Source organism: Equus asinus, chromosome 6 (assembly GCF_041296235.1).
Source record: "Equus asinus isolate D_3611 breed Donkey chromosome 6, EquAss-T2T_v2, whole genome shotgun sequence".
In the NCBI taxonomy this organism is placed as follows: Eukaryota; Metazoa; Chordata; class Mammalia; order Perissodactyla; family Equidae; genus Equus; species Equus asinus.
The window spans coordinates 94,750,356-94,894,534 of NC_091795.1; the positions used below are offsets into that span (position 1 = coordinate 94,750,356).

At 42.9% G+C, this 144,179-nt stretch overlaps 1 protein-coding gene and 2 long non-coding RNA genes across 8 annotated transcripts; 1 reads left to right on the forward strand and 2 right to left on the reverse strand.

Annotated features, from left to right (window-relative positions):
• Positions 1–12,261: 12,261 nt before the first annotated feature.
• TAF1B (TATA-box binding protein associated factor, RNA polymerase I subunit B) lies at positions 12,262–119,197 on the reverse strand. Of its 3 annotated transcripts, XM_070512628.1 has the most exons (16): positions 80,953–81,112; positions 79,664–79,762; positions 75,842–75,929; positions 73,576–73,673; positions 71,528–71,623; positions 65,226–65,379; positions 58,919–59,075; positions 53,038–53,137; positions 52,563–52,667; positions 33,482–33,629; positions 27,155–27,332; positions 26,533–26,579; positions 23,893–23,983; positions 18,125–18,195; positions 17,360–17,582; positions 12,262–12,557 (listed from the first exon to the last, which is right to left on the reverse strand). In XM_070512628.1, exons 1-16 carry the CDS (start codon positions 80,968–80,970, stop codon positions 12,353–12,355), a joined length of 1,878 nt encoding a protein of 625 aa, XP_070368729.1. In that variant the 5' UTR covers positions 80,971–81,112; the 3' UTR covers positions 12,262–12,352. The 3 variants fall into 3 exon arrangements, with proteins under 3 accessions (XP_070368729.1, XP_070368730.1, XP_014722243.1); XM_070512629.1 differs by lacking the exons at positions 52,563–52,667; positions 80,953–81,112 and adding an exon at positions 118,800–119,197; XM_014866757.3 differs by lacking the exon at positions 52,563–52,667.
• LOC123286445 (uncharacterized) lies at positions 19,374–42,655 on the forward strand. The gene is made up of 5 exons (XR_006528791.2): positions 19,374–19,508; positions 23,459–23,594; positions 35,230–35,369; positions 40,650–40,723; positions 42,093–42,655. It is a non-coding gene; the product is annotated as an uncharacterized lncRNA (long non-coding RNA).
• A 5,096-nt stretch (positions 119,198–124,293) lies between the features above and the next one.
• Positions 124,294–131,681, reverse strand: LOC123286262 (uncharacterized). Of its 4 annotated transcripts, XR_011504219.1 has the most exons (4): positions 130,684–131,681; positions 128,787–128,914; positions 128,254–128,422; positions 124,322–126,337 (listed from the first exon to the last, which is right to left on the reverse strand). It is a non-coding gene; the product is annotated as an uncharacterized lncRNA (long non-coding RNA). The 4 variants fall into 4 exon arrangements; XR_006528519.2 differs by lacking the exons at positions 128,254–128,422; positions 128,787–128,914 and having other exon boundaries at positions 124,294–124,837; positions 126,210–126,337; XR_011504217.1 differs by lacking the exons at positions 128,254–128,422; positions 128,787–128,914 and having other exon boundaries at positions 124,322–125,518; positions 126,210–126,337.
• Between the last annotated feature and the right edge of the window lie 12,498 nt (positions 131,682–144,179).

Below are 144,179 nucleotides of genomic sequence, written 5' to 3' on the forward strand. Positions count from 1 at the left end.
ACAACTCTTTGAGGTAGACAGGGTTATGCCCATCTTACACATGGAGAGACGAGGTCCAGAGAGATTGACAGATGTATTCAAAGCCTCATAGCCAGTAAGTTTGGGACACGAACACAGACTCTTGTTTCCGAATCCCACATTTTCCCTTCTAGGTGGTGCTAATGCCAATATGTGAATATTTCTGCCAGATAGTCTGAGTTTAGCCTGTGGCCCCATTATAAAGCAGCCGAGACACTTTAAATGTGGCAGAGCCACAGCTGGGGCTTCCTAGTGACAACGTCTGCCTTGGGAAATGGCATTTGATTGTTCTCTAAATTGATTCTCAAACTTGACTCTCAGGACTCTCCATTTTTGGGTATCCATGTGCTCTATTTTCAAACGTCCTAGTGGCGTTGCCATGAATGTGCTTGCTCATGAGGGCTTTGCCCCCTCCCCACCGTGCCTGCCTGTTATGCCAGGGTGACTGTAGTCTCAGGTGAGTCTTGTCAGATACCTGGGACTTGATCCAGACTCTCTCCCTGTTTCTGAATGGAAGCAGAAGAAGTTATGTCGAGTTGGGTGTCACCTTCTTGCTGGCAGCTAGCACCCAGATGTCTCACGTTCTTTTCTTATGGCTTCACTGTAGATTGATCATTACAGTGGAGGCTCAACAGTTGCAACACAGCTGCCAGAAAGCCCTCGGCTCAGAAACACTGGTCTTAACCTCCAGTAAACCTCTCTTGCCTGTGACTAACACTGAGTGGGGTGGAGCCATCATGCTCACTGCCGTTTCAAGAAAACACCCCAGACAGGGGAGCTGGGAGGCCAGGGCTCTGCTGGCTGGGGCATATTTGCGTATTTTACTCTTTGAAGAAAAGGTTACTCATTGTAAAACATCTTCATTATAACATAATGTCCATTTAAAATTGTCATAGCATCTCACTACATTTTAATACGAGAGATATTACCCTCACCTTATACATAAGAAACCAGCAAAGAGGGATTGTCACCTGCCCAAAGTTGACATTTCATTAACTCAGTTTTTATAGTAATCTCTCCCCAGCTCAGTGTCCTTTACTTGAAATTAGAGTATTTTGATTCACTTTGGTATGTCTTTTCTAAGCCATGAGACTACTGATTCCAATATTTGGAATTTTGAATTACTCCTGTTGGTGATGATTGGAAAAAGGAAGAACTAGGGGTTGAAAAAAGGGGAAGGGAAAAATCAGGAGAATTTTGCAACAAGCATCAAGAGAGAGAAAAGAAGCGGAAGCCAGGCTCAGCGTTTCAGGATTGCTTTTCATGAGGGCAGAGGGACTGGTGCGTTTGGTCGGAAGTTATCATGGGCACAAATGGCCAGATTCCTTTGGAACTGGGAGGTAGTTGAGCATATTTACTTAGGTGTCCTTCAATCCTTTCAGTAAAAGCTCCTCAATGCATCACAAGACTGCAAGTAACTCTGCTGGGCCACTGTGGGGATCAGCAGATGGGGACACGAACTCGGAGACAGAGCGTCGGAGGGCTTTTCATACGTGGATGGAGGGCAAGGCCAAGACAAGAAGTGCTTCTTCGGATGTATGCGGTCCTTAGTAAGGCAAAGCAAACGTGCAGGCATCTCACTGAAAATGCAGAGAAGAGAGGTCCTCAGTTTCTGATGAGCTCTGGGAGGTAAGTGGAATTAATTGTATAAACCTCATTATTACATTTTAGATGTGTGAACTCTCCTAACACACTTCTTCTTTGGCACGTTGCCTATATTATCTTTGTCAACTCTGTTTTTCACACGAGGTCTCAAGTTTCTTAATCTCAAAATCTCCTTCCCAGCCCTCCGGTGTATATATACACAACTAACTCATGATCAGGCACTCAAGTTCCTCGATCTGCAGACCCGGGCACATTAGCACACATGTTGTAAATGCCTTCATGGAGGTGTGTGCTGTATGCTTTGGGAAAGATGCCTTCTGCCTGGGAGCTGAGTGGGGAGAGCGGAGGGGATGGCATTTGAGCAGGGTCATAAAGGAAGAATAAGGGTTCTCCTGAGATGAAGGAGGACCCTTCTGACAGAGAATACAGCAGGAGCAAAGGCCCTGAAGTGTGAGGTGTCATGGCTTGTTCAGGAGCCCTTTGCCTGAGATTGAGGGAGCAGGGGCAGGGCATGAGACGGGAAAAGTTGCGTGAGAGCCTTTGGCAGGCATGAGACCTCGGACAAGGTCAATGGTGCACTGTCTCCGCTATCCACTGAGAACATCCACACGATGGGCCGCCCAAGCCAAGCCATCGAGCTGTAGGCAGCAAAGAGCCATCGAAGGTTTTTGAGCCTCAGTGTTATTAGATCTATTTTTGGAAAATAGCCGGCAGAGGAATGATGCACGCGTGGAAAGCAGAGATGTTTTGCAACCCACTAGGAGGGAAATGATGAGGGCCTGAGCTGGGCAGTGCATCCTCGACGGAGGATTGGAGACTGGCCAGAGAGGCACTTGGTGGTAGAACTGCCAGGGCTGAGTGATGGATGAGAAGTTGGGGGTGACGATGGGAGGGGCTGGCGATTTACAGCTTGGGTGATTAGGCGAATGGTGCTGTAATTGAGAGACGAGGAGCATAGAGGATGAACAGGTTTAGGGTGGAGATTCCGAGTTGGGGAGTTGGTGAGGACATACTTCAGTCACAAATGCTTGTGTTTTCTTCTTTGGAGTAGCATTCTGGTTCCTTAGATTCCAAACTGACATCACCAGGGGCTGAGGTCTTTAAGAGGCAGTGCTGTAAGGTGGTGAAGCCCACAGATTCTGGAGCTAGGCTGTCTGGAGTCAGAACATCTCAGTGTCCTTATTTGTAAAATAATACAGTACCACATCATAGGATCATTAAGGGGGTTAAAAGAGGTGATATATGTCAAGTGCTTAGAACAGGGCCTGGCACATTCTAAGCACTATATAGATATTTGATAAATACCATGGGCAAAAGTTATGCCCATTTTTCCCTCTTCTGTCTTAAAAATATTTCAGTTTGATTCAAAATCAACATTTGGAAGGCAGACAACTGAGTTCATTCATTGAATAGAGATCATTGCACTGCAGTCACTGATGAGAAAGCAGGAAGCTTTTTGTAATTTTTCATCATCATTACTTTCATCAAAGAGATTTACCGAACATCTTTTGGATGTAGGGTTCTATATGGAACCATAAGAAATGGCCCCCATTCTCAAAGGCTTACTGCTGAGTTAGGAAAACAGGACACATGCATAAGTAGGTTAGATTAAATGCCAAAATAAGAAGTGCTGGAAGTGCTGAGGAATTGAAAGAATGGAGCTCCCCCTGACGCTGAGAAAGGACGGAGGGAGGATGAAGTAAGTTGAGTGACAGAGGGAGCCCAGGACCAGGACTGGAAAGTGGGTGGGGGAGTGTGGGCAGTCCTTACCCTCTGTGCCTCTGTGCATGGGGGGGTGGAGGGGGTGCTGGGTGATAAAATGCCAACTCTCGGGCCTCCCCACCCACTCTGGTCCTCAGGCTGTGGTGAGGAGGGGGCAGGCAGGGGAGCCCCAGGAACGGTTTAACGAGCCTTGCCTTCATCAGCTGCCTGATCAGATCCCCGGGCTGCGCTTTGAGAAAGAAACTGGAGAGATAGTGAGGAGTGGAGAGGGGTTGACATGTGGGAAGTGCCTTTGACGGGTTGGCCAGCGGGAGTGGGGGAAAAGGCCCTGCCCGAGGGCCTCAGCAGGGTGACTGCCTAGGGGGCAAGGGACCCCAAGCAGAGGAGACCTTCCCAGGGAGACTCTTAGTCTGGTTGAATTTCTAAGAGAAAGGTGCAGATAAGTAACACATTTTGTAATATTTTCTTATTCTCTAACGTGATAAAGAACACATTTTTCCTACTTTTGACCTTGGGAGTTTTTAAATTCAGAGACCACCTTTTCATTTTAGGTAATGTTTAACTCAATCACTTAATCTGAATTAATGTGGACAACAATGGTGACAAAAGGTAATTGCTTTTAAGTGGTATTCTAACTTAAAAATTCCTTTGGGAATATCTGTGAGTCAGCCAGTTCAATGCAAATACCCATAAAACATGTACTAATTGTTCCAGAAGGAAATAATTGTTGCAGAGGGCAAAAGGCCAAGTGAGCTGAAATACCAGGGTCTTAATTTATAAAGTCAATAAAAGAGCTCTTTTGTAAGCTCTTCTCAAGTCAAAGCGCATTACCAGGCAAGTCTGGCCCTACAATCGCTTTATGCTTAAATACTTCACAAGGGCACAGAACGAGGGAACATACTCTAAGAGCTGCTTGAAAACGTTCTGTGAGAGACTTAAGACTGTGTGAATTTACTCAGCTTTCAAGAACGCAGAGGCATTTTCAATTTTAAAACGTTGCTGGCAACATACTCAAGATAAAAATACACACTTTTAACTCTGCAATATATAACAATTCACAGAACTTTTTACAGCAGCCACACTTTGGAAATTCTGTTCAAGATGTTCCTTAAGACTCGGAAATAATGCTCCCTCTCTCCTTCGAAGCAATAGGGCTTTCTGTGTAATTATAACGTTGAATTAAACTGCTTTTTTTCTAGGTGGCTTTGTGCCAATAGAGGGGAAAAAAAAACCCTATAAAGAGAGAACACAGAACCATAGACTTTCTATAGGTAAACACGGCTGCCTGCCGCCCCGGCCCTGGGCTCTCCTCCTTCCTTTGGGCTGTGGGAGGCTTCCCTTCCGTGTGGCAAGGATAGGCCTGGGCGCCCTGGGAGAAATGCTGCCCTTCGGTGCGATAAGATACTTGGTGGCTCATCGCTCTGTTAACCATCATTACATCCCATAATAATGCTGATGGACCTGATGCAAGAGGAGGCAAAGCTGGCAGGTAGGAGACACTCCTTTTCCTTTTAAGTCTAACGTGGAATTTCAAGCTGCCTACAGAAACCTCCATTCTTTTGAAGGATTAAAAAAGAAAAAAACACCCCAAACCCAACAAAACTATGTTCTTAATGTATGAGATATCTTTGTAGATTAATGAAATATTTGGGCCAATGTTCTATATTCTTGTGGGAAAAGACTCTCATGGTACGTTCACTGATTTAATTTTAAAAATTGAAGATTTTGTTTTAATCGACGGTGACCAAACCTTTAATTGCTAGTTGTAGATGAATAGATTTATCTAGATATATTAAAGGAGAAAACATGTAAAATGTTCACTGGGTAGAAAGGTGCTTAGTAAATGTGTCCCACAGCTGTGTTTTCTTTCCACGATGTTTTGCTGGTCCAAATTTGATGCTCAGTCACAATTCCAGCATGTCCGGGCTGTTTGCGTGGCTGTGAGCTTATTAGACTGACCACGGAGACACAGAAAACAACTTAAAGACTGTCTTTGCCAGAAGTGTCTGCAGCCATCCGTTCTCATCCCCAAGAAATCTGATTTCACTCTATGACAACAGTCACTGGCTCCGGGACTATGGGAAACCTCACCTGGTTTTCTCTCCCTTTAGGGTGGTCACCAAAATCGTAAAATTATGTTTCATTGCAGTGGTAAGGAATTTAATTTTTTTAAAACAACATAAAATAAGATTTGCTCATAAAAGAGATGCCACTCACATCAAGAAATATCACAAATCACTATAGTGGCAAAATAATTTATTACTTCCCCTGAAAGGAAAGTAGAAATTTGATTCCTGCTCCTGGCGGGGGCAGCCTGGGAAGCTGGTCCTCTACACCCTGAGCTTCCCGTGGTGCTGATCTCCTCTTCTCAGCTCCGTTGGGCTCTATTTGTACATCCAGTGTGGCACTTAGCCTGTTTCTGCCTTATTCCATAGTTGTGTATCTTTGCAGTTTAGAAACAGCTGAGGCAAGTATTCAGGCAGAGATAGGGCTGGAGGGTGCCTTGTGCCCCTGCGGGATGACTGCAGCTCAGAAGAAATGGCAGCCCAGCCTACTAAGGCACGTTGGAGGGTGGAAGGGATCTAGAAACGCCTCCACGCACCCAGTGAGGACACGGAAGGCAGCGGGTGGAGCTGAGCACCAGCGGCTTTGTGGACAGGCCTGAGGCCAGTGGGGGCTGAGAGGAGCAAGGCTCAGGGGGTTCCCCTGGTGTAGGCTCTGCTGTAGGGGTGCTACCGCACCAGCACCAGCGACCATCTACATCAGAGCCTGGCAAGGACCCAGAGGACACAGGTAGAGTTGGGGCTCTTCCTCCATCCCACCCTTGAACCCAGAGGCCATCTGGGGAAGGAGACAGAAGGAAGAAACAGCCCTAGTAGGGATTTGAACTTTAATTTTACTAAATATTTGTTCCAAAGTGACTATTTTAACCCTGAAGAGACTAAGATATCTTTAATTGGTAAGATTAAAGATCAAGGTGCTGTCTCTCCCTCTTTGCTGCCCTCCACCCCTACCCAGCAGGATGGAGGCTAGGGACAGCTTACAGACAGCAAGGGCCAGCAGCATTGTTTTCGTATGTCGAAAGCAGTGAAATCAATATGACTCTGCTAATATGGTAAGCTCCTTGAGAGAAAAGAGGGTTGAAGTCTCCGGAAAGACAGTGTAGCGCAGTAGTTTATTCCAGACTAAGTGTGTGACTCTGGGCAAGTTACTCAGCCCCTCTGTGTCTCAGGTTTCCCCTCTGTAAAATGGGGATAATAATAGTACCTACATCATGTGGTTGTTGTGAGGATAAATTAATAACTCATTTGCTAATGTCACTCGGTTGCTAATATATAATATACATGGCACTTAGTTATATATTATATATATCATTTAGAAAAGTGTCTGGTACATAATAGACATTATGCCAGCACTTATTATTATCAGTCATTCCCTAAGACTAGAGCCAATCTGGATGCTAATAGCCATGAAGTATCTGACAGTGCCATGGTGGGTAGGTGATCAACAGATGTTAGGAGTTGTTCACCATCGCATCACATTTTGCACATATTAGACGTTAGGACTTTGGACTCGAGAGCAAAGACGACATATACATTGTCCATTGCCTGTTAACAGTCCCCTGACCTTTCCGTGTTAGCAGTACCTTAACTTTGCTCGAATGTTAGACAAAGATCCATAATCTTAGGGAAGGTAGGAATGCATCATGATAATCTAAACTAGTCGTGGTAATCCTATCCCCCTTCGCTAAGTAAAGAAACTCTACTGGCGGGCTTCTAGACAAGCTTTCTCGCCAGAGAGGCTCTTGAGGAAGTCTTCTGTCCAGCCCCACCTTTCTACCTTGAATTTGGTCGTGTGGAATTGTAGTACCCATCTTGTGACCAAGAGGTAGCGAGCTGAAGAACAAAGAGCCAGCATGTGGAGGACGGCAGGACCAGACCAGTCTGGGTCCTTGATAGCATTGAGCCTTGAGCTGCCCAACGAATCGGGAATGACTTGATCCAGAATTTTCGTTATGTAAGAGAAATAGACGCCTCTGATTTAGTAGGTAGGGATTCAGCCTACAAGCATTCCTTAATTCACGCACCACATCATTTACTTTTAAACCTTTATTGATATCCGATAATCAGGGGTTCTCACACTTCAGCGAGTATCGGAATTCCTGGAGGGCTTTTTGAATCACAGCTTTCTGGGCTCCACACCGAGTTCTGAAATGGCAGGTCGGGAGCAGGGCCTGGGATTTTGTATTTCTAACAAGTGTCCTGGTGACGTCATTGCTGATCCAGGGATCACACTTGGAGAACCACCGATAGAAACAATCAAGAAATTTTTATTGAAATAAATTTACTAAAATATACACGAACCTTCTTCCATCCCCAGGATGCAAACAAAAGGGAAACATACGGACTGCTAAAGCAAGAGGAAGTCTACAACTGAGGATTTTTTTTTAATATAATTTGGAATCTGGAGTTCAGATCTCAGCTCAGCCTTGTGTTAGCTTGTGCCCGTGACAGGCTACTTCCCATTGCTAACCCTTAGTTTTTCATCTATTACACGGGGATGAGAGTGTGGCCCTCAGGGAACAGCTGAGAACACTGAATGAGACAGAGCACTTAGTATAGTACCTTACACAGAGTAGGTGCTCAACGCATGCTACCACTGTCATAATAATCCTCCTCCCCTTTTAGGCAGTATACAGATAAGCTTTTCCTCCGGTTGAATAGTTTTTAGGTGTGAAAGCATTGACTCCTAAAGAAGTAACGCCTATTAGGCTTAAATGTAAATCATAAGGTTGAAATGCATGCAAAACCTTATTTTTCGCTTCCCTTTCCTCTCTTATTAATCTTATTTCACATTTGTGGGTGGCCCAAAACTTTTCATAGCTTTGTACTCTCTGTCTCGATATTTTTAAGTATATGGAACTTGTTAGCAACTTCAACTCTTTATTCAACTGAAGTGCCATAGCACTTCAAATCATGATGTTGAGTCCACAAAATTTATATTCAAATAACATTTTTCAGTAAAAATCTTTAGAAAGTAACTTTTTAAGTTACAAAATGATATTTTTTATATACTCTGCCAAATCCCTCTCCTGAGCTGAGGTGTTGTTGCTGTTTCAACAGTTCCTTCCTCTTTATAGCTAACAGTATTCCACTGTATGGATATACCACATCCATTCACCTGTTGATGCCCATTTGGGTTGTTTCCCTTTTTTGGCTATTCCAAATAAAGCTGCTGTGAAAATTTGTGTATAAGTCTTTGTGTGGATATATGCTGTTATTTTTCTTGGGAAGACACCTAGGAGTGGAATGGCTGAATCATATGGTAGGCATATTTTTCACTTTAAAAAACAACCCAACTGTTTTCTAAAATGGTTGCACTGTTTTACATTCCCACTGGCAGTGGGAGCACTAGTTGCTCCAAATCCTTGTCAACACTTACTATAGTCAGTCTTCTAAAATTTTAGCCATTCTAGTGGGTGTGTGGTGGTATCTCTTTCTGGTTGTAATTTGTATTTTCCTAATAACTAAGGACGTCAAGCACTTTTCCCATGCTTATTTGTTCTCTGTATATTTTCTTTGCTGAAGTGTCTTTTCAATTCTTTTGCCTATTTTTGGTGGCTTTTTTTTTGCTCTCTTATTATTGAGTTTTAAGAATTATTTGTATAGCTACAAGTCTTTTGTCAGATGTATGTTTTGCAAATACTTTTTTCCCAGCTGCTGGTATGACTTCATTTTCATAACAGCGTCTCTTGAAAAGCAAAGCTTTTTCAAGAAGAGATAACCTGGATAGCCCTATATGTATTAAATTGCACCTGTAGTTGAAAACCCTCCCAATCCAGATACAGATGAGTTTTAATACTAAAACTTAAGGAATAACTCTATACAAATGCTTCGACAAAGTAAAAACAGAAGAGAAGGGAATACTTCACAACTCATCCTGAGATGCCAGCATTACTCAGATAACAAAACCAGATTAAAAAAAATCACAAGAAAAGAAAGCTACAGAACAACATTCCTTATGAACATGGATGTAAAAATTCTTAACAAAATTTCAGCAAATCAAATTCAACAATATATAAAAAGGATAATAGATTATGACTAAGTGGAATTTATCCTGGGAATGCAAGGTTGGTTTAACATTTGAAACTCAATGTAATTTACCATATTAACTGGCTAAAAAAGAAAAACCATACCGTCACCTCATAGGTGAAGGAAAAGCATTTGAAAAAAACCCTAACATCAATTCCTGATAAAAACTCTCAGCAAACCAGGACTAGAAGAGAACTTGCACAACCTCATAAACAGCATCTAGGAAGACCTATTTTCTACCTATGCTAACTCCCTAGGAGATCCCATCTAGTCTCACAGTTTTAACATTTCTGGTGATTTCTATATTTACATTATCTTAGAACTCTGAACTATCGATTTTTTTTACCCCAACTGTCTATTTTGACATCTCTTCCATGTCTAATAGGCATCTCAGACCCCACATGCCCAAAACAGAACTGATTTCCCAATTCCCACTCTTCTCAGGGTTCTCCCTCTGGTTTAAGGCCTATAATTAAGGCCCGGTATTATGTGCTGCCTTGACATCTGGTGAAACTGGGAGGACCTCAAATGGCCTAACTACAAGTTCTCCTCCCCACTCCACTCCCACCCCTAACCAAACACACCTTATCTAGAGGACCAGGAGCAGTTCCTGCTTCCTCTTGAGTAGTGGGTTTCAGTTCTCTGCCAGCCCATGGAATTGTTCTAGCAAGCTAATCATAGCTTCCTGCAGGAACCAGAGGTCACTCCATCCTCTTGATACTACAAAGCCCGCCTCCCTCAGACCCTGCGTAGTGGGCCCCCTCAGGTGGTAAGTCTTTGTGATTAATAAACTGCTGTTTTTCTCATCTGTTCAGCATTGGGTGCCATGTGGTCCCCACAATCCTAGGGTGGGAATAGCTTCCCTCACAAACAGGGTGAATGGGAGGCAATTAAAATAGCCCCATCTTGATAAATGGGACCTCAACTCAGTTGCTCAGGAAAAAAACATTATGGCATTTTGATTTCTTATACTCACAACCAACCCATCACCAAATCCTTATTTATTCCATACTTAAACTGTATCTGGGATCTCATTACTTCACTTCCACTACAATCTGTAGTCTAAACCACCATCTCCTGCCTGAACCAGTGCGATAGTCTCTAAAGTGGCCTCCCTACCTGTGCCCATTTCCCCTGCAGTCTGTTCACCACAGGGCGGTCCGTGACCCTTTTATGACATGTGTCAGGTCACATCATTCTTTTGCTCAAAATTTTCCTGTGGTGTCCTGAGACACCATTGGGATAAAAGCCTTACCCTGGCCTTGAAGGCCACCTCTTCCATCTCATCTGCTACCACTCTCCCCTTCAACCACAACACTGGAGCCGCTCTGGACAATTCGCTATTCCTCGAATCCATCAAGCACTCCTGCCACAGAGCCTCCACGTGTTTCCTCTGCCTCGAATGATCTTCCTCTGGATAGCTATATGGCTTGCTCCCTCAATTGTACTTCATACATGTTGGTCTCTGCTCAAATGTCACCTCCCCCGAGGTTCCTTCCTTGACCACTCTTTATAAAATGGCCCACCCTATCACTTATCCCTTATCTTGATTTTTCTTCATTGTACTTCATTACCCCAAATATATATATTTGTTTACTATCTGCCCCCACCCTTAGAACAGGAGATCTTTAAGGCAGGGACCTTGTTCAGTGCTTTCTCCAGGGCCTGCAACATGTAAGTTGCTCGGAAAGTATTCGTTGCATAAAGAAGCTGAGTAAGAATGCCTGATTTTCCAGTATCTTCATCAGGTATTATAAACCTTAATAATCTTTGCCAATCTAATATGTGGGAAATCATCTGTCTTTAGTTTGTATTTCTTTAATAAGAGTTAGGGAGAGTATCCTCTCCTGTCTTTTGCCTTGGCCTTTGTATTTCTTTTTTTCATAAAGCTATCTTTTCATATCCCTTGCTCAGCTTGTCTTTTTTCCAGTGTTTGCAAGAGCTATCGATACATTAAAGAAATGCTTCCTTTGTCCAGCACATGCTGCAAGTATATTTTCCCAGTTTGCCATTTCCCTTTGTAGTCACATTGTTAATCTTTTCCTTCTGGCTTCCAGTTTTGAGGCATGCTTAGAAAGCCTTTCCCATTCTAAGATCATCAAAGCAATCACACTTGTTTTCTCCTAATACTTTAATGTATGTGTATATATAAAAGATTATAATGTTTAGATCTTTGATTTATTTGGGATTTACTTTGGGCATAAAGAGTAAGGAAGTGATCGAGTTTAAAAAGCAAATTTAGCTTTAAAATACAATGAGAGTTTTTATCATAGATGGATGTTGGATCTTGGCAAATGTTTTCTGTGCATCTATTGAGAGGATCACGTGATTTTTATTCCTCACTTCGTTAACGTGGTCTATCACACTGATGGATCTGCAGATGTTGAACCCATCCTTGCATCCCTGGAATAAATCACACTCGATCATGGTGTAGGATCCTTCTAAAGTATTTCTGTATTCAATTTGCTAGTATTTTGTTGCGGATTTTTGCATCTATGTTCATCAGTGATATTGGCCTGTAATTTTCCTTTCTGTGTTGTCCTTGTCTCGTTTTTGTATCAGGGTAACGCTGGCCTTGAAGAATGAGTCAGAAAGTGTCCTGTCTTCTTAAATTCTTTGGAACAATGAATATAAATTTCTGGATACCGTTTATAAAGCTTATTGTTTTAATTATCTCAAAGAACATTCATAATTTAAAAAATAAATTTAAACAAAGTTTACTTGCTTTCCAATATACATTTTTATAAGCACATTTGAGGACATATATATGTGTATGTGTATATATGTGTGTTGCATGTATACATGTATATACAATAAAAACCTATTTTCCACAATTCTCTGGAATGTTATATTATAATTTGACATTGCTGTCACTATTAAAATATTTTCCCAAGAAAGTTTCTACTTCATTTTTCTCAGTATTTTCTTACTTTCCTGGATCTTGAAGATTTCTTTTTTGTTTTACTATATTTTGTTTTAAAAAGTCTCTTTTCAATTAAGCTCACTTCTTCATGGAGAAAGGAGGTCTTTATTCTCAGCAGAAAGGAGAAGAGATTTATTATAAACTGATAACTCAGAGAAAAATTTGATTCTTCATAAGTCGTCACATGTTTACAATAGCTAGAAGGGGAAGAAAAAGGAAGAAGTTAACTTTCAATGGCCATTTGGAAATGTCTGCATCTATCCCCAGAACATCCCCCAAATAACTTAGCAAATATACATGGCCAGGCTTAAAACAGTACTCGGAGTTGGAAGGAAACTTGAAACAATTTGGTCAAACTCCTTAGTTTTACAAAGCAAAAATTTTAGCACGGTCCATGGCTACCATGCAAGGGACACAGATGGTGCTAGAGCCAGGTCTCACAACTCGCTGCCCAGAGGCTCTTCCACTCCAGGTGGCCCCTTCTTACCATGGTCAAGGCAAACAAAAGCAGACATGGAGAGATTCTGGGCATATTTGTTTTTTTTTTTCTTGGTGAGGAAGCTTGACCCTGAGCCAACATCTGTGCCAGTCTTCCTCTGTTTCGTATGTGGGATGCTGCCACAACATGGCCTGATGAGCGGTGTGTAGGTCTGCACCCAGGATCTGAACCCACGAACCCCGGGCTGCCGAAGTGGAGCATGTAAACCTAACCACTACGCCACAGGGCCAGCCCCTTCTGGGCATAGCTTTAAAATAAACAAAGGAAAACAAATAATCCCTAACCCCACTCAAAATAAGACACCAGAGTTGATAATGTAGCTTGTAATCCTGTATGCAGTATAGAAAGAAGAGTTCACAAAGCAATTTCACTTATTTTAAAGCAGTAGACCCTGAATCTGATCAAATCACCACCACCAAATCGCTAACCCTAACCACCAAATTTCTAACTATACCAAGGCACAGGCAATCCAGGGGACAGAGGAACGTGTTAAATGGTATCATGGGTGGTAATCAACGAAATCCAGACTAAGGGAAATTGTACAGGACACATGACCTGGATTACTCAACAAGAATTTGCAAGGGGAAGAAAAGAGATAAAGGGGGAATTTACAAACTAAAACACTTAAGGGATATCTCAGCCACTTGCAATGTATGGGCCTTATATAGACTGAGTTATTTAAAAAAATTACATCACAATCAAAATCTAAATGTTGACTGCACATTATATTAAGGAATTACTATTAGATTTTTAACGTCTGATTAATAGTATTATAATTTTCTTTAAAAAATATTATGATGTTTAGGATTTCCTTCCAAATAATCTGGGGGTAGAGGGTGAAGGAGTGAGGTGGGGCGTGGGTGAGGCAAGTGTAGCCATGCTGACAGTTGTTAAAGCTGAGTGACAGGCACAGGGGCGTTCGTGACACTGTTCTCTCTATTTGTGAATATGAGAAGGTCAAATGCATGCAGAAGGAACAATCTGTGAAGTCTGCCCACACTCAAAAGAAACAAATAAAACCTGGTGACACAAGTTAATGTTTTGGTGGGTCTCAAGTATGCTCAAATTTGGCACATGACATATTTGAGTACTGTTTTTTACTATAGTCTAAAAGAATGAGTTAAAAATAAATTTTTAAAAATTCAAGCAAAACTTTTGGGAGACATCCAAAGCCCCTCCATTTCCTGCGGAAGACAAGGTGAAACAGCATGGCTGCGCCTGTTCCTGTGGAAGGACGATGAGCTACCCGCCCCTCAGGGAGGTCAGGGATGGACCGTCATCAGCCAGGGCCAGCAACAGGTCTTTGGACCAGCTGACTGTCAGTACCTGGCCCACTCGCAGGAATGTAAGGAATACCAAGGGCATTTAAATTCGTTATGACTGTTAGCTCTGCCTCGGAAGGATGAACAACCGCCCACAGCTGAAGCGCTCTCGTTGCCTTTCTCTGCTTAGTTCTGGAGGCCTGAGTGTTCTCGTGATTATTTTACGGTAAAACGCTTGTCCCTTTGACCCCTCAGAAATGAGTCCTTCTGCATGACAAACTCAGCTGTATAGCTGAAGGTCTGCTCTCAAGCATCAAAACATTTCATTTTAACCATGTTGGATAGAAATCTTTAAAAACTGAGTTATATATTATGTTATCCTAAACAGAGCACATTCAGCATAATTTTTTTTAGCTTTTACAATTATTACAAGTTGTCTATTTTTATTGTGGAAATATTAGAAAATACAGCTAAGAAAAACAAACCCAAAGAGAATGCACATAGCATTGTGGGACATGCTCTATGTTAAAGCTGAGACGCAGTCAGGCTTACTAAGTCATGTGGAGCTACTGACAGTGTGTCACGAATGAACTCGAGACGCTGCAATGTGAGTTTTCCGTCTGCCTCTGATTCTTATGCTGGCTCCTCTGTTGTCTTCAAAAGGATGTCATTTAGGTTTGCTGTCAAGATGCCTATCAGCAGAGTACCTCTCGGTCTCCCTCCTACTTAGTTTCTTTTGATGATTAGGAATTTGAAAATCAGACAACTCAGCCTGAAAGAAACACACCTGAAGGCAGAGGAAGCAGACTCTGAGTGAGGGGCTAAGGGGCTTTCTGAGAAAAGTGCATAAGCTTCAGTGGCAGACTTTGTGACATTTTTATTGGATGACTGAAGCCTTTTTTTGCTTACTCTTGCTTCTAGGCTATGGTCTAAATAGGCAAGGCTGACAGATCATTTTGGTGCATAAAGTCATGGTACCACTGACGTTTCATCTATATGTTATAGTTTTTGGCCTTATAGTTCATGCAGAGAAAAAAATCTCAGCTGTTTCATCTCTGACGCTACCACAGCCTGTTTATACCAAGTGCCTTATATTAAATCACAGAATTAAATCTGTGAACAACCACCAAAATCCACTAACTGTGCCTATGCAAAGCATAAATGTGTCAGCGCCCCCCTAACACCCTCAGGACCGATTCTGCTGCAGATGAGGCAGAAGAGCCTGGGCCCAGCACTTCCTAACTGGTCTCATGCATGTGGGCTCCTCACTGGCCAGGACTCAACCTTTTCTCTTCCTCTTGATGAAATCTTTTTATTTTTTTTTAAAGATTTTACTTTTCCTTTTTCTCCCCAAAGCCCCGCAGTACACAGTTGTGTATTTTTAGTTGTAGGTCCTTCTAGTTGTGGCACGTGGGATGCCACCTCAGTGTGGCCTGACTAGCAGTGCCATGTCCGCACCCAGGATCCGAACCGGCGAAACCCTGGGCCGCCGAAGCGGAGTTCGCAAACTTAACCACTCGGCCCCTGATGAAATCTTAAAACCTGAAAAAGCCAGTGCACCGATCACTGCAAAGGAATGTATCACCTCAGACCCCAGGGTTGGGATTCTGGCCTTTCACTGTTGCTGCTGTTACGATGTGGCACTCCTTAATCATTCTAGACTCTGCTAAACTTTTTTGAGCAGTAAATTATAATACAGATAACTTCATTTTATTATCTCTGACTGTATTCTCTACATTTTACTTGTCTTTGATTGATACTCAACTCAGGAAGTGAAACTCTTTAATAGAAAGTTTTGTTTAAAATAATAATGATCATAATTATTTATTGAGAATTTACTATGTGACAGAGACCAAATATCTCATTTAATTCTCATAAGAAGCCTATGGGGTAGCTTCTATTTTCCATACATTCATTCAACAAACACTTGGTGAGCACCAATGTGAGAGGCACTGTTCCGGCCTCTGGGATTTTTCATTAAATACGACAGAGTCCCTGCACTCAAGGACCTACATTCTAGTGTGGGGAGGCAAACAAATAAGCAAAACAAATATATAACATATAATATATTCAATAGTGACAAAAGCCATCAGGAAACAAACCAGGCAAGAGTCCTTCTGCATGACAAACTCAGCTGTATAGCTGAAGGTCTGCTCTCAAGCATCAAAACATTTCATTTTAACCATGTTGGATAGAAATCTTTAAAAACTGAGTTATATATTATGTTATCCTAAACAGAGCACATTCAGCATAATTTTTTTTAGCTTTTACAATTATTACAAGTTGTCTATTTTTATTGTGGAAATATTAGAAAATACAGCTAAGAAAAACAAGTGATGAGGGGTGTGTGGGGGAGGGTTGGTGCTGTTTTAGACAGGATGGTTAAGAAAGGTCTCTCCAAGGAAGTTAAATTTGAGCAAAAACCTGAAAGAAGTGAGCTCATCTGGATGCAGAAGGCACAACACACACAGAGGCCTGCCACGGGGAGTATGCTTAGCAAGGAATGGTTCAAGGAACAGCCAGAAAGCTGGTGTAAACAGCGGCAGTGAGCACAGAAGGGAGGTGTCAGGGGAGGGCAGACAACAGCAGGGGCTCATGGGCTCCACAGAGTCTTCTGACTTTACTCTCAATAAGATGGGAGCCACTGGAGGTTCTGAGAAGAGGAGAAAGAGTATTATACCCTCTTTTTATAATCGGGACAACAGAGATGTGTAAATGGTAAATAACTTGCCCACAATGAGCAAGCAGGAGAGCTGGGATATGAACAGCCAGATTCATTAACATGTCTTCTTAACTAGCATGGGAAATTGCCTTATAGACAATTTCTATGTCAATATGGAAATGGGATTAGTATAAAAATATAAAGTCACAATGAGAAAAGGCTTTATAATCTAACACTTTTTTCCCAGCTTTATTATTGACATATAATTTATGTAAGTTTGAGGTGTACAATGTGATGATTTGATACATGTATATATTGTAAAATGATTATCACAATAAGATTAGTTAACACCTCCATCCCTAAAACTCTTACACAAAACTCAATGTATAACTTCAATTTTCTTGATTATAAGCTCACCATCGTCTAATTCCAACAAATAACCTATCTAGCCATTATTGTAGCCAACTCCTCTAAATTATATGTGACTTTTTTTAATTAGAAAAGAATACTACTTCAGGCCAAACTAGAGATTTCATCATGTTTTGTTATTGTTTGATTTCTAAAAGCATCACATACCTTCTACAGAATTTCTGTGTACTGAGCCAATACAGTGAATTCTTGGTAGTCAGTGACTGGCCTTTCTTCGTCAGGACTCCCTGGAGGCTGTGTCCATGGAAACAAGTTCTATCAGGGTCTTCTTCAGTCCAGTTGAACTGAAAACTTGAAGGGCTTTTTTTTCCAATAGTTGGTGTTGAATCAACCAGTGTGCTAAACTGTTTTTGTAGATTCACCACCATTTCTGGAAATAGAAGAAAAAATGAAAGGAATAAACTAAAAACTAATGCTAAATAAAGTCTGCAGTTTACTTGATAGTAATGTACCAATGTTGGTTTCTCAGTTTTGACAAATGTACCATGGTAATACGAGGATACCATTAGAGGAAATTGAAATTGGACGAGGGGAGCCAGGGGACTACTTAAAAAAGGTTAAAATGGTAAATTTTATATTATATATATTTTACCACAATTAAAAAAAAAAAGAAGAACGAATAAGACAACCTGAGGGTAATTCTCCAAACAAAGAGTTCTGAAAGCCATAGAAATATAAGATTTTAGATTCTGGTGGGAAGGTAAGTTCTGTTTGGTATGATGGCATGTTCCTGCAATAAATAGATTCTTCTGGAGGTTTCTTGCCAAGGATGATGATTCTTGGGATGTGCATTGGAACGTTTGTTAAAGAACTAAAAAAATTACTTAGGCATTCACTTTTCAAGTCAAGATATTTAGCTTTTCCACAACTGTGTTGCCACCTGCGCCATTAACAAGAGCAGACGTAACTCACCTCTTCTTTTACATACCACTGATTTGTCGATAGACGAGTGGTAGAGTGGCTTTTCACTTTTCCACAGGTACCTATCCAAGGTAGAAAAACAGTTGGAGCAGGATGGATAAGAAACAGACCTAAACACATTTCAGAGCAGTTTCTCTGAAGCAACATCTGAAATTCCTGATATCAGTGTAAAAGCTCTGGCTTAGCATGACCTATTGACACCTGTCTATAAAGCTCATGTCCTAGAAGTAAGCAAGTAGTACCGAAGGAGAGAAGAAGCCAACAGAATGACGTGCTCCTTCCAAAGCCTCCCGGATGCCAGAAGATCCTGAAGAAGCTACTAATTATGCAGAAAATGTGGAAGTGGTTTCCCTCACCATAAAACTTCCATGCCGTCCATGCTTACACAGCGACGCCCCCAGGCACCTTGCTCCTCCTTGCCTTTGCCCAGCTGCCCTTTTGCTGAGGATTAAGTTAGCGGTACTTCTGCTTCTGATAACTCGTACAAAGTGAAGACTGTAGAAGACTGGCACTTAATGCCTGGAGGTCAATCCTATCCTGGTGGGAATGAGGAAAGGTCTGGAATCCCGCATGACACAGTGCTAATAGTCCCTGCGCTGACTTACCCTTTCCTCACCCAGGGAAGGCCAGCCAGGGAGGCTCCACTGTAAATGGAGACCCCACATTGACCCGGCCCTCTGGGTGCCTTCCAGGGCAGAGACCAAGAGTCATGTGGGGTTCCTCCAGATTGGGGGTGACCAGCCCTAGACTCAGGACCAAGCGAAGTGACATGTTCTATTTCTGGTTCTAGTGGCCATTGCTAACTTTGCCAAGCAGACACTGCTACCCTGGAACAAAGATAACACTTAATGTTCATTTTCAGTCTCATTCATTAACTCTAAGTTTCCTAATGTGGAGGATTTTCATAATTTATAGTAAAAATAAGTACTACCTTCTTTTTGATCTCAGGCCATGTTCTTATTGTGAGAAGCAGTGTGGCAAGGGGAAGAGGACTGAATCAGAGGACCCGGTTCTGCCACTTCCTAATGGTATGACCTTGCGTGAGTCATATGTGACACATTTTGGAGGTTCTCAAAGGCAGAGACCGTCTCACTCTTCACGTCCCTAGTGTTGGCAGTGAGTGGCACATGGTAAGGACTCATTTAAATATTTGTTGAAGAATGAATTGATGAATAAATGAACAAACAAATGAATTTAACATCTCTAAACCTGCCTTCTATTTTCACAGGGCTGTCAGAGGAATAATTAAGATAATGCATGTAAGGATTCTTTAAATCCTATACAATTGTTAGAAGTAATTATTATCCAGTGCTTGACAAAGTACCTGGCTAGTTGACACTCAAGAAATATCTGTGGACTTTCTACCAAAAAGCTGGTAAGAAACAGAAAGTCAGAAATTCAAATATTTTAATATTTTGGAATTTATAGTATTCTATAATGGGTAATTTTTCACCATTCGTTTTTAGTGCCGGGAAAGAAAATGCCTATAGAAAGTAAACATTTTAACCAATGTTCATTTTAACCAATTAAGAATTGAGATATTTCTCAAGGATTTCAAAAAGACGATCAAATCAGCAAAATCTTGACTTTATATAAAACAAAGATGTTAACTTTTTACTTTAAATTCTCATAGTGATTTAAAATGTTAAGAAGAGAAATGAAACTTCTCTAATCACTAGGGAGCAGCAGAGATGTAATCAATGTTAATGGTCTTCCTGAAGGTGATGGTCTTCCTGAAAATTATGTGCAAACTAAATTTTTGTGAGCCACGCCACGTTTAAAATATATCAGAGAGGAGCCGGCTCCGTGGCTGAGTGGTTAAGTTCGCGCACTCCGCTGCGGCGGCCCAGGGTTTGGATTCTGGGCGCGGACATGGCACTGCTCATCAGGCTATGTTAAGGTGGCGTCCCACATCCCATAACTAGAAGGACCTGCAACTAAGATATACAACTGTATGCAGGGGAGGTTTGGGGAGATAAAGCAGAAAAAAAAAAAAAAGATTGGCATCAGTTGTTAGCCCAGGTGCCAATCCTTAAAAAAAAAAAAAAAAAAAGACTAGCAACAGTTGTTAGCCCAGGTGCCAATCTTTAAAAAAGAAAAAAAAAAATATATCAGAGAGCTTGTCATTTACCCGTATGGTAAATGAGTTTGTGATTCTTTCAAATATCTTTTTTGTCATTTATTTTCTTAAATAATAAAAGTAACAACATACTCAACGTAAAAAAAAACCCTCAAATAATAAAGAAATTCCCTAAACAGTCTAGTCCCAATCTCTGGATAAACTCACTGTTAAAAATTCCTCATGAATACCTAATCTAGATAGATTCTGGATCTAGACCTCATCTTATGTATTTACAATAAATGCCTATATACGTGTCAATGATGCTACCAGCAAGGAGGTATTTTATTTCCTGGTCATACGCCCAGAAAATGGGGAAGGTAATCTAAAAGAACAACACTGTCTAGATACTCCTTCAAACGTTCACTTTACTTTGCCTACGTCTTTCCACAACCACAAAAGCTACAAAAACAAAGATTCCCCACAAGTCCTAACGTTTTCTACAGGACACCACAGAGTGCTGGATGCTTCCCTCCAGTATTCCCATATGATCTGTTTCTCCACTGCTAAAAATTAAGGTACAATTTACATACAGTAAAATTCCCCGTTCAGTGTACAGTGCTGCTAGCTTTGACAAACACGTAGTTCTGTAGTCACCACCAGGATTAATATGCAGAACAGCTCCCTCACTCCAAAAATCTCCCGTGCCTCTTGATAGTCAACCCCTCTCCAATCTCCAGTCCTTTGATTTCAGGCAACCACTGATCTGTTTTACTGTCCCTAGAGTTTAGCCTCTTCCAGAATGTCATATAAATGGAATCATACCTCACATAACCTTTTGAGTCTTTCATTTAGCATAATGCATTTAAGATTCATTCATATTGTTGGATCTATCAGAAGTTTGTTCCTTTTTATTGCCAAATAGTATTCCGTTGTACAGACATGCTAGTTTGTTTATCCATTCGCCAGCTGAAGGGCATCTGGGTTGTTGCCAGTTTTTGGTCATTGTGAATGAAGCCACTATAAACATTCATATATAGATTTTTGTGTGAACTTAAGTTTTCATTTCACTTGAGTAAATATCTAGGAGTCGGGGGCCGGCTTGGAGGCATAGTGGTTAAGTTCGTGTGCTCCACTTTGTGGCCTGGGCTCACCAGCTGGAATCTGGGGCAGGGACCTATGTACCAGTCATCAAGCCATGCTGTGGTGGTGTCCCGCATACAAAATACAGGAAGATGGGCACAGATGTCAGCTCAGCAACAATCTTCCTCAAGCAAAAAGAGGAAGATTGGCAACAGATGTTAGCTGAGGGCCAATCTTCCTCACCAAAAAATCCCACAAAAAACAAAACAAAAAACTAGGAGTGAAAACTATGGGGTAGTAAAATAAATGTATGTTAACTTTAGGAGAAATTGCCAAACTTTCCAAAACAGCTGTACCATTTTGCATCCCCACATTTGGCATGGTCAGTATTTTGTTTGTTTTTAGTCATTCTGATTGGTATGTAATGCCACCTCATTGTGGTTTTAATTTGCAATTCCCTAGTAACTAATGATATTGAGCATCATTTCATGTGCCATCTACACAACTTCTTTCGTGAAGTATCTGTTCAACTCTTTGGCCTTTTAAAACACTGGGTTGTCTGCTTGTTTTTTTTATTGTATGGGAACTCTTTATATATTTTAGATACAAATCTTTTATCAGACGTGATTTACACATACTTTCTCCTAGCCTATGGCTTCTCATTCTCTCCACAGTGTCTCTTGAACTACTTTACATATGTTATCTCTCTTAGCACAAAGCATATACTTTATGAAGTAGCATCTTGGTCGTGGAGCCCCAGGACAATCTCCTCCCTGGGACCTGGTGTCTCCTGGGAAAAGGCCATTTTGAAACTAGACATACTTTCTTTGATCAGTAAATTTTTTCTTAAAGTAGCTAAAAGTCAGTAAGTCTTAGATGTGCAATTGATTATAACACTGCAATAGGAATTTTGGCTCTAATAGCTATGCTTGAAGTGTAAATTGGTGCCTGGTGTGAGCTAATGAATGCCTAGTCACCACTGAGACACCTGAGTGGCATGGCCCCTGAAGACCTAGCCTCTCAGCATCAGTCAGGACAACCCTAGCTGGCACCATAAAGAGGAAGGCCCAACAGCTGATTCTCCAAGATAACCTAAGACAACAGAACAAACTTCTCTTCTTGCTGCCACTCTTGTACCCACTGAGACCAAATGACTACAGAGATATTCCTTCTGGGACAAGGAAGAGGAAGGACTCATTTCCTGGGTGTCCATGAGCTGTCAGAAGTTCCCCTCCCACTTCTCCTTCATCATGTGTATCGGCATGAAGAGTGACAAACAGTTACTCTTCTCTCCTTTTTGGCAAGGATCCTCTTCCCCACAGTGGCTTTATTCATCCCTGTAAGTCTGCTGTTTCTCTATTTAAAAGTTCCCTTATATTTAGAGAAAAAATAGTCTAGTTCTCTGTGAAAATTGAAATTTAGTTCTTTTTTTTTTTTTTTAAAGATTTTATTTTTTCCTTTTTCTCCCCAAAGCCCCCTGGTACATAGTTGTGTATTCTTCGTTGTGGGTTCCTCTAGTTGTGGCATGTGGGACGCTGCCTCAGCGTGGTCTGACAAGCAGTGCCATGTCCGCGCCCAGGATTCGAACCGACGAAACACTGGGCCGCCTGCAGCGGAGCGCGCGAACTTAACCACTCAGCCACGGGGCCAGCCCCTGAAATTTAGTTCTTAAGAGTATAAAGCAGGCATTATTATCCCTATTTTATTGATAAGGAAACTAGAATTGAATGAATTATCATTTTAACTAATTTGAGGAACCTTGCTTTTTTCAAAGGATACAAAATTACTTGCTCAAACGAGTGTTACTGTAAATTTATGCAAAATACAAAGATGTTACTTTTTTCTTCAAAGTCTCAGAGACTCAAAGTTCTAAGGATATAAAACTGTTCAAATCAGTGATTGATAGAAATCTACTCTATATTATATAAGATATAACGTCACTGAAAATTTATAAGCAAACTAAATTTCAGTGCATTGAGGCTAAGAGGTTAAGCAGCTTGCCTAGTCACATAGCTAGTCTGTACCGCATTCAGGATTCACACCCAGCGCTGTGTGTCTCTGAAGCTATGCTCTTTCCACTCTACCACAACAGACCTACATCGGAATGAGAGTTCAGAGTCAAATAGTGAGAGAGACTGAATTAAATCTACTCTTTCTGCTTTCCTTTGTTTTGACTTTTATAGGCATCTTTATTTGGAGGGAACATTCCAGTTACAAATGTGACAGGCTGACATTTGTAATCTTTGTAATACTGGCAAGCACAGATGGGAGATGACCAACGTTGAAAAAGGAGAAGAGGGAGAGGTATCAGAAATGCAGGTGAGACTCACGCAAATTACAACAAGCTAATTACTAAGAACGCTGTGGTACCTGGGGTGGGATCTTGGAACAGAAAGAGGATATTAATGGAAACACTAGTGAAATCCAAACAAAATCTGGAGTTTAGTTAATAGTAATGTAAAAAATAAAAAAGTTAACTAGAATATAGGGGCTAATATTTCTACGAAAAATGTCATAATGCCAATGAGTCTATACTGATGAAACTTCAGCTTTCAAATGTAGAGTAACAGACTTGAAAATAAAGTAGATGAATCTAAGACTAGAAGAGAGAACATACTTTGCCCTGGTTTCCTCCCATTTTTGTTTTTTCTCATCAAGAGATTTCTTCATAACTTGGTACCATTTTCTGAAATCAAACCATGGCTTATCTGAAAGAAACAAAATCCATGATTATTAACCAAATACGTCACATTACAATAGTATACATTGTTCACTTGAGTCTTCACCCACTGACATAATTAACATTTGTACAATAGCCCCTGGAATTATAGAGGGAGTCACTGTCTCCGTACTCCAATACGACTTCTCCTCTGAGTTCCTACCTATATCGTGGCCCTAACCAGATTATACTGAAGCTGGCTTTTTATATGTCTGCTTCTCCCAGATTTGACTATTACCTCCTTGAGAACAGAAGACATATTTTGTTTGTCACTATACAATCAGTCCTCTTCCTCCCAACTCAACACCCAGCACAGTGCCTGGCATATGGTGGTACTCCAGTAAGTCAGAATTCATGATTTAAGGTACAAATGATAGATAAATATGTGAAATGGCACTATAGCAGCTGAATCCAGACTTCCAGTTTCATCAGCTCCTTTTCTTGTTCCTCCTAATCCTAACCCAAATCCAAAGAATCTGGAGATAAGAAAGTGGACAGCAGTGGACAGCTGGTGTGAATGTATGTTCAAGATGTCGACGTTAGAGAGACAATAGAACTGAATGCAGTCAAGTACAAAACTTCACTCCTCACCCCTTTATTCAATCCATATGGGAGGACAGGAAGAGTAGGGAGGAAAAAAATGAAATGAAAGGTAAAGCAGAAAACAGGATTACAGAGAGAGGGAGTTAGAAGGAAGGCTGACAGGAGGAAGATGGCTGAGTGAAAGCCTGATTTTATATGTTCTTTAATGAACATATTCTCCTTCAAGATGTCTAGTTAAAAATCTTTTCAACTGGCTGACATAATTATCACTTAACCCAATATGGCCTTGTAGGCCATACAGCCAAAGAGCAGAGGCAAATACCAACAGAGCTGTAAGGACAGAGGAAAACTAAAGATTTATAGAACTCGAGGTTCCTTGACCTTAAGTAAGTCACAACTTCTCTAAACCACAAGCCCCTCATCAGTGATGTGGGGGGCAGGGACAGTGCACAGCAGGGGAGCAGAGAGAATGGGGACAAATCCCTGCCCCGCGGACAGCACAGATTTATTTTGAGGATCACAGGGAAGACATGTCAAAGCACCCTGTTTACCCTAAATGTCTACAAAGTCTATGGTGAGCCTTTAGCATGAGAAGGGGTACTAGAAGACATCTTGTTCAACCTTTCAGTCTGTGCGGAAGCCGACCTGAAACAATGTGCAGAAAGAAGGGTTTTTGCACATACTCTGGAAAGAACACACACTGGCTGTTACCATTAAACCCAAGCTCCTAAAACCAATAAACATATAAATGGAACCTTTAAAAAAGTCAAACTCATAAAAACAGAGTAGAAAAGTGGTTGCCAGGGGCTGGGGGAGGGGGAAATAGGGGAGGTTGGTATAAGGCGCAGACTTGCAGCTATAAGATGAACAGCGTCTGAGGGTCTAATGTGACACATGGGGACTAGAGCTGACAACACTGTATCGTATAAACGAAATTTGCTAAAGAGAGTTGAACTTAAATGTTCTCATCAAAAAAAAAAAACATAAACATGTAATGTGATGGATGTGTTAATTACCTAGATGGGGGGGTACCCTTTCACAATGTACACGCATATCAAAGCACCACAATGTATGCTTTAAATATCTTACAATTGTATGTCAATTATACCTCAATAAAGCTGAAATTACAACCCCCCCAACAGTGAACATAAATCCTGGTGAGAATATCAGGAAAACGGAATTGAATTTAAGAATTCATGTATTTACCAAACTTTACTGAGTTGCTCTCAGGCCAATCACTATGTTAGATACTAAAGATACATTAAAAAAAAAAAAAAGTAAGAAAGATATGGCCCCTCCCCCTAGAAGCTCACAATCTACCTGTCTGTCTGTCCATCATTAATGTAACACTTACTACACATCAAATATTCTTCTAAGCACTTTACAAATATTCACAACCTAACAAGGATGGACATACTCGGTCCACTAGTTATAATTCAATGTCCTAACCACCTTATAGAAGTTTGGACAGGAGTGGTTGTGGCAGGAGTGATTAGTTCTGATTTGGGAAGAGGTGAGGTGCGGAGTGGGTGTGAAGAGAAGGGAGAAGAGGGTATTCATGTTGCATCTTGAAGAATGAAGACAGATTTGCCACGGATTGACGGAGCTGGGGGGTAACAAGGAACGAGCATTTCAGGTAGAAGGACCAGTGTGAGGCAGGACTGAAGGCGCTAGAATAGAGGGTACGGTCACAAAGTGCCAGGAAGTTCATGTCTGGTCTGGCGAGTGAGTAGAAGCTGGGAATAAAAAAGCAGGCTGGTCTTTACACATAGTAGAAAGTCACTTAAGTTTTTTCATAGCCTAGAGATATAATTGGATAACTACATGAAAATATAACCCTAGTATAAGGTACAATTTGTATACATACGTATCTATAAGTGTATACATATGTGTAGCTGTATGCGTATATTTTTCAAAGTTTCTTTCCTACTTTATTGTATCTTTTAATCCTTATTTACAATCACTTTGAATTTGATTGACAAAAAAATTAAGTACCTTCTTTGTTCTTTTCATTATATTTCTCAGCAATATTAGACAAAGACCTGGGGATACCAATAAACAAGTCAATTTATTTAGAAATCACTTATTTGAAGACAAATTTTGAATTCTTCTGAAAGAAATGTATACAACAGTACTTGAAATTGATGCTAAATTTTAATGGAGAAGCAATCACTGAAACAGGGAAGAAGACACTATAAATACCGCCACTCTTTCTTGGCATTTGGGAGGGGTAACACTGTAAGATTCCTTTACTTTCCAAAATAATCTTTGAGAGACATATAGTGCCAGGAGCCTAAAGGCATACAGACAAAGTGCTAAATAATTCTTTAGGATTTGTGTCTGATGATTTAAAACTTAGGAATCAGTGGAGCAATGAGAAACACACGTATCTACCTAAAAAAGAGGAATAAAACATGACACAAACAACTTTCTAAGGTAGAATGAAATCTCTGACAACTAGCTGAGTCAAAATATTATGTAAGAACTAACTGTCACTACTAGTCAATGTCCTGTAACAACTGAGTGTCTCTCTTTTCTACTGAGATAACAAGATTCCTTTACTCTGAATAGGTTAAAACAAAACAATTTTTTCCTCATAAAACTGACATACACTTACCATTCTAAATTGTCATCCAATAAAAACAGCAGCTTCAATACTACTACAATGACAGCTACAGCTTGTACATCATATTTAGCAGTTTTTGCCATTTTAGCTATTGGATCAAAGGTCAGAAAATCCACTTCTCCTATTCCAGTCATTTTTACCACTTGGCAGGTTAAATTGTGCATTTCGTCTGTTGAAGAACAAAAGAGTAAAATGTGAATTAAATTCTTTGCTAATCAGACCATACTAAAGTATATATCCATAAGATAAGCTTCCTCTTAAACCACAGTACCAAGCTAGAACTCAGAGACACACATTTTGTGAATAAAATAAATCAAAGGATGATACTCATATAGAGAAACTAACGGTAGGATCTTGGCAAGGCATGTCTTTTCCTACTTTGAACTCCTAAAACCACAACTATGTATAGGACACATCTTGGCACCTAACACACAGCCATGGAACAGTTTCCTATTGGTTCATACCTGTCTCTCGTCTTGTTCCTGCGGTAATTTGTGCTTACCTGAAACTCACTCCCCATAAGACCAAGAGCTTCTCCAGGAATGTGCACTCACTCACTGGCTGGCACCCTGGCTAGCACGCTGGAAGCTTCAATGTGTGCTTAACTAGATGTACTGCTTTTCCAAAGAGATTATATGCTCAGCAGAGACTGTATCTACTAGTCGAGGCTGAATAAGGTAGGACCTGGAACCAGAAACCCTAGGGACTATATTCAGGCTTTCCAATCATTAGCTTTGTGATTCTGGATTACAGTCACTTAACCTCAGGTTCTTCGCTTGTCAAATGCGTTATGGTGAGGATAAACTGAGATTAAATAAGATAGTACAAGTGAACATACTTTGAAAACTTTAAATCACTAAACAAATGTCTTTACTCATTAATCTAAGTACCTACCATGTGCCACATTCTATTTTCATTAATTTCCTGTAGAATGGCTACTACCTGTAAGAGCATAATAAACTGTGCTGATTTGAACTGAGCCTCCTACATGCACTCAGTCCCCGTGCCTGCTGACTCTACACCCAAAGTCGCATACAATACAGTGGTTAAGAGCAGACTAGGGAACCAAACTGCCTGGCTGGCAATCCTGCTCCATCACTCACTAGCTCTGTGACCTTGGACAAGTTACATGACTTCTCTGTGCCTCAGTTTTTTCATCTGTATAAAACAGGAATAACAATAGTACCTACCTCATAGTTATTGTGAGGATTAAATGAACTAATATGCCTAAAGCACCGAGATCAGCGCCCGGCATACCGTGGGCACTTAATCAGTGTGAGCTATTATGCTGACTGCTCTCAAATCCATCCACTGTTCTCCCTCCCCACTGTTGCTCCTTAGTTCACCCTCATAACTGGTCTTCCTTCCTCTGGTCTGAAGCTGCTTAATCTAATCATCTCATTCCCCTGCTCTCACTAACCCATTAAAACTTTTAGCTCCCAGCCCAAATAGATCGCCACAGTTGCCCAAACAAGCCAGATTCTCACTGGCCTCTAGATGCTTTACTCAACTATTTTTGCCCCTTTGCCTAGAAAGCCCATTTCTTTTCCCCATTTCTCACCTCAGGCTTTGCTGGGCGGATTCTTACTCATCTTACAGAACTCAGTCCCACCAATCACTGCTTCTAAGAACACCTGTAAGACACCTCTGCCTCTATGGTCAGCCTATTCTGAACGCGTGAGCGGCTCTTCCAGCGTTGACCCGACTGCGTACTGTTAAGGGTGCACTTCTTTGTCTCTCTCAACTTGAGGGACGACTCAGTCTTGATCTATTTGTCTTCCTAACTGCAGCAACTTATACATAATTGGTGTTACCTATATGTTTTCGGTGAAGAATGAGTAAAATATAAAACCAATTTCTTTCTTGAAATGTTTAAGTAAAGAAACTCCACTGATTAAAAAATGCTTTGTTCACACAGATATAGAAACACATAACAATGATAATTCAAAGTATGGCATCAAAATATTTTTATTTGTCTACTAGGTTCTAATAATTTAGCTAGTTTTCACTTGGCTTTTACTCATTCTTTCAAAAAAATATTTATTGAGCAACTATGTCCTGGGTACTGAAGATAAATACATAGCCCTCTTCCTCAAGGAGCTTATTATTTAATAACTGTAAATAATCAGAATGCAATATGATCAGGACCGTGACAAAGATGAGGTGATGCTTTGAGGACAGGCAAACAGTTCAGTCTGGTGTTGAATGGAGAGAGGTAGGTGGTATCTGTGTGATACAGAATTTGGACTTACAATTGTTAAGATAATTTTAACTTACAGATTCCATCTGAATTTACTCATGGGCTTCATTCAGGTACAAAAAGATCATAAGATACAAAATTAAGTTTAATTCAACAAGCATTTACTGAATGCCTACTATGTGCAAGACATTCTGCTACAATGGAGGAAACCAGAAAAATGGGTAACAGGTAGGATTCTTGCCTTCACACACATACACTTAAAACACAGGAAAAAATTAATTTTAAAATACATTCGCTAAAATTTTGTATATTATATTTGGTTATAGAGGCTCTAGTTTCTTCTCAGATAATTTAAAAATCAAAACCATACTACTACTATAAAGGACAGTTCTTGAAAAATGTTTCCCCTATTTCTTTTAAAATTAGTATCTTAAACTGCTTCTCTTATACCAAAAGTACAAAGTAATAAAAAAGCAAATGGAAGAAATTATGAGAAAGGAAGAAAGGACAGTGGAGAAAAACTAAGGAGTGCAGGATCCTGAACCAGAGCATAACATGGAAAGAACACTAGCTGTGGAATGGAAAGACTGGGTTGTAAGTATGTAGTCTGCCATCTACCAGCCAGGTGTCACTGAGCCCCATCGAGTCTCAGCTGTAAATGAAAACACCCACTTCCCCTCCCTTTCCACCTTCACAAATGAGGGAATGTATATGGAGGCACTTTGGAAGTGCTAAAGTTATCCAAAAATTTTAAACATGACTGTGAAAGCTGCCAGAAATCTTCTCTAGCAGACTTGGCAGTCCCAGGATGAGGAACGATACCAGAAAAAGCGTCTGGAGCTCGTTCAAAGCCATCAAAGAGGCAGTGCTTACTCAGAAGGGTGTGTGTGACACGCTTGCTGAAACCCTTCTGCCTCGTTCCAGAGACTACACGGTCACACGGAAAGCCACAGAGGAGGGACATTTGTCGTCCCAGCATGCTTAAAACCACTTTTAGCTTTCTGAAAACCCTAAAACCTCTCTTTGTGAAAGTGCCAAATACACAGGTCTCCTCTTTTTGATTAACAGAACTGATGGCACTGTAGAAGGCAAAATTTGTAAGTTTAAAAAATGGTGACATCCTACAGGTCTTTTTTTATTTTATTTTATATATATATATATTTTTTATTTTTGAGGAAGATTAGCCCTGAGCTAACTGCTCTTTTTGCCGAGTAAGACTGGCCCTGAGCTAACATCTGTGCCCATCTTCTTCTACTTTACATGTGGGACGCCTACCACAGCATGGTGTGCCAAGTGGTGCCATGTCCACACCCAGGATCCAAACTGGCGAACCCTGGGCCACCGAAGCGGAATGTGTGCACTTAACTGCTGTGCCACCAGGCCGGCCCCAGGTCTTCTTATAATCTTATGGGTAGTTTGCAAATCAATGTCACATTTTACAAGCTAAGTCCTAAGGTGCAGAGACTTTCATATCTCAATTTGTAGCTCTATTTTGTTTATTGTTTTCCTCCCACTCTTAAGTAATATAAACTCAATATAGGACATTTATTATACATAAAGGTAGAAGAAAGGAAAAAATGCATTATCATAACTTATAAATAGCACTTTAATATTTTGGTATATTTACTTCCAATATTTTCACAAATATTTTCATTTTATGTAGCTATGGTTATGGTTATATCTAATTTTGCAATTTGGCTTATTTCACTTTTCACTATAACACAAATATCTTCCATATTTTTATGAACTCTTCACAAACATGATTTTAAAAGCTGCATATGGGGCTGGCCTGGTGGCATAGTGGTTAAGTTCGTGTGCTCTGCTTTGGCAGCCTGGGGTCCAACAGTTTGGATCCCAGGCATGGACCTACACACCACTCATCAAACCATGCTGTGGTGGTGTCCCACATACAAAACAGAGGAAGACTGGCATGGGTGTTAGCTCAAAGACAATCTCCCTCAAGCAAAAAGGGGAGGATTGGCAGCAGATGTTAGCTCAAGGCCAATCTTCCTCACCCCAAAAAAAAAAAAAAAAAGCTGCACAATGCATAATCTTCCACTGAATATACGTACCACTGTTTACTTAACTACTACCTTTCTGCTGGATATTTAAGTTGTTTTTGATTTTTCAGTATTATAAATAAGAAGGTTGATAACATTTATGTATACATTTTTTTCTATATTTCAAATTATTTCTATTGAACACTCTGTGTAAAGTGAAATTTCTGTATCCTGGTTCTAATGGGCCAGCCCTCTGGCCGAGTGGTTAAGTTCATGCATTCCACTTGGGCGGCCCAGGGTTCGCCAGTTCAGACCCTGGGTACAGACCTATGCACCACTCATCAAGCCACGCTGTGGTGGGGTCCCACACAGAAGAACTGGAATGACTTACTGCTAGGACGTACGACTATGTACTGGGCCTTGGGAGAAAAAGGGCACTTAATAAATAGCAGATGATGTCTCTCTGCATATTATAATGGACTTAATTCTACCTGTTATTCTCAGGAAGAGTTAGGTGAGAAATACGATCAAACTACACACACTGGCCAGAAAATACTACTACCCTCTCACTGCTGAATGGCAACCACATGAGCTAGACATTTGCCATAAACCAGCCCGTGTCAGCTATATTTTGGTAATTCCTGGTATTCCTGCCATAATCTAGTATTCCCTTTATAAGTTCAAGATTTTGGAGTACATGAGAGAACACAGCAACCTTCCCTGTTTTGAAAGAACCATCAAAGATGTAAACCAAATTTTTGTAACTATGTATGGTGACGGACATTAACTAGACTTATTGTGGTGATCATTTTGCAATGTATACAATTACGTTGTATACATGAACCTAATATAATGTTATATGTCAATTATACCTCAGTTAGGAAAAAAAGAAGTAAATCAAAAAAACAAAATCCGAAAGAGTAATTCTGATCTATGCAACATGTTAAAATGCAGAAATCAGACTTTCCAAATTCTGGAATCATTATTAATCAAATAGCTAGTGACTTTTGTGATCTCAACAGGAGACACACACATTTGAAGTGTTTTTTTCCTTTTTTAAAAAATATTTTTAAATTATAGACATATTTACATTTGTGTATATATGTTAGTATATATTTATTTTTACAGTTAAAATTATACTGCACAGTTTTGTATATTACTTTTTTCATAACATGTATTTTCCTTTCCTACTAAAAATGTATTCAATCACATTTCTGATATTGCTCGAGCAATAGTATCGTTACACCATATTTGTATTTTCTCTTAAGACTAAAAGTCCCAAATTCCTCACATTCTAGTTCAGCAGGAAATTCAGGCCTGGATTCCATGGGCAGACCCCATCGGGTTACTGTGTCTTGGTACATTGTGAGCAAGGTGTAGTGAGGCTCTCTCACATTCTGTTTCCTGGCCTTAAAGACTTCATTGTGATCCTACCAGCCTTTGATCTCCACTTGTTTTAGGAACCAGAAATAGCATTATGTTACTATTATTTATAATTAAAAAATTAAAATTCATTATGTAATAATCATGCTTCACGCAAATAAAGAAATGCTGTTTTCCAGACGGGGGAGGGGGCGCCTAGCTCATAAAAACATACTGAAACATTTGTTACTTTACTCGCAGTTGGCAAACTTACTGTAAAAACCAAATATATTCTCTCAGGCACATCCCTCACATCAAAATAGAACTCTTTATTTCTGAACAGTTTCTTTTTAACTATTTTAAATGGTTTGAAATATTTTAAAGATTTTATTTATTTATTTTTCCTTCTTCTCCCCAAAGCCCCCCAGTACATAGTTGTACATTCTAGTTGCAGGTCCTTCTGGTTGTGCTGTGTGGGACACCGCCTCAGCATGGCCTGATGAGCGGTACTAGGTCCGGGCCCAGGACCCAAACCAGCGAAATCCTGGGCTGCCGAAGCAGAGTGTATGAACTCAATCACTCGGCCACAGGGCCAGCCCCTGAAGTACTTTAAGAAAGGATTTTGAAATTAAGCTTTATGTTACTATGGACTCTGTCAGGTGGCTCTAATAGTCTGTCATTTGAGAGGCTTCTACATTTTGCTCATTATAATTCTAGCAGGTAAAAGTGTCCTCACCATATACACCACGCACTTACCAGGGAGATTGACTTCCATCAAGTATTTCAGACACAACATGTTTGGATGAAGATAGCAGTCTTCAGTTATGTCTGGAAAACGTGGCAAATCTAAAAATGTGGCAATTTCAATCATTTTTTTATAGATATCCTCATAGTTAGGCCAAGACTGAAATAAAAGAGAGACAGTCAAGCTAACAATTTTTGCAACATAAATTATTTTTAAAAATAATACATACTCATTGAATAAAATTTGGAATGTGGAGAAAAGCATGAAGGGGAAACCACCCATAAATCCCTAATATCCTAACTTAGCAGTTTTAAAAGTAATAACACTAAATTAAGAAGCTACTGAAATTCTATTTGGCTCACAAAACTCTTACTGGCCTTACCCATGATACAGTAAAATCAGTCCTTCTTGCCAGTCATGGAGGAATCTGGGGGAAGGGACAAAGCTGTGACCCAACTGGAGTTACAACGTTGTCATAACTGTTCTAAACACAACTTCCCTCTCACCCTTCATTACCAGCACCCTCTCATTAATCTTCAAATTCAAAGCTAACAAATTTAGTTCACTGTTGCATACTATTCACATGCTTCTATGTGGGAGATAACACCAGGGTTTAAGTCTAATAGCTAAAAATCCACAATTCAATTTCATACTAAACTCTCCCACATAGTAGCATATAAGATTCTTTAATAGATTTCAGAAAAATCTATGAGCTAATATCAATACATTAATTCTGTTCGGCACTTTAAGATCATCCCCGTAGTTTATTGGGTATGCTATTTATATTTTTGCAATTTATAAACATTCCTGACATTAATACTACATATAATTTTTCCTCAATTACTTATCCATTCAAATAAAACTATCAAATTTAGTCTATTCCATGCAAAGTACTTTGGGAAATATAAAGATGAATAAAACAATCCCTTCAAGGAGTTTATCATCTAGAAAAGGAGATAAAATAACTATAGTACAAGATAGAAAATTATCAAGTACCCCAAGTAAGATTTAAAAAAAAAGGGCTTCTGGGATTTCAGAAAAACTAACATTTCTCATATTGGTAGGACCCTCTTAAAATTGGGCCTGAATACAAACATTTTGGAAACCTGTTTGGCAGTATCTATTAAAGTTGAGCGTGTGCACATTCTATGACAAAGCAATATCCGCTCCTAGCTACATATACCCAACAGAAATGTGCAAGCATGTCCACAAAAAGACATGTACTAGAATGTTCATAACAACATCATTTGTAAAAGCCCCAAGTTCGAAACTATCCAAATGCCATCAATGATAGAAAAGATAAGTAAATTTCGATATAATCTCAAAATGAAACACTATATAGCAAAGAAATGAATGCTCTACAAGCAACGATATGAATGAATCTTCAAAACATAATGTTGACATAAAGAAGGCAGATGCAAAAGAGAATGAGTCCATATACATAAAGTACAAAACTCGGCAACTCAGCACCAAGCTTCCATACCGTTAGAAGTCAGGAGAATGGTTACTCTTGGGGTAGGGGGAGGTAAGGACTAGATGTGAGCACAAGGGTGGAGCTTCTGGGGTGCTAGTAATGTTGTTTTTCAATTTCGGCATGGATTCAGGTTGTGAAAAGTCATCACATTTGTGCTATGTTTACTTTTCTGTATGTCTAGTTTACCTCAATAAAAAGTAAAAATAAAAAAGTGGCAAGAAAAGAAAAACACCAGTTAACCAAACTATTTTGTATAACAGAACTGCTTCACACATCATTTTGCAGGAGACACAGTCTAGTTGGCAAATTCAGAGTTGGAAAGACCTTTAGAAGTATATGGTCCAACTTCACCAGACCCCGAGCAGGCCCAGGTTTGGCTCTTCTTGTAACTCTCCAGTGATGGGAACTCAATATCCTCCCCGAAGGTAGGCTGTTTCATTTTTAACAGGTCTAATCATTAAAAAGTTCTTCCATACTCTCAGTGAAAACCTCTTTCCCAATTTGAGTTTAAAGTCAATTAAACCCCAAGCTGGTTTTGAGAACACTGCTCAGTCATCATGTCTTGCCCATCTTCTAAATGTATGAATGTGTTTGGGAGCCAACTGAAGGAATGAATATTTCTGTTGAATTTTACTTTGCTAAATTCAGCTCACACGCAATTATAAAGCACAAGGAAATGCTTTACAATGGTACAGTGGTATGCTTACAGAAAACAATCATACTGTCAATTTCTACAACTTATAATTATGCTTGACTTTATTTTTGATTGTAAAGCTATAATCTTCTTTGTATAGTAGTCCCCCCTTATACACGGTTTCACTTTCTGCGGTTTCAGTTACCTGTGGTCAACCGAGGTCGGAAAATACTAAATGAAAAAATTCCAGAAATAAACAATTCCTAAGTTTTAAATTGCATGCCATTCTGAGTAGCGTGATAAAATCTCATGCCATCCTGCTCCATCCCACCTGGGAGAATCATCTCTTTGCCTAGCGTATCCATGCTGTCCTGAATGTATATATAGGAAAAACATGGTTTCAGTCCTACCCATGGTTTCAGGCACTTAATAGGGGTTTTGGAACATATCCCCCTTGGATAAAGGGAGACTACTGTAGTATATTTTCATACCACTACTTAATATCTAAACTCTTGAGTTTTACTAGGAAAAAAAGGCCTTCAGTTTATGCTATATTATTAACATAAGATTAATCCATAGCTGAAGAATATAATTCTGTCAATCCAAAGTAACAATATAACCTTTTTAAGTCTTTTTTAAATGTTAAGATAGAGTAATTCTATTTGTACACTAAAACACTATTCATATAGTACTTTAATCTGTAAATTCTAACCTGTAAATTTAAAAGAGAAAAAAAGAAAACAAATTCTCCGTGACCTTTGGGAGGAAACTGTCTTTTTTCTTTATAAAATTAACTCATTTAGACATCTGCTTCACTTTGTACAGAATTTGAAGCATCTTTTCAAGTTAAGACAATTTTAACATGACCGACAAGATTTAAGGCAACCCTAATCCTTTAAAAAAATGCAGGTAGGAGATGTACTTAGGTACTTTTATCTGCAAACAAAACACTAGAGCAGTAAAGTTCCCCTTAGAAAAATAGTAATCTCAAAAAACCAATTTAATAGATACGAATTCCTAACAAGCAATTGTAAGGTCATTAATCAAAAGGAATCTGGTGAGCTAAAAAGATTTAATGTATTTTCAAAATGTCCACACTAAAAGTGGGTATGTCAAACTAAATATCTGGTGACAAAAAGGCCACCATTCTTTCACATACGAACTCAGGATAAAATAACTATTAATAACGCAAATCTACATAACTATATTAGAGTTGACAAAACATTATAGATTCTCCAAGTCTCGATTCAGTATGGTAGGTTTTACTTTTTAAAACTTCATTTATTTTTAAACAGACTGACTTTTTCTTTTGCATAATATTGAAGACGTTTTTTAAATGGTGGCTACAGGGTTTCAATATCATTTTACTTATTTTCTTACCAGTCTTCTATCATTGTTATACAATTAAGTTGTCTCCAATTTTATACTAGTATAAATAATGCCATGATGAATATATTTAAGCAATATTTAAATTTGATTATAAAAATAATACACGATCATTATAGAAAATTTATGAAATATACTATAGTAAAGACAATAAAAATTGCTCACAACTTAGAGAAAGCCACTGTTAGGATCTTGGTGGACAGGCAGATCCATTTTTATAACACTGGGATTTAAATCCAACAGCCTCTCTGACATCTCTGCTTGGATCTCTCTCCACTACGTCAAACTTACATATTCCAAACTGACTTCATCTTCCACACCTCCAAATTGTACCCTCCATCAGTGTTCCTTACCCAGTCACCACAGCCGAACATTCAGGAATCATCCCTGATACCTCCCTTTGCTCACACACCACATCCACACAGACTGTTGATTCCACCTCAAAACTGTGTATTGACTGCTGCTCTCTCTCACTACTTCCACTACTATTTCCCTGCTCTAAGCCTCCATCAGCCCAGATCTGGGCTACCAGCCTCCTAACTGATATCCGCATATCTGCTTTTGCCTCTTTGAAGCTGGCAGCAAGAGTGGTATTTTAAAAAGCAAATCTGATACGTCACTCTCCCACTAAAATCTCTAATAGTTTACATGGCTCTTAGACTAAGTTCCCGAAAACCTCTGTACAAGGTGAATTAGATATATATAGTTTCGTCTCCTGCCTTTTCACCTAATATTATATTTTGTGAATATTTTCTAATGTCAACAGATAGCCTATAACGATACCATTCTGAGTGACTGGAAAATATTCCCCTTTATGAATCCATCATTTCCTTATTACTGGACATCTATGTTAGCTGTATAGTACATGCATACATATTAAGCAGCTATTAAAAAGTGTTTTCATAGGCTGTTCCATAACTTAGGAAAATATTCATAGTACAACTTTGAGTTTAAAAATGCAGGAGAGGGGCTGGCCCCATGGCCAAGTGGTTAAGTTCATGCGCTCTGCTTCGGCAGCCCAGGGTTTCCTGGTTCAGATCCTGGGCGTGGACATGGCACCGCTCATCAGGCCGTCCTGAGGCGGCATGCCACATGCCACAACTAGAAGGACCCACAACTAAAATATACAACTATGTACCGGTGGGATTTGGGGAGAAAAAGCAGAAAAAAAAAAAAAAGAAGAAGAATTGGCAACAGTTGTTAGCTCAGGTGCCAATCTTTAAAAAAAAAAAAAAGGAGACAAATTTGTATATATTCTTCAATCCTAATTTTGCAAATATGTTATGTACATTAAATAAGACAATCAAAAATACCAGATGTTAATGGCATCCATTAGAAATTGGATTGTGGATGATATTTATTCCCTTCTTCATACATTTCATTATATTCTACATTCCCTTTAATCATTCTGAATATATTACTTTCATAAGAAAAAAAACATTCAAAAACATATTACAATGGTCTGAGAAATTAAACATAGACTTACCATATGATCCAGAAATTGCACTCCTGGGTATATGCCCAAAAGAACTTAAAGCAGCGACTCTAACAGATACTTGTACACCAATGTTCACAGCAGCATTATTCACAATAGCAAAAAGGTGCAAACGACCCAAATGTCCATGGAGGAATGGATAAACAAAATGTGGTCTATCCATACAATGGACTATTACTCAGGCTTAAAAAGGAATGAAATTCTGACCTATGCTACAACATGAATAAACCTTAAAGATATTATACTAGATGAAATATGCTGGACACAAAAGGACAAATGTTGTATGATTCCACTTGGATGAGGTACAAGAATAGCCATAGAAACAGAAAGCAGAACGGTGGCCCTCAGGGCAGGGAGGAGGGGTCATGGGATGTCAGTGTTTAATGAGCACAGAGTTTCAGTTTGGGATGATGAAAAAGGTCTGATGGATGGTGGTGATGGATGCACAATGTGAATGTACTTAATCCCACTGAACTGCACACTTAAAAATAGTTTCAATGGTAAATTTGATGTTACGCGTGTTTTGCCACAATTTTTAAAAAGTATAAAAAAGGAACCTAATTAACATCTGCCTAAAGAAAAAATTCCCAACATATTAGAGAGGTCATAATTAGAAGGTCATCTTAGAGGTCATAATACTAAAGCTGCAGATTAAAAAAATCCAACATATATAAAATCTACAACCATCTAGAATCTATACTACTTGCTAATATCTACCTTTATCTTATATAAAAGATCTTAGCAATAGACACATACATTTGGGGTGAGGATGGAATTATTAAACTGTAACTATTAAATATGGAACACCAAGATATGGGTCTGCCTTTCCCAAAAGACAAAATATACTCAGCAAAAAGAAAATATAATACCTGCCGAATCTCTTGCTCAGGGCCTCTCTGTCCAGAAATTAGGCTCATTACCATGTAATGGTTCTAGTGTAAGACTGAAAGGGATCTTCATAGCGCCTCAAATGAGGTAAGAGTTATAACTGGACATCACCACTGCATGCTCTCTGCTGCACACAACGTCATCAAAAGGATCAGAATGCTGCCTTCTGCCTCCCACATCACTTGAGGTGGTGGCCCAACTGTCCCTACAGGCTTTGGCTATGGACTAACTTCCCTACACATCTGCTCCCATTCCAACCAAATCAGGCCAGTCCGGGGGGCCCGCACTGCTGGCTCAGCAAAGTCTCTGACCTTCGGCAGAAGGCTGGGAGCATTATTACTTAGCATTGTTTTAGAGACTAAGACCATAGTGAAACATTTTTGTTTCTATCCCATTGTCCTTAGCCCAGAGAGGGGAATCAGGCTTTAATTTTGACAAGATGCTAAAACATGCTAACTATCACATAATAATTAAACATTTAATGACTGTTAGAATAGTCTTATTTTGACTTTTAGAAAGTGCATTCATGTATAGAACACACCCAAGAGAAGGGTCTCATAGAAGCCGCTAGATATTTTACGGTATTTTCATTTGGTGTGTGGAATCCCTGCTGTATTAAGTAGAATAAGAAGACGCTCAGAATCCTGATTAAAATTTTGCATGTTTAGTAAGGTATAACAACATTTGTTTTATACTGGCCCTTTGATTATCTGCTAATTTGTCTAACTGTACCTCAAATCTCTTGTGGAACAAGAGTTGTGTAGAACAAGATGGAATAACAACAGAAAGACAGAGGCAGAGAGATAAGACGAGTCTGCACTGCTCAAAGCATCATCTCTATCAGAATCACTTGCAAGATGCTTCTTAAAAATGCATATTCCTAAGGGGCCAGCCCCGTGGCAAAGTGGTTAAAGTTCCACATGCTCCCCTTCAGCGGCCCCAGGTTCCCAGGTTTGGACCCCGAGTGTGGACCTACTCTATTCATCAGCCATGCTGTTCTAGGCATCCCACATACAAAATAGAAGAAGATTGGTACAGATGTTAGCTCAGGGCTAATCTTCCCCAAGGGGAAAAAAAAAAACAGAAAAAAACAAAAAAAAGAGGAAGATTGCCAATAGATGTTAGCTCAGAGGGAATCTTCCTCTCACACACACAAAGAGGATATTCCTAGATCCCACACCAGACTTAATGAATCAATCTCTCACACTGGGTCTAAGAACCTGTAGTTTAAACAAGCTCTCCAGGATATTCCTATGCAAAAACATAAAATGCAGTGGCTTCCCATCTTCATTTTTCTTGCAGCCTAGAAGAGACCCTCAGATGGTTTTACTCCATAAGCTTGAAAAGCAAAGAGCAACCACAAATTCCAGCGATGGGTAAGATGTGGGAGGCCAAGAACAAAAGAAAACATCAGCTGGTTTCTATTCATGCCGTCTGGCAGTAGTAATTCTGGGAGGAGTGGGAGTGAGGAAAACTGAGAACACCTGTTATCATTACACTCGCCATAATTTCCCTCAGGTAGATTTTAAACCTGTCAGACTATTATTCTAACAATGATTGCACAAACAATCCCCAAAGCTACATGGGGCCTACAGAGTAAGATGGTGAACAAATCCAGAGTAAAGTTTGAAGACTTCGGGTGTATTAAAACTTGATCTAGTACGACCATTCTTTGGAGGTGCTTCATAAGTGACTGACAGCTCTGGAGGAGTCTTTTTCTTCCATCAACCAACAGGGACCTAGTTTCAAAGGTGTAGGATTGCTCCAAGGCAAAATGAATCATCGTGGCAAACTGCCACTCAGTGGGTTAGGCTGGACCAGCATTACATCTTTTCTTTTTACTCACTCAGAGAGAAGATTAGAATGTTGTTGATCAACATTCAAAATACTGGAGATGTACTACAGAATGAATTTCCAGTTTCCTCTTTATCCTTTCTTGCTGAGTCTAGTGAGGGATGACGAAATGACTAATTCTCGAGAGGATATAGAAACAGTGCCAAGGACCATGGTGGAATAATGTTTACGTTACACATTATCTGTTTAGAAATTGGTCTGTGGGTTTAAAATATATAAAAATAAAGAAAATCAAGGCTGAAAAGAGAAAAGTAGCCCTACTGTCTGTAAGAACTGGCAGAATGAATTATGTCTGTAATAGAGACAAGTGTATCTAGTGATTTGATTATTTGGTATTCCATATAGAGACGGTGTCCCTGAAAGAGACTAGATTTTCAGTTTCTTCTACCAGATGAACTGAAAGGTTTTTGCTAGAAGTAAATGATGCTTTGAACCATACTCCAGAAACTGAGTCAAAAATAAAGCAGCAGAAGAGGCAGAGGCAGAAAAAGGAGGTTATCTTCAAATTAAGGAAGGAAGTAAAATGAAAAGGATATCTAACTGGTGTTGGGATGTTCACAACTCAGAAAAATGAGATGGGTGGAAATACTAAAATCTAATTTGCACACCTGTCTTCTCTCCCGAGCTTTGCTCTTATGTCAGGGTAATGGCAGGAAGATTCAATCTCACGGCCTGCTCAGAAAGAGAAAACAAACCACATCAATACTCTCTGTATTCTGTATTCCATTCCCCTATGTTTTAAGTGAGTTTTGTCAGATTTGTTGTTATTGGGTCAGAGGGGCCCACTTAAATACTACCAGAACAACGTAAGGGAAAGAAATAGTTCACGTAGGATAAAGGTTTAAGGGTCTTTAAAGGTTTTTTCTTTTTTTTTTTTGGTTTCGTTTTAAGGTGTGCTCAACTTTCTGGAATAACAAAAACAAAACCAAACCAAACACAGAAGAAAAACAGTCCCCAGCAGCCCACACACACAAAACTCCACTGGCATTATCTTCACCGCCATCTCCTAGAACAATTGCACCTTTTGTCATTTCTGGTGGAGGTACAGCTGCTGAAGAAGCCAAGACTTAGAGGAGAAAGCAAAGACATGGAAGGACGGAAGAAAATGCTTCCTTTGTTAATGAAAAGCTGTTTCCATTTAAAAGTTTCAACATACTATGGAATAGTGAATGCACTTTTGTGAGCAAAAGCAAAGCATACAATGAAGAAAAGCTGCCTGTCAATTAAATAAACAGTCATTTGAAGACACCCCCTTTCTTGAGAAAGCGGGGGAGAAGGGAGGGAATGTGGACTACTACCAGTCGTGGCTGAAGATGTGTCTGAGAGGTACAGTAAATACGACACAGGGCTTCTAGAGTGATACAGATTCATTTAATTACGACAGTAAGAAATCACAAGGTTAATAGGTTTTTTAAAAGACCACAAGGCTATAATAAACTGTTCTAGCATGCATTAAAAATGGAGTGCTTGGGAAAGCATTTTATTGAATTTCACAAATTTCCAGTGAGTTTATTTTCCTTCATGAAGCAATGCCTTAAGACAGGTAGGGACAAGCTAGAGTTTCTGTTACACAACAGCAGGCTCTTGTGATAAACCTGATTACAATACCCTGCCAGAGGTGAACTTCCTGCTTAGCTATTAAAAAAAAAAAAAAATTGAGTACACTGCCTCACCCTTACTTATCCTTATTGTTGTTTTGAAGCAAAGATTCAGCTGAGAAAAAGCTAATACGACAAGCACCTGTTAATCCAAGACTTTCTATTACAAAGGAAAATTAATAAGGAATAAAAGCAATGTCAGAAGTAATGACACAGCACTGGAATATATTATTTATGGAGGAGGATAAGATGAATTCCACATGTAGTAATACATAAGATTCACAAAACAGTTCACCTCACGTTTTCAGTCTACTAGAAATACCTTAATGGTCGTAAATCTACCATGTAGTAACCAAAAATACTTTTTTATGTTCAAACTCTAGTCTTCTGAAATTTGTGGTGAACACCATATGTGAAATATGGTCTTGGTCCTGTGGATGAGACATTTTAAAAACATGCTGTCGACTTGCACAAGGACAAACCTTATGAACAAAAACAAATTTATGAATTGATGACCAATGAGACCTTGCCAACTGAACAGGAGACAGTAATTTGTTTTGGCCCCAGGATCAGAGCTGGGAAAAACGTACTGGCGTCCTCTTTCTTAAGATGTGTCTGTTCTCCAAACAGTCTGCTGATTGTTGCATAGCTATGTTCAAATTTCACGTATCTGTACCAAAGAAGAATAAAAGCTGGTATCCAGGGGCCAGCTCCGTGGCCGAGTGGTTAAGTTCACGCGCTCCGCTGCGGCGGCCCAGGGTTCGGATCCTGGGCATGGACATGGCACCACTCGTCAGGCCACGTTGAGGCCGCGTCCCACATCCCACAACTAGAAGGACCTGCAACTAAGATATACAACTGTGTACAGGGGGGTTTGGGGAGATAAAGCAGAACAAAAAAAAAGATTGGCAACAGTTGTTAGCCCAGGTGCCAATCTTTAAAAAAAAAAAAAATAGCTGGTATCCAGAAAAGTAGATAACCCCAAATAATTTCTACTTGATTCTGGAAGAGTTACGTGATTGTTTTTGCAGCAGACTGACCTTTGCCATCATTCGGCTTTCTTGAGGCTAACCTAAAACCTAGTTCTGGGAAGCAGAGGTGAGGGGAGGCCTGGGCTGAGCATGCAGGGTGCTGCGGGTGCTGGGCCAGGATCAAACTGAATCACAGATAATCCACATGAAACCACTGCTTCACTTCCCAAATACAAGGTACGACTCTCCTAAAAGAAGTATCATTAATGTAGCCTCACACATACAGGTTCTGTCTGGTATAATTCACTATTGGTTTCAGTATATTGCTGAACAGTACAAGTTAACTGATAAGATTATTTATTTCACACACTGGTTTTCATGAGTGATACTGACACACCCATAACTCTCCTTTTTAAATGTCCTTGCTTATAAGCAGAAGTTATACTCCTTACACATTTATCACTAAAATATTCATAGAATGCTTTTTTATTTTTTCAGCCAAATGCCACTATTTAATGGCCTCCTGGTATATTATGTAATAAGTACATGAGAAGCAGTCTGGAATTTTCCCACTTATGTAGAAAAAACTCCCCAACAGATCAATTTGAAATTTCCTGAAAACAAAGTATTTAAACTTATTCTGTGTTTTAGCTATTTCAAATCACTTACTCAATAAACACAGACTGAGTCCTTACCATGTATACAGAATTACATTAGGTCTTATGGATAATAAAACATAAGCATTAAATATGGTCCCAGCTCCCAAAGAGTAGTTGGGGATGCAAGACATACACAAACCAACCCAAGCAACACATATTGCCTTTTACTCCTCTGTTTCATAAATTCTATTTAGACTACATCCTCCAGCTGCCTTTAAAATCTTGAAACATACAAAAGAATACATGTAATGTATCTGTAAACTATAAAGCCTGATAATAAAATGAGCGCCCATGAACCCACTCCCGGACTCAGGAACTGGAACACTACCAGTACCGGGGCCTCTACCAGTGCACTACTTCCCCAGCCCTCCCCTTCCTCCTCCCCCAGAAGTAGCTAGTATCCTAGACTGTGCTCATCACAATCCTGCTTTTTTAAAAAATTTTATTATACACATAAATATATGTAAATAAACATCTTTAGGTTAGCTTCTTTCTGAGCTTAACAAAAATGGTATGCTGTATGTAGTTTTCTCAGTCTTGCCTTTTACACTCAACAGAATGTTTCTTAGATTCATTCATGCAGCTTGTTGCTCATAATTCATTCAGTTTCAAAGCTGTTTGAAAATGTCACTGTCTGACTTCACATCTTATCCATTTTCCTGTTGAGAGACATTTAGACTGTTTCTAGCCCTGTTTTTTCATTACCTAGCTGTCTTCTATCTGCCTTTTATCCCCCAACACAAAACCCCATCAATAGAGAACTAGTTAGGTAAACTGTGACATATTTTTACTGTGCAGCTCTTAGAAAAATGAGAAGTTAATAACTAAATTGCAGTTATACAAGAGAATATCCCAGTCTTAGAAAATACACACTAATATATTTAGGGGTAATGGGACATGATAGATGTAACTTACCCTCAATGATTCAGAAATAGAATTGCATAGATAGATAGACAGAGAAAATAGCACAAATGATTAAAAAAATGGGATAAAATGTTAACAATAGTTGAATCTGGGTATAGGATATATGCGTGTTCTTTGTACTATTTTTATTTTTGCAACTTTTCTGTAAATCTAAAATTATTCCAAAATAAAAAGATTATTTTTGAAAAAAGCTCTCCAAGATATAAGTGAAAAAGGCAAAGTGCAATGGTTATTGGTCACCAAGAAATAATTTCGTATTATTTTTTACGCTTATATTTTCTACCAAAATCTCTATAAGAAATTGTTCCCCAATTTTACCCCTGTCCTCCTACTCAAGATTAACTTAAAAATAGTCAACAAAAGAGATTATTACTAGGGCAAGTATTTTGTGTAAACAAACAAAAGCCTATAACCATGACCCTCCAAATAACACGGTCCAGTTGGGGGAAAATTCTTAAGCAAAGATCAGACTAGAGAGAATATTCATGAAGAGAGATTATAATTTTTTTTTTAAATCCAGAATGAATGAGAAATGAGATACTTTTAGGCACTTGAGAAAGAATTGTTTAGGTAACACCTAAAAAGCATCTAAATATTGACTCTACCTCTAAATGTCTAAAAATTAGTATTCATAACATCCCATTTCTGCCCATGAAGAATTAACTACTATAGGAACTGACTTCCCACCGTAACCAATCAGAGAACTTGAAAAAATATATGAAGTAACCATTTTGGGCACTGGACAACAGGAAGCACAGGACTATTATCCCTGAGAGAAGAAAAACAAATGGCTTCAGTTTACTGCCTGGAGGCAGTTTCCAAGCTGCAATGCAGGGAGTGGGGAGTGAAACCAAGCCTGGCGGTCTTGCCGAGCTGAGGAGACAGAGGTGGAGTTCCTGGAAGCTGAGGTGGCTATAATTCGTGGGCAGAGTACCACCGAGGGTAAAGCTGCACAGAGAGAGAACTCCAGAGATCTATGAAGGTGTCCTTTCAAATCTTTGGCTGAGTACCAATCTGTGCATGTGTGAGAAAAACCTGAGGCCAGGGGGAAAAAAAAAAAATCACTAGATTTTTCCAATGAGTCCAAATAATTCCCAGAGCTCACACAAGGTCCCAGCCAGAGTGGAGAGACTTCACAATAATGCGGGCATTGGGTACAGTCTTCTGAAGAGACAAGACAGGCCTTAGTGGTGGGACTGAGTTAGCCCCAGAATAAGGACGCTGGACCAGGCATAAAAAAGCTTAAAAACAAGCTTCTAAAGGATCAAACTGATCTCCAAGTTACCTAATTCTACACCAGAACAAAAATCTAGCATCCAACAACACAAAATTTACAATGTCTGCATCCAATCAAAAATTACCAGGCATGCAAAGAAGCAGGAAAATATGACACATAATCAGGAGATAAACCAATCAATAGAAACAGTTCCAGAAATAACAAAGACAATGGAATTAGTAGAACCTTAAACCATTTATTACAAATATTGTCAATATACTCAAGGATATAAAAGGAAACATAATGAGGGAAATGGAAAAAAATAAGACTAAAATGGAACTTCTAGAAAAGAAATGTATCCTGGATGGGTTTAACAGCTGATTACAGACTTAGGAAGTAAAGATCAGTGAATGTGAAGACACGATCATAGAAATTATCTAAAACAAAACACACTGAGGAAAAAAGACAGAAAAAAAAGTCAGTGAACTGTGGGACAATATTAAGTGGTCTAACATGTAATTAGTGTTCCAGAAAAAAATCAAGAAAGGACAGAAAAAAATATTTGAAGAAACAGTGGATGCAAAATTTCCAAATTTATGAAAACTATATACCCACAGATCTAAGGTCAATGAATCCCAAGCAGGAAAACATAAAGAAAACCATGCCAAGGCACATCACAATCCAATTAATGAAACACAGTGATAAAAAGACAAAACTTAAAAAGCAGCTAGAGGGAAAAAAAGATACATTACATAGAGAAAAACAAAGATAAAAATGACAGCAGACTGACTTCTCATCAGAAATCAGGCAAGTCTATATATGACAAGCCCACGGCTAACATCATACTCAAGGGTGAAAAGCTAAAAGCTTTTCCTCTAAGATCAAGAATAAGACAAGGATGCCTACTTTCACCACTTTTAGTCCATACAGTACTGGAAGTCCTAGCCAGAACAATTAGGCAGGAGCAAGAAATAAAAAGGAATCAGTAAAACCGTCTCTATTTGCATGGTATTAGATATAGAAAACTCTACAGACTCCCCCAAAAACTTAGAACTAATAAATTAATTCAATAAAGTTGGAAGATACAAAATCAACATATGAAAATCAGTTGCATTTCTATACATCAACAATGAACTATCAAAGAGAAATTAAGAAAACATGCTTTTTTACAACTGCATCGAAAAGAATAAAATACGTAGGTTTGGGGGCCAGTTTCATGGCCAAGTGGTTAAGTTCCCACGCTCCACTTCGGCGGCCCAGAGTTTTGCCGGTTCGGATCCTGGGCGTGGACATGGCACCGCTCATCAACCATGCTGAGGCGGCGTCCCACACAGCACAGCCAGAAGGACCTACAACTAGAACATACAACTGTGCACTGGGGGGGCTTTGGTGGGGAGAAGAAGAAGAAAAAAAGGAGATAGGCAACAGATGTCAGCTCAGGTGCCAATCTTTGGGGAAAAAAAAAAGGAAATAAACAATACAAAAGACAAATGACTTTTTCTTTGGAGGAAGATTAGCCCTGAGCTAACATCCGCAGACAATTCTCCTCTTTTTCTTTTTTTTAAAGACTGCTACCTGAGATGTTAATCTGTTGCCAATCTTCTTTTATTTTTTTCTTTTCTTCTTTTCCCCAAAGGCCCCCAGTAAATAGTTGTATATTCTAGTTGTAGGTCCTTCTGGTTCTGCTATGTAGGACGCCGCCTCAGCATGGCCTGATGAGCAGCGCCATGTCCACACCCAAGATCTGAGCGGCACCATGTCCACACCCAGGATCCGAACCAGCGAAACCCTGGGCCGCCAAAGTGGAACATGTGAACTTAACCCCTCAGCCACAGGGCTGGCCCCATAATCCTCCTCTTTTTGCTGAGGAAGATTGACCCTGAGCTAACATCTGTGTCCATCTTCCTCTATTTTATATGTGGGACACCTGCCACAGAATGGCTTGACAAGCAGTGCATAGGTCTGCACCTGGGATGTGAACCAGTTACCCTTGGGCTTCTGAAGCAGAGTGCACAAACTTAATTGCTACACCACTGGGCCAGCCCCAACAAACAGCTTTTTAAGGCAAAAATAATCCCATCATGTTGTGTGATTTATAACAGGTAAGAGGAGTGAAGTGGAAATATATTGTTCTAATGGTCTTACACTAGACATGTACTGGTATATTATTATTTGAGGTAGACTGTGATAAGTTAAAGATGAATACTGTAAACTCTAGGGCAACCACTTAAAAAAATAGAGGTATAATTAATGAATCAATAGGAGATAAAATGGAATCATAAAGAATTCTTAACTCAAAAGAAGGCAAGAAAAGAGGAAAAAAGGAATAAAGACTAGATGGGACAAATAATAGTAAGGTGGTAGATTTAAACCCAACTGTATTTATAATTACATCAAACGTAAATGGTCTAAACAGTCTAATTAAAAGACAGAGGTCATTAGACTGGATTAAAAAAATCAAGACTTTACATACTGTCTAAATATAACGACTCTAAGTATAAAGACACAGATAAGAAAAGACTGGAAAAACACATATTCTGCAAACATTAATTTAAAAATAAGTTGGAGTGGTTATGTTAATATCAAACAAGGTAGATGTCAAAACAAGAAATATTACCAGGGTGAAAAAAGGGCACTACAAAATGATAAAGGAGTCAACTCATCAAGAAAACAAAATATCCTAAAGGTTATGTACCTAGTACCAGCGCTCCCAAATACTTGAAGCAAAAACTGATAGAATGTCAAAGAAAAAGTTGCAATCACAGTAATTGATAGGATGAGTAAAAATTAGTATTTGAATGGTTTTAGAGCAAAAATAAAACATAAAATAACTCACTTCACCTTTTAATTTACAAAACTTAAGTCTCAAATTGTGAATACTTGGGAGAGGCAGAAATAACATAATATTTCAGGCTGAAACCCTGAAACACCACCAGCAATAAGAGTGGCTATAATAGTTGCAGACACTTCTTACCACACTGCTCAAAGGCAGGCAGTGCAAATCTTAACTAAAGGCTTAAGCTAGGCTTCTGGGAATGTGAGCCACATTGGCTATTACAGTAACAGTCTCTTGACTCTGTGCATTATATGTCACTCTTGCAGTCATTTAAACATGTGGCAATAATGAGATCTATTCTATTACTGTTTGAAAGGATATGGAGAGTAAATTTTAAAAAATAATTATTTTTATAGAGTGAAATTTGAGTCTCTATGTGAGTATATATAAAGAGAAGCCTAATTTCTTAATTCAAAAGGAAATTACTGGTTAGATACCAATCTCAAGCATATAAACGCAGCCCAGGAAGCAAAATCCTTTGCAAGAAGCTGAATTTATGGTAACCAAAAGTATAAAACACTATAATGAAAAGCAAGAGTCATATCCATGGACCTCCTGGAAACTACTTTGAGAAAACTTAGGAATGGGCACATTCAAAGGTTTTTGTAGTTTTTTTTTAACAGACATTTAAAATGAAAACTTTATTTTCTAAAAACGATACATTTTTTTCTCCAAGCAGCTTGATGACCCTCTTAATCCCCACCTTAGAACAAAAGCTTTTCCATCCTGGGACCAGGAAGGGAGCCTATTACCATCTGAATATCTGCAATATTCATTATCTCAAATAATTCTCATTAGAACTCTAACAAAATAGAGATGTATTTATTCCCAAGTCAAATTTCTTCTTAGGCCTGTTTCCCTATTGGAAAAATCAGGAAAGTGGACTAAGTGATCTCTAAATTTCCCTCCAGCTTTAATATTCCATAATTCTATATAAAAGATTCTGGTGTCTATTCCTGAGAAACTTAGAATTTGGTTAGAGTTAAAGACAACTAAGTAATAATTTTAGGCACCAGGAAAAAGTATAAAAACCTCAACCAAGTATAAACATTATCAATATAATGTGAATGGTGAATGACTCTGAGAAATCAGGTTAAACCTGTCAGTTAGGAGGTAAGATACAGAATATACTAGGGATTGAGAGGAGAGAGAGGAGAGAGGGGAAAGGAGGGGAGGGGAAGAGGCGAGGAAAGAAGGGAAGGCGAGAGGAAGAGAAGTTTTATTAGCTAAGACTAAGCTGGTAAAATAACTCAGTTCCATTGGTCCCTCTAAAAAAACTCAACAAATATAAAGACACTCATCTAGACTTATTGAACCAAATGTATTTTCCTTTCAGTAGAACATTTAAACAAGGCTCACATGACTAGCCATAAACAATTTTGTAGTTGCTAAATCTAAAATTACTAATTAATAAATTATACGGATTTTCGAATCAATTATTTTTTTAAAACTCCTTTGTGACAGTTTCAGGGTAGCATCAGTATTGTCCAAGGCATGCCCAGGAAGTCCAGACTTGTCTCACTGAGCACAGGATGCCATTAAAAATGATGAAAAACCAATCAACCCTGAGTCCAGGCTAGTTCTGAAACTAAGAACTTGTGTAATTCTTTTCCTAGATGTGAACACAGCCCCTGAGGTGGTAGGGACATCTTAAACTTCAGTATTTACTTCCCTGATTTTACCCAAGTTCAATTAAGCCACCACATCTCTGACAAATTGGCTGGGGTCTTGAGTGCCCTCTGGAAAAGGAGGATGTGTCCTCTATGTCCTTAGTCCTTTAAACAAATGCAACCCTGCCCAAGCTGAGAAATAGACTAACCTGCCTTTTCAGAAAGGTCCAGCATTCATGAAGGCCACTCTGGCTAGCCCGCCTGTGCCTCATGCCAGGACACATGTACTTGCTACCCCACTGTCACTACTTGCCTGGACCACCCTCCAGTTGAATCTTCCATCCCCTGCCTTCTGGTTCTGGTTGCCATCTCTGCCACAGAGCCACATCTTGGTTTGGGTAACTTGTCTGGAGTGCCTTTTTTGCCTCAATAAACTACTCCCACTTCCTGCCCCCGCTGCTGTCTGCCCTGTCCCTCACCAGGCCTCACTGCTTGGTATGGTCTGGCTCTTTTGTTCCGCTCTAAACTAAGGCTGCCTTGGCTATGCTGGACTGAGTTCAGAGTGACAGGACCAGGTAAGTTACCTAATCTCTCTGTGCTTCAGTTTCCTCATTTGTACAATAGGAGTAATAATACTAATAATACATACTTCATAGGGTTAGTATGAATAAAAAATGAATTTATAAAGTATTTAAAACAGGGCCCAGTACACAATAAGCACCAGCACTATTATCATTTCTCTTTTGTTTTTTCCAGGTCAAGAGGGAGCTGCAGCTATACTCTCCTTCCTTGTGCGGCCCATGGATGTGCAACACTGCAAGGGCAAACACATTGGGAACTCGCCTCATCTCTCCTGGGCATGAAATAATGGTGAGTGTGAGGAAGCAGTACTGGGAACCCACCTCCAAGCTTGCTTTCTGCTCTCCAAATTATAGGGACTGCTCCCACATAAGTTGTTCTGAGAGCAGAGCCACTTCTGGCTTCAAAATCTAATGGTCTCTACAAATCATTCACAGTGACCAATATTCTAATTCAATGCAAAATGCTGCTAATATTTAATAACCTCAGATGTAAAATGTCACGCTATGTTGCAAGCTTATTTATCTGTATGTTCAATCATCCATTTCCCTCTGGCTCAATGTGTAAAAATCGGTACTTTATGGAACTATGGTGTAATAAACTCTTATTATATTTTCATAGCACCTATTTAAGTGTTTTGAAGAACTAGGGTAATTGAGGAGGGCAGAGGAGCAGACAAACAGCAAAAGATGAGACAATGAGCAAAAGGCCTAAAGTACTATAGTCGTGAGGCTGAGACCAACTGCAGGAGTTAGCACATCATTCCACCTTTCTGAGATGTTTGCTCACATGCAAAACTGGGATGACAGTGAACCATACTTTAATGCAGGATCTAGTGAGGATCACAAACGTGTTTGAATTAAACCACAAACATTATGAAGGTCATAAAGGTTAGAAAGGTCCATGAAAATAATTCCGTAAATGGGCAGAGGACAATATTTAATATTAATATTTAGCATACTGACAACCTGATGATGAAGAACAAAGGGAAGATAAGCTTTGAGTGCTAGAAATAGTGAGAAAGACACATCACCAAAGGACAGAAGCCTTGCACTGGAGACATCTGAACACATCTGGAAAAAGACCAACACAAGCAAAGGACTTAAAATAGTGCCTCTTGAAACAAGGTATTAACTTTCTTTTCTTTTCTCCAAAGCAACACAGTGTGCAAATAACAACAAAAAATATTTTTTAGAAAATTTGAAATTACCTAAAGGTCTCTATGTAAAACTTCTAACGTTTAGTCTCAACACTATACTAATAAGAAATAATAATTCTACTCTTCAATAAATTATGACTTATGTTCCATATTTGGACAGAACAAAAACTAGATGACATTTTAAAAACTCCAACACCAAATAATAAGCCAGGCAAGGAATATAAACCACCATATTACTCTCGTGTCTTATTTGTGACTACAAAGTAAAAAAGAAAATAATTTACCTCTATAGCAAAGATTCCTTTGTCACGTCCATATAATTTCATCTCTTCTGGAAAATGCTGAAAAGCATTTATGTAAGGAATATGGTCCTCTTCAACAAATCTATATTTTTAAAAAGAAAAAGTTTCAATAAGAGATATGTACTGATTTAGCACAGCAAACGAAAGAATGGAAAATGTTATATTTCAAAGACAAGGTAAGAATCAGTTGAGCATATTCTATCCCCCACATATTTTTTACAATGATAAATCTGAAAATATCTATTATTCTTTGTACCCATGGGTGGAGAAGACATTTAGTCAACTATGTAACGATCACTTAAGTTTCTGACTAAGACGAAGTACTTCTAAGCAGTGCTGTCTTAGCTGTCAGCTCGTCACAGGCTTGCAGACAGGGCACTCCTATCCCTCGCTCTCCTCACAGGATGAGCTCCCACTCCCTTTAGATCACTTCTCCGGGGAGACCCTCCTCGACCCCTGTTTTCCTTGTTAGGACACCTCCCTTGACTACCGGCTGTCCTAATACCTATACTAGTACGCAGCAGATGCTTGTTGCTGCAAGAACAGCTAAGGGAAGGGAACTTGCCAACTTGCTCACTACTCCATCCCAATGTCCAGTACAGAATAGCTGATCAAATATTTTGAGTAAATTATTGTTTGAAGAAAACAGCACATATTTATAAATAAATATACACACATATTTATTTACAATTCATCCATTAATTCAATAGAAATTTACTGAGTAGTATATACTCAGCACTATTCTAGGATGTGGGGAAACAGCAGTGAACAAAACAGGAAAATATTTTTGTGCCCAAGGAGTTTACATTCCAGCGAAAAGAGAAAGTTGACAAACAAAACGAATGAAATCTATAGTACGTTAGGTAGGAAAAAATGGTAAGGAGAAAAATAAAGTAGGGAAGAATATAGGATGAGGCATGAGGGTGCTGCAACCTGTGCCATATATATGCATATCTATATGTTAGATTTTTAAAATAAGAAAGCTGTTCCAGAAAATAAGCTAAGACAGAAATAAGTTAGTATCAACGTGTTTTGCCTTGCAGTCTTTGTGTCGCTAGAGCTGGGCCGACATCTGGCTTTCAGCTTTCTAGCAGTTAAAGAAGAAAATGTATTCAACTTTAATTTCAAATTAAAAATGTGATTTCTTAACTTCTTAGTCTAGTGAAAGTTTAGAATTAAAGAATTTTACGTAAAAATGGTGTTTTATGACGCTTAAAGATAAAACAGAGTTCTTTAAAGCAGCCCTATAGAGAAAACCACTCCCACCTAGGTTTTCATTAATTTCTATGAAAGTACTTGAGCATAGTAATCAGTATTCATATTATTTTGGAACTACATTTTTGGTTTATTTATTATTTTACATACAGGATATATTGCATGCTCATCACTTTTATAACTATCTACTATTCCATGATGTTAACATAGTCACGATTTATTTAGTCATTATTCCCATGCGATAATATATATATACGCTAGCATTGTGTGAGGTGTCAGGAGTTCAGAGATGATTAAGACAGGAAGAGCTCCCACCATGACCCCAGCAGGTCAGCCAGCCAGCCTGCGCAAGAGGCAGCACAGACAGTGCTGTGGTGCTCCCATAGAGGCACGCACCGTAGGAGCAGAGAGGGAGGGAGAAACCTGCCCAGGGGAGCAGAGACGCCTGCACAGAGCACAGCTCGAGCATCTGGGGCTTTGACAATTTTCACCATTAATAAATAGAGCTGCTCTTAACCTCTTTCCAAAGGTTTTTTTTCCTTTTTAAATTTGAATTTCCTTTTAGAAAAATATACACTTTTCGAAAAGATAGCTACTGAATCACGGTTCTCAACAGTTCATTTCTCGGGGCCGGCCCGGTGACGCAGAGGTGAAGTGCTCACATTCCGCTTCTCGGCGGCCTGGGGTTCGCTGGTTCAGATCCCAGGTGCGGGCATGGCCCCTCTTGGCAAGCCATGGTAGGCGTCCCACATATAAAGTAGAGGAAGACGGGCATGGATGTTAGCTCAGGGCCAGGCTTCCTCGGCAAGAAAAGACGAGGACTGGCAGTAGTTAGCTGAGGGCTAATCTTCCTCAAAACAAAACAAAACAACAACAAAAACAGTCCATTTCTCTTGTTAAGTCTCTGGATCCATCCAGGAAACTGACAGAGGCATTGCCACAGACTAAAAGCATCCCATATGCTCATCCTGACCAACAGACCACTACTCTAGCTGTGTCCCTGGAAACACTCTCTCTATAATTTTATCGTGCTTTTCAACAGTTTTAATCTGGGACAGATTGGAAATGTGACAAATTGGCTCTTCATCACAGATAATTTAAGAAGCACTGCATTAGAGTTGTGTCTACCTGCAAAATGCATCCTGATCCCATTTACCTTGTTCTGTTCCACTGTAATCCAAGCCACTATCTCTTGCCTAAAGTACAGCAGAGGCCACTTGGTCTCCCGGCTTCTACCCTTGCCTACCTAGAATCCATTTTCCTCCTGGCAGCCTGATGATCAGATCATGTCTCGCATGCTAAAATTTTCCAGGGGCTTACTATCACACTTAAATGCCAAACTCCTGGAGTACGGGTTTCCTTTCGGAGTGGTGAATATGCCCTGGAAATAGATAGAGGTGATGGGTGCACAACCTTGTGGCTATACTAAAAACCAGTGAACTGCACATTTTAAAAGGGTGAATTTTACTGTATATGAATTATATCTCAATTTTTTTTTTTTGAGGAAGATTAGCCCTGAGCTAACTGCTGCCAATCCTCCTCTTTTTTTGCTGAGGAAGGCTGGCCCTGAGCTAACATCTGTGCCCATCTTCTTCTATTTTATATGTGGGACGCCTATCACAGCACGGCATGCCAAGTGTTGCCATGTCTGCACCCAGGATCCAAACCGGCAAACTCTGGGCTGCCAAAGCGGAATGTGAGCACTTAACCACTGCGCCACCTGGCCGGCCCCTATATCTCAATTTTAAAAAAATCCAAACTCCTAATGTGGCTTAGAAAGAACTGTGTCTGGCCCCTACTTAATCTCTCCCTGCCGTCGTCCTCCCACTTCTTCAGACTCTCTCACTCCCATCACAGTAGCCTCCTCTGCTCCTTGGTCACACAGAGCTTGCTGCTGCTGTAGAGCTGGGCACTAGCCACCTTCCTCTACCTGGAATGCCAGTATTTCTGATATTCACCTGCTGGCTCCATTTTCACTCAAAGTGCAGCTTAAATTCCACCTTCTCAGTGCGGCCTTCCCTAATAACCAATCTAGAGTAGCCATCTAGTCATTCTCTATCACATCATCCTATTTCAGTCTTCAGCAGAGCACTTCACTGACTATTATTTATCTATTTATTTATTTGCTTCCCCGTTTCCTCCTCTAGTCTAGAACCTCATGAGAGCAGGGACTTGATCTATATGGTTCACAATTGTATCTCAAGAGTCTAGGCTCTAGAACCACACCTGTATATAACTGATATTCAATAAATATTTGTGGAATGAATATATGTTGGCTACTTTTATTCATTATTGTTATTGGTAGGAAGGCAGGGTCCTCTAAAGCTACTTTAAGGATTACCAATTTATCCTAAGGACTATGGATGCTGCTAAAAGATTTAACCAGGGGAGTGACATGCAGGATCAGTATAAGATATATGGGTATTGTGGCCAGGCTAATAATGTATTCCCTTCAAATCAATGTTCTTTAAATATTTTTTCAAAATCTGGCAGTAGTTCTCAAACTTTAGCATCCATAAGAATCCCCTGGAGGGCTTATTAAAACAGAGATACCAGGCCCTTCCCCCAGAGTTTCTGATTCAGGAGGTTAGAATGGGTCCAAACATTTGCATTTCTAACAAGTTCCCAGGTGATGCTGATGCTGCTTGGTCAGGGGGCCACACTCGGAGAACCTGTGACTTAGAACTCTTTCTCCAAGAAAAGCAGAGAAAGAGAATCAGTGGTGGCAGTCTCTTCTCCTATTGCTCCAAGCAAGTAAGCAGGGTTCCCAAATTTGTATGTCCCACAAAGCAAAATAAAAGCCCTCCAGCAAACTTGATCCAATCTCCTTGAGGGACTTTAGAATTCTCCCTGGAGGGAGGGGAGGAAAGACAGACAGATAAAGGTGCAGGATATTAGCCCCATCCTTTCGACCACACATAATACTCTCCCTGAGAAGAATTCTGGGTAAATATTATTTTCTCCATCTTGCTAGATTTCTAGGAGAGTTTTGTTATCCCTTACAGACCGCCCTGGGTAGGATGGCTAGCCCCTTTCTCCAGCTCTAATGACATGATTAGATGGCTGTTTCTATATAATCCCTCTGGTTATCAGGAGGCAAGTGAATAGGAATGGAGAAGACTGCAGGCATAGGGCTCACCTGGGAGGCTGTTAAGCAACCCAAGATAGAGACAGAAGGAATGGGAAGAAAAAGGGTTTCAAGCGTTATTTTGGAAGTATAATTGATAGGACAGAAAGACTAACTGTATATGTAGAGAGAAGAGAGTCAAGGATGATTCTTAGGTTTCTGGAGAGGATGCAACAGAGTACATGGTATTTACGAAGAGAGAAAACACTGGAGAAGGAGCTGGACGAGGAGAAAGATGAACCTCTTTTAGTCATGCTAATTTTGAGACACCATAAAGACATCCAAGTAGTATCCAGCAGGCAGTTGTATATATAAAGATATGGGTCTGGCCCTCAGTAGACAAGTCTGGGCTGGAGATATAAATTTGGGAGTCATCATCATATAGATAGTAATTAAAGCCTCGGGAGAAGATGAGATCACCCAACGAGGGCAGACAGAGCAAGGTGAGGTTTTCAACTTCACAGTAAAATTCATTGAATCATGGACTATCTGCATGTAGAGTTAACCATCTGAGAAAAGCCTTGTTATTCGGTTGATGTGGCCAAATTCAAAGGCACTATCATCAGTCACTGGAGGCATTTTATTTAGTCAAAGGGCCTAGTGCCAATAATAATGATGATGATGATGATGATGATGATGAAGAAAAAAACACTAATAACTAGCATTCAGTTTTTATTATGTGCCAGGCACTGTTCTAAGTGCTTTTCATGTAGTAGTAATTATTGAAAGTAGTTATTAGCTCCATTTTACCAATGAGGAAACAGAGGAGAAATTAACTAACTCAAGGTCACATAACATACAAGCAGCAGAGCCAGGATTCAAACCCAGGAGTCTGGTTATAAATCTGTGCTCTTATAAAACCACTCTACACACTGATTAAATCCAAATGTTATTATTTAGCACACACATAAAGCAAGGGAAAAATTAACACATTAATGATTTTGGCCCATCTCCTATTAAACGAGAAATTCTTACACACAATGCCATAATTTACTCATTAACTATAAAACTCTATAGATTATCTTGAAAATGTATATGCTGACTATCTGCATAACAGCTTCTTCCAACAATTTTGTTTTCAATTTTTCCTTATAAACACAGACAACCTGTATTTTACTTCTTAACACCACTATATGCTTTTGTGTAACTATTAACCACCATCTGACAATGTAAAAATCATCTGTTCATCTGCTCTTAGAAATGAAAAATACTTACTACTACTACTCAGGTATTAACTGTCATTTTTCATCTTCAAAGCATTTTACTCACATTAGATAATTAACTTTCCAACACCCTGTGTCAGGTAAATACAATTATTTCCCCTCTATAAATAAGGAAACCAAGAAGATAAATTACTAGTCCAGGGAGGATTAAATTTCACAATTAGAACTCAGGCTACCCAATCTTTTCAGTCCCTTCCTCAATTTAAGCCTCCTTGCAAAATGCAAAATATCCAAAGGTTGTCCCCTAGTTCACAGAGATAATCAGCAAAAGCATCATCACACAAGAGGCCCAGCTCACCTCAAAAGATCTGAAAGAGTAATTGTCTCTCTCTGCCAAAGCAATGCCAGACAGCAGAAAGCCAATGTTCTGGGTACAGTCATCTTCACGATTCCTTTCTCCTTTCGTAGTGAATACTCCACTCCATCAACCGATCCAGAACAGATGGATGCCGTTTCTTAGGGGATAAACGGAGATTTTTTAAAGTGCAAGTAACTACTTTGGACAAAAAAAGAAAAACAACAAAAAATCCAGAGGCATTTTAAATATCTTCAAATCAGGTTAAAATTGATATAATCTTTACAAAGAGCAATTTGGCAATAAAGAGCAAGGACGGTTTAGAGGAAATCGGCCAAAAAGGTAGTTGCTGGTTCTTTGTGAAAGTGAGATAGGCTGGGATTCTAAAGAGAGATTTAACCTGCTTGAATTTTTTTAATAGTAAATAAGAAAAATTTTTCAAATAAATAAAAGGATAAACAATTACAAAGCAAACCAAAACATGTGTAACCCCTTTGACCCAGGCCTCAACTCACATGTCTCCTTCTCTGAGAGGCTCTCCAGAACACTAACCAGGGCAGTGCCTCCTCCCACCCCCACCCTCCAGACATCCTCTACAGGGCATTATCTTCTTCTCACTCATTCAGCAGGTATTCATCTCATTCTTTATGCCACTGTTCTAGGTCTGGGGAATGGACAGTGAACAGTGTGTCATCTCTCTCAGAACTTATATTCCAGTAATGGGGGACAGCCAATACACAAAATTACAACTGATGGACAGTGTGGTAGTTGCTGCATAGAAAAATCGCAATGTAGGGCAAAGTGATGGGAAGGGGAGAGACATGTGCTATTTGATATGGGTGGTCAGAGAAGCCTCTTTGGGAAGGTGATATCTGAGCAGAGACCAGAATGAATTCAGAGAGTAAGTCCAGAGGATCTCAGAAAGAACAGCAAGTGCCTCAGCAAGAGTGAACTTGAAGGACAGTAAGAAAGCCAGTGTGGTGAGAGCATCCTGGGTGAAGGGAAAATGGTAGGAGATGACACAGGAGAGAGAATAAGAAACCATATTATGTAGGGCTTTGTAGCTCCTGATTGTACATTGAATTTTATTCTAAGTGTGATAAGAAGTTTCTGGAGAGTTTTAAACAGAGGAGCAACAGGATCTCATTTATGTTTCTAAAAAGGTCTCTTTGGCTGCAGTGACGAATGGAGTTCTAGGAGGGTAACAGTGGACACAGAAGACCACCATTCCAGGAGAGCAATAACAGGCACCGGGACTGGAGTGGCAGCACTGCAGGGAGAAGTGGCTGGGTTCTGGACATATTCTGAAGGCAGAGTCAAAGGATCTGCTGATAGATTGGACGTGAAGTATGAGAGAAAAAGAGAAGTATGATTCTAAGGTTTTTGGCCGGAGCAACAAGAATGAAAATGCCATTTACTGAGTCAAGGAAGATGACATAGAGTAGGTTGGACAAGATAAATCAAGATATCAGAATTGCATATATTAAGTGTAAGATCTTATTAAATACACAAATGGAAATATTGAGTAGGCAGTTGAATACAAAAATTTATAGTTCAGAGGAGAGGCTAGGCTGGAGATGGGAATTTTAGAGTCATCAGGACACAGCTGGTGTTTAAAGCCAGAAATGAGGGTAAATAGAAAGCAGGACTAGGAATGACCCTGAGAGACTCCAAGCTTTCTTGGACAAAAACTCCCCAAATTATGCCTCAAAATCCCTTTTTCCAAATCCTGCAAATCTTTTCTTCATAGCATTTATCAGTAACTGACCTTTACCGTTTTATGTGTGCATTTATTGTCTAGCTCCTCCCACTACAATCTAAGCACCTTGAAGGCAGACAGCCTTGTTCACCACTGTGTCCTCAGTGCCCAGAACAGGTGCTGGCAAGGAGTCGAAATCCATAAATATTTGGTGACAAATGGTCTAGCAGTTCTACTTCTAAGATTTCATCCTAGCGAAATGGTTTTAAAAATATGCAAAGATTCAGAGTCAAGGCATGTTGTGGCAGCAATGCTTATAATATGAAAAAATGTTAAAATAACCTAAGTGACAGGAATAGAAAATTAAATAACTCCATGCAATGGAATTCTACATAACAATTTACACAATGCTGTAGATCAGTGGTTCTCGAAGTATAGTCCATGGACCAGCTGTGTTAGCATCACCTGAGAACTTATTAGAGATGCAAATTATTGAGCCCACCAATCTGTGTTCTAATAAGCCCTAATAAGGTGATTGTGACAGATGCTAAAGTTTGATGGCTACTGTTTTAAAAGACTATATGGGGGCTGGCCCCGTGGCTGAGTGGTTAAGTTCGTGGGCTCTGCTTCGATGGCCCAGAGTTTCGTTGGTTCGGATCCTGGGCGCGGACATGGCACCACTCGTCAGGCCACGCTGAGGCAGTGTCCCACATGCCACAACTAGAGGGATCCACAACTAAAACTACGTACTGGGGGGATTTGGGGAGAAAAAGCAGAAAAAAAAAGAAGATTGGCAACAGTTGTTAGCTCAAGTGCCAATCTTTAAAAAAAAAATATATGTATATATAAGGACATGGATTTCCATAAAATATTATGCTAAAAAAAATATATATAAGACAACATGTAGGAACTTCCAGTAAGAGGGCAGGTTGAAAACATATATTAGCCTCTGCTCTGTCCCACTACAACAGTTATAAAGGAATTTTTAAAAGTTATAAACTCAAGAACAAATAACATGGAAAAGGAAAAACAGCAATAAAATTTTAAAAGCCAGAAAGCATATGAATAAGTGATCACTACCTTAGCAGTCCCAAGAAAGCTAGATTCAAAGCCAGCAGTAAGAAAAGCCAAAAACCAATCTAATTTTCCCCTAGGGACCCCTAAAGAAGGCTCAGGAATTGGTTAAACAGGTACCCCTGGAAATTGGGTAAAGGTAGAGTTAACGCCAGGAGGACTGCTTGAAAGTCTGATTAAGAAGCAGTTAAGACACTCAGGTTCTTAGCCAACTCCACGCAGCCAGATGACTGCCCCTCCCAACCCCGGTAGAAAATTGCAAGTTTCTCATCTGGAAAGAGTAAAACAGTCTCTAGCATAGGGCGTGTGTCAATCACATTTGACAGGAGGGGCGGCTTACTGAAAAGAGGAGGATTAAGTGAAAGTTTACATATGAGTATTCAGACAATCCCCCACTGCCCTTGGCCCTTCTTCTTCCCACCCAGTTTCTAGAACAGACAGGATTACACCCTCCAAATAGAAGACTCACAGAGATTTCTCTGGAAAATCTGATCAGCTCAGGGGGAAAAGATTTAAAGACAATAATACTGGAGGTTCACTAAGAAAATAACCCAGCTGCGTCACCCTCTTGTGCAGAACGGAGCTGACAAGACGCACCACGAGTACACAGCTTTCAATCAACTTTTTAGTCTCCATTCCTAAACAGGACTAGCCATCTTAGGCTCATTAAACATTTGAAGAAAGCCTCTAACATAAAAACAGAGGCCAAAACAATCAAATCGGGGGGAAATAACATTAATATCCTTAGCAATGTAAGAAAAGATGCTCCACAAAAATGAGGGAGTAAACTAGGAAAGATGAAACGGGATAAGGGAAATAAAGAATTTAACAAAATAGAAGTGAAAGACTCGTCAGGACAGTGGTAGAGATCACAAAGACAGCTGGGATCCAGGTCTAGAGACAAATCATTCTAGATCACAGCAGGTCAGGAGCTCCAGAAAGACTTCTTCTGGAAGGTGAAATTGATAGAACATCTAAGGAATTGAGAGATTTTCAGAAGTGGAAGGAAGTGTGGAGACCCAATAGTAATAAATTATAGGTTAGTAATAAATAGGAAATTAAATAACAGGGCAATTATCAACACTGAGAAAACCAAAGGATACACAAGAGTGATCAGATTAAGCTACGTGGCTCAGTTCTGAATAACATTTATAACAATTTAAGCATTAAATATCGATCTAGTAAAAAATTATAATTATATTGGGAAGATAGAGAACGGGAAATGCACAGTTGTGTGCTGGTGACTACGTGGGGAGGAGGGGCAGTAAGAAGACTTCACCTTCCACAGCAGGACTGAAGAGCTAATGTGCAAAACCGGAAATCAAGATGCAGCACTGGAAGCACATGACAGAGACACGGAGGTTGCGAAAGAGTGAAAAGTGAATGCCTCTTGGGAACAGGACATTTAGAGGAGACAGTTTTTTATAACAAGCCTTATAATCTATTTGAATTACATGCATGTAGAATTTTGATTCAAAAATTCAAAGAATGAAGAAATAGTTCACATTTTTGCAAAAACAAAACTCCCTTTTTCTCTCTCTATAAGAATAGAAAACTTTCTAGAATGATCTACTACAGCAATAATGGTTATTTCTAGGTGGTATTGGGAATAACTGGGAATTTTATTTTCTTTCTGAATAGCTGCATTTTTTACTTTTGTAATAAGAGTTGTATTAATAGTTACTTCTTTTTTTTTTTTTTTAAAAGATTTTATTTTTCTCCTTTTTCTCCCCAAAGCCCCCCGGTACATAGTTGTATATTTCATTGTGGGTCCTTCTAGTTGTGGCATGTGGGACGCCGCCTCAGCGTGGTCCGATGAGCAGTGCCATGTCCGCGCCCAGGATCCGAACCAATGAAACACTGGGCCGCCTGCAGTGGAGCGCGCGAACTTAACCACTCGGCCACGGGGCCAGCCCCAACAGTTACTTTTTTTTTAACATTTTATTTTTCCTTTTTTTTCCCCAAAGCCTCCCAGTACATAGTTGTATATTTTCTTAGTCGTGGGTCCTTCTAGTTGTGGCATGTGGGACGCCACCTCAGCATGACCTAATGAGCGGTGCCATGTCTACACCCAGGATTTGAACCAGCGAAACCCTGGGCCGCCGAAGCGGAGCGCACAAACTTAACCACTCGGCCGCGGGGCCAGCCCCCTTAATGGTTACTTTTAATGTATAAACTAAAAGAAAGCTCTGAGGATCATCATTTACTAAAAAACACACACACAAACAAAAACCCTTAACACAGGTAAACAATCATGACGTTTTAAAAGGTTTGGATGGTTTCAGAGTCACAGTCCTCTGGGGCTGTTTGAGTTCAGCCTTGCCTGAAAGCATGGGGAAGAAAACTCCAGAGATTCATTGCTGCCCGATTATGGTTCTAACTTCTTTACTTCTTTGGACATTAAAATAACTTATCTGATATCTGTGTCACTGTGCAGACCAGCAAGAAATGCGGATATGCTGATAAAAATAATTTTTAATCTTTGGAGGGCAAGGGGCTTGCAAAGAAGCAGCCCATACAGGAAACGTTTTGTTGAAAGTTTTACATAACCACACTTAACCCAGATTTCAACAATCCCTAACACCAGAGGGGTTGGAAGCTCTCTCTCAAAAAACTCTTATCAGCACACATTAAGAGTCTAGTAATCTATAACAAAACCCTGGTCTGTTCTTTCAGGTCTGTTTTCCACTGTTTTTTTTTAAAAAAAAAAAAAATGTAGTGTGGAAACAACTAAAATCATGAATAAGTGCTTTGAGGAGAGGGTCTATAACTTTAACCTTAGAGACACTCCGTATTTATTTTAAACTACGGGATTAAATCAGCAAATAAGATGCAGACACACACACACACACAATATGGTAAGTTTCATGCAGCCTGCTTTAGTCTGTGCTTAGAAATTCGGTATATCTTTGACTCTCATCTGCCTTACCATACGGCTTAGTTCTATCATTTCTCTGCTGCAACTTTTCTTTGAAAATCCTGGGCCCACACATACATAAGATCTTTATTGAACCAGCCTCCTTTTCTTTCTGGATGCACTTACCATTTAGCTTCCTTTAAAAAAATCACACAAAAATACTCGTGTGGAGACAAGGCACCTTTTCAGAAATTACACTAAGATTTCATTTGATTTGCCTTTCTCCCAGCCATATGATTCAGCAAGTCATTCTTCTTGCTAGGCCAAGTTCCTTTCCTTGGAATATGAAGAGACTGGACCAAATTATTATTTTATTTATTTATTTATTTTTTTTTTAAAGATTTTATTTTTTTCCTTTTTCTCCCCCAAGCCCCCCGGTACATAGTTGTATATTCTTCGTTGTGGGTCCTTCTAGTTGTGGCATGTGGGACGCTGCCTCAGCGTGGTCTGATGAGCAGTGCCATGTCCGCGCCCGGGATTCGAACCAACAAAATACTGGGCTGCCTGCAGCGGAGCGCGCAAACTTAACCACTCGGCCACGGGCCAGCCCCCTGGACCAAATTATTTTTAAGATGTATTACCAGCTTTAAAATTCTAGGTAGTTTGAGTCTCATTTTTACCTGATTGTGATGCTTTGATGATGGGGAAAGGTTTTTGAGTGTGGACATCAGGCTGAGACTCTGCTCCACTTTCAACAAAAGAAGGACAGCTAAAGTCACTTAGCAGCTCAGGTTCACTATCCCAGTCTGAATGACTTGGATTATCTTCTAATACCTATTTGCAAAATAACATAAAATTATTGCATAGGAATTTAAAATGCAATAAAGTTTCAATCAACTTTTTAGTCTCCATTCTTAAACAGGACTAGCCATCTTAGGCTCATTAAACATTTGAAGAAAGCATCTAATATAAAAAACAGAGGCCAAAACAATCAAATCAGAGGGGAAATAACATTAATATCCTAAGCAATGTAAGAAAAGATGCTCCACAAAAATGAGGGAGTAAACTAGGAAAGATGAAACGGGATCAGGGAAATAAAGAATTTAACAAAAAAGAAGTGAAAGAAGTGCAATTAATGTCCATGAACTTAAAACATTCCTGACCATTGCAAACACCACAAAGAAACCACTCTAGAGAACTGCGACCATCTGCCACGTCCTTAAGACTGAAAGACCTCGACTTCTGCAAGGTGCCCCCGGCCGCTCCTGGCAATGCTTCTCAGAGAAGGGCCACAGACAAGGGTGAGTGAGGAAACCAGCTACCAGCAGGTGCCTCAGGCCTCCTCCCTGTAGCTCTAGTATCTACACCTATAAAAGCATCAAGTGTCGATAATGACTCCACGCACGCTGCTGTCTTCTCCTTACCAAGCCTACCTGGGGAATTTTTGCTTTGTATCTTCGCTAATTCCATCTCTCCTGCCTGAACTGTCCTTTTTCCTCCTTCTCTCCAACTCATTACTTACTCTATCATGCCACCTTTCCAATCGACTCTTCTTCAGTGATTTCTCATTTCCTTGAACTCCTGTGGCATTTACTGCATATAACAAGTAATTGACAAGGATATACTATCTCATATATCATTGTTTAATTTTTCGCACATGTACTGTTGAAATGGTAGAGTGTCCCCAAGAAAGGTCAGCTGGCTGGCTACCATAAAGCCTCATTAGCTGACATTACCTTGGGGGAACTGATCACAGTCAAAAAGCTATGCTCTCAGCCATGCACGCCAAGAAACTTGATCTTATTACGAGGAGCTAAGACTCATATTAAGGACACTCACACGAGAATGAAACAAAAAAATCAGGGAATGGAATAAGATGTTTGTGTCCTCTGTTAAGCACATCCCCTGCCTATAGGTAAGCATGCGAGAGGCAAGACAGACCATCAAGCTGCCTGATAAGCATGGACTCATTGAGAAAATTGAAGCAATCAGGAGCAAACTTCCACAGGTTCTCACAGGCAGTCACCTGCCAGCAAGTCTGCCACATCCCCTGGCCTCTGCTGGTTCTTCTGGTGGCCTATGCCAGCTCCCAGCTAAAGCCAGTTTCTCCCTTGTGTACTTGATCCTACCCCTCTCTCTACTCAGACTGTCATTCACTTCTACTGCCTCTCTCCAGTGAGAATTTCTTCTCTATCCTGGATCATTCCTAGCACTACACAAATATGCTATCATTTATCCCACTTAAAAAAAACTGCCCTTGACAACAGCTACAACGCAATTTCTTTGTACTTCTTTGCAGCAAAATGCCTTGAAAGATTTGTCCAGACTTACTGTCTCGGATTCTCTCCTCTCTATCTTATATCCCACTCCAATCAAACATTTTTTTTTTAAAGATTTTATTTTTCCTCTTTCTCCCCAAAGCCCCTCAGTACATAGTTGTGTATTTTTTTTTTAGTTGTGGGTCCTTCTAGTTGTGGCATGTGGCATGCCGCCTCACCATGGCCTGAGGAGCGGTGCCATGTCCGCACCCAGAATCTGAACAGGCGACCCTGGGCCGCCGCAGCAGAGTGCTCGAACTTAACCACTGCGCCACGGGGTCAGCTCCTCCAATCAAATTTTTTTTTTTGGAGGAAGACTAGCCCTGAGCTAACATCTGCTGCCAATCCTCCTCTTTTTGCTGAGGAAGACTGGCCCTGAGCTAACATCACACCCATCTTCCTCTACTTTGTACGTGGGACACCTACCACAGCATGGATTGCCAAGTGGTGCCATGTCCGCACCCGGGATCCAAACTGGCGAACCCTGGGCCGCCGAGAAGCGGATGGTGCACACTTAACCGCTGCACCACCGGGCTGGCCCCCAAACTTTTGATCCCACTGCTGCCCTCAATTTTTAGCCCTCTTCCTTCCTGGCTAGGCAGCAGAATTTCTCACAGTTGATCATTTCCCTCTTCTTAAAACTTTCTGTTCCCTCATTTCCAGAATGACCCCCTCACTTTCTTGGCTTTCTCCTACTTCACGAGTTGCTCCTCATACTTCTTGGCTGGTTCCTCTTTTATCCCAGACATCTTAACTCTAGAGTGACTCACAGCTTAGTTCTTGGTCCTTCTCTCTCTTCACTCCTGGGTGATGTCATCTGGTCTTGTGGTTTTAAATACTATCTACCAGTATTCAATTCTGAAATGCACTCCCCCCTCCCTCAATTTTTTTTTGGTGAGGAAGATTTGCCCTGAGCTAAAATCCACTGCCAATCCTTCTCTGTTCTTTTTTTCTTTTTTGCTTGAGGAAGATTAGCCCTGAGCTAACATCTGTGCCAATCTTCCTTTATTTTGTATGTGGGATGCCACCAAGGCATGGCTGATGAGTGGAGTAGGTCCATGCCCAGGATCCAAACTCGTGAACCCAGGTCACTGAGTGGAGCACATGGAACTTTAACCACTCGGCCACAGGGCCGGCACCCCGCTCCTCAAATTTTAACATCCCTGAAATCAGGATATATCTTACAAATAGTGGCATGTCATAATTTAATTTGCAGCATTATTTTCTTTCTTGGGAGTATTTAAAATAACAGTGCATCTTACAGATAATGCCATTTTAGATTTCACGATTATAGTGTAAGCTGACAGCTTCCAAATTTATATCTCTAGGCTGGACCTCACTCCTGAACTGAAGACTTGTATATCTGAGTATCTGAGATTTCCTCTTGGATATCTAACAGTTGTCTCAAACTTAACATGTCCAAAACTGACCTATCGATCTTCCTGCCCCACCTGTTATTTCAGCTAATGGCAACTCCTTTCTTCTAGCTGCTCAGGGCAAAAACCTTAAGAGCCATCCTTGATTCCGCTCTTTCTCTCACACCCCATGGCCAATCCATCAGGAAATTCTGCAGGCTCTCTCTAAAGTTTATCTAGAATCCTACCACGTATTTCCATTCCTACCACCTGCTCCCAGCCATTTCTCCTCTAGAGGTGTGCTTCTCCAACTTCAGTGTGCCCAGGAAGCACCTAGGAGCTCTGTCAAAATGTGTAATCTGTTTCAGTAGGTCTGGGTGAGGCCTGACAGTCTGCATGTCTTCCCCCAGATATCCTCATGGCTTACTTTCTCTCTTCCTTAAGGCTGCTCCTCAGAGGTCTTCCCTGGCCACTCCATATCAAACAGCACCCTTCGCTGCCTTCTCATTTTCTATCCTTCTTACCCAGATCTACATACTTGCTTGTCTGCTTGCTTCTCCTGGAAGTTTTAAGTAATTTATTTCACCCAAGATTACACAAGTCAAAAGCAGTGGAGCCAGGATTCAGATGCAGGCCTCTTACTGTTCCTGGAACAGTTCTACCCAAAGCACACAAAAAATTTACTGAATATGTGAGAAGACTAAGCTTCCAATTTAAAATAATTGTTTCTTTTACCTTTCAAAAGAGTTCAGCTGTACTCTTTTGATAGAAATTATATTACCAATTTATATACCAGCTTAAAATTTTGCTTATTGTTTATTTATTCACCAAGATTTTAGTGTAATGCCTACCTTACTTTAAACAGGTGTTTACTCAAGTCAACAAAGCCTCTTTTATTATCTGAAGTTAACCTAAAAATATTAAAATTCAGAGAGAATCCCAGGTTCCGATTTTAAATTTCTGTTAGGCAAAGCCCCAGTGCATAAACATAACCAACAAATACCTTAGCTATGTAATTTTAAACATTAAGCTCTTAATATTTTGGATAATTCTTTCTCTTCTTTTTCAAAGTGTCACCTTAGAACTATACAGCATCTTTTGCTTTTCTTGAGAAGTACCTGCCCCCTGAATCAAAATAGGATAATGTTTCATAATTCTACGGTTATAAAATGTTGTCTGCATTATCTTACACCATACACAAAAATTAACTCAAAAGTGATTAAATACTTGAACGTAAGACCTGAAACCATAAAACTCCTAGAAGAAAATATAGGCAGCACACACTTCAATATCAGTCTTAGCAGCATCTTTTCGAATACCATGTCTACTGGCAAGAGAAACAAAAGAAAAAATAAACAAATGGGACTACATCGGACTAAAAAGCTTCTGCAAGGCAAAGGAAACCATCAAAGCAAAAAGACAACCCACCAACTGGGAGAAAATATTTGCAAATCATATGGCCAACAAGGAGTTAATTTCCAAAATATATAAAGAACTCATAAAACTCAACAACAAAAAAACAAATAACCTGATCAAAAACTGGACAGAGGATATGAACAGACATTTTTCCAAAGATATACAGATGGCCAAAAGATACATGAAAAAATGTTCAACATCACTAATTATTAGCGAAATACAAATGAAAACTGCAACGAGCTATCACCTTACACCTGTGAGAACGGCTATAACTACCAAGACAAAAAACAACAAATGTTGGACAGGATATGGAGAAAAGGGAACCCTCATACACTGCTGGTGGGAATGCAAACTGGTGCAACCACTATGGAAAACAGTATGGAGATTTCTCAAAAACTTAAAAATAGAACTACCATATGATCCAGCCATCCCACTACTGGGTATTTATCCAAAGAACATGAAATCACCAATACAAAGAGATTTATGCACCCCTATGTTCACTGCAGCATTATTCACAATAGCCAAGATGTGGAAGCAACCAAGTGCCCATCAACTGATGACTGGATAAAGAAGATGTGGTATACATACACATACACACACACACACACACACACACACACACACACACACAATGGAATACTACTCAGCCATAAAAAAGACAAAATCATCCCATATGCAACAACGTGGATGGACCTTGAGGGTATTATGTTAAGCCATATAAGCCAGATAGAGAAAGACAAACACCATATGATTTCACTCATATGTGGAAGATAATAAACAAATGCATAAAAAGAACAGATTAGTGGTTACCAGAAGGGAAGGGAGTAGGGAGATGGGTGAAAGGATAAAGAGCCACATATGTATGGTGATGGACAAAAACTAGATTATTGGCGGTGAGCATGATGCAGTCTATACAGAAACTGATATATAATAATGCACACCTGAAATTACACAATGTTATAAACTAATATGACCTCAATAATAAAAAAAAAGAGTTGTATTTTCCACTAAATTCAAGTTATTTCTCGAGTTTATTTAAATTCATGTTATTTCTCAAGTTTACTTAAATTCACTATCTCATATTTAAAAAGGACATTTTCCAAACTAATTCCTTAGGTTATTCCCCCTTTTATCATTGTATCTTGCACAACTTGACTAGTCTAAACTTCTCATTCTTAGACCTATTCCTTTCACTCAGAGCTGGGTTTCTCAGTCCTGGGTCACTAAAACTCTGCATGTGGAACCTATGAGACCCCAACCAAACAGTGAAACACTGGGCCAAGTTTCTAAGCTCTTAACAAATGTGTGTCAAATAGATTCAGAATCTCTTCTCAGGCCTGGAAAATAAATACCACACATCAAAGTTTATCAAATTTGCCTTTCTTAGCAGTGGAATCCTCTGCTACCCCAAATAAACTGTTCCACGGCATATTTACAAAGCAGTTAAAAGCAAACTGCTAAAAATACAGCTGCTCTGGTGGATGTTGGGGGAGGGTGGTAAGGCACCCAGACTTATTTTTCTTTACATAAAGGCTTCTGAGAAGAGATGATAACTGAGATGAATCTGAGATGCCAGGTAAAGTAAGTAGGTATTACAAACTAAAGGAGTAACATATGCAAAAAAATTTTTTAATAGTACAATGACAGAAATTCCTTAAGCTTCCATTTAGAAACTTAACCACAAATTTCTTTACATTTCAACTAGTCAAATAAGAAGTCAAAATTAATTCCAATGTCAGGATCAGTGACCCTGTCTTCCTGGACTATAATAGAAATCTCTTCACTGAAGGTCCTCTGACAAGCATCATAAACCCAGGTGAGGCTGAATCTCATCTTCACCTCTGCTCTCAATAGAAATGTCTTTTAGTCTCACTTTTCAGACCTGTGCCTTACCGGAGCTTTCCTTTTACTGGTATAAACTGGATTTTTACAATAAGCCTGCTTGCTCTTCTGAAGGTAGCGCTTCCAAAAATTATGTAAAACTTCATTCTAAGGTGAAAGGGAAATGAGTGGCAATTCAGGTTACGATGGCAAATATACAGGCACATTTATACCACAGAATCTCTTGTACTTTACACATTGTCTTCTACTAAATGTTTTCTTACTTACTTTTCCATAAAAAGAATTACATCACAATATCAGGTATATGGGAAAAACTAAATAAATTCTTCTTAATCTTAGATTTTAGAAAAGGAAGAGACTAGCTCCTTAAAGATCACCTAGGTGAATCCCTACCTTTTGCAAGTGAATTAAGTGTCAGAGAAAGAAAGGAATTTACACATGACTACACTTCCAGTTAGGGGAAAAGCTGCTATCGAGTCTAGCAATCTACCGACCCCGGGGTCCAAGTGAAAGTAAAACAAAACGAACAAAACAAGACAGAACTACTTTTCCGTTTATTCATCACCTTCTAGGTACAAGGCATCCGTTAGCTCTAACACAATACTGCAAGATAGCTATCATCTCTATTTTATCACTGCAGAAACTGAGTAACCTGGCCAAAATGACCTAGCCAATAAGCAGAAAAGGTATGAATAGGACTTGGAGTCAGTTCTGGTTCTGGAGCCTGTGTTCTTAGCATAATGCCGCTCTAGCACCATGACCTGGGGAGGTCTAAGTGGTTAGGCTCATTGGCTAATTTCAGAGAAACTCTTTTCAGGATTAACCCCAATGAAGGGGGTAGAAGGCTATATAGGAGTAAACCCTACTGAAGCTATTTGGTGTAACTATATCAAACTATTTATTTAAAAACTCTTATACCTAGGATGACTATGCAGGGAGAAACCAGATTCACAAAGCCCTAGACTACCAGCAATCATACCTAATGCAAGGATTGCCATGGGTAAGCCTCTCTTGTTTCATGTTTTTGGATTTTTAATTCCTATAATACTTTCAGGGTAGCCTCAGAGTCCATTTAGGCCATGGGTTGGTCCAGAGGGCATTGTGTTTTGGTTTGCCCTAGATTCTGGTGTGAATAGCAAAGACTCCTCTACAAATCTGTTCTTGGTGACTTCAGTAAACACTGATCTTTCCCTCTTCTCTTTGCCCTTACTGTTATCTATGAGCATATCATTACATAATTTTGTGTTTACTCATTCCACAGATGCACAAAACCCTCTCTTCAGCTAGGCTAGATCTCTGAGCACTTTGTTTCCAATGATGGGCATGAAGCAAGTGTACAGTAACCACTTGTTGCTAAATTACTGGCTTTTAAAAAAATTCCTGAAACGGCTTCAACCAGATGAGGGAATATGAAACTCAAATAATAGCAGGGATACCATGGGTACTCCTGAGAGGCAGCAAAGTCAAAGTGTGATTCCTGGACCAGCAGCATCAGTGTCACCTGGGAACTTGTTAGAAAGGCAAATTCTTGGGCCCTACTCCAGATCTACTTAGTCAGAACCCTGGAGTGCGGTCCAGCAATCTGTGCTTGAGCAGTCCTCCACGTGATTCTGATGCACAATCAAGTCTGAGCACCTCCGATTTAACGTAGCACTCCCCAAAGTGCGTTCTGTGGAAACCAAGTCCTGATGGACGCTCCACAAACATACACACATCGAAGGATTTTGTTCTCAAATTGTGAATACTACATACTACATTCCCTTGGAAATTAAACAAGCACATTAACACATAAAAGGCACCAATTTAAGTCTGCAAAGTTGCTTGTTCTACTTTGTTTAACCCAATGTTTCCTAAATATCTGAAGACTAAAACTTTTACTATTTTCTTTTGGATGCACTGCTTATTTACATTCTGTAGAACACACTTCGGGAATTTCTGGTCTAGTAAAAGGATTAAAGCAAAAACATCAGAAAAATGATTCTTCTAGTATCCCTAACGTTATTACTGATAACCCTACTATTCTTCTTAGTTTCACTTTAAATCTATTGTTCTTCAAACAACAAAATGTAAAGCCAACATCTAGCCACAAATGGACTTACCTTTAACTCTGGGCCTACTCCGAGGGTCTTTAAGGCTTCTGCTTGTTGATAGAGTATGTGCTGAAAACCTTCGCACACATACCAATCCCAGCCTTTCTCTAAATGACATACAACATGTTTCAGACATTTGTATTCCTAATTTACTAACAGTAATGCTACTAAATAGTGACGATTGTGTTTTACACATTGCAACTGCAATTTTTTTGTATACCCCTGAATAGGGTTTCCATTCAAACATACAAATCTGGCAAATTTACACACAAATGCTAAAGCTAAACATAATTTTTATAATTTATCAGAATTTAAATATTTAAAATTATCTACAGTTTTTCTGAAATATTAATGTAAAAGGCAGGAAAATTAATAGTCACCATGTTAAAAAAAAAGTAAGTTTTAAAAATGTATACCGTAGTGGACAATGCGCAGCAGAATCCTAAATGAAAGGATGCTCAGTACTCAACCACTGCTTCTACCACCCCTTTGTGAGTTCCAACTCACAAAGAAAGGGAACAAGAAGTATTTGGAGAACGAATGAACAAAAGCCAAGATGTGATGGTCCAGGAGTGCAGGAAAGCCCAATAAGAACAAAGTGAATAAACTGTTCAAGGGCATTCTGCTTTTCTGGAAACGGTTCTAGGCTACAGGGAGAAACTGAAAGCAAGGAAACTAAGACTTATTGAGCTCTGCCTAGGTACCAGGTGTGTGCAAGCTATCTTAAGTAGGTTATTATCTTCAATCCTCAAAACAATCCTAAGAGATTGTGAAGAAATCTACCACTCCAGTTGACAGAGCTGCATGTTTAAATATTATTACCAGTTAAAAAAAAAGTTAAAATCTGTTAAGACCTTTGTTTTACCCCTCCCTGCTGGACAAATACTGTAACTCTGAAAAGTATGCTGTCAGCACTTTCTACACACAGCTTCTGAAGTCTGTTACTATGACTCCAAGATCCCCTTTCCCCTGCATACGTCACAGGACTCCTACTCCCCTCCTTCACCTCAGTGTCACACTGACTAACTCAATTTCTGGAAAGGGTCTCCGGGTTGTACAGGGTAAAACAGACAGCCTGTAATTTTGATGCATTCCCAAGTTGAGGGAGTTGAAGCTCTGCAAGCTACATAGACATGCTGTCTCTTCTTGCACATTCTTCTTACAAACTGATAGCCACATTTTAAATTCTGAGTCTAGGTTCCTATTTTATATGACAAATGGTATTAACATTCTCATTTTACAGATGTAGAAACTAAGGATAAAGAGGTTGAATATAAGACACTTGACATCTAATTTGAAGCATCTGAAGTTCCCTCAGCAATTTAAGTTTAAACTATACATTTTAATTATTTAGATAGGTAAAGTCCAAATTAATCAGGTTTTACTCTGATAAAATCTAATTGAAATTAATGAAGTTTTAGCCTAATAAAAATAGTCATTGTAAAGGTTAAACAGGAACACAGCTTAGCATTTAGGCATTCTCTCTCTTATTCATCTAGGAACGTCAATGTATTTCACACAGATATCTCATTAACATTTATACAAACATAATATATTTCATGTGTGTGTATCCTTAAAGCTACCTCAGGTAGAAGATTACACTACTATCATTAGCCTGGTTTCAAACCTGAGAATCTGGCCCTAGGTAATTAGACACAGAAATAAAAAGCATCAGTTAGACTTTACCTCAGACTCTTCTCTACAATGGCTAACTACATGTACTCACTGCATTATGAAATAGATTCCATTTCAAAGCACACCCATGCTGAGATTATTTTAAGGGAAAATAATCTTCCATAGTTTAAAAGGGTGTGTTCAAAATCAAATGTGAAAAATGGATTTCTGAAAGTTGAATATCATGCTTAACCTGCTTAACCTGACAATTTCATAGTTGAATCATTTCAGAAAATGAACATTTTTCTTTAAAAGCACAGAAACTCACACTCATAATAGACAATAGATAAAGAACAGAAAAACATACGCCAAGAGATAAAAAGAAATATGCTCCCTTTGCTATTATTATTTTTTGTATAACGTTTGCTCCCCTGGAAAAGCAACTCATTGTTGACAAGCAGGATAAAAAAAGGCCCTGCTTTAAGACATCTGCTTCCAATCTTACCATCAATAATTACCCACCTTAATTCCATTTTGGATTATCTAGTTAAATTTTGGCAGCTTCTCTAGAATCTATTTAAAATTCCATTCCACATCCCCAAATCATGAAGGTGAAAAACATGACCGAAGAATGCTAAGCGCATATGAAGAAAGAGCTTACCAAGTTTTCTTTTTCTTTTAAGTCCCCGGTTGATGGCTTGTATTTTAGTATTAGGAATAGCCCCAGTGTTTACAACTTCCTTAGATCTCTGCAGGAAACAGAAACAGACCACTAAGGAGAGAGTTTCACATCTCTCTAAATATATTTCCGAGCACGCTCTGGGGAAGTGTTATGAACCAAATTGTTAGTGTCAGGACCAATGATGGTAACATTTTGGGAAAATTACATAAACAGTAACATTCTGGTTAACCTTTATATTGCTTTCTCATTCAAAAGTTCTCAGTACTTAAAACTGCCTGGAACACAGTAAACACTAAATAAATGTCTGTCAAATGAATAAACTTTTACTTTAAATCTCTTTTTAACTGTTTCACACCAAACCTAAAGTCAAATTTATTTACTTTTTTCTACATCCAAAACACACTTTGGAATTAAAATGGTTTCCATATTTATTATAATCGGCAATGCCTGAACTACTTACAGATTAGTTTCATCCTACTTCTCTGTGTTTGAATACTGCAGCAAAACAGATTTATTTATGAAATTATAAAAGTACTACTTTTCATTTTTAATCAAACCTATAGGATTTTAGAATGACTAAATGCTGAGTACAATTCACCCCAAAGTTTTCAATTCCAAGTGCTCTCAACAATTGGTACCTAAGATTCTGCCTCTCTCACAACCAATAAATAAAAGTATTAAGTCTTAATGATGGAAGTAAGGTGAAGATTTTCAATCAACAGGGAACATTTATATATTTCTCTAAATTTAGAGATTTGGAATGAAATTTATTTTCAACTTTGATTAAGAATAAAAGAGGGGCCGGCCCCGTGGCTGAGTGGTTAAGTCCGTGCACTCCGCGTTGGCGGCCCAGGGTTTCACAGGTTCAGATCCTGGTCGCAGACGTAGCACCGCTTGTCAGGCCATGCTGAGGCAGCGGCCCATGTAGCACAACCAGAGGCACTCACAGCCGGAATATATAACTCTATACTGGGGGGACTTTGGGGAGAAGAGAAGAAACAAAAAAAGATTGGCAACAGATGTTAGCTCAGGTGCCAATCTTTAAAAAAAAAAAAGAATAAAAGAAACATCTCCAACAATAGGATTTTGGGACTTCATTCTCTCTAGTCACAGAAACCATATTCGCAGCAGTTCTGGTGGAGTGGGTTGGCCACACTGAGAACATAAGACACATCAGAATACATACCAAAGCAGTTACCCAGCAAAGACAGACAAAAGCTATAAAGAGTAGGCCTCTATCAATTCAGAAGACCTTTTTCCAGACTGTAGAGAGTATGTGCAGCTTGAGAATTATATACACAGTAAGCTGGAGGGCAGGAAAAAAATGGCTTAACATCTGGACTAAACAAAACGTGAAATAACTAAAAGCTAGAAAAAGCTAAATAACCAAACTGGAGCTATAATTAATTAAATTAGTGAGTGGTTATATTGTAGGATAGTTATACATTCAATTAGAATGTCCACTAATGTTCACAATAACAGGAAAATATTTAATTTATTAAGACAGAAGATTCAATAGTACTCACCCACATCTCTTTTCTCTTCCCATACACAGAAAAAAAAAAAGACTAAATAAAAGTTTTTGAAATGCTGTGTGTTGAGATTATTGATTTTAACTTTCATCTTCATAATTTCTAAATTTTCTATAATGAATCTGCCCTTATAATCATAATCTATTAAAATCACACAATTCTAGCCTAGACCTTTATTAAATATCCATGAAATAGTTGCAAGAATATCTATTATATAAATTGGCCACGCTTAAGACCCCCAAAATTTTTTCCTGTAAAAAATATACCAAGGTAACATTCTAATTCCTCTACCAATTCAGAAGGCCTTTTCCCAAATTGTAGAGAGTATCTGCAGCTTGAGAATTATATACAGAGCAAACTGGAAGGTACTGAAAGGGGCAGCAAAATAGAGCAAGTTGTACCACGACTTCCACTCTTCGTAGGTGTAACTACTGTCTCATTGGTCATTCCCTGCCCACTGATTTCTACACCGCCCACTACACCACCACACTCCACGCAGCACTGATCACATTTAGTCTATAGGAAGAAGACACCCGGACGGCCATAAAGCCAAGAGTAACCACTGAAGTTGTGCAACACACAGCTTTGCTTATCATATGGAAGGCACTGAGTTAGGTTTTGGCCTATATAAGATGTTGCCCACCTGCTAGAATGCTGTATTCTTGACAAGTTACTCCACACAAGTTGACCAGTCTTTCAAATGTGGAACAAGGTAATGGTATTTGGATCTTTCAAGTTAAAAAATGACTGCAGCAGATTTTATCAGACAGAAATTAACAGAAACATTATCAAAGACATAAATGAAGGTAGCAGTTAGTTAATGTAGTTTAATTTAAACAAAAACAGTACGCTAACTTCACCTGCTAATGCCAAATAGTCCATCTGGATGCAATCTTCCCTCACTGTGTTCACATTTACACCGCTGGTGCAAAGTAAATGGTGAGTAAAACTGCTAGTGCCTTAACATGCATCAAAGCAGAGGATCAAACTGCACATATTTAAAGTGTACAATGTGATGTGTGTGTGTATCCACGAAACCATCACCACAATCAAGGTAATGAACATATCCATCACTCCAACGATTCCATTGCAGGAGTACTTATCTTTTTAATATTCTGTGAGACTAAATGAGAGGTAGACATAAAAACTTACGCTGCAGACTGAAGAACAATGATTATCTCAAAGAAGAGCTCTTGTGTGATTGAATCACAAGCTAAATTAACCACTTTTCTTGAGGAAAAAAATTGTTTTACTTGTTTCATATATTCTATCCAGGCTTTTAGTTGTTTAAGGTGGGAAGGTAAACCTGGTTCCTATTACTCCATCTTGGCCAGAAGCAGAAGTCTACACAATTACTTTTATCTGTCCCAAATTTGCCTTCCTTAAGCCTATACGGTGAAGGCAATATTTGTTCCCTCTTGGATCTGTAGATTTTGAGCAAATCCTTTTCCAGAGAGAAGAGTCTTGGCCTGTTTAGCCTGTCCAATAGCAGACTGTCCACATCCTTGATTATTTTGCTTATACTGCCCTGAAGGTGTGGTAAGCAGAACACGACCCAACACTCTCAGTGTAAGGTAGCCTCATTTACCAAGGTTCTACAGGACAGTATGACAATCTCCGTTTTAGGAGGCAGTGTGATGGGGTAAAATGAACACTGGAGTCAGAAGACCCAGGTTCAAGCCCTGGCTGAACACTTCGCACTTATGTGACTTTGGCAAACGCACTGAACTCATGAGCCCTACTCGCCCTATCTATAGATAGGCATAAGAGTATATCCCACAGGTCATCATGAGAAGGAAACGAAGTAATGGATAAGAAAACACTTTGTAACGCTGTGAGGTGCTGTACAAAGATAAAATGATAACGAAGCATATTTCCAATACTCCCAACAATCCTCAGTCTTGCTAACTCTCCATCTTCCAAACCTTTAAGCTACCCCAACACATTAAAAACTCTTAATAAGTATTAACTAATAAAAAGAAATAATCTTCTAAGTATAATTTTAATCATTTCCCCTTAGACTATACAGTCTGAATCAGGAAATCATGTACATATGTGGCCCAACATCATTTCAAAAACTCATCCTAAATCTGATCTACAAATTCTTTAACACGTGTGTAAGCCTTTGGAAGACGACTTACGATCTTGGAAGTCGGGCATTGCATGAGTGATAAAAATAGATCGATTCTTCGGGAACTATGCCACATATCAGGCTGAAACAGCAATTTTTAAAACATAAGCAGATTCATAAATGAGATCGATTACTTACTTCTGTAACGTTGTGGCAAGAAGTACAATAATATTTGCCTTCATCTGTAAGACCCCAAGAGACAGCGGCACACTGAGTACAGCGTTCCTTGAACTCTTTCTGTAGAAGAGGGAAACCACACTCAACACACTGTACCCAAACCCAGCAATTCTACTTATAGGGTTCCCTGCAATTTTACTCTATAAATAAAAAATAATCAAAAACAGAAAATAGATCAGGGACATTATCTACAAACAAGGAAAATAGCAGTTCAGTCTTTGAGCAGTTTGAGACCAAATTAAACTATTAAAGAAATGTTTCTAAAATATGCAGTGTGTAAGGGAAAAAAAGAAGAAAAGGTGGTAGGGGTAAAATGGAAAAAAAAGATGAGTAAATAATACTCCTTGAGAATGCTGTGACAAAAAGAGATGACAAGACTTAAGTATAGAGAAGATTAAAAAACTAGAAATAGCATACCATTTGGAACTTCCTCCAGGACACTAAAAACACATACTCACCGCAAAACAACCAGATTTTTATTAGGGTTGTTTCGAGCTTCCATTTACTCACTCAGCAATATAAGGAGGATCAACTTTGTATGTAACAGGCATCGAGCTAGGTGCTGGAGGACTGAAGTCCTTCTATCACCATAAGCTTCCGCACACACACAGACTGGCACTAAAGTACTGCTTCCCACCTCTTTGGTGTTTGACGTTATCATTGATCTAATTACCGAATACTCCTTTAACACCATCAGAGGGAGGTGTTTTAAGTAGTACGTCAAAAATGAATGCCAAGTTTATTTCGACGAGCTGGTGCAGTTTTCATTAACCTGTCCTGATAACTACCGTTACTTTGGAGCGTCCCCAAACCCCAGCCTGGAATCCCTGCACCGGCCCGTGGCGAGGATTCCCAGAGACCGGCAGGGGCGACTTGGGGGTATTCTGGTTCCAACCCCGGCGCCCCCTCGCCCACCCCAGCATCCCTGGGAACCCGTGAGTGTCCGGGCGAGAGAGGATGAGCCATGTGGGGCCACCCACAGAACCCTCCTCATCCAGCCAACAACTTCATCCCGCTCCTGAAACACACCCACTTCGACTAACGCTTCCACCCACAGCCTCCAGCTCTTTCCGAAAACCCCGCGCACACGCGGTCGCCAACCCCATCCCTCCCGCCGCCCGCAGCCTTCCGCCCCGCCCTCCTTCGGCCGGGGGACGCCCCCACAGCCAGCCTCCGGCTACCAGCCCCTTCTCCCCAGCTTCCTTGCCCCGGCCCCGCCGTCGGGCCCGCCCGGCGCGCTGCCCCCTCACCGCCTCGTCCAGGTCCATAACGACGCCGCCGCCGCCGCCGCCGCCCGGGCCCGTTACCCGGCACTGGCGCCGCTTCCGGCAGCGTCGGGAGGAGCCCTCCGGGCGGAAACCGAGCCCCTGAGTTTGGATTCCGGGCGGCGCCTGCGGCCGCGGGGAAACCTCTGCTCGCGCGCGAGGCAAAGCTCCGCGAATCCTGCATCCCCCTCCCAGACTGCATCCCTTTCTAGTAGTCGAGGTAACAGAAACCAACCAGTAAGAAACTGGGCGGTGCCGAACGCTGGGCTGATTCAATCACGCTCTTCTGACAGCGTTCGTTCCAAGACCCTCTTAGTCTTTTAAGGGGCAAGGGAGGCGGCGTGCAGGGCCAGTCCCGGGGCGAGGACCGGGCTCGGGGCCAGGACCCGGCTCGGGGCCTTCCCCGTCCTTCTGGCGTCGAACAGCACCGAGAGGCGTGCGCTTCTGGACAAAGAACATACGTGGTTGAGTTAGACCTGGGTTTCTCATCACGGCTCTTCTGCTTCCCTGTGCCTCGGTTTCCTCCTCTATACCAATTAGATGTTACCTGTGAGTCCCTTATCACTGAGCCTCGCATAGTAGGGCCTCACTAATGTTAACTTTTATTGCTGTTCCTTCACTGGACACTTTTATTCCTTGATTTATTCATTAAACGGGCGATATTTTAGGTCCTGGGGATTCAGCAGGGAACAGAGTAAACCAAAGTCCCAGCCTTCATGGAGATGATATTCTGGTGGGGAGACAAAAATAAATAAGGAAAATATATGGTATGATAGATGGGAATGAAGGCCAAGGAGAAAAGCAGGAAAGGAGAATGGGAGCCATAAAGTGGTTTCAGTTTTAGATGGGGTGGTCAAGAAAGGTCTCATTGACAAGGTGACCTTTGAGGCAAGGGAGAAAAGAGGCATGCTGGGAACATCCATCCATAATTCCTAGTCCTGAGCCTCGTGCCACGCCATTTAAGGATCAGCAAGGAGGTCAGTGAGTGCCTGGAACAGGAGCTAAAGGGAGAGTAGAAAGTGACGTTGGAGCAAAATATGGTTGTAAGGACTTTAACTTTGACTTGGAGAAATTGGAGAAATCATTGGAGGAGTTACATGATCTGACTTATGTTTAACAGATCATTCTGGCTGTTGTGGGGAGAATAGACTGATAGGGGTCAAAGGTAGAAGTTAGGAGACAAATCAGGAGACTATTACAATAATCCAGACAGGATATAATGGTAGTTCGAACCAGGTGAAAGCAGCCGAGACAGTGAGAAGTACACAGGTCCTGGAAATACAGATTTGGAAGGTAGAGCCAAAAGGATATCTTGTTGGACAAGAATTGGGCTGTAAGAGAAAGAAAGGAGTCCGAGATGACTTCAAGATTTTTGGCCTGAGCAACTGGAAGAGTGGAGTGATCATTGACTGAGTCAGGGCAGACTGAGGGTGGAACAGTCTAGGAGTGGGGTAGAGGAGGAATCAGGAGTTTGATTTGGGACATTAAGTTAGAGATGCTTGTAAGACATCCAGGTACAATGAGAAGGCATTTGGATATAGGAGTCCACAGTTCAGAGGCAAATCCTGGACTGGAGATATATGTTTGGGAGTTATCTCTGTCTAGATGATATTTAAAGTCACTAGATGAGATCACCAAGGGAGTGACTCTTCATTCATTCACTCCTTATTCATTTAATTCATTTATTTCACAAAGTCATTAAACACCCACTGTATGCCAGGCACTGTTCCAGCAATTGGGAAATGAGAGATAAACAGGACAGAGTCCCTGCCTTCAAGAGGCACCCGGTCCAGTGGAGCAATCAGTCCCATTGTTTTATCATGGCATTAGGTAAATTCTCTTCTCCTGTTATGTCACCCATGTCATTTACTAGGCTTGGCTCTGTGCAACTTCAGACTCTTTGCAAAAGACCTTACCCATCCTCAAAGCTTCAAGGATTGTCATATGAACAGCTTGATCCTGAGCCTCTTATTTTCTAGACCAGCCCTGATTTCAAATGTTGAAATATTAGAATGGGAACGGGGCAGTATTGAATGGCCAACTAAATAGGAGTTAATGTATTGAACTAACATATGAGATCAGAGATTTTTGTCTTTTTGCTTGTTGCTATATATCCAGGGCCTGAAACAGTACTTAGTTCACAGCATGTGATCAGTAAGGATCTGCTGAATGGATGAATGACTTTGGAAGATTTTTATGTATATGCAAAATAGTTTAAATAGATGACATATCTTGATTTGAGACTTTGGACATGGTTGTGCAGAAACGAACCACAGATATTTCCAGCCATTCCTTAAAAAGAAAATTAAGTGTTTTGAGCAAAGTCAGCCCTTTGGAAAAAAATGTCGTTTTAGACTTAAAGGGATATTTTAGCAGAAAAGCTCTAACATGCATTTCTTAAAACTCTGGCTCAGATGTCATTTTTGGCCTATCTGGATTGCCACAGATTATTTTTGTCTAATGGAAATGATCAGTGGCAAAAGGGCTCAGTGAGATGGACTCTGTCTTATGCTGCAGGTAAGAGTTAATGTGGGTATATTTCTGGAAAACAGTTCAGCTACAAATAGGTGATATGGTGGAGCAACACTGAGGCAACCCTAAGTAGAGGAAACAGGGAAATAAAATTAGAACAGAGATGATAAACCTTTAAAGGGACCCAGGAGTCCCTGGGCCAAAATCTGATTGAACACCAAAGCCTGATTGAAGGTATTAACATATCTAAAGAAAGAATGTGTAAATCAGAAGATGTGTTTAACCCTTCAAGCCTAGCAAGAGGACCCACCCATAGCAAGGACCCCAGCTCTACTGTTATGCCCTAGCAGTGAATATACCCAAGGTTCCACACCTCTTAAGTGACATGGAGCCCAACACTAACCATTACTCAATTCTGCCAATAACTCTAGGCCAATAAATTTGAAAATTTTGATGAAGTGGACAAATTCCTAGAAAAATACAAGTTATCAAATAGTATCCAAGAAGAAATAGAAAATCTGAACAATCCTATATCTATTTAAGAAATCAACTCTGTAAATAAAAAAACCTTCTCACAAAGAAAACCTCAATCTCAAACACGGTAAAGCTGGTAAATTCTGTCAAACATTTAAGAAAGAAATAATACCCATCTTACACAGACTCTTCCAAATAATGGAAAAAGAGAGAGAATTTACCAACACATCTTATGAAGTTAGCATAACCTTGACACCAAAACCTGACAAGGGTATTCCAAGAAAAGTAAAAATTAAAGCCCATTATTTCCCAGAAACATAGATGCAAAAGTTCCAAACAAAATATCAGCAAATTGAATGGAAGTCCTTTGTTGTATTCAGCAATATATAAATAGGATAATAAATCAAAACCAAGTTGGGTTTATTCTAGGAATGCAAGGTTGGTTTAATGTTAAAAAATATGTAAATCAAACAGTAATCCAGATAGTAGGATGCAAGGACAACCAAAAGATCAGTGGAACAGAATAGAAAGTCCAGAAACTCACCCATAAATGCATGTAAGATAACTTGATTTACAGCAGAGGTGCTACTAAAATTCAATGGGGGAAAGGATGGTTTTTCAGTAAATGATTCTGGATCAATTGGATGTTCATATGAAAATATATTGACCCCTATGTCACACCATATGCAAAAATTAATTTGAAATAGATCATGCCCCACATATAATAGGTAAAACCGTAAAGCTTCTAGAGAAAAATAGGCAAATATCTTTTTTTTTTAATGGAGTTTAGGCCGCTTTCTTTTTTCTTTAAAGGTTGGCACCTGAGCTAACAACTGTTGCCAATCTTCCGTTTTTTTTTTCTCTTCTTCTTCTCCTTCTCCCCAAAGCTCCCCAGTACATAGTTGTGTATTTTTAGTTGTGGATCCTTCTAGTTGTGCTGTGTGGGACACCACCTCAGCGTGGCCTCATGAGTGGTGCCATGTCTGTGCCCAGGATCTGAACTGCTGAAACCCTGGGCCGCTGAAGCAGAGCACATGAACTTAACCACTCAGCCACGGGGCTGGCCCCAGTAAATATCTTTATGACTTGAGATGGGATAGATTTCCTAAACAGATCACAATAACGCTATCCATGAAAGAAAACATTGTTAAGTTAGACTTCATCAAAACTAAGGACTTTAGTTCATCAAAAGACATTGTTAAGGCAAACTAAAGACCAAGACAAGATATTCACAATACATATATTCAACAAAAGACTTGTATCCACAACAAAGAATTTAATAAATCAGTACATTTCAGTAAATTCACGAAGTCAATAATAACCCAATTAAAAATAGGCAAAAGACTTGAACAGCTGTTTCACAAAAGAAGATAGTTAAAAGCTCAATAAATATATGAAAAGTACTCAACATCATGACTCATCAGAAAAACACAAGTTAAAACCACAGTAAGATGCTGCTACACATCTACCAGAGTGGCTAAGGTTAGAAAGATGGACAGCATCAAGGTTTGGCAAGAATATGGATAAACTGGTCCTCTTCTGCATTGCTGATGGGAATGTAAATTGTTAGATATATTTTGGAAAATTGTTTCGAAGTAATGCTAAATATATGCTAATTATGACCCAGCAATTTCATTCCTAGATATATACCAAGAGAAATTAGTGTATGTGTTCACCAAAATATGTAAAATTATTTTCATAAAGCTTTCTTTATAATAGCTAAAACTTAAAACTAAATGTCCATCAATAGGAGAATGGATAAGCAAATTGTGATATAGTCATATAATGGAATATTATACTGTAATGAAAAAGAATGAGTAACTGCTACATACAGCAACATGGATGAGTCTCACAAACATAATAATGTGCAAAAGAAGCCTGTGGTGGATTTAAAATGGACTTAAATTCTTTTTCACTCTTCCCATTGAAAGATGAGGTCCATTTCCCACACTTCTTAAATCAGCAACAGTCTTGTAAGCAGCTTTGAGCAATAGAATGTTGCTTCAGTCATGTTATATAGCTTCCAAGCAATGTCTTTGCAGCTTTTTCCCTTCTTCAAATGCGTCTTCCTGAAAACCAACAGCCATGGCAAGAAGTCGAACTACCTCAAGACAGCCATGCTGTGAGGAAGCCCAAGCTAGCCAGAGAAGCTGCATGGAGAACTGAAGTGTCAGACATGTGAGTGAAGCCTTCTTGGACCTCCCAGCCTAGCGAACGACCTCTGCTGATGCTAGGTGGAACAGAAAACCACCGAGCCAAGTCCTGCCCAAATTCCCCACTCACAGAATTCTGAGTCAACAAAATGGTTATTGTTTTAAGCCACTAAGTTCTCAGTTAGTTTGTCACGAAGTAATAGGTAAGCTACAGAAATTGGTTCTTGAAGTAGAATGTGATGTAACAAAAACCTAAAACGTATGCCCAGATCTAATCTGTCCTAACCCTCCTCTTCTAGATAACAACATATCAGAGAAATATTTTGAGCACACATCCCCATTATACAGATGTGTATTTTTGTATAAATTATACACATGCAGGGCTGTTCTAGTGATGTATGTTGTACATAATATAAATATTAAAATAAGATAAATAAAATTTAAATTATTAATATAAATCACTTTCAATGAAAATATTAGTAAGAGTTATGTAATTAAAGAGTGCACTATTGTTAAAAATCTTGGCTTAACAGTATGTGATACAGTAATTTGTAGTTCTTGTCTACTTCAATTTACTTTAGTACTTCTTTTTAATGGCAATCATAACAGAAAAAGATACCTCACAAAGATACAGAGAACCAAGTGTTTTCATGCCAATGGAAACATTTGCAAACATCCATTCTCATAATGCTGTCTCTGTTGCATAACTTTCTTCCAAAAAAGCAGTTACTTTTTCATGCATTAAACAAATGAGTGCCTGCATGTGCCAGATACTGTTTTAGGCACAGGGAATGAAGCTGACATGCTAGCTGGGAGAGACACATGATACATACATAAATCAATAATTGTATAATCTGTCAGGTGGCAAAAAACTGCCATGAGGAAAAAGAAAGCAGAATATGAAGATAGAGAATAGATGAGTGGAAGGTTGGGGATGGGAGTTGCTATTTTAGACAGAGTGGACTGGGAAGGCCTCTCAAATGAAGGTGACATTTGAGAGGAGACTTAAAAGAAGTGGGGGACCCAGCCATGCAGCTATGTGAGGGATTAGCACTCCAGGTACAAAGATCTTGAGACAGGAAGGTGGCCCTTCATAAGCAGGGAGGAGTGTGGTAGAGGCCACGAGGTCAGAGAGGTGGCTGGCCCAGATCATGGATAGTCTTGTGGATTATAGTAACGACATCAGAGTTTGTCTCAGGGACATGGAATGTACAAGAGTGACAGCAGCTGACTCATATTTTAGAAGGGTGCTCTGGGGGTGCAGAGAATACATTGTAAGGGGGCCGTGGGGTAGCAGGAGGGTCACCCAGGAGGCTGCTGAACCATCCTGGGGCTGATGGTAGGGTGAGAGGTGATGCTGATGAGATATGGTCAACTTCTGCATATATCTCAAAGGTATAAGCCAAAAGGCTTTTCTGATGGATTGGATGTAGGATGTGGGAGAAAGAAGAGTTAAGGTTGACTGCAAAGTTTAGGGTCTGAACCTACATAGAATGCAGTTGCTATTTACTGAGATCAGGAAGACTTCTGTGTGTTTATGACAGAGTTTGGGCAAAAAATCAGGAGTTTTTGGTGAGATGTTTAAGTTAGTGATGCCCATTCAATCTCCGAGTGGAGATGTTGAGTATGCTTTGAATAGATGAATTTAATGTTCAGGGGAAAGGTAACACCTGGAGGTATAAATCTGTGAGTCAACAGCCTGGATCAGATCATCAAGGGTATGGGTCCAGATAGAGAATAAGATCTGAGAACTGAGACCTGGGTGCTCCAACATACAGAAGTAGGAACCAAGATGGAGGATCCAGAAAGAAGGCTGAGAGTGAATGCCTGCCAGGTAGAAGGAAAGCCAGTAGCCTGTAATGTCCTGGAAGCCAAGTGAAGAAAGCGTGTTGGAAAGGAGGAAGCCAACAACTATGTCAAATGCTCCTGAGAACCGCAGCAAGATGAAGACTGAGATGTGAGTGTCAGATCTGGACATGGGTCATCAGTGACCTGATAAAGGAGGTTTCAGTGATGGAGACAGAAGCCAAAGAGAGTGGGTTCGATGGAGAATGGTGGAAGAGTGTGGACCGCTCTGGTGAGGGATTCTGTTGCAGACCGAGGCAGAGGAGCCATAGCTGGTTGGTGATGTAAGGTCAAGGGAAACTTCTTTTGTTTGTTTTTGTTTCTTTGCTCGCTTGTTGAAGACGTTAGAAGAGAGGGGGAACGATTTCAGGGGGCTACCCCTGAGCTGGGGGAGGGGATGGGATCCGCAGCCAGAGCGGGGGGATTGGCCTTCGCCCAGATGATTTGTCTGTGACAGGAACAGGAAAGAAGAGAGAGCACGACAGTCAGACACAGGCACTGGTGGGAACGTGGTGGAGGACTCTTCTGATTGTTTCTGGAGAAACGGCAAGCAAGTCCTTAGCTGAGTGTGGGAGTGGGGAGGGTTGTGCGAGGCCTGAGGAGAGAGCAGAGGTGTAATAGCTCTTGGAAATGGGAGAGTTAAATCAGAAATCTAGTAAGTTGTCATGCAGCCTTAGAGGCCCCTGGACGTCTGTGATCAGAAACATAAAGATAAGGCCAGTCAACACACCCAGCCATTCACCTGCTCACCCTGTTAAAGCATCCCCTATACCCCAAAGGGAGAAATTAAGTGTATTCATGGTTTCAAAAATATCTGCCAGACAGTTTACTACCGACAGCTGCTTGTCATTGCGGGAATTCTTGCCTTTTTGTTTGAAAAAAGATAACACGTCTGTAAAAGTCTGACAGGTCTTTTAAGTATTTTGCCATGAGTTAGCCAACATGTGGAACAAAGGACTTTCATGGATATTCAGCTCATTACAGATTATGCTAATGATCCCATGACATCTGAAAGGTCTTGTGTCCTTATTAACTACATCTGTGGCATCATACAGCAACGTGTGCCCTTCTGCCTTCAGCTTTTGCTGCCACTTCCTGCTGGTGAATGAGGTGGCATGTCACCCACAGCACAGTTGGCAGTCTTATCTCAGAGTTCTTCTATTATCCTAGTCAAAGCAGCCACTCCTTCAATGGTTCCATGGACACAATTTTACTGTAAAATATTGTGTTATAAAAGGAATGATTTACTGTTGAGAATATATGCTCCCTGGTTCATCTTCCCATTAGTGGCTCCTCAAAAGCAGTTCTTTCTGTATTCCATTATTGAAACAGGATCTAGTGACTGTCATGAGCGAGGAGTTGTTCAAAATATCTTTATTTCATCCAACTGTATAGCAGACTTTCAAGTTGCAAACCTGTGTAATTTGTGCTAATACTTGTTTCTTCTAAATTTTCAGCACTTTATCTACATCTTCCAACAGTATTTGTTGTCTGTTATTTCGGCCATATTTATCATGGCAGAATGATAGAAAACAGATAAATATAAAATATAACTTTAGGGAGTGAGAAATGCTTTAAAAAATACAGCTGGGTAGGTATATGCTGTGACTGGGGTGGGGGAAAGTGAGCAGAATTCCTATAGGGTCATCAGGGAGACCTCTCTGAAGAAGGGCCAGATGAGTCCAGATGGGAATGCAGTGAGAGCCACGCAACAATATGGGGGAATATATCCCAGGGAGAATGAAAAGGCCCTGAGGCAGGACCAGGCTTTGTGTGTTTGAGGAACAAAAGGAAGCTAGTGTGGCCGGAAGGTAATGGGTGAAAGGTAGAGTCCTGAGGCTCCAGGTCAGAGGACAGGGCAGGCCCCAACTGTGGATTGCCAAAGGTCTTCTGGACCTACCAGGCTGATATTTGGCCAGTACGCCCATGCCTTCTGTCCTGTGTGTTACACCAGGTGTCCCCAGTAGGTCCCACCCCCTGGCCACCATCACTGGCTCCCACTAGAGAAGGGAGAAGGGACTCCCGGTGGATCAGCTGGCAGCCAGTCATCCAGCCATGACTGCCGTGTACTGTCCACTCCACATGTGCCTGGAGGTGAGGATGACCACCTTCAAGGGATTCTGGCTCAGAGCCAGGGAGAGCCTGGAGGGGCAGACAAGTGGGGGCCCACACAGGCATCTGGGGCTCAATCGGAGTAGTGGGGACTCCTACGACAGGAGGGAGGCTGTGGAGGGAGGAAAGGCCTGAGCACACCAGGGTGTAGTTCCTGCTTTTCACCATTCTTACTGAATTTCCCTCCCATATATGTTTGTTAAAACCCACCACATCCCTTCCAGTCAAGGGCATTGACAACATTAGTTTTCTTAACAAAGTCAGAACTGATGCATATCTAGCATTTTCTGAGCCAAGCACCCTTCTAAACATAACTCATCTGAATATTATAATCATCATCAGCCCCATTTTACAGACAAGAAAACTGAAAAAGGAGAGGTCATTTAAAATTTATGTATGTAGTCGAGCCAAGAGTCAAAACTGGGTAGTCTGGTGTAGGACGCACAGCTTGGCTGCTGTGCCATGACCCTCTCAGAAAGCGCTGGGCCCGACCTCGTTATAAATATGGCACTCCACAAAAGATCTCTGTGGTTTATGCTTTGAAGTGTTATTCAGGCCTCTGTGTGGGGAACAGACCACAGAAGATAAGGGTGGAATGAAGATGACTAATTGGGAGGCTCTTGCAAGCATCCAACCCAGAGATGGCAGAGCTTGGAGTTGGCACTATCATGGGCAGTGAGAAATAGATGTTCTTTGAAGGTGGAGGCATCAGTGGAGTGTGTGTAGTTGTGAGAAAAAGAGAGGAATCAAGGATGACAGAGTGTGGCCATGGTGGAGCCTTTCACTGAGATGGTTATGAGCAGGTTTGGGGGTGAAAATCAAGATTTGGGAAATGTTAAATTTGATATGTCTATTAGCAATACAAGAGGAGATATTGAATAGGAAGTCAGACAAATGAATCTGGAATTCAGAGGAGATGTTCTGACTGGAGATGTGAACTTGGGAGTCACAGTGTAAAAATGAGATCTAATGCCTTGAGACTAAACAAAGCCACGTAGAGAGTGAGAGTAGATAGTAGGGGAGAGGAGAGAGCCTCGGGCCGAAACATGGGCCCTGTGACGTTTAGAAGTCAGGAAGAGCAGAACAATCTAGTAAAGATGGTGCAGAAGGAGCAGCTAATGTGGAAGGAGGAGAACCAGTGGAGTGTGGTGACAAGAGCCATGTGAAGAAAGTCTCAAGAAAGAAGAAATATCAGATGTTACTAAGAGTTGGGTGAGCTTAGCATAGGACTTAGCAAGATACATGTCATTGACAAGATGATTTCAATAAAGTGGTAAGGATGGAAGTTTAATTGGAGTCGGTTCAAGGCAGAACAGGAGGAAAAGAGTAGACAGTGAGTAAAGACAAGTCCTGTAGGAGTTTTGCTGAAAGGAAGAGCAGAGAACTGGGCAACAGTAAAGGGAGATATGGATGAGGTTAAAAATGTGAACTATTGCAGCATGTTTATATGCTAATGAAATGAAATATTGGTTAGTGGGAGAGAGGGGGCAGAATTACAGGAGCAAAGTCCTTGAGTGGGTGAGAGGGACAGATCTGGCTCCTGATGAAGCCACCCTGAGGGGCTGCATTATTCTCAGGTGACCAGGCCATTGGAATTCCAGGAATGTAGCCACCGCTCAGCGGGCTGGGGCCCTAGTCTGCCAGGTATGGCCACCTTAGGTCTAGTCTCTCTGCCTCTTCCTGAGCCCCTGATGCTACCAGCATCCTAGGGCTTGGATCCCAGGACAACTCAGCTAAAAGTTTAGTTAAAGAATTTCTACTGAATGTGGAAATGGTTAAATATTATTTCAGGGAGGCAACAGCGCAGAGACTCTGCAATCAGGAGACTGGATTTGAAACCTGGCCCTGATGCTTACTGGCTAGCCGTGTGACCTGGACAAGTCACTTCTTTGAGTTTCACTTTTCTCATCTGCAGGACGGGGATGATAACCTTACCAAAACACTTTCTGAGATTGTAAGATGCAAATGGGATAGTGGATGTGCAAGGGCTTTGTCAAAGCTTTGTAAACTGAAAAGTGAAATACAAATGCCATAAATTATTAGGCTAAATTTACTAGCTCATCACTCCATTCATCTCACAAAACAGGCACGGCTTGTGGAGGAGGCATTTCTAAGGGCACATTCCTGTGCCACTCCTGTCTGTGGGCTGAATCTTCATAGCTAGACTTTTAAGATAAGAGCAAGTCTTGGCTCCTTGTGAGAGCCTCCAGATTTCATTACAGACTTAACTGTGTCACTTCAAGACCATCCATTGAAAGGAAGGGAGACATATTATTATCTTCAAAGTTTTCTGGGAACCTATGAAGTGCTAATCACAGAGCACAGGGATGCTCCAGAAAGCAAACACCACTCTCAACACCTCTCATAGGCGTGAGCCTCCTTCCTCCCTGGGCTTCTCTCAACATTTCTGCTGGAGAGAAGATAGAATGGACCCTCTGAGTGCTCCACAGCCTGCTTGTGGCCTGCTTGTGGTCTGTTCATAACTGAAGCTGAAACCCGCTGTGGTTTATAGGGCTGGGGAGAAGACTAAAGGAATGAATACTTGCTGGGCACATAGTGTGTCAGGCACTGTACTAGGCCTATTACTCATGTTATCTCATCATTGAGCTGGGAGGTAATCATTCTCTTCTCATAAAACAGGAAGGGAAGCCGAAGCTCAGAAGGTCAAATCAGGTCATGGGGCCAGCAAGAGAGGAATCTTAACTCGATTCTGCCTGCTCCAAAAAGCCCATTTTTCTGCTAACAGAGTAAGTGGTTCATAAAGGTTTCTTTAGTGAATGAAGGATGAATGAATAAAGTCCTCTGTTTGCAAAATTGCCTTGTCAAAGGACATCAACAGCCAGAAGGCACAGTCCCATTGAAACAGAAGCAAAATGACCTTCTAAGATTCATGTGAGGTACTCAGAGTTTGGCTTAAATAACTCAAGAGTTTTCCAAACTCTTGAGCGATAAGATCTCAGGCAAGCTGCAGAACCTGTTGTGGGCTGGTTTATCCATTTCTGGTCTCGGGGCAGCTGTGGTCTTGCTCCTTCCTCCCTTCCAGGAAGCAGAAGTTAACAGCCACAGGAGTTGTAGCTCTGGCGGTGAGTGTGAAGGTCCTTGAAAGATGAGTCCTGGCTTTGCCATCCAGTGGCCAGGACTGGCTACATAATTCATGGGGTCCAGCACAAAACGAAAATGTGGTACCCCTTGTTCAACAATTAATAAGAATTTCAAGATGGCAACAGCAGAGTGTTAAACCAAGTGTGGGGCCCTTCTGAATGCGAGGCCTGCTATGACTGCCCAGGCTGCACAACCGTGAGGCCAGCCCTGCCTCTGGCCATTGATTCGGGAGAATGGAAGAAGAGATCTTTAAAGGAGATTGGTGGAACATCTTGGGAGCACCGAAAATATGACAAATAGGTAAAATAACCTTGGACACCAGGTTCTGGTTTCTTGAAACATACAATTTCAGGATAGAAAGAGTTTTTAGAATTCATCTAGTACTATTCTACCATTTTCTAGGTGAGGAAATTCAGACCTAGACAGAAGCAGTGACTGTGGGGAGTCGTGGGGTACCACAGAGAAGGCAAACTTTCTCTGAATCTCGTTCAGTCTCCTTATCACTGAAACAGTGCAGGCCAGGTTAGATAATGCATTATTTCTTTTTTTTTCCCTTCCTACTGATTACTAAAATAACAGCATAATAAAAGGGTTAAGACCAAGGAAATGGGAGAGGAGCCAATGGTATTTGAAGAGGAGTTTGAGAGTGGGCAGCAGGATGGGAGGAAACACAGACTAGACACAGGGGAATTGAGTGAAAATCTGAATACCACCCCATCTCATTTTCCACAATGCCAGGAGCATGCTTTACATTCCCGCCAAGGCAGGACATGAGATTCTTCTCTGGAGTAAATCCCAGAGGTGACCATTTGGGGTTCTTCACAATGAGAGCCGGTTTGAAGCTCTTTCCTATTATACTGAAGCCCCTGGGGCCCAAGTCTGTCGTCTGTGTAAAGAACTTTCTAGGCCCTTGGCATAAATGAGAGCCGATGGCCAAGCACATGGAGGGGAGCTTCTAACTCGAAAGACAGAAAACAAACCCAACAAATAAATGGAAAAGAGAATTGGGAGAAATCAGAGACAACATCAAACTGACAATCTCCCTGAAAGGCTAGGGATGGTATTATATCCATGAAACGAGAATCAGAGAGCTTTTTAAAAAACTCCTGAAAACATATATTAAAGTTAAATATATGCCGAAATAAAAATTTAATATAAAACTGTAAATTCAGAGAAATATCTGAAATATCAGGAGACGGAACAAAAAGACAAAAAGATGGAAAATAGCAGAGAAAAGATAAAGCAAGAGGATAAGTCTAAGAGGTTGAAAGCCAACTACTAGTAATGCCAGCAAGAGAGCCAAGGAGATGAAATCATCAAGGAAATAAAACAAGGAAATTTCCCAGAACTAAAGCGTGAGTTTCCAAATCCAAAGGGCTGGCACAAGGGATGTGCCTACACAGGGAATGGAGAAGACCCAGGGTCAGGCACGAGGGGTCCCTGTATGAGGGATCCAGGGAGGATGCCGAAAACTTCTAGAGAGAAGAAGGAGAGAATCAGAATCAACAGACCTGTCAACAACACATTGGAATCTAGTGGACAATGGACTAATGCCTTCGATATTCTATTTTACACCCTACACTTCTAGATTCAGCCAAACTGTCCATCAAATGAGGGAAAAATAAGCTATTTTGGGACATGCAAGTACTAAAATCACTTACTTCCCTTGTATCCTTCCTTAGTGAACTGCTGGAGGTAACGACCCAGCAAAACAAGGGAGGAAACCAAGAAAGGAGCACATGGATCCAGAAAGCAAGGGATCCAAAGCACACAAGGCAACGTGAATCCCCAGGATGATGGTGGATAGAAATTTCCAGATGACATCTGTACATCATCCAGGCTGAACTGGAGAACATCGAAGGAAGGCTCTGAAAGGAAAGTCTCTAGGAATAAGATGAACATGACATATTTGAGATTATGGAAAATATTATTGATAGAATTGAGGCAGACTTTATTGGGACAGTAGGAAAAATTAATGATAGTTGTGTAGAAAATCAGGCAAATGAGAAAACACCAGTAAAAGTGAAGGGCTGCATAAGAAAGCTGCTATGGGTGTAGTGTTAATGTGGTTCTCTAGTGAGTGATATTTGCACAATCATAATACAGTGTGTCCTGACTATCAACATAACTAAAATTGTTTTATAAATGTGTTGGGAAGATAGGGAAGTGGGAGTGGGGAGGTATGGGAGATCTGAATTCTTATTTATCACTGTAGGAACTCATTAGTAGTGTCTCAAAACGTAAATTAGTACATTAAGAAATAGGGGCAGCTCCAGTCCCCTGGTTTTAAATATTATCTATAAGACTTCCAAGTTTAAGATGGTGAGGAAAGGATGTTCACACTTCTTCTTTTTTTTTTTTTGATGAGGAAGAGTCACGCTGAGCTAGCATCTGTGCCAATCTTCCTCTATTTTGTATGTGGGTCACCGCCACAACATAGCTTGACAAGTGGTGTAGGTCTGCACCTGGGATCTGAATCTGGGCCACCAAAGCAGAGCAGGCCAGACTTAACCACTATGCCACAGGGCCGGCCCCCTTTCCCACTTCTTTTTTCTCCCAAAAATTACCCTGAAACAACAAGGAAAATAAGAAACAGAAACACAAACTCTATCCTTGACACTAGCAGACATTGCAATTCTGAACCATGAAATGTGAAGCTACTGAGTGGCTAGAAGAGTGACAAAAAAGTAAGCAAAGATGAATCCAAATGCCAGTAGAAGTATAACTTATTTACCATAAAATTCACAAATTTCAAGTGTAAATGATGAGTTTTGACATATGTGTATCGTAGTGCCACCACTATGAAAAATGTGATTTAGAAGATTGCAGTCAATCCCATCCCCAAACCCCGAACCCCTAGCAACTGCTGATCTGCTGTCATCACTATAGATTGGCCTTTTCTAGAACTTCATATAAATGCATACAGTATGTAGTCTTATGTATCTGGCTTTTTTCACTTAGTAATGCTTTTGTGATTTATTCATGTTGTTGCATGTATCGGGAGTTCGTATCTATTAATTACTGAGTCATAGTCCATTTAGATAACGATTTATCCTTATCCATTTGCCAGTTGATGGCCACTTGGATTGTTTCCAGTTTTTGGCTACTCTGAACAAAGCTAAAATGGATATTCATGTACAAATCTTTGTGTAGACATATGTTTTCACTTCACTTGAAAGATACCTGAGTGGAATTTCTGAGTCATATGGTAAGTGAATGTTTCACTTTGTAAGTAAATGCTGAACTTGCTGCACATTCTAGCCAATACTTGGCATTGTCAATCTTTTAAATTTTATCCACTTCAGGAGGTATGTAATGGTATCTCCTTTTGGTTTAAATTTGCATTTCCCTGACGACTAATGATGTCGAACACCTTTTCATGTGTTTGTTTGGCATCTGTATATTTTTTTTGACAAAATGTTCTAATCTTTGCCCAATATTTTTTAGGTTTTTAAAAATTTTTTATTGAAGTCATAATAGTTTATAACATTGTGAAATTTCAGTTGTACATTATTATTTGTCAGTCACTATATAAATGCACCCCTTCACCCCTTGTGCCCACCCACCAACCCTCTTCCCCCAGGTAACTACTAAACTGTTTTCTTTGTCTGTGTGTTTATCTTCCACGTATGGGTGAAATCATACAGTGTTTGTCTTTCTCTGCCTGGCTTATTTCACTTAATATGCTCAAGGGTCATCCATGTTGTTGCGAATGGAATGGTTTTGTCTTTTTAATGGCTGAGTAGTATTCCATTGTGTATATGTACCACCTTCTTTATCCAATCATCAGTCAATGGGCACTTGGGTTGCTTCCATGTCTTGGCTATTGTGAATAATGCTGCAATGACCATAGAGGTGCATAAGTCTCTTTGAATTGTTGATTTCAAGTTTTTTGGATAAATACCCAGTAGTGGGATGACTGGGTCATATGGTATTTCTATTTTTGATTTTTTGAGGAATCTCCATACTGTTTTCCATAGTGGCTGTGCCAGTTTGCATTCCCACCAGCAGTGTATGAGGGTTCCCTTCTCTCCACACCCTCTCCAACATGTTATTTTTTGTCTTGGTGATTAAAGCCATTCTAACAGATGTAGGGTGATATCTCAGTATAGTTTCAATTTGCATTTCCCTGGTGATTAGTGACATTGAACATCTTTTCCTGTGCCTATTGGCCATCTGTATACCTTCTTTGCAAAAACATCTGTTCATATCCTCTGCAGATTTTTTGATTAGGTTGTTTGGTTTTTTGTTGTGCAGTCGTGTGAGTTCTTTACATGTTATGGAGATTAACCCCTTGTCAGATATATGATTTGCAGATATTTTCCCCCATTTGGTGCGTTGTCTTTTCGTTTTGATCCTGGTTTCTTTTGCCTTGCAGAAGCTCTTTAGTCTGCTGAAGTCCCGCTTGTTTGTTTTTTCTTTTGTTTCCCTTGTCCAAGTAGACATGGTGTTCGAAAAGATCCTTCTAAGACTGATGTCAAAGAGTGTACTGCCTATATTTTCTTCTAGGTGTTTTAAGGTTTCTAGTCTTACCCTCAGGTCTTTGGTCCATTTTGAGTTAATTTTTGTGTATGAGGAAAGAGAATGGTCTACTTTCATTCTTTTGCATGTGGCTGTCCAGTTTTCTGAACACAATTTATTGAAGAGACTTTCCTTTCTTCATTGTATATTCTTAGCTCCTTTGTCAAAGATTAGCTGTCGTATATGTTTGGTTTTATTTCTGGGCTTTCAATTCTGTTCCATTGGTCTGTGCACCTGTTTTTGTACCACTACCATGCTGTTTTGATCACTATGGCTTTGTAGTATATTTTGAAGTCAGGGATTGCAATGCTTCCAGCTTTGTTCTTGTTTCTCAGGATTGCTTTAGCTGTTTGGGGTCTTTTGTTGCCCCATATGAATTTTAGGATTCTTTATTCTATTTCCGTGAAAAATGTCATTGGGATTCTGATTGGGATTGCATTGAATCTGTAGGTTGCTTTAGGTGGTATTTTAACTATGTTTATTCTTCTGATCCACGTGCATGGAATATCTTTCCATTTCTTTATGTCATCGTTGATTTCTTTCAGTAATGTCTTACAGTTTTCGTTGTATAGGTCTTTCACTTCCTTGGTTAAATTTATTCCTAGATATTTTACCTTTTTGTTGCAGTTGTAAATGGCATTGTATTCTTGAATTCTTTCTGTTAGTTCGTTATTAGAGTATAGAAATGCAACCAATTTTTGTAACTTGGTTTTGTACCCTGCAACTTTGCTGTAGTTGTTGATTATTTCTAATAGTTTTACAATGGATTCTTTAGGGTTTTCTATATACAAAATCACGTCGTCTGCAAACAGGAAGAGTTTCACTTCTTCATTGACTATTTGGATTCCTTTTATTTCTTTTTCTTGCCTAATTGCTCTGGCCAAAACCTCCAGTACTGTGTTGAATCAGAGTGGTGAGAGTGGGCACCCTTGTCTTTTCCTGTTCTCAGAGGGATGGCTTTCATTTTTTCCCCATTCAATATGATGCTAGCTGTGGGTTTGTCATATATGGCCTTTATTATTTTGAGGTACTTTCTTTCTATACCCATTTTATTTAGAATTTTTATCATAAATGGATGTTGGATCTTGTCAAATGGTTTCTTTGTATTTATTGAGATGATCACGTGGTTTTTATTCCTCATTTTGTTAATGTGGTGGTTCACACTGATTGATTTGCAGATGTTGAACCATCCCTGTGTCCCTGGTCTAAATTCCGCTTGATCGTGGTGTATGATCTTTTTAATGTATTGCTATATTCAGTTTGTCAATATTTTGTTGAGGATTTTTGCATCTATGTTCATCAGTGATATAGGCCTATAATTTTCCTTCTTTGTGTTGTCCTTTTCTGGCTTTGGTATCAGGGTGATGCTGGCCTCATAGAATGTGTTAGAATGTTCTCTGTCTTCCTCAATTTTTTGGATTGGTTTGAGAAGGATAGGCATTAAATCTTCTTTGATTGTTTGGCAGAATTCTCCAGAGAAGCCATCTCATCCTGGACTTTTATTTTTTAGAAGGTTTTGATTACTGTTTCAGTCTCTTTACTTGTGATTGGTCTATTCAGATTCTCTACTTCATTTTGATTCATTTTGGGGAGGTTGTGTGAGTCTAAGAATTTATCCATTTCTTCTAGATTGTGCAATTTGTTGGCATATAGTTTTTCATAGTGTTCTCATATCCTTTGTATTTCTGTGATATCCATTGTAATTTCTCTTCTTTCATTTCTAATTTTATTTATTTGAGCCTTCTCTCTTTTTTTCTTAGTCTGGCTAAGGGTTTGTCAGTTTTGTTTGTCTTCTCAAAGAACCAGCTCTTTGTTTCATTGATCCTTTCTACTGTCTTTTTGGTTTCAATTTCATTTATGTCTGCTCTAATTTTTGTTATTTCCCTCATTCTGCTCACTTTGGGCTTTCTTTTCCTTATTTTTCTAATTCTGTTAGGTATAGTTTAAGATTGCTTCTTTGAGATTTTTCTTGTTTGTTAAGGTGGGCCTGTATTGCTATGAATTTCCCTCTTAGGACCACTTTTGCTACAAACTCATATATTTGCTATATGATTTGGTATGGTGTATTTTCATTTTCATTTGTCTCCAGATATTTTTTGATTTCTCCTTTAATTTCTTCAGTGATCCATTGGTTGTTCAGTAGCATGTTGTTTAGTCTCCACATCTTTGTCCCTTTCCCAGCTTTTTTCTTGTAGGGGATTTCTTGTTCATAGCATTATGGTCAGAAAAGATGCTTAATGTGATTTCAATCTTCTTAAATTTATTGAGGCCTGCTTTGTTTCCCAACATGGTCTATCCTTGAGAAGGTTCCACAAGCACTTGAGAAGAATGTGGATTCTGCTGGTTTTGGATGGAGTGTTCTATATATATATCTATAAAGTCCATCTGGTCTAGGTTTCATTTAAATCCACTATTTCCTTGTTCACTTTCTGTCTGGATGATCTATCCATTGATGTAAGTGGAGTGTTAAGGTCCCCTACTATTATTGTCTTGAGTTAATATCTCCTTTTACGTTTGTTAATAGTTGCTTTATGTACTTTGGTCCTCCTGTATTGGGTGCATATATATTTATGTGTTATGTATTTTTGATAGAGTGTCCCTTTTATCGTTATATACTGCCCCTCTCTGTCTCTCATTACCTGTTTTATTTTGAAGTTTGCTTTGTCTGATATAAGTATGGCAACACCTGCTTTCTTTTGTTTGCCATTAGTTTGGAGAATCATCTTCCATCCCTTCACTCTGAGCCTATGTTTGTCTTGGGAGCTGAGATGTGTTTCCTGGATGCAGCATTTTGTTGGGTCTTATTTTTTAATGCATCCCTCCACTCTGTGTCTTTTGATTGGAGAAGTCAATCTATTTACATTTAGAGTGATTATTGATATATGAGGGCTTTATGCTGCCATTTTATTGCTTGTTTTCTGGTTCTTCTGTATTTCCTTTGTTTCTCATTGCATGTATTTTGAACAACCAATTTAGTTAGGTAGTTTTCTATGATAGTTTTCTTAGTTTTCTCTTTATTTATCATTTGTGTCTCTGTTCTGATTATTTATTTAGTGGTTACCATGAGGTTTGTATAAAAAATCTCGTAGATGAGATAGTCCATTTTCTGACAGCCTCTCATCTCCTTAGACTAAGCTGATTCCATCCCATTCCTCTTCCCCTTCTAAGTTATTACTGTAACAACCCATCTTGTGTTGTGGGTTTGTGGTTAAAATTATGAGATTATATTTATTTTGGTGTTTTCCTTCCCTTTATCTTTAATGTTATAATTAAGTGTTTGCTAACCTCTTCTGATAGAGAGCTGCAATTTTCTGATTTTGTCTACCTATTTATTTCCTTGCTCAAGACTTTGTAACCACTTTGTTTCTTTTTTTTTTTTCAGATATAAGTGCCTTCTTGAGCATTTCTTGTAGTGGGGGTCTTGTGGTGATGAACTCCCTTAGCTTTTGTTTATCTGGAAAAGTTTTTATTTCTCTATCATATCTGAAGGATATTTTCGCTAGATAGAGTATTCTTGGCTGAAAGTTTTTGTCTTTCAGAATTTTGATTATATCATTCCACTCTCTTCTAGCCTGTAAGGTTTATGCTAACAAATTCACTGAAATCCTCATGGGGGTTCCTTTGTAAGTTATTTTCTTCTGCATTGCTGCCCTTAATATTTTTTCTTTGTCATTGACTTTTGCCAACTTTATTACTTTATGCCTTGGAGAAGGTCTTTTTCCATTGATGTAATTAGGAGTTTTGGTAGCTTCTTTTACTTGGAATTCCAGCTCCTTCCCCAGGTTTGGGAAGTTCTTAGCTATTATTTCTCTGAATAAGCTTTCTGCTCCATTCTCCTTCTCTTCTCCCTCTTGAATACCTATAATCCTTATGTTGCATTTCATAATTTAGTCAGATATTTCTCAGAGAATTTCTTCATTTCTTTTTAGTCTTAGTTATCTCTCCTCCTCCATCTGAAGCATTTCTGTATGTCTGTCCTCCAAACTGCTGATTCTCCCCTCCATTATATCAGCTCTTTTATTCAGGGAATCCAGATTTTTCTTTATCCCATCCATTGTGTTTTTCATCTCCAGCACTTCTGATTGGTTCTTCTTTACAGTTTCAATCTCTTTGGTGAAGAAGTTCCTGATTTCATTGAACTATCTGTATTTTCTTGTAACTCATTGAGTTATTTTATGATAGCTATTTTGAACTCTCTGTCATTTAGATTATAAATTTCTGTGCCTTCAGGATTGATTTCTGGGTGCTTGTCATTTTCCTTCTGGTCTGGAGATTTAATATATTTTTTCATACTGTTTGATAGCATGGATTTGCGCCTCTGCATAGTGATAGTATCTGGTCGCAGCTTCCACCTGCCGCCTCGGGGTGGGGGTCAAGAGCTGTGTATTCTGAGCCCACCATGATCCGCAGCTTGCTTGCTTACAGCCATGGCTTTTCTATCTGTGCAGGCACTCTGGCCGACCAGCTGAACTGGAGTGCTGGACGGGGGAGGGGTGCTTTCTTTTCCCCATGTGATCCTGGGGGCATTCTCGCTCCGCCCTCACTATCTGCTCTCCTGGGGTACTAGCTTGATGAAGACACCCCCTGCAATAGCTTAGTCACCTCTGTGTGGGTGTTTTCCCACATGCTGTGAGGGAACTTGGAGAGCAAAGGTGTTCCTGTGTAGGGCCGGCCCCTCCCCCCTCCTCTCAGAGCCATGTGGTCTGGAGCCAGGGTCACTGTGGGGGAGGGAGAGGAGATCTTGTTACCCCCTTCCACTTCCTCTGTGGGGATCCAGCACCTCCACCTTCAGATGTATAGCTGTGTGGGTCTCTCAGATGTCTTTTGTGTTGTGTGAATGTCCTCTGTTGTTATGTGAATGTCCTTTTTGTTGTATGTTATGGGAAAGAGTCTAAGGGGAGAGCTCATTCTGCCATGATGCTGACGTCACTCCTCTTTTGCCCAATTTTGTTTTATCTCATTATTGAGTTGTGAGAATTCTTTATATATTGTGGACACAAGCCCTTTATTTTATATATGTTTTGCAAACATAGGCTCTTAGTCTTGTGGTTTGCTTTTTTGTTTTCCTAATTGTGCTTTCAAAGAGCAGACATTTTTAATTTTAATGAGGTCCAAGTTATTGAGTTTGTTTTTTTATGTGTCCTGTTTAAAAAATCTTTTCCTAGCCCAAGATCACTAAGATTTCCTCCTGGTTTTTTTTAAAGAAGGTTTATAGTTTTAGCTCATTTTTGTACATATAGTCAATCAATTATTCCAGCACCTTTTGTTGAAAACATTATCCTTTCCCTCATTTAATTGTCTTGGCACCTTTGCTAGAAAATTGATTGACCATATATATGTGTGGGTCTATTTCTAGACTTTTGTGTGTGTGTGTTTGAGGAAGATTGGCTCTGAGCTAACATCTGTGCCAATCTTCCTCTATTTTATGTGGGATGCCGCCACAGCATGGCTTGATGAGTGGTGCTAGGTCTGTGCCTGGGATCCGAACCTGTGAACCCTAGGCCGCGGAAGCAGAGCACACGAATTTAACTGTTATGCTACTGGTCCGTCCCCTGGACTTTCTATTCTGTCCCATTGGTGTATATGTCAACTTTACTTGAATACAATAGTATCTTGATTAGTTAGCTTTATAGAAGGTCTTGAAACCAGATAATGTAAGTCCTCCAACTTTGCTCTTTTTCAATACTACTTTCACTATTCTATATGCTTTGCATTTCCACATAAATTTTTAAAATTGCTTACTAAAATGTTCAGAATAACCCTGCTAATATTTTGAATGTCATTGTGTTTAATCTATAGATAAATTTAGAACTGGCTTTTTTTCTTTTTTTGTTTTGAGGAAGATCAGGCCTGAGCTAACATCCATGCCCATCTTCCTTTGCTTTATATGTGGGACGCCTACCACTGCATGGCATGCCAAGTGGTGCCATGTCTGCACCTGGGATCCGAACCAGCGAACCCTGGGCTGTGGAAGTGGAACGTGCGCACTTAACCACTGCATCACCGGGCGGGCCCAAGAACAGGCATTTTAACAATATTGAATCTTCCAGTCCATGAGGATGGTATATCTCACCATTTATACTTGTCTTTAATTTCTCTCAGTAATGTTTTGTAGTTTTCAGAGTACAGTTATTGCACATATTTGCTAAAGTTATTATTATTTCATAATTTTGTATGTGTGCCTGTGTGGGTGTTTGAGAGAGAGAGAAAAAAAGAGGGATGGAAGGAGGGAGAGAGTTTCCCTTATGTTCCCCAAAGATGAGCAAAAGAAGATTGGTTAATTAAGGATTGTGGCTAGCTGAATTCCAGTTAAGTAAGATTTTACTGTATCTGGCATTCACACTAATAGCTCTGATTATGTCATACCCCATGTTCAAAAACCTTCATTGGGAAATAATTATGGGATGTGTTCAAAGAATGTAGTATCAATTTACAGAGAAAAGTTGGAAACAACTGAGCAGGCTGATTAAGTAGATGATGTTATATTCTTACCATGCAGCCATAAAAATGACATTATGCAACAGCAATTTTCAGAATGGGGTCAGTGTGTCTTACAGGGTCAGGCAGGCATCAGGGCCCCACTCATGTTCTGATCACAGTAGCTCTGTTTTCATCCGTTTTGGTTTTTGAGGTTCCTGGTAGGATTTTATTTAAAAACAGAATTCCAGTGCATTAAATGTCTAAAAGCCATTATTGCAAAATAATTTTTAATGACCAAGAAAGATGTTAGTGGAATTATAAGCAGATTAGAAAATAATACGCATTTTATGTCCCTGTTTGGGGAAAAAAGAAGAAATAAGTGTACAGAAAAAATTGGACGATTATACATGTATTAAAACATTAATAGCAACTATTTCTGGGCAGTTAGATTGTGAATTATTTCTAAGTGTTTGTTTTCATTTGTATTTTCCTAAATATGTACAGTGTTAAGTGTGTTATTCCTTAATGAGAATAGAATAAACTACAAATTCTTAGTGTGCCATTCAAGGCTCTCCACCATCTGACATTAAAGGTCTTCCTAGACTGCTTGCTAAACCTCAGCTCGTCATGGAGTCACAAGGTTAGCTTCAAAAGGTTACTCACCGTTTCCTGAATACGCCCTGTGTCTCTCTGTTCCCACACCTTTTCTTGGGCTGTGTCCTTAGTCCAGAATTCCCTAGTCAGGCACCACCCCTTCCTACTATAATTCAACCCATTCAAAATGAATGTGATAAAATGTAAGTTTAAGAAAAAAAAACAATTCAAAACTAGAGTATGATTTCAACTAGTTAAAGAAAAATTTGAGGAAGAAAAACTGGAAGAAACAATGTAAATGATTTACAGTGGCAGCACCTGTGTATTGTTAGGATTATAAGGCTTTTGTTTGTCGGGTTTTTTTGCATTTTATTATTTATTAAGCTTTATTTCCAAATCTTCTACGTTGATCTATTAAAATAGTAAAAAAGGAAAAAAATTCATAACATTTTAAGACCTATATCAAACGCTACCACCTCCAGCAGTCTTGCATAAATAACAATAAGAATATATCGTCAAGCGCTCCAGCCTGTGTCTCCTGACAGTCTAGCTCTGTGTGTTGCACGGTATGGTATGAAGAGCCCTGAGTCAGGAGGCAGAAGACCTGTGGTTAATCGGGGCCTGTCCTCTTGCTGGCCTGTACGTGGCAAATTACCTTACCTCTCTGAGCTTCCGATTCCTCACTGGGCTGTAGTAAGAATGAACTGAGGCACCGTGAATGTGCTCTGTAAACTGTAGAGTGCTGTTTGAGTGTATGCTGCACCTGGCTCCCCTGAGGCCGAGGCTTGGTTACCCCGAACTGTCTGCCGTGAGCGACACTCAACAAACGGCTGATTAGACTCTTCGGCAGTTCCAAAAATACGGCAGAAAACTCTTTGTTTCCTGAGATGTTACCAGGAGACCGGGCTTTGATGAGGGCCTGTGCTCCAGAGAGCCTATGGTTTTCATGAGGATTGGATTCTCCTTTGCTGTTCCCGGGGCTTGTGGCCTCAATAAGCCATCTAGCCACTGGGTCAGCAATCAGTGGCCTCCAGCCCAGCCTGGGACTGCTCTTCAGCATCGTTAAAACCAGATTACGGGCCAGGCAACACTGACACTGAAGGTGGCTCTGCAGCCCTGGGCAGAGTCCACTCATTGCCCACCTCTCCAAACGAGATGACCCAGAACAGAGCCAGTGTGCGGCACGGCCTGGCCACGGCCTTTATCAACTGATTAGACTCTGGGGGAGACAGAGGGGTCAGTCACCTGAGCTGTCCAGTCCAGCTCCTCATTCCTTGGAGGGGCTACTGAAGCCGGAGGGGAAGCAGCTTGTCAAGGGCACATGCTAGTTAGTGACAACTAGTTAGCAATGGAATTAGAGTTTACATGTGTTATTTGGTTCAGCTGAGATTGCCCTAAGGCAGCAGGAATTCTCATGGGCTCCATACCCTCAGCACCAAGCAGAGGCTAACTAGCTGATCCTCGCGAATGTTTGCAAACACAGCTGTGCAGGAGTCAGCACGTCTTTCTCCTTGAGACCCAACTGCTGTGCCCAGAAGAGATTCTTTCCAGACGAAGAAAGACCCAGCTGCCTGTCCAGGACCAGGGCTCTGTAAGCTCTGGAGTGATTTACAAACACTGGCTATCATGGCTCTGTTAGAGGTAGACGCCACAGTGAAAATCATGATGAGAAGCAAGCAGAGCAGACAGGCCCAAGAAGGAGGATCTGCTCAAAAGACAGAAGACAATACTGGGGTGGACGGCAGTGTTGGCAGAGCGGCAGCACTTTTTGTTTTTTTAAACACAGAAATCTTCGCTTTCAAAGAAGTCTCTGGATTTCATAATGCTGACTCAAGATGTTTTAAACCGGTTTGAGGACAAGCAAGGTAAGTCTGCCCACAGGTGGCCAGTCTGTCTGCCTCCTCCAGGTTGGACATTCGGCTGAACAATGGAAATAAGTGTGGGCTCGCAGGGCCTCTATGGGCGGAGAGAGACCCTTGGGTGTCCATCACAGCTGGCTGAGTGAATGATTCACCTGCCTAAGCCTTCAGGGAAACCATACTGCCTACCTCGTGGGGTAGTTGAGAGGGTTAAACAAGCTCAGGGAAAACGTACTTCTTACACAGTAAAGCAATATCCCAAGAGTTAATATACAATTAATAGTGATATGTAATATAATCTCTTCAAGCCACCAGGGTTAGGCGGTTCTAGGCTTAAGACACATAACCCCAGGAGTTAACTCCTTGAACTGTATTCAAGACCCTAACCAGGAATGCTGTAGGTAGTTAAGCATTTGTGAGCTTAGACAGACACATCCAGATTGCCGTCTGCACTTATTAGAATATTTGTGCCAAGGGCAAGGTGTGAGAGGAAGAGTAGAGAACAGTAAAGCAGAATCGTAGTCCTGGTCTTGCCAGTAGGGCCATATGTCCCTGGGTAAGTTCTTTCTTTGCTCTGGGCCTCAGTTTCTCTATCAATAATATAAGCATATTGGGCCAGCCTCCTCCCAGTTCCAAAGTTCTCAGATTTTAGCATCTTTATCATCTCTACTTCCCAGTGTGCTTGCCTGTGCCCTGCTAGGGGGACCCTCTCTGCGCTGACCCTGCCTGTGTGACCTGGTGCTGTCACATCATAGCCAGGGCCTCTGCCTTGTCCCCAGGCATGAGGGACCCAGGCATATTGAAACTCTGATGGAAGCTCAGCTGGTAAGGGTTCATATAGAAGGATGGGCTGACTTAGGGCTTGAGTTGACTTCTCAGGCTCAAATCAGACAGATAGGGGAGGCAGATAAACACCAGCCAGATGGAGGCTCCATGGAAAGTAGACCCACTGGAATTTCTGAGGCTTTGCTTTTGTAGCGAAGGCAAGATTTCCCCCTCTACTCTCTTAGGATTTTGTGTCTGGGCCTGAGAATTAAATTGACATAAGACAGATCAATAGGAGAAAAGCATACAGATTTATTTAATAGAAGTTTTCTGTGACATAGGAGCCCTCATAAGGAAAGGAAGACCTGAAAAAGAGACAAAACCTAAATGCTTGTATACTAGGTTGAACAAAGAGAGGCAATTGTGGAAAAGTAACTAAAATATATGGAAAAGCTAAAGGAAGATAAGAGTTGTTTTAACAAGGTCTGTTTGTACAGAGTTCTCTCAGTCTCTACTTCCTGTCCTTGATGGTAGGAATGTTGCCTTCCTTCTGGTAGAGGGAGGGCATCTTTCATAGGGAATTTCATCTCTGGCTTTTAAGAAAAATAAGGAAGGTCAGAGTGTTCATCATGCTTACTTCCACTTTTGCCTTGTATCACAGCCTTTATGACAACTCTGCAGTGGGATAGGTTGTTTTACAAGGAGAAAGCCAAAACAAAGTGGAGTAATTTACCTAAATTCATGAAGCCACTAAGTGCATTGGGGTTGGAACCTGGGTCCTTCTAAGTTAAGTCTGAGCGCTTAACACCTCCCCTCCCTCCAGCTGCCTGGAGAGGCGGGGGGGGGGGGGGTCTCTCGAGGAGCCAGCATTCTGACTCTGTGGCCTCGTATGTGTTGTCAGTCTGGGACTCTCACCTTTTCTCTCCTTCTAACCCCAAAGCCAGAACCACGTGGCATGAATGGACTCCTCTGCATGACCTTGGACATGTGCTTTGACCTCTCTGGACTTGGTCCTGGTCTATGAAGGGAGAGAGAAGGCACAAAATGCCTGCTGAATGCCCTACATTTTCATATCCTGTGCTCCTGTGTGTGCTGGTGTGCCCCCCAAGACTAAAATCTGTATGAAAAACAAACTCAAAGGTTGCTGCTCTGTTTTCTGAAGTTATCACTGGAGGATCCATGGTAAGGAAGAATAAAGATCCAGATTGGCCAGATGTCAAGTAGGCCCTTGAGACCCAAGGCCTATGTTCTAGAAACTTCTAAAAGTCCTGGATTCACAAATGCCAACAGAGCACATAATTTCTCCTAACAACAAATGCCAAACACTAGAACTGAAAACATTCATGGGACCCCTCAGACCTTTAGTGAACACAGCGTTGCTACAGGGAAGCCACCTGGAGCCCCATAGCCATGCTGAGATGTGATCATGCCTGGTTAGCACAAGTCCCCAGCTCTGTGCCCCAGCCACCAAATGGTGACTCAGGAAAATGACACGTTGCCATGGGTGGTGGCTTCCATGGTGGCTCATGTGAAACAGAGACTCTGAAAGCAGGAAAACACCTGGGGTCCTTTGGGCCCTGAAGAGTAAACATCCCATTCCTAGCAGCCGGGAAGACTGTTTTAATATTTCTTGCAATATTCCTGTCAATGTTCATATCTTTCAACTCCTCCCTGGAAAACGCTGCAAATGATGAAAAATATTTTTGGGATCCCTCCCCACTGCCACATGAACTGGATGACCCTGGAGAGTCAGTTCCTTTCCCCTGCACATGGAACTGAGACAATGGAACACAGGAAAACCCGACGTGCATAACATCCTATCTTTTATTGACGTCTACGTCCTGGCAGGAGAGGGAGAGAATTTGAGATGAAAAACCATATGTGAGATCTGACTCTCTCGTAATTTAATTCCATTCAGTTTGACACATATTTGTCAACCACGTCTGTCTGCATGACTCTGTGAAGTACCCAGCGGCAGCCACCCTAGTGAACCTCTAAAAGGACCAGCAACTGGAATCTACCAAGCACGTGCTGTGCTCCCAGTAATATTAGAAGCTTTTTCACGTCGATTATTTCATCATCACACAACCTTAAGAGGTTGGTTATGATCATTTCTGCTTTTCAGATGAGAAAACTAAAGCTGGACAAGAGGAAGAAACTTGCCCAAAATATCACCACTAGTAAAATGGTTAATCCAGAATTTTCTTCTGTTTTTTTTTTTTTTTTTTTTTGCTGAGGAAGATTCACTTTGAGCTAACATCGTTGCCAATCTTCCTCTATTTTGCATGTGGGTCGCCACCACAGCGTGGCCGCAAGTGGTGTAGGTCCGTGCCTGGGAACTGAAGCTGGGCCACAAAAATGGATTGAGCCAAACTTAACCACTAGGCCACCAAGGTTGGCCCCTAATCCAGAATTTTAACCCATTTCTATGTGTCTCCAAAGTGTGGGAGTGAGAGAAAAGGAAAGGGTAATTTTCTCTAAGTGTAGAAAAAAATATTAGAAGGAAATGCCGAAATGTTAATGATGCTTCTTTCTGGATAGTGGAAGCATAATAATTCTTGGTGTATCCCTGTGCTTTTCCACCTTCCAACTTTTCTCTTTCCTTGGACCTCAGCTGCAGAGGATGGCATTAACTAAGTCCATGGTATACAGTCATCATTGGTCTTTAAAAAGCCCCTCTCTAGCTTTATTTAAACAATTAATTAATTCCCTTTATTTCCATTCCTGACTCCCACCATTCCCTCCCCTACTGACAACAACTCTGAGCTGTTAGATGTGTATCACTTTATTTGTGCTCTTGTAAAATGTGTGTTGTTTTGTGTATATGTATTTTTAATTTACCTAAGTGGGATAGTGCAAAAAATCTAATTTTGTTTATCACTTTTTAAAATACTCAGTACTCAAAAATATTTTTATTATGAAAATTTTCAAGCTTTTAAAAGAGGAGAGAATAATATAGCCCTTGGTATATCCATCACCCAGCTTCAACAATTGTCAGTTCACGGGCAGTCTTGTTTAGTGTACCTCTTCCCACTTCTTAACTCTCTGGATTATTTTGAACCAAAGCCTAGACATATTATTTCATCTGTAAATATTTCAGTATGTATCTTTAAAATATAAGGGCTCTTTAGAAAAATATAAACCCAATATTGTTATCACACATAAACAAAATTAAAAATAAGTCCTTAATATAAACCTAGTCAGTGCTCATAGTTCCCTGGTTGTCTTAAAATTCTTTCTTTGTTAAAGTTTTGTTAAAGGTCCATATATTGTGACTGTTTGCTGTGTTTCTTCAATCTCTTCTAATCTGTAGGTGTCTCCTGTATTTTATTTCCTTGCAATTTTTTGTTGAAGAAACCAGATCTTGTCCAATTTCTCACAATCTGGATTTAGCTAATCGCGTCCTGTGGTGTTGGTTAACGTCTTCCTCTGTCTCTTGTATTCCTGTCAATTGCTAGTTAGATCTAAAGGTTTGATCAGACTCAGGGTTGTTTTCTTGGCTTTTTGTTTGATTTTGGCTGGACCACTTCCTAGGTGGGACCATTAGGAGGTATGTGAGTCTAATTCTCTCTCCTTTGTGATGTTAGCCATTGATGATCATTGTCTGAATCCATAATTCAGTCAGCGTTGCAGAATGGTGCTTGTATTAGTCTTCTCGGGCTGCCACAGACTGAGGGGCTTAAACTACAGGAATTTATTGTCTCACACTTCCAGAGGCTGGAAGTCCAAGACCAAGGTGCCAGCAGGGTTGGTTTCTGGTGGGCTGTTGTCCTTTGCAGATGGCCCCCTTCTTGCTGTGTCCTCATAGGGCCTTTCCTTTGTGAACAGGACAAGGGAGAGAGATCTCTGATGTCTCTTCCTTTTCTTACAAAGACATCAGTCCCATTGGATTAGGGCCCCACCCTTGTGACCTCATTTAACCTTAATCACCTCCTTAAATGCCCCCTCTCCACATACAGTCACACTGGGGGTTAGGGTTTCAACATGTGAATTTGGGGGGGGGGGACAAAATTCAATCCATAACAGTGATATTTTAATTTTTATCATTCCTTCTTTATTTATTCATTGGAATATATGTATAAAGAGAGACATCCCTTTATCATCTGGTTTAACTCTGAGGTACAATTAATATCCAAACAGCAGGATAAATGTGATTCTTTCCCCCTATTTATCTGCTTTCAAAACAATGAAGCAGTTTCCTAGTATTGTCTAAAAGGAATCAATACTTTTTGTGTTCTATTTGTTTTTGGTGTCACTATAAACTCATGAATATAAACACATTCAATTGTTTTCATCAGTTGTAGTTATTATTCTTATTAATGCTCAAATCTTTGGCCAGTGGGAGCTTCTTTGGGCTAAATGTTAAAAGTCCCTTTAACATGATTTTGGTGTCTTTGCTTCCTTGAGAATCCAGTCTGACCTACCTAGACCTGGAATCAGTCGTGACGTTCCCTCAGGATGTCACCACAAACAAAGCCACCAAGATCACCCTTGTCCGTGTCCGTGGGGGAATCGCTGGGTCATGAGCTGGATTACTCTAATTTAGGAATTAGGTTGACAACTAGATTAAGACTTTCCACATTGCTCCAGGGATGGCTGCACCAGTCCATACTCCCACGGTGGAGCGTGAGGCACCTTTACCCTCTCCCTGCCCTCCCCAACACTTGGTTTGTTCAGCCCCTTAGCATGGGAAACTGACATTTTCTTGTCTGGGTTTCCTTTTCTCTGATTTCTGATGAGTTTAACAGAAAATGCTCACTTGCCTTTTGGGTTTCTCTTTTGTAAAATGCCAGTGTATCTTTGGAATAAAATATATGGCGTTAGGTAAGGAGCCAGTTTTATTTTTCTCCATATAGTGAACCAGTTTCCTCAATACCATTTACCTAAGGAGAAAAATCTATCTTTTTCCTATTGATTAGTCATGCCAAATTATCTTGTACTAAGTTGGCATATGTACATGGGTCTCAGTGCTCCCGTCTGTTGCAATGGTCTGTTGGTCTGTTTTTGTGCAATTTTTATTAAAATGGCTTTGTAGTATGTCTTAACATCTGGTAAGGTAAATCCTCCCTCTTTGCTTTCCTTTTCTAAAGTTGACTTACCTATTCAAGGATCTTTTTTACTTCTAAGTAAGTTTCAAGGTAAATTTATAAGCTCTTATAAAAATCTCATTCTTTTAATCTGGAAAAGTTTCCCAGCATTTCTTTGTCTTTAATGACACTGACATTTGAAGCATACAAACCAGTTGTTTTGAGAACGTCCCTCAATTTGCATTTGTTGGACTGTTTCCTCAAGATTTGGTTGAGATAATAGAATTTTGGCAGGAATGCTACGTGAGTGATGTGTTCTTCTGAGTGCATTACACCAGGAGGCACATGATGTCAGACTGTCCATTGTTGTGGATGTTTACTTTGATGACTTGATGAAAGTGGTACCCTCCAGATTTCTCCACTGTAAAGATATCCTTCTCTTTGGAATCACTAAGTATAAAGCTTGGACGAGATACTTTGAGACTATAAAATCTGATTACTCAACAACTTTTCATGCAATGGTTTGAATATTCTTATTTTAATCAATTATTTAGTAATGCTCGCAAAATGTTTATTTCCTAACTCTCATCCCTTCTACACTTGTGGTCTTTCTACTGTAAAGAAGAGCTTTCCCATCTCCCCCAACTTATGCATATGTTTGTTTCATCTTTAGAATCAGTATGGACTCATGCATTCTTTTTCATTCAATGTGTTATAATCCATTGCTGTCACCATTTTTTTTTTAATGCTCCAATTGTCCCAGATGCGGCCTGGGGCATCCTCTTCAAGTGGACTTGCCCAACATCCTATTGAAATGTCCATACTGTTCCTATATGGCTTCCTTACTTTCAGACATAGCAAAAAGTTGTAGGCTCATCTTGTACTTTTGTTTTCCCAGCCCTGGAATCACCTATTTGTTGAAGGAGTCCTGTCCCTTTTAGTTTAGAATGTTATTAAGAAACCAGGATCTGGACATTGGTTGTGCTCGTTGCTGCTGAAGTAACTTAGAGGCTGAGCTTGGAAATGGATTCTTTTAAAAGCCTGAGCTCATTCTGATACCTCTCCTCCCAAGCCAACACTACAAGGTTTTTTATTACTGTTATGGGTTCAACTGTGTCCCCTAAAATGATGTTGAAGTCCTAACCCCCAGCAAATGTGACATTGTTTGGAAAGAGGGTCTTTGTAGATGACCAAGTGAAGATGAAGTCATGATGGTGGGCCCTAATCCAAGATGACTGGTGGCCTTATAAAAAGGGGAAATTTAGGCACAGACACCCACAGGGAGAACACCTTGTGAAGATGAAGACAGAAATGAGGGTGTCGCTTCTACAAGCCAAGGAATGCCAAGATTGCTAGCAAACCGCCAGATGCTAGGGGAGAAGCCTGGAACAGATTCTCTCTCACAGCCTTCAGAAGCAGCCAGCCCTGCCGACACATTGATCTTGGACTTGCAGCCTCCAGGACCACGGGACAACAGACGTCTGTGGTGTCAGCCCTCCACTTGGCGGTATTTTGTTCCACCAGCCCCAGAAAACCAATAAGCTTGCCTTTCTCCACTCCTTACTTATATCTCCTTTGTCCCACAGTGAGAATTCTGGCTCCTAAAAATATCAATGTGTTTACTAATTTTCTCAGTCTTATTATACACAAAAATTATTTCAGAATTGTTACAGAATTTTTTTGCAATTCTTTTTGTGTTTAGACTGAGGGTATAAAATCAAAGTACTGTGTCCAAAGTTACTAGGATTAGTTCTTTTTTTCTCTTTTTTCTGTGTAGTCGTGATATACAGTTCAGTTTATTTGTTTTGGCTTTATTCAGCTTTAGGGGTGACCTCCCCGTTCAGACTGGTTGAATTTTATTTACTGAATATGTTACACATTAACAAGGTTCCAAAAGTTTGTCAAAACTATGCAAAAAAGGTATAGTCAGAGAAATATCATTCTCCTTTCCACTCCATTCCTATCTACCCCTGTAGGTAATTAGTTTTCATTGGTTTCTGGTTTACCCTTCTCGTGTTTCTTTTTGGCAAAAATAAGCAGGTTTGTGTATATTTTGTTATTTCTCTTTCTTACACAAAAGATAACATACTATGGATGCACTTTACTTTTTCTTCGTAACGATATATTCTGGAAATCATTCCGTGACAATGTTTAGAGCTCTGTCTCATTCTTTTTGACGGCCGCCTAGTACTCCATTCTGTAGCTGTACCACGTTTAATCCATCCCCTCTCTGATCATGGGCATTGAGGCAGTTTTCAATATTTTGCTATTACATATAATGTAATGAACAACCATGTGCATGTGAATTTTTGTGTTGCTGGAAATATATCTACAGGATAAATTCCTAGAAATGCGATTACTGGGGCAAGAATTAAATACATATCTAGTTTTGTTCAATGTTGTCAAATCGTCCCCTTAGGGCTTTACCATTTTGCTTTCCACCAGCGATGGATGAGAATGCAAACTTCTCCACAGGCTCTCCGGTATAGTGTGTTGTCAAGCTTTTGACTTTTTGCCAATCTGATGGGTGAAAATGGTATTTCAGTGTAATTACGATCTGTATTTCTCTTATTATGAGTGAAGTTGAACATTTTTTCATATGTTTAAGGGCTGTTTTATTTCATTTTTTGTGAACTGTATGTTCCTGTTTTTTGCCCGGTTTTCTACTGGAATTTGGGGATTTTTCCTCAAATTTGAAAGAGTTCTTTAAATATCAATCATATCAGTCTTTTATCTTTCATATATATGACAAATACTTTCCTCACTATATCATTTTGACTTTGCTTATAGTCTTTTTTTGCCAGGTAAAAGTTTCTTTTTTTCTAACTTTTACATAGATGGATTTATCAGTTTTTAAAACTGTCTCTGGATTGCGTTTGAAGTATCAGATGGCTAAGCATTTATAGCATCCCAGCTAAATGCTTGGCAACCAGGACACTTACTTCCCTAGACTTTGCAAAATGTTGATCATACTGGACTGAGCGAATCTGCTCCTCTTCCTTAAACTATTATGGCAAATAGTTAGCAATAAGACTTATAAAGGCAAAATACGTATATATCTCATCATTCTTAGGGCTGAGAGAGACATGATTCTGGGCTGGCTGTGACGCAGACTTGTCACAGCACCTTGGGTACCCTGGCATTCAAGGCCTGTCCCTCCCGGATCCTGTCCCTCCTACTCTGCCCCCAGACCCTATGAGTATTCTCTGAATAAAGATATTGGGGTGTGTGAAATGACAAGAACAGGCTATCCATGACAACTAGGGAAGGGCCATTTAAAACTAGGACCTGTCTCACAAATCTGGACTCAGGCTCAGCCGGGTTGGGAACCGTCTCTCAAACACACTTTCAACGCCTCCAGTTTCTCACGGGCCTCTCTCCACTTTGAGGGCCCTTTCGCCGTCGCTGGGCTCACTGGGCCCCCTCGTCTGAAAGGCTCCAGGATGCCCCTCTGGCAGAAGTCGTCTCTGGCCCCCTGGGTTCATCCCGGACGGAGAGCCCCAGTCTTCTTGCTGAGTCAAGTGGTCACCAGCATTTCGCTCCGAGGGAGGGATATGGGCGCCACCTGGTGGCTCTGAGGCTTCATCGCACTGAGTGCTGACCCTGACCGGCAAATCACTTCTGATCCCAAAGCTTGGGGGCCCAAGACCTTGAGTAGGAAGACCCCACTTTCCTGACCTGCCTGTCCTGACGCCCCACGCTCACCAGGACAGGTGATTGGGGCTTCCAGGGCCTTCCTCCTGGGGAAGATGCTTTTAGCCCTTGGAAGGGGAAGGTCCCATTGGTCCCATTCCTACAGATCCTTATGTTCCTCCCTCCTCCCCACAGGGTGGCACTGACTCTGAGGCCACTGAGTGGGGCTGCAGCAGGATGCTGCCTTGTTGGGGTGCAGTGTGGTGCTGGAGATGAGGATGAGCTTGGGGTCAGGGAGGCCTGGGCTGATCAGCTGTGCCATCCCAGGCACACCACTTGTTCGCTTGGGGCTTCAGGTGTTCATCTTTAAAAAGAGGACGCTAATTTACACCATAGAGGTTCCCTGAGAATTGGAGATATGGACGTAAACTCTTGGCACTTAATAGGTGCTAAAAAATGGCAACTGTTAACATCGTGAAGTTGAACAGCAGCCATGTGTGCTCTCCAGGAAGGCACTGCCTGCCCTGTCTGGGGGTGTCTCCCCTCAGTGGCCCCTCAGTGCCTTCAGTCACTACACTCATGCCTGTGTTGTGCTGTCAGTTACTTTCCAGCTGCCCCCAACAGCCTGGGAGGTCAATGGCAGATTATCGTCCACAGTGCCGGCCAGCTTGTACATGCTCAGTCAACGGGCGGAATGGGTAACACGGGTCCGAGGTGACTCCTGACATGGCAGCTATTAGATCAGTATCCAGTGGATGAGAAGGTTGCCTGCAAGTCTCCTAAGAGATGGTCACGAATGAGGAAGTGGGGAGGCCAGCACTCTCCGAACTTCTCTCAGGAAGACTTGAGTGTAGAGATGCCAGGAGACCAGAGCACTACTCCATCCAGTCAGAGCCATGAGGCGCCACCCCATCACTGGAATAGAACTACAGAAAATACAGCCACACCAGTGCTGTCCCCGGGCTGGTGGAGGTGAGCACTGGCTAGAGGGGAGCACAGGTGTGTGGGGGCTCCAGGAACAAAGAACCAGTGAGCTGGGATTGTTTCCCGAGCTGTCTGGAAAAGAAGGGACTCCTAGCCCCCTTTCCTCGTCTTTCTCTAGAGCCTTCTAACTCCATGCGGAAGAGGAAAGAGTGTATGGCGGAGGGCGGAAACCTGCTGGGCCAACACGGCTCTCCGGCCCCAAATCCCCAAGCAATTTCACCGTGGGTTGTGCCGGGCTTGCCAGGCCTCTGGAGAAGGGAGTGCCCAGGCGGGCGAGGCCGCAGCCCCACCTTCACTGCGGTACCTTTTCCGTGGTGCTCAGATGTTCCCAGGGAGCCCGGGCAGGCCACTGGGTTGGGGCTCTGCACACATCCTTGGGGCAGGGAGAGCCAGACCAGGCATCTGGAATCTTTCCTTCCAGAAGAACATACTTGGCCAGGCTCCCTGTGGATGCTGCCCTCTGATCAGGACCAGGTCTAGGGGCCACCGGAGCGTGTACCAGCCACCTTGCCAGGTACCCCCTCTGGCCATCTATCTGGTCCAGGGAGGTGATGTGGGCAGAGCTGCACCAGGCTGCTCAGATACACCTTTCCTTGGGCAAGCGGGCTTCCCTTCCTAAGCCCCAAATGTGCTGGATCATCCCCAGAAGTTTCCACAGGGCAGGGGGAGGCCTCATCTAGCCAGCAGCCACAGCATTGCTGGGGGCATTTGTCTCAGAGCACCTGTGGGCCTCCGTCAGTGTGGGGTGGGAGAGGCCCTCAGCCCCCAGCCACTCCCCCGTATTCCCAGGCACTGTGCCTGCTGATGCCTATGGCATTCCTGCTCTGAGACTTCGATCAAGCCGTTCCTCCTCGTCCCAGCCACAGGATCACCTTCTCCTCTCCTTCTGCCAGCTCTGATTCTCCTTAACAAACATCTATTGCTCACCCGCCCTGTGCTGGGCCCTGTGCTGAGCGATGTCAATCAGGCTGAGGCCCTGAAAGTTTACCGCGATGATGAAGAATACAGACAAGTAAACAGATCCTGTCAACGAAGCTTGGCTGAGCCCCACTTCCTCCAGGAAGCCTTTCCTGATCACCCTGGGTGGTTGCATTGTTTGAGAGCAAGGAGGCACCCAGCACCCAGTGGACATCGCACTTCCCCCTCCTGAGCAGGGGGCACAAGAGTCTTCTCTGGGGTCTGGTCTGAAGCTCCTCCACCAGCTTCAGTCCCCAAGGCTGAGGCAGGCGGAGGGCCCTGTGAGTCTGGTCAGCACCTTCCTTGACCTCTCAGGCCATGCCATCCTTCGTGGCCTCACTGCCAAGCACCTGAGGTCAAGCCTGAGCTGCCATCCCTCCTCTTGCATTTTTAACATTGTTCTCTATAAGAAATTCATATTTGTTTTAATAAGAAACAACGTTTCTTCAAATCTTTGACACTTTGGTGAAGGGACGTGTTCCTCCTGTGGCTTCATGAGCCGTCAATATCCATTTCTGAATTTTCTCAAGGGAATTTGTGCCTCAGCTGGGAAAGTGTAAACCAACATGAATTTATTTAGTTCCCACAAAACCCCAATGAGGCAGGTACCTTTAACTGAAGAGGAAACCGAGGCTCATAGAGATTAACGATCTGCTGAAGTCACACCCTAAGGAGTTTCCTGATCAGCTTTTCTCCTGTGAGCGCATGGCCCAGGGGCGAGGAGGGAAGGAGAGAGATGTGTGCCCCCGACACTCCCACCTTTGGGAAGAGGGATTTTTGTATCTGTCGTGAAAAATCAGTTACATGACTTCTGAAACGTAAACACAGTTTCCCACAGGGTAAAAAACTTTCATTAAGACAGAAAAGAAAACCCACTCACACCACATTCAAATATTAGATTCCTAAACACTCACCTTAGAAATGCCCTTCAGTATTTCCATGTGAAAGGTGGGGCACGTTGCTGATTGGTTCTGCTTGTCATTTGAGGTGACCTCCAAGGTCATTAAGTGGGCTCATGTACAGAGAGAGTTGTTGGCAGCCACTAGTCTGAGCGTCTCTATGTGAAATTGCTCGTGTTAGAGAGGTGCCCCACACAGGCATCACCAGCCCATCTGTCTGGTCACCCAGGCCTCCGTCCCCCATCCTCTACTTGGCACTAAACTGCACAGGAGACTCGTCACCGAGTGACACAGATCTCTGCCCGTAAGAAGCTCATACACGGAAAAACAAGTGGCCGTGATAAGAGGTGTCCTCATACCCTAGAGAGGAGCGAGTAGAGAACCACAGAGGCCTGAGAAACTGCCCTGTCCACGTGCTGGGCGAGGCTGAGTGTGTGTGCGTGTGCGTGCGCGTGGCAGTGGGCGTGAGCTGCCTGTCTGCTCAGTTTCGCCCGTCATCCCGGCCCCTCCCTGTGAGCCGCCTCCTTGGGGTGTGTGAAGCCAGGACACCGGTGCCAACTGGAGCACCAGCTGGGTTGCCCTGCGCCTCCCCCGACTGCCCAGCCGGCCCCAGGGGTAATCCAGGCTGGGACACCCAGACACCCCTTCCCTGCCAAGCGCTTGGGCAGCCTGGTCCTGTCACCCTCGGGCTGCCAGGCTGGGCCCAGGCAGCCTCCATCCCTGTTTGCTCCCTGGGGCTGGCGACCCTTGTCTGGTGGGTGTGTGAGCACACCCCGGTTTTCACCCATGGTTCCGGGGGGTTCTCCAGGAGGGTTTGCTAGAGGAAGGAGATAATTAAGGCCACACCCATTTGGGTGGAGCAGGGTGAGTGTGAGGCCAGTTTGGGAGGCTTTCGGTTCTTAGCTATGTCATCCCATTGGGTGAGGTAACAACTACTATTTTTGTGCCAGGCCCCGCGCTCGCTCATTACACACACTATTGCTAATCCTCTCAACAGGAATCGCAAGGCAGGAATTGCTTGTTTTATTGTGCAGAGAGGTTAAGTAACTTGCCCAACGTCTCCCAGCTGGGAAGAGGTGGAGTGGGGTTGCCTGCTATACCCTGTGGCCTCTTAGTGATTTTGGCCCTTTGGTCCCGGCCTGGGAGAGGATGCCGGGATGCCGCGCAGAGGGTTCTCATGGAACCAGCCACTGCTGCGTGTCAGTGACGGAGGGGCCGCAGTGCCCGGCCGTCTCCCAGCTGCCTTGTCAGGGTGCCGGAAACTTCTCCAGTTGAGCATCTTTCCTTCGTGTGGAGTTACAACGCCAGTATCCTTGGAGGCCAGCCCACCACGCCGCCAGTGCTGGTACAAACAGACACTGGCACAGCTGTCCAGCCTGTCCTGTGCAGGAACAGCCTCCCTGTCCAGGATCTCTGAGTCCTCGACACTGTTGTGACTCCAAGGTTCCAGGGGACGAAACTGAGGTCCAGAGGGGCTCCCAGAGTTGCCTGAGGACACCCCACAGTAAAGAGTTGATGTTTGGAGTGGACACAGGACAATGATGGAGACACTGGCAATTGTCTGAAATTGAGAAGCCCCCCGCATACCAACCCCAAGGCTGGTTGTCTGGGGGCCGATTCCAGTAAGGTGGCACCTGCAGGATTGTAGCTGTCCTTCATGGCAGGAGGAGTATGGCAAGAATGGTAGTCACTGACGTGTTCCAGGGCCCCTCAGTGGGGGGATGCTGGGCCTTAGCACGTATGTGTTACCTTCGATCAAAACGACCCCGTGGGCAAGCCATCTCCCCCTTTCCGGGTGAGGATGTGACAGAGGCAGAGAGAAGTTACTGACCCAACTGAGACCACACAGAGGTGGGGGAACTGGTCCTGAATGCCTGACCCCAGAGCTTTTCACTGCACCCACTGACTTTCTAGAAGTTAGCTGCAAGATTAGAAGTGTGCTTTGGAAACGTGATTATTTGTATCTTCTCTTATACCAGACACTAGGCTGAGCCAAGGGAAGAGATTTTAATCTGTGCCAGGTGGACAGGGAGCAGCAAGTGGGTGCCCGACGAGGAACAGATGTGGGTCCTCCCGACATGGGCCTCCTTCTCCAGCAGGCCCATCCGTCAGTCCTTACAACCAAACCCCCTAAAGGGCGGAGCTAGCCCTTGTGAGTGAGGGTGGGGGAGGGCAGGGATTATGGAGGAGGGAGAGGAATTGTGGACTTCCAGGGTGGAGGATAGGCGTGCGCAGGCGTGCCATCTGGGTAACATAGCAGAACCAGAGAGCACTGGGGTCAAAGGTCCCCAGAGGAGCAGGAAAACTAAGGTATGGCTCTCGCAGAACCCCAAACATATCTTCCCCTCAACAAATATTTCTAGAAAAGCTACTTGTGCAAGTATGGTGGCATCTTGTCTATATGCCCATCTTGCTGGGGAGCCTGGGCTGGGCCCAGGAGGTGGATCAGGCTGCCACTAGAGGCTTTTCAGAATGGGGAGAGCAAGGAGGTGGCGCCAAGCTGGACACACAGGGAGAGAGCAGAGAGCCAGTCTACTGAAGAAGATAAGCCATAAAGAGAAGAGTTCTGGTAGCAACAGATGATGGGGACAGGACTGCAGGGTTGAGCAGGGGCCAACACAGGTCATCCTGATGCTGGGCTTCTAGCTGCCGTCAGAAGCAACCCAAGTTTTATTTTATTTTACTTTATTTTATTTTGCTGAGGAAGATTTGCCCTGAGCTAACATATGTTGCCCATCTTCCTTTTTTTTTTTTTTTTTTGCTTGAGGAAGAATTTCCCTGAGCTAACATCTGTGTCAGTTTTCCTCTATTTTGTCTGTGGGTCACTGCCACCACATGGCCACTGATGAGTGGTGTAAGTCCACACCCAGGAAGCGAACCCAGGCCGCTGAAGCGGAGCATGCTGAACTTAACCACTAGGCCATGGAGCTGGCCCCTGAAACACAAGTTTTAAAGAGAGAGTGGACCTTGAGAAGAGGAAATGACATTTATAAAGAGATAAGCATGTGGGGTCAGGGGCGATGGCCTTGGCAGCCATAGCTCTCAAACCAGTAGAGAGCAGGCGGCCACTCCAGCACCACGAGATCCAAGACGCAGTGACAGGCCACACTCAGCCCAGCTTGGATCACTCGAAGGGAAGCTTCTGGGTAGACAGCTATGGTATAATGGCCACCAGCCAGTCACTGGTGAGGGCCACCCTGGGGGTCTGAGTGAGTATCCATGATGTGGCTTCAGGAGCCCAAGGCTGGTGCTCCCAGGTGAGCTGCAGGAACAAGCCACGGCAGGGGCACCCAGAAAGAGTCCAGGGGACCCAGGGCATCTGGGTGGAGGCCGGACAGTGTCCACTATGGGGAGTGAACGGAGGGAGGACCTGGGTCACCCGGGTTGATCTCACTCCCGCTCTGACTTTCTCTCTCTTCCTCCCAGCTCGTCTCCAAACCTGGGCCTTTTGGGCTCAGTTTCTCCAGAGACTCTTCCTGTGGCCTCCTGTGGACAGGAGAGGATGATCTCCTGGCTGCATGGAGGGGCTACCCATTGGGGGTCCCACTCTCTGAATAAAGACTTTCCACCACTCTCCTCTTTTCAATGTGCGGCCTTCTGTGGTTCCACCAACTCGAAGCGCTTCGAGAGTGGATAGCAGTCCTGCAGGGCGAACTTGACCCTTATCGCTGTCACCTAGCTCTGCAGGTCCTTAGGTGTCACTTCCATGCTGCTCATCAGTTACCTTGGCTCCATTTGCTTCCGAACAGTCCGTGGACTCTCACTAGCTGTTTGTCTGCTTTGTCTCTGTGGCCTGTCATTCTACAGGGCTTGGGAACCATCAGTGATAAACACGTGGGCCAATCTCCCATCACCCCACGTTCCAGCGCTCCGACCGCTCTCCCCTCGGCCTGTCTGGGACAGAGGCCAACCCTGGGGTCAGAGGCAGGACTGGAGTTGGGGTTTGGAGCGAAGGTTCTGACTCAAGCAGAGACAGGGCTGAAGTAAGAAGTCAGGGTGGAGGGCAGAGCTTCCAGGTGGCTGGCGAGGGCAAAACACGCATAGACTGGGGCTTTGACTAGGCAGGTGATGGGGCAGGGCTGGTCTCAGAGGGGAGACTTCAGGCTGTAGGGTCCAGAAATCCCAGGTGAGCAGGCCCGAGGGGGTGGAGGGAGACAGTAAGTAGTAGAGCTCCCAGCACCCCAGGAGCCAATGGCGGAGAGTCAGAGGAGATGAGGGGGAGTGGGGTGTGGGAGGGGCTTGGTGGGCACAGCAGGTGGTGTCCAGGAGCCAAGGCGTGGAGGCAGCACCTCCTGTGGTCAGAGCTGAGGGTGAGCTCTGTTTTGGAGCGCTGCTGTTTGTCTGCAGCCCTCCATGATGGCTCCCGGACAAGGTGGGCCATCAGCGCTGCAGCCCCAGGTGAGGAGGCAAGGCCTGGCCCTGTGTTGGGGAGGAGAGGCCAGGGGCCACAGGGTCATAAACAGAAAGAAAACAAGACAGACCCTCCAAAGGCTCCAGCGAATGTTGCTGCAGAGGAGGTGACAATGGCAAACGGATAAAAAACATGCGGACGTTCCCTGGGGGAGCCCAGGGACAAGGGGTTCTGACCCTGGGGGGAGGCTGTCAGAGGACACCCGATTTATTCAGAGTTCCGTTAAGATGCATCTCTGACTGCACCATGGCAGTGAGAGGCAGCCCGTGTGGAGGACACATAGCCCACGTCTGGATGATGCTGCACCCTCCGCAAGGCCCATTCTTAAACTTAGCCTACAGTGTGAAGGAGCATTCAGCTAATGGCCAGTGCAGGCAGGTCAGGGAGGGGCAGTGCCCCGCTGGGAGCAGACAGGCATGCTCCCTCCCAGAAAGGTGGCTGCAGGGCCTGGTCCTCTGAACCTTAATGGATTTGCCCACCAGAGCCTCTGGATGTCAGCCTTGCAGGCTCAGAACTAGACTTGCGAACTTGCCAAGACACATCCATCTCTCAGGGAAGCACTCACACTGACTATGCTCACGTGACTAATGTACGAAATGTCAACATATCAATTTCTAATGAGGAATGAATGTTATAAGGACCAATTTTTTGCACAGGCACAATCAGTGCATCATTTTTCTTTCCAGGAAGAAGTTCGCTTGGTGAAAATGGGACGTGGGTATTGGACCACTCGGATAGTTAACGGCATCAGGCTGTTACAGCGGAGAGAGCCGTCTCCTTGATGGGGTGGCTCTGCCAACTGGACAGTCTCGAGGTTCGTTACCAAGCTCCTCCGACTGCACGGAGGGAAGTTCCCTGCTTCGGCCTTCGTGTTTCTCCTTTTCTGTCCCCATGCTTGAATAAGCCTTTGGCCTGATCACACTTTTTAAAGCTCCTTTTAAAAAACAATCAAAATAGAAAAATCTTTCATTCTATCATATCAGGGTTTTTTGATTGTAAGAAATAAAACTTAGGTTAACTTAAGCTAAAGTGAATTTATCGGAAGGATATGTGAGAGACTGTATTCGGATTCTCCAGAGAAACAGAGACTCTGAGGCTCAGAGAAAGAGATTTATTTTAAGCAATCTTCTCACATGATTGTGGGGGTCGGCAAGTCCAGAATTGATAAGGCAGGCTGGTAGGCTGGCAGTTCAGGCGAGAGTTGACGTGGTGGCTCAAGGCCAAATTTTGCAGTGCAGCGGGCTGGAAACTCAGGCAGGCTTTCTCTGTTGCAGTCTTGAGGATAATTTCTTCTTCCGTATATCTTGTTCTTCTCGAATTTTCTGGGACTTCCGTGCTAGGGCCCAAGGGGAGCCAGCTGACATTCCTCCTGGGTACGTGGACCCTCCACCTGCCAGCCCAGGCCAGGCCTCCCTGTGAGGCCAGCACCCTGTGCTGCCCAGATTCCCGTCCAGTCGTTGACAGGGAAACGCAGAGCTTTTCTGAACCACTAGCCTACCAACGTGCAGACTGCAGGGAGAACGAGAGATGACCGTGTAGCAGAGAGGTAAGGCGAGACCCCCAGCCCTGGGCGTGCCCCGACCCCTGCGGCTTCGCCTTTGCTCAGAGAGGCTCCGCTTGTGGCCGGCTTCCCACGTGGCACCTGCAGGCACAACCACAAGCCTGAAGCCCAGTATCTGACCAGCCACAGGGCCTGGGATGTCTCCAAGGAATCAGAGAGGCAAGGAAGTCCGAGCTGTAGGAGCCTTCGATTAGGAAACGAGGCTTGGAGAAGGGTAGCGTTTGGACAACTGGCAGCAAACCAGACTCCAGTCTAGTTCCTGACCCCCGACTTCCACTCCCCAAAAGTTTCTCAAACTGGGGTCCCTCTGGATCCACAGGGATATGTTTGGGAGTCTAGGAATTCTTTACAAAGACTTTTAACTGGGAGTTTGTAACCCAAGAAAAATCTAAAAAGGATACTGTGTGCATATTCTGGACCATCCTGATAAACCTCTTATAGCTGGGGACTGCCACGGGCTGTCAGCCCCGGCCTGCTTTGAGGGCGCTAACTGTGTGGGGCTGTTTGAACTTGTGCAGGCTGACGAGAGAAGAACCCAGAGCAGCCAGGCTTCATGGCCGAGGGGGAGGTCAGCAGGGAGGGAAATGGAGGCACAGCCCCGCTGGAGGGGCAGGGGCTGTGGCTCTGCGGGCTCCAAGGTCTGTGGGTTCCGGACGCCGCTGGCAGCTCCTGAGCGTGCAGCTTCTCTGACACAAACCAGTGATTCATGCCTCCTCTTGGCTCAGCAAATGGAGCACCAAGCCAGAGGCCGAATTTTCTAGGCTGTGTGGCAATGAGATGAGCTGTCCTGAGAGCCCTGGGTGTGCTGGGTTGGGGGTAGGGCTGCAGCAGCAATGGGGAGGCTCTGAGTCATCCCAGGGCACCTGGACTGTGGAAGAGCCACAGAGAAGAAACAAACACACACACAGCACCCTCCATCCCGGGTACTTAAGTTGCCCATGCCTCTAAATTCCTCCGTTAGATGCTTCCCACCCCCTTCCAATGAGGGGCTCTTCATTGAAAGAACACTGGCTCTTCATTCGCTGCCCTGAGGACAGCCTCGTGGGGGAAGAGCCGAGCCAGGCAGACACCAGGCAGCCCATAGCAGCCCTCAGAGCTCATGTGGAGCTGGGCTAACCTGGGACAGGTAGGTGTCCTCCCACAGCAGGTGGAGTTTCTGTGATGTTGGCCATGGATCCTGTTTGGGCCTCTGTGAAGCCAAGCTTTGCCCTGCCCTGGAGGTGTTGACAAAGTGGCCTGGAAATCTGGGTCAGCAACAGGCAAGTCCCTACAGGTTGCCCCAGTGCCAGGATAGATGGGCCTGGCTATAAGAAAGCCATGAGCTCGGCTGGGGACCGAGAACCCACTGTTATGACGCATCGCATTTCCCAGCTGCCCGGAAACCCTTTTTCTGGAGGCCTCCCCGCAGGAGGGGAGGGCGGGAGCTTAGGAGTCACCCGGCGACTGGACCCACCTTTGCTGTCTGACAGTGGGTTGCCACACAGCCCTCAGTTCCCTGGGGGTTGGAGCATCTCTGGGTCCACTGGTTGACTCTTGGCCAGTGACTTCCTCTGAAGCGGGCCAGCTGGTGCTGCAGCTGAGCTGGGATGAAAGAGCAAACCCTTTCAGTTAGAGGAACCCTCACCTCCCGCCCCCGAGGACAGCCTAGACCAGGGCCAAGGGTCCCCTGGGGCCACTGCCAGTGGGGAGATCCCAAGTGGGCAAGAAGCTTCAAAAGAGGCACAGGCCTTCAAGTGACTCCTTTTGGACCCTTGTGGAGGCTCCACACGGTTTAACAAGGCCGTAAGGTTTTGCGGGCAGTGGGTATGAACATCCCTTTGCTGCAGATGCTCTGAAGCAGTGCATTAATTTCTCTCTCTCCTTCATTCACTCCTCCATCCCTTCATTACTGCCTGCTCATCTACTCGTGACCAGAGCAGACCCAGCTGATGTCCTGTGAGCATCCTAGCACAGGTGGCTGCAGCTTCCAGGCTGGAGAACCAGTGGTCATCCAGTCGGTCCACTCCAGCCAGCCCCCCACAGCACCACAGACCTGGGCCTTGAGATATCCACCACCAGGGATGGAGCAGGAGGCCTGATGAGGCAGCAACTTATGGCAAGGGGGCCCTGATTCTGCCCCAGCCCCAGCCTGGACCTCCTCACTTAGAGCAGGGAAGGGCTGGTGCTGAAGGAAGGGTAGCCCTGCACTGAGCATCCCAAATCCCCAGGGAGGGAAATGCACAAAGCTGGATATTATCATTACTGTCCCATTTTACAGATGAGGAGACTAGGCTTAGAGAGCAAGGTGTCTGGCCCAAAGTCACATGAGATCAAAATCGAACCCAGGAACCTAGAAGAGGAGAGTGGAAAGGGAGGAGAGAAGGAGGGGAAATGGAAGGGAAGGAAGAGAAAAGGAGGTTCTTGCTCAGGCTGGAATCGCCAGGGTAAGTGCAAAGGTGTCCCAGGCTGGCTCCGCTTGGCCTTCCCCTGTCCCCAGGCCTGGACCTGGGCGCCCAGGGACCCGCCCACCCCACCTTCTCTCTGCTGCTCCCGTGGGATGGTGCTCAAGCTGCTGTGCTCGCCTGCCCTCTGGTGGCAAGATCTGGAAACGCATCGCCCCTGCACCCCAGCTCTTCTAAAGGAAACTGTGGAGGCGAGGTGGGTTCAGGACCTACTGTGCGCCAAGCACTGAGCTGGAGATCAGAGAACAAGGAAAACGGCTCTGTGTCTGAGAATTGGCTGGAGAAAGTCCAAACCCGGGGGTAGGAGCTTTCCTAGCAGAAGGCCCATCCATCCAGGACCATTGCGCCAGCTCCTGCTCTCAAGGCCCGAGGCTGCCCATTGGGGTGGGAGGAGCCCAGGGGCATTCTCCAGTACTGCCCTGTCTGCGGCCAGGGCCCCAGAGCCAGAGGGACATCTGAGAGAGGTTTGTGGCTGTGTCTGCAGAGGAGCCTCGGGGCTGTGGCTTGAGTGTGGATAGGGTTCCACCCCTCACTGTCCTAACCCAGCCTCACACTGGAGAGGCTCAGTAACAAGCTGGTTAAGTACTGGGACTTTGGAGCCAGGCTGCCAGGGGCCTTACGGCACCACGTGACCCTGGGCAGTTCCTCTCTCTGGGCCTCAGTTTCCCCATCAGTATGATGGTAGTAAGAAGACTAGTGCCCACCTCTGAGCATCGCCAGGTGGGGTAAACACACTGGCTCAGGGAAAGCGTGGGGAACAGTGTTTGACACGCAGGAAGTGCTACTTAGGCCAGGCCTTCTTTCTTTTGAAAGTGTTTCCTCTCTTGCTGTCACAGCAGACAGTACCCAGGAGGGCAGAAGCCCAGAGAGAAGGTGTCTTGCTCAAGGACACTGTGCGAGCCGGGCCGTGCTGAGCCTGGAACCCGAGAGCCAGGCGCAGGCCTGGGCACTCTGGAGACAGCACTGCAGCCTGAGTTCCAAGCCCCCTTGTGTGATTCCCTGAATCCCTGAACTCTCTCCTCAGTGAGGAGCTTGCTCAGGAGTCTCCCACAGTACCCTTGGGCAGCTGCAGTCTGGTTTCAGAATTGCATCATCCACAGTTTGCACCGAAAGCATTGGCTGCAGACAACATGTCTATTGAACTTGTCTCTCTGAAGTTGATGAGATCTCCAGCCTCACTCCTGAGTGTGGTTCTTGAACCAGCAGTATCGGCATCACCTGGGAGCTGGTTGGAAATGCAGACTCTCAGGCCACATCCTCGACCTACAGAATTAGAACCTGCATTTTTTTTTTTCTGAGGAAGACTGGCCCTGAGCTAACATCCATGCCCATGTTCCCTTACTTTATACGTGGGATGTCTGCCACTGACAAGCGGTGTGTAGGTCTGCACTCGGGATCTGAACCGGCGAACCCAGGGCCGCCAAAGCAGAGCACACAAATTTAACCACTGTGCCACTGGGCCAGCCCCAGAACTTGCATTTGAAGAAGAGCCTGGGTGATTCGTGTGCCAGTACGGTTTGAGCAGTGAGCATGTCTTAAGCAACTGGACTAAGGTGGCGACTGAATTGCAGGGTGATGCCTGTGCTCACCAAGGCTTCCTTGGGCAGCGCTCGTGCTGGGGTCTGGGAATTCTTGGAGCACTCGGCCGAGGTCAGAGCCTCCTGGCTCCCGCCGTCAGCCAGGCTCCACACAGCCAAGTCAGCGCTACCAGCAGGTGCTGGGAGGGAAGAAGGCACAAAGGTCCCTGTGAGCCTGAGTCTGCCCCGGGGGAGTCGGGAATCTGAGCTGAGTCTTCAGGGGAAAACTGGAGTTGGCGAGGCAGACAAGTTGGGGAGGGAGTTCCAGGAAAGGGGACAGGCTGGACCAGTTCCAGGGCTGGTGTTTTCAGAGGACGGGAGTCTGCAGACCTCACCTAACACTGTCAGGGCCTGGGGCAATCAGAGACCCACACACTCTATGTCTAAATATTTAAAAGTTATAAACCAACCTCACAAACTATTGAAATATGTTCCAGCCTCCTGCCTTGACAAACTATGCCTTCACAAGAGCCTGGAAGGCCAGGTTCAAATTTAGAATTTTTGGCCTCCTTGGAGTTACGCACCAAAACATGACGGTGTGGGGTGAGCCAGCCCTTGCCTGCCCCCCATCTGCTTACCACGAGGACACATGCAGGCGGGCACTCACCTGGTCGGCCCAGCCTGCCCATGCCCACACAGCATCCCCCACAAACAGCTGTCCCTTGGGATATGCAAACCGGGTGGACCCCAGGGGGACAGACCCTGGGAGAAAGCCCAGGGGGGGTCCCTAGAAATGGAGGGGGTGACTCTGCAAGGACTCATCGCTTTGACCCCATGGGGAGGGCCCCAGCTGGAGAGGCCAGAAGACAACTAAACTATGACACACTCTCAATTATAAGATAACACTCTGATCTCAGGGATGTGAAAATGTGAATAAAGTGTGCATCTTATATTAGCCGTCCAGCGGCCTTCTGTTTCTCCGGCTATGAGAATTTGTTTAAACCTAATGTTGTGTCAAATCTGTAGATCTATTTGCACAGTATTAACAATATTAACAAGTTTAAATCTTAACGATATTGTCTTCCAATCCACGAACACGGGATGTCTTTTCATTGATTTAATTCTTCCATTGCTTTCAATGATGTTTTGTAGTTTTCCACGCAAAAGCCCTGTACTTCTTTACAAGGCGTTTTTGTATTCATTCCCTCTTTGGAGCCTTGAAAACCGTCTGTAAAGTAGGCAGGACAGTCCTTATTAACTGCATGGTGTGGATCAAAGAAGCCTCAACTAGTTAGTGGCAGAGCTGGGATTCGAACCCTCATCCCCAAGCCCTCAGCAGAGCTGGACTTGGATGTGCTCTGGTGGGGCCACCTGTTCTAGCCCCTCCCTGCACAGGGACGGGAGACTCTGCCATCAGGGAAACCTGCTGACCAAGTGACAGTCTCCTCTCCCCTACGGACTTGGAGGGAGGGATGGGCCCCGGCTGGAACCACATTCTCGGGGTGGGGAAGGACCGCCCAGGGGAAGGCCCTCCAGGCGGGCCGCAGGCAGGGAGGGAGCCCCTTGGGTTGAAACAGTGTCCTCAGCCCTTGGCTGGAATGAAATCACCCGAGCACTTGAAAAATTCCCAGCGTCCAGGCTCCACTTCAGACCAATTAAAGCCGAACCCCTGGGAGCAGAGCCAGGGCATCGTGATTCTAGAGTTGTCCGGGTGAGGGTGCAGGCCAGGCTGGGAACCGCTGGCTGGGAAGCTGAAGTTGGCCCTCAGTCCTGACCCAGGGCTCTGCCACGGCACGCGTCGAGGCCGGCATGTGGCGGCGTGGAAGAGTCCAGACTTTAGAACCAGACAAACCAGGCTACAGTCCTGGATGTGATGCTTGGTTCTGTCCCACAAGTTCTAAGACCCTGGACGCTTTACCTCTCTGAGCCTCAATCTATTAATCTACAAAATGGCAACAATTACACCTACCTTGAGAGGCGGGGTCTCTTTCTCCTCTTCTTGAGTCTGGACTGGCCCGTGGCTGCTTTGACCAGTAGCGTACAGCAGAGGGGACAGTTCTGGGCCTAGGCTTCACGAGGGTTGGCAGCTTCCACCTCCCTCTCCTGGGCCCCTTACCTGTCTTTACAGGTGAGGAGAATGAGGCTAAGAAGTGACTTGCTCAAGTAAAAGACGGAACGGTGTTCAACCCCTCACTGCTTTCCTAGCTGTGAAGGAGGGAAAGGCAACGTCTCGGGCAGCTGACTTTCCAAGTTCTCCCAGCTGGGTAATGTGTGCTGGTTGGTTAACCTCTCTGTGCTATGCCTCCTCCTTTGTGAAATGATGATAGTAATGGCGCCAACCTCAGAGCTGTTGCAGGGTTTAACTGAGAGCAGTAACCGTACTGGAATCTCTCGGGCTCACTGCCTTCCAAGGGCTCCCCTAGGCACCGGACTGGGGGCGTGGGGGGCAGGGCCGCCTTCCCTGGGTGGTGCCCCTGGGCTCTGTCCCCGTGCAGCAGCTGCAGGTTATTTTTGACTGGGAGGCTCCGCCAGCCCTTGCAGCGAGGTTCTTTGGGGCCAGCAGCAGCTGTGCTGGTCTGGTGGCTGGTTTTGAGGAGGAAGCAGGACCCAGCTGGCAAGGGCCTGGGAAAACCCCCTGTTTCCCACTGGTCCCCTCTTCTCCCCTCTGGAAACAGCAGAGCCATGCAGGAGCTGAGGCCGGGGCTCACTTCCGCCAAGGGTTCCTACATCAGGAAAGTCTAGCTGTGGCCGGTGAGGCTGCAACTCCTTCCTCCTCACCAAGCCAAGGGCACCATGCCCCTGCCTTTGTTTAGGGGTGAGTAGATGCCAAGTAGGCCTCCCTGGAAGGCCGGGTCACCTCGGCCGGGCCCTCCCAGCTCCAAGGCCTGTGGAGGCTCCCGGTCCTGCCCAAGTGTGCCCACTGCCCAAGAGTGGGGCCCCCTGCCCCTCACACTAAGTCTCAGTGCGTCTCTGCACTCCGCCCTGGTGAGACGCCTCTCGGAGCAGCGCAAAGTCCCGCTTGGAGCCCTTCCTCTTGCCACCCAGCCCCTCCCCCCTGTCGGGGTTCTGGCTCCTCCCTTCACCTCTCACCCGTCTCAGGGGGCTCCTCCTTGCCACCAACCCCCGCCCCACCCCGTCTCAGGGGCTCCTCTCTCTCCCTTCCCTTTTTTGGGACTAAAATCCAGATTGCCTCATTTGTCTTATGCAGAGCGGCTTCCACCCTCCTGGAGGCCTTGGGGCCTAGGCCAGCACCCACCGTCCGGGCCACTTGAGGTGTTTTCTTTAACAAAGACAGTCCTCCCCCTTCTGCCAAGAGGCGTTCTGACACCAGTTGCTGAAACGATTGACAAATCTCTCTGCCACCTTATATAAGTATTTGAGTTTAACCTTTGTACATGTTTGCTCCTCTGACTTCTCATCCCATTTGGGAGGCTGAGTTTGGAGACAACGAAAAATAGGATAAGGGCTAGTCTCTAGTTTTTAGCTGCTGATGCCAAAAACGTCCTCCTTCTCCCTCTCCCCGCCAATTTTGACACAATGGTTGGAGGCTCTCACCTCCGACTTTGGCAGGGTCCTCCTTCCCCAAAGCAAAGGGAAGGCGGGTCCCTGTCTTCCTACAGAATACCCCCATTGCTTATGTGCAAATTAATAAAAGAAACCTCAAGTAAATTGGAGCAGGGAAGGCTATGGGGGAGCTCTCATGCCCTATCGTACATGGTTGATGACACCAAACTGGAGGAGACCAACACTTGCATCCCAACAGGAAGTACAACTACCTTACTACTGAAGGAAGATTTCTCTCCCACCTGGCAACAGCTCAGTCAGTGAGAAACACCACAGCTCAGCCAATGAGAAACACTGCAGCTCAGCCAATGAGAAACGCCACAGCTCAGCCAATGAGAAGCTGATGCCACCCTGAACTGTTACTTTCCCCCAATGGATTTTTGTTTGGAAAAGCCCCTCCCCACTCCCCCTTTTTCTCTATAAAAGCAGCTCCTCTCTGTTTTCTGGATTTACCCATGGTTTGCTGTAGCATGCACATCCTGAATAGCAATTCCTTGGGCTGTTCCTGAATAAACTCGTTCTGAGGGTAAAATAACAGGCGAATTTGCTTTTTACGTTGACACTTGAAAATGCTCAGCATGGAAGGGGGAGGGGAGGCCTCTGGGAACTTGAGGATGACAGGAGGAGCGAGGCATAACAGACAGTGCAAAGGTCACGTCTCAGACAACAGGGTGTAGCATCTGATGCCAAATAGAGCCTTAGGGATGATCCGATTCTGTAATTGATCAGGTAATTATTTTTATTGTAGTAAAATATGAACGAGATTTACCGTTTAATCATGTTTAAGGGTACTGTTCAGTGGCGATTGATTTTTATAGCTGAGGAAACATGCATTCAGATGAAATCTTAAGCAGAAGCCTGATGTAAAAGCATCCGTGCACTGCTGCCCCATGAAGGACCGGATGCCCGGAGCAAAGACCCACAGCCCCTCCACAGGCAGGAGGGGACAAAGTGAAATGCAGAGAAAAGAGGGCAGAGGCTGCTGTGGCCATCCTCCCTGAAGCTGCCACCTGGCTCCCCATCAGGCATTTGGCCCCTTCGTCCCCTGCCCTCCAGGCCTGGTCCAACCCTCGAAACCCACACCCACTGGGGGACTGTGCCTGCTCCCTAGTGCCCCCTAGTGCCCAGCCAGAGGTAAAGGCACTGTGGACAGTGGATCGCGGTAGATTCGGGTGATGGACAAGAGGGCGCGGAGCCTGAGCCTGCCAGAGAGGAGCCAGGACAGTGAGGTGCGGTCTAAAGCACGAAGGGGTGGCTCATTCGAGAGAAGGACCCGCTGCCTGGCGGAGCCGTCCACCGAGGCACCCTTCTGAGATGACCAGGCAACTGTGGGTGGAGCAACCTCGCCACGGGACATTCCCAGGAGCCCCATCCAGGAACGCTGGGACCAAACGGGCAAACTGGCTCCTCTGAACGCCCGTGAAATGTTCAGATGTTGCCTGTTTTGGTGGATTCTCTTGATGCCTTCTGAGTGAAAAGCAGATCGTGACTCCCTTGGATGAGGCCCTTTGGTCCTCTGCTCCTGCCCAGCGGATGGAGCGCACGCGATGGAGAGAGGGGCCTGCAGAGAGGGAGGGGCCTGTAGGGAGGGAGGGGCTTGCAGAGAGGGAGGTGGGGAGGTTCTGTGACCTTGCTGCAGAAGGAAGCTTTAAGTCAGAAGGAGCCTCTGCACAGGGCTCCCCCAACGTGCCCCGATGTGCTGTCAGGCAGTGCAGGGGTCTTGGTCCGGTCCCGCTTTGGAGGACCAGCTGGGGCTGGAGGGGCCTGAGCAGCAGCAGCCCTGTCCACTGCCCCCGCGCTGGACACAGAGTGTCACATTCTGCTTGGGCAGTGACCAGGGCGAAGGCAGAGGGCTCTGCCCTGTAGAACCTGGCCTCCTCTCCCCAAGGTCACCAGGGGTCTGTTCTGGTTGTGGGGCCCTTGTCTGGGTTAGAGGTGGTGCATTCCTCAGGGTTGGTTTGGTCAGATGTGGCTGAGAGGACACGGCAAACACAGGCAGAGCTGTGGGGCCCTTTGGAACATTGAACGGCCTGCTGACGGCCACTGCAATGTTTTCCTGCCTACCCTGGAGCCTCTGTGCCATGCTCTGCTGGCATCTGGAAGCTTGAGACAGGGCCCAAGTCTCCCTGGGTTTTCTTGGGAGCTTCTGCTACGTGCTGCTGTGATCGGTTTCCTAGTGAAGGGCCAGCAGACTTTAAGGAGGGAAAAAGAGCCAGCCAAGAGGTTTTCTGCCGGAGTTGAGGAATGTGGTTGTCAGAGAAAACCTAGGGTGATGACACAGGTCCCCGAGGCCCTGCAGCAGGCCCCTGAAGTCACACGCTCTGGGCTTGGCAGCACTTGATAAAGATGCCAACAGACTCGCCTCTTCCCCCGAGGATGAAGTAAACCTTCTCGAAAAAGAGGAGGAAAGTGAGCCCCCTTAGCCTTCATTCCAGGGAGTGATGCTGGCTGTCTTCACGCACAGACAGGGTCCCTCAGCGATGCATTGAAGTCCCTCCGATCCCAAGTGACTGACACCCAAAGCATCGTAAAGCCTTTTTGAAGAATGTAGAGCGGCTGCTGAGGAAACACAGCAGGGTTTGGATGAAAACGCTCGTCTTCAGGAAAGCCACGGGAGGGAAGGAGAGGGTTCGGGAACTGAAGCAAGGAGAGAAGTGTCTGAACGCTGGGTCACACCGCACAGTGCAACAGGCTGCGGGTAACACAGGGAGATAAGATGTCCTGCGGAACTGGCTGAGGATGCCTTTTCCTGCTCGCTTTAGAGAAGATCGCATGGATGGCGGCATCTTGGAGTCAGACAGAAAGAGTGAATCCAAAAATGGAGACCAAAACGGTCAGTCAGAAGTCGATTTGCAGAAACTCATCGATGCTGTCAACGTAAATGCTTTCTGCCAAAGGCTTGAAGCAGGAAATCAAGGAATGTAGAAAAGTTCTATGAAGAAAAGCAAATGAACGAAGCACTTAGAGTTCAGATGAAAATTCTTCAAACTGAGCAGCATGTTTGCAGTCCAAAGTCCCACAGCTGGAGAGTGCGATTCAGAAGCTTCAGCTGAAACTTCAAATCCTGCCTGAACTTCTCAGAGAACATGTAAGGAGACTTCACAGAAAGGTGATCGAGGAGGAATTCACTGCTCAGAAAGAGAGAAGAAACTTCCAACACGCATGAAAACATCAGCCGCACGATCAGAAGATGTTAATTTGGATTAATACCTTTTTAGTTTATTTGCTGTTATTTAATTAATGCTACGCTTGCCCTTATTGAAGATCCATAAAATTGAATTTCTTAAGTGTTCTTCAAATATAGAGGATTTCAATATAATTATTATGAATATATTATTTCCACTTCATTGGACCCTCTAGAATTAGATGGGATAGGTATTGTATTTTGATGGAAACAAAAAGGCCACTGTTATTTAAACCACAATTGAACTTTGACATGCTCAGATGGAGACACGTGAAACAGTAAAGACCATTTCTGTATGCTATGAGCCGTTACATGTAAAACTGCCTTAGGGCCGGCCCCATGGCCGAGTGGTTAAGTTTGCATGCTCCGCTCCGGTGGCCCAGGGTTTCGAGGTTCGATCCGGGGCGCGGACGTGGCACTGCTCACAAGCCCACACTGAGGCGGCGTCCCACATGCCACAACTAGAAGGACCCACAACTAAAACCTGTACAACTATGTACTGGAGGGACTTGGGGAGAAAAAGCAGAAAAAAAAAAAAAATATTGGCAACAGTTGTTAGCTCAGGTGCCGATCAAAAAAATAAAAGTACCTTAATATTGACCTCAAAGATTTTGATTGGTTTTGAAAACAATGCAACCCCCTCCCCACAAAAAACCCCAAACGATAACAATGACACCCCCAGCTAAACCTATTAGTGGTTTTATTAGTTTAGCTGTAAATTCGTAGATTAACTTAGGGGATTTAGCATTTTATCACCATTTGCTTCCTGTATTTAATTTCTTTTCAACCTTTGTTATTCTCCTCAGGATTTTTTGCCCCTTCAGTGCTTCTAACTGTTGTGCAGTCCAAACAAGCTTTTTTTCTTAGGGGAAGAAAATGGATCACATTGGCTTCATGCCCACTGTGTGTTCTGAGGGGTACCCCAAAATCTGGGGGGCTTTTCCCTGGATGTAGTCTAACCCCTCATGTTGCAGGTGGGGAAGCAGAGAGGCAGTGATTTCCCGAAGGAACACAGCGGAATTTGTGGCAGTGCAGGTAGGAGAAGCCAGGTCCAGCTTGGAGTCGTGAGTTGCCTGAGGAGAAGGATAAGGCTTCTCGGCTCCCACCTGTGACTCTAAGAAAATTTAATCACCTTCCTGGTCATTTTCAAGGTGAGTAAGAAGAGCCAGCTGTTTCTACCTGTTTGCAGCCTGGCCTGATGTTACCTTGGCAACAGCGGTCAACAGGAATATTGCCTCCCCCGGGCATGTCACATCCTTTTCTGCCAGAAATGTGTGTGCCTGTGTGAAGGGCAAAGCAGTGTGGGCCTCCCAGACCATGTACGGGGCGCCTTTCCGCTAGCATCTGCTTATTTATAACCCGAAGGAAATTTGCCCCCAAACAGGATTTCCCTGCTCGCCTGGCTAATTTCCTTTTTACATTCTATAAGGAGATAATGAGAATTTTGCCATTTGAAGGGCTTGCTTATTTTTAACAGCAGTATTAGACTAAGAGCTTAAAAATGGGATGTCATGGATCCGGTAGGAAAACCCACTGTACCCCATTGTTCAATGAGGAAATTAAAGGCGCAACAGGACGGCTGAGTCGCCCAGAGTCCATGTGACTTATTGGCAATACAGGACTTGAACTTGGCTGGAGTCCTGGTTGCCTCGTAGGGGGTTGGCATTACTTCCTGTCTGGCTTGCTGACAGTAACACCGCATAGGAAGTATCATCCCAGCGAACGGCCACAGACTTGTTCACGGACTTTATTAGCGATGGAGATGGATTCTGGGGCTACCTGAGTCATCGTCTGAGAACCCCATTCTCCTGGCTCCTAGCAGTCCCTTCCGTTGTCTCCCAACCATCCTCTAGATGCCAAAAACCTGGAGTCTACAGGGTGCCGGCAAGGAGGGAACTGAGTAAAAGGGGCTGGTGGACTGGTTCCTCTGGCCACTAGCACCATATCCCCCATCTGCCTGTCCTTGCTCAGCCTGTGTGACGTCTGAGGCTAGAAGACTTGTGATCTGTTCTCTCTCTGCTCAGTCGGGGTCCGAGGGCCTTCCTGCTCCCAAGGCCCCTCCTGGACTTTTGCAGGTGCCACGTGCACCCCTTGCAGTCTGGCTGTGCCCCCATAGCATGGGGGATGGGAGCAAGGCTTTACCTCTCCGCTCTCAGGTCTCCAGCTGGGCCTGAGAACTGAGTTGACCTAGACAGATTAACAGGAGAAAAACATACAGATTTTTCACATACATGGGAGCCCCACAGGAAAATAAAAACCCAAAGAAGTGGCCAAACCTAAGTACTTATACACCAGGTTGAACAAAGAGAGGAGACTGCGGAAAAGGAACTAAAATATATGGGGAGGCTAAAGGAAGAGAGTTATTTTAACAAGGTCTGTTTGTGCAGAATTCTCTCGCTTTGACTCCCTGTCTCTGGTGATGAGAATGTCTCTTCCTCCTGGTACAGGGATGTGTGATGGTACCAACCCGCACTACCCCTTCTGATCTGCAGGCAGCAAAGACACCTTTTGGGGTGGGGAGCAGGCAACAGACCACAAAGGTACCCACTCCTGGGGGACACAAGTTGAAGTAAGCGGTAAAGGAGATTTCCCGACCGTCATCACAGTCTGCACCCCCCGAGGAGAGCTGTGGACCCCATTGAACACCAAAGATGGGAACTCACTTCTGCTCACCCAGAAGGCTTCTAGTTTTACAAAAACACTCACCCATTCACTTATTGTCTTTCCCCTACCTAGGGTGACCTTATTTGCTTGGTTGATTCTTTCGTGATGTTTTGAGTTGCAGTTCAGGCAGCATCTCTCCTGCAGGCAGGTCTCTGAGTTAGGAAGAGCAGGGCTGCCGAGAGGCAGGGATGAGGAGGGGCGTGGAGTCGGGCTGAGGGTAGCAGTCCAAAGTCACGTTTCAGACCCCATCAAGCCCCCTCATCTGGGCTAATTGGAGGGCCTCACTCTCACCGCTTACAAGGGCTGCCTGCTCCAAATAGCTTCCCCTGTACTTATCCTGGAAAAATTTGATTCATTCTTCCAGAAGCAGTAGCTGAAGAGCCATTTCTCAAAAAACTTTCCCTACTTTTGGCTTTCCATCATTGGTCCCCCTTGTCGTGCAGGCTCGTGGTCCCCGGGAGCTGCCTGCCTCCCACTGTGGAAGCAGGAAGGCAGAAGAAGGGGCAGGACTTGCAGTTGCAGCTCAGACCCTGATTGTCCTCAGTGGTGGAGGTGGCCATGGCGGGGCCCGGAGGTGGAGACCTGGATGTGACCACAGCAGGGCCTGGCCAGGCAGCTGCCGCCGCCTCTGGCTGATCTCGCTGACTTCTGCCTCTGTCTTTCAGCTTCCTGTCTATTCTGTGAGCCCTCTACATCCTTAAACAACAACAAAACCCAACAAATAAAACAAAATCCACTGTTTGCTGAAGACAGCCAGAACCCTGACGGTTTTTGCAGCCAAGACCCCTGATGGATGGAGTCCTGCCTGGAACTCAGCTGACACTCTGTGCTTGGGCCTTCTCCGATGTGAGTCTACACTGTAATGCTTCTTCCAGTAATAGTGGCCTTGATTTCTTGAGCCCTGCTGGGAACTGCGAACTTGACAAATGTTTTCTTATCAGTCCTCCAAGGGTCTAAGATCTAGAGTGAAGTCCACGGGCTCTGATGAAGGAAGTGGAAACAGACCAGAATCACTGTAGTCGTGAAGTGCCACCTACATGCTTAGATCCCCGCCCTGCCTCCTGGGGCAGAGGTGCTCAGGCCCCAGCTGCAGGGGGTCAGTCCCCGTTCCCAGGGCAGCTGCATCTGTGGTGCATTAACGACGGCCACACCTTCTTTGACATTCCTTCCACCGAGACTTGAGGTCTGCATCCTCTTCTCTTGAATCTGGGCATGCTGTGGCACTGCTTTGCCAATGGAACACAGCCGAAGGAAAGCTGGCCTGGTGTCTGGGCTGGGCCTGGAGAGGCCAGCAGCTTCCATCTCCTCCCTCCTGTGCTCACTCTCTGGGCACCCTGAGCCACCCCATGAGAAGACCGAGCATCCTGAGACTGCCATGGGTGTGGTCTACAATCAATGATAGATATGTATGGATCAGGGCTGCGTGCTCACTCTTTTTTTTTTAATATCCACAAAGTGTGTCGGTCCCTCTGAGGGAGCAGTGGGAGATGGGACAGGGCAAGTCGGATGTCATGAGGGCCTCAGCAGCCAAGCTCAGGCTCTTGACAAGAATAAGCCTGTGGAGGTTTCCCGAGCAGGCGGAGTGATCCCTGCGGTCGTGACTGGGAACGTCACCAGGGTGGTAGGCAGCATCAGCTGGAAGGCGGTGAGGCCGATGGCCGGGAAGCCGACAGGCACTATCACAGCTTCCAGGCCTCGGAACAGTGGCCAGGATTTGGAGACATCTGTGGGGAGGAGACAGAGACAGATGCCACTCCTCCCGGAGCTGTGATGTGCTCAGTCATTCTCTTAACCTGAAACTCTTTGTCCACATGATCCCTGAAGTCTCGGATTCCGTAATTCTATGACATGAATTGCCCCTGTTTCTACAGTTCCGTGATCTGGTGATTCACAGAACCTCTCACTCAGCACTCCTAAAATTCTCTGATTCATGCTGCGTGTGCTGCATCACCATTTGGTTCCTGCCAACCCTGGCCTGTGACTTCTCCTAGGAACTGAGGGAAGGCTCAGATTATCTTCTGTCTTCTTCTATTCAGTCAAACAGGTGTCGGTGGGAGGGCCCTTACCTTCCTCCAAGGTGGCTGAGATGGGGGTCATGCAGGTTGGGAAGGTCCAGGAGTAGGCTGGAATAAGACGGGAGTGTGTGAGCCTGATTGTGCCCCGGGGGCCCGCGTGCTTAGGCGGGAGCACAGCCCTGTCTGAGAAGTGTTGCCTGACCCGGGGCATCACCCGCTCCCTTCACGCCCCCTGCCTGGAGCAGCACGCCCGGGGCTGTGGTGTCCCAGTAGAGGCCTTGAGGGAAGAGCACTTGAGGTGGGTTCACGCCATTCCTTAAATTGCAAGCAGGAAGTCACCTGTTGGCATCTGTTATCACCGGAGTTGACAATAGGCCTTGAGGAAAAGGGAGACAAGCAGGGTGGCCTGTGGATTTAGGTAAGAGGGAATGTGGGGGTACTGGTGAGGGGGACGGGGGAGGCAGGGCCACAGACAGGGCACAGCTGAAGAAACACTGGACAGAAGCCAGAGTCTCCTGCAGGTAAACTGGGCCTGGACTCAGGGGGACCTGGCTTGACCTCATCTCCATCCCTGACTCCCTGTGTGACCCCAGGCCGGTCACCCCTGCTAGGCCTCCATTCCCCCATCTAGAAATGGGAAGTCTGGATCGGGGACTGCAAAAAGCCCTGCCACCTCTAATGGCCCCTGATCCCATGGGCCGGTCTTTATTCCTCTCCCCCTCAGCCAGCCTCTCAGCATCAAATCCTGGGGATGAGGCCCCCTTGCCAGGTTCTTGTGAGGCCCAGTCAGGGAAACAGGGAAGGCCCTTGGCACAGTGCCTGGGACTCTTGCTATCAGCTGCTAGTGGCTCTTCTCTGCCTGGCCAGGCCTCCCTGGCCCTCTGTGTGCACAGGGCTCTTCCTGCAAGTGGAGGCTGCTCTGAGATGGTAATGAGAGAAGGAAGCAGCATGGAAGTGCAGCCAGGCCCACCTCTACTCCAGAATCCCCTCCTGTCCTCTCCTTAGGCAGCCTCAGAGGTTCAGGGAGCTCCTCTGAGAAGGAGATAAAATGGACCACAACCAGGGTCACTGTTGGTTATGAAAGGTGGAAGAGGCGTGATCCAGCATGCATGCATGCATGCATGCATCCATCCAACTGTCCATTCATTCACCCATCCATTCATCTGCCCATCCATCCTTCCATTCATCCATCCATCCATTCATTCATCCATCTATCCATCCATCTATCCATCCATCTACCCATCCATCCATCCATCCATCCACCCATCCCTCCATCCATGCAGCATTAATTAAGTACCCGCTGTGTCTGAAAGAGTGCACACCACCCATGGATGACTTTCTATGCCTTTACTCTGCTCTGTTATTATTATTTATGCCTTCATTCATCTGTTCACTCTTTCTCTCCCACTAGAACGTTAATTCCATGAAGACTTTCTCTTATTCACTGCTGCATCCTAAATGTCTAAAATCTGGCCTGGCACTTAAAAGGTGCTCAAAAGTATTTCTTCGGGGCCGCCATGTGGCCGGGTGGTTAAGTTCGCACACTCTGCTCTGGCGGCCCAGGGTTTCGCTGGTTCGAATCCTAGGCACAGACATGGTGCTGCTCATCAGGCCATGCTGAGGCGGCATCCCACATGCCACAACCAGAAGGACCCACAACTGAAAATACACAACTATGTACCTGGGGGCTTTGGGGGAAAAAAAATAAAATCTTTTAAAAAAAATAGTATTTCTTCAATGTATGATTTTAACCCCACCCCCACCCCCAGCAACTCCAGGAATAGACATTATTATCCTTAATTTATAGGTAAGGAAACAGTCTCAGGGAGGCCAAGTGACTTGCCCACAGCTGCACTCTTAGTAAGTGGTGACGTGGAGGTGAAGACAGGTTTCCAGAACCCGGATCTCCCTCCTACGGCTCCATGCTTCATGGCGAGGAACAGGAGGGTGAGATTAGTTCCAGCTGGGCAGTCGAGGCAGGTTTCCTGGAGCAGGGTGCCATGGGCAGACTGGAGGGTGGGTGGGACTTTCCCAAGCAGGGGAGTAGGTAAGGACAGCCAGCTGAGAGAACATCTTTGGCCAAGGCCTGGGGACAGGATGGTGTAGCTGGCCTCTGGGGTGAGGAGGGAAGCCCTGCAAGATCCAGAGAGAACCCTGCCAGACTTCTCAGGGAGCTAGACGCAATCCTCCATCCCCACTGGTGTGTCTCATTAGAAACTCAGTGCTGAGTCTGGCCTGTGCTTGTCAAAGCAAGTGACAGCAAGGTATGTCCCCAAGCACCTCTGGCTGAAAGTGCCCTGCCCGCAGGTTCTGAGCTCAAGGGCACCTCTGCTGTGCAAAGCAGCTCCCTCAGCCCAGAGGAAGGGTCAGCTTAGCCAGGCCTGAGCAGACGGCTGGCCTGGGAGCCCCTGCTCATGCTCTCCCTACCTGCTGGACAAGTACCTTCCCCTCTCTGGACCTCAGAGTCCTCATCTGTAATTGAAATGGTTTCTGCAACCCTTCGTCACCATGCCATGCTGGTGGCCTCACTCAAAACTCCTGTGCAGTGCACTGTGGGCAGGGCATCTTTACACAGTGGACACCCCTTCTGATCACCCCCACAACCCCCTGAAGGAGGCTGGGCAGGGTTAATTATCTCCACCTTCTCAGATGAGAGAATGGAGGTTTGAGAGAGAGAAAGTCATTGGCCCAAAGTCACTGAGTCGGTCAACGACGGGTCCTGGTCCAGAATCCCAGCTCGGCCCTCTGCGGTCACAAGGGCTGGGACTGCAGGCAGAATGGTGACGTGTCTGAATTTGCTCAGGGTCCCTGGCTGGGTGTCCATCTCTGAGGTCTCCTGTCATGCTTCCTCCCCCCAGGGAAAAGGCAAAGGGGCCCCCTAAATCTGAGAAAATGACTTCCCTCTTCCTCTCATCTAAACTCCACGTCCACCTTTGGGCCAAAACCCTGATAGTTTCTGTATAAAATTCCCCATTGTGGGCGGCCGTCTTTGGTGCCCACCCTGCCCTCTGTCCCAGGGAGGAAAGCGCCGCTCACTCACACCCTGACCTCTTTTTCGGGGGAGTGTTTTCAACCAGGAGAAGCCGAACACAGCTGGCGCTGGGCGTGGGGCGTCCTCTTTGGGCAAAGCACCTTCTTGGGGCCAGGCTGATTGCCTCAGCAGTGGCTTCTCCGGGCAGGGACGGTGGTGACCATGACCTTGTCCCCTGGTGAATGACCATTAAGACTTCATGGAGGCCAAACGCTTTGTTCCAGAGCTGCAGGCACATTACTTCACTCTGCTGGTCTACCTACGGATGGATATTTCCGTACGTGTGGGCCTACTGTGTGTCAGGTCTGGGCACAAGATGGGACCACCGTGGACATGGACTCTGAATTCTCTCAACAGCTCTGAAAGGAGGGTGTCATAACCCTGACGTGCCCACCAGGAAAGGGAGGCTGGTGGACGTGGAGGGACGGTGGACGCTCCCCACTGCGCCCAGGCCCGGGGTCTCTTTCCCAGCTCTCAGCGGCTTCCGTCCCCTCATGCAGCCATTCCAAGGACAGACGGGGACTTATTGAAGCTAAGAGAGGGAAGAGGCTTGAAGTGAGGGCTGCTCGCCACTTCTCCAGCCAGGGGCTCGGGCTCTTGGCCTGTCTGGGGGGCCACTGTCACAAAACCCTTCACAGGGCCTTGCTCCAGCCCCTGTTCACACCTGCTACTTTAAAAAGAAATCTAGACTGAAAAAGAAGAAAGTTTCTATTTTTGATAAGACATCGATGAAATGGAGGCTTTTAAATTATTAACATCCAGAAATAAAATATTTATCCAGGTCAGATATAAAGCTGCCTTTCATTTCATGAACATTAACTCCACCAGCACTGTCACGAATTCGCTGTGTGCCCTGGCACCTCATTTACCCTCTCGGAGCTTAGTGTTCTCATCCATACAATGGGTGGGGGCCAGGCAGGGGTTGGGCTGGATGGTCTCCGAGGGCTTCCGGGTGCTGGAGGAGCCTTCCAGGAGGAGCCTGCTGGGAGGAGCCCGCAGGCCAGCCA

Coding starts and splice junctions, on each gene's coding strand:
- TAF1B (XM_070512628.1), bottom strand. Junction 18,196..23,892: donor TGGGAGGAAACCAGGGCAAA/GTATGTTCTCTC, acceptor TACCTTGGATAG/GTACCTGTGGAAAAGTGAAA. Junction 17,583..18,124: donor AGTGGTATGTAAAAGAAGAG/GTGAGTTACGTC, acceptor TTCTATTTCCAG/AAATGGTGGTGAATCTACAA.